This window comes from Gracilinanus agilis, chromosome 4, assembly GCF_016433145.1.
Source record: "Gracilinanus agilis isolate LMUSP501 chromosome 4, AgileGrace, whole genome shotgun sequence".
NCBI lineage: Eukaryota > Metazoa > Chordata > Mammalia > Didelphimorphia > Didelphidae > Gracilinanus > Gracilinanus agilis.
Genome location: NC_058133.1, coordinates 417338295 through 417482473, shown reverse-complemented (window position 1 = coordinate 417482473; position 144179 = coordinate 417338295). Strand labels below are relative to the sequence as shown.

The window sequence follows — 144179 nt, the reverse complement described above, 5'->3', positions numbered from 1 at the left end:
ACATATGTACATATTGAACTTTATTGAATGTAGTTTGATTTCTTATTCCTTTTTACCTTTTTATACTCCTTTTTCTCAATCCAGCTTCTCTACTTCTTATCTCTAAACTAATATAACAAGACTTAATTTCCAATGTCATCCTTATAGTGTTTGAGAGTGAGATTTTCCATTCTGCTCTGGTCTTTTCATCAAGAATGTTTGAAAGTCCTTTATTTCATTGAATACCCATTTCCTCCCCTGAAGAACTATGCTGTTTTGATGGGTAACTTATTCTTGAAGTCCTCATTCCTTTGCCCTCTGGAATATCACATTCCAGGCCCTCTGATCCTTTAATGTAGATGCTAAATCTTGTGTTATTATAACTGTAGCTCCACAATATTTGAATTGCTGCTTTTTGGCTGCTTGCAACATTTCCTCCTTGACCTGAGAGTTCTAGAATTTGGCTATAATATTCCTGGAAATTATTTTGGAATCTCTTTCAGGAGGTGAATGGGGGATTCTTTTGATTTATATTTTATCCTTTGTTTCTAGGATATCAGGGTAGTTTTCTTTGATAATTTCTTGAAAGATGATATCTAAGCTCTTTTAAAAAAAATCATGGCTTTCAGATAGTCCAATAATTGTTAGATTATCTTTCCTAGATTTATTTTCTACCTCAGTGGTTTTTCCAATGAGATTTCACATTTTTCTTCTATTTTTTCATTCTTTTGACTTTGTTTTTTTTATGTCTCCTGGAGTCATTAGCTTCCACTTGCTCAATCCTAGTTTTTAAGATATGATTTTCTTGAGTGAGCTTTCATGCCTCCTTTTGCATTTGGCCAATTCTATTTTGTAAAGTTTTCCTCCCTCATTGATTTTTTTTGTACCTTTTCCCATATGGCCAATTCTGCCTTTTAGAAAGTTCTCTTTAGTGTATTTTTGTATATTTTTTTCCATTTGTCCAATTCTGCTTTTTAAGAAGTTCTCTTCTTTGGATTTTTGTGTCTCTTTTACCAATTGGCCTATTCTGTTTTTTAAAGTATTAATTTCCATGTTTTTTGTGTGTGTGTGTCTCCTTTACCAGACTGTTGACTTTTTTTTACAAGTTTTTCCTGCATCACTCTTGTTTCTTTTCCCAATTTTCTTCTAATTCTTTTATTTGATTTTTAAAATCCTTTTTGAGCAGCTCCATTAATTCTTTTTGGACTTAGAAGCAATTTATTTTTTTCTCAGAAGTTCTGGATGTAGCAATATTGACTTTGTTGTCTTCTTCTGAGTTTGTAGTTTGGTCTTCTCTGTCACCAAAATAACTTGCTATTTTGCGTTTCTTTTGTTTGTTTGCTTATTTTCTAGCCTTTTCCTTTTCTTTTAACTTAAAAAAAAACTGTTAAAATTGTTCTCTGTAACCATGGTGAGAAAGAAGCAGTGTTTCAAGCTTCAGATTCTTTGTGCAGCTGCCTTCAGAGCTGGCTCTGGGGACCTAACTACTTTCTGTTCTTCCAAGGAAGTGTGATTGATATCAGTAGAGGTATGTTTAATACTCTCCTGACCTGTGCTCTGGGCTGTGAGTAAACACAAGTGCTCTTTTCTGCCTTGGAACTATGACCAGGGTCCCCTCTTCTCCTGTTGCCACAAGTCCCAGTGTGTGCCAGTGCTCCTCCTTATCCTGAGACCTTAACCCAGAACTAGGACCTGGATCTGGGTACAAGTAACACAATAGGAGTCTTGCACCAAGAGCCGGCGAAGGGACCCTGTAATCTCCTTCTGAGCAGTTGTCAGATCTCCCTTACTGCCTGTGGCTTAGAGCCCCAGAAGCCTTTGCTCCTGATTGAGTCAACCACCCCTAAGGCCTTTTGTCAAGGTAGAATCTGACTTGGTACATTGCTTTGAGCTCTACTTCTATCCCAGTGCAATAGACCTTTTGTGTTGGCCCTCTAAGTTGTTTTAGGCTGAAAAACTATTTTGCCTCATCTTTTTGTGGGTTTTGCTGCTCCAGAATTCATTCTGAGGCATTATATCATCATTTTCTGGAAGAGATTAGGTGGGTCTATATACCTTCCCTGCCATCTTGGCTCTACCTCTTTATATTACAGATTTTAAGTTGGAGTCTAAGGCAGCTAGATGGCACAATGGATAGAGTATCCAGGTCGAAAATCATCCAGACTCTTCTCCCTGATTTTAAATCTGGAATCAGGTACTTATTAGCTGTGTGAACATGGACAAATCACTTAATCCTCTTTGCCTCAGCTTTCTCATCTGTAAAATGAGTTGGAGAAAGAAATGGCAAACCATCCCAAAATCTCTGCCTCAAATTCTCTAAATGGGGTCAGGAAGAGTCAGGTATGACTGAGCAACAACCTGGATTCCACTTGTTTCCCTGGGGTCCATGGGCAGGTTTCAGGGAGTTCGTAAACTTGAATAGGGGAAAAAAACCCCAAACCTTTATTTTCACTAATCTCTAAGTGAAATGTGTTCTTTTATTCAATTGTGAATCTTAGGTAACAAGCCATTATTCTGAGGTGTCCATAGGCTTTAACAGACTTCTGAAAGGGTCTAAGATACCACAAAAAGGTTAAGAAATGCCATAGATTATCTCCTGATAGCACTTTTGTCTATCAATCAATAAACATTTGTTAACTACCAGGCATGGTACCAAAAGCTGGGGATATAAACATAAATAAAAAGCAAGGATAGGTCCTGAAAGAGCTTACAATCTAATGGGACAAGATTATACACAAAAAGAAGCTAAAAGGGGGAAGGGGTGGGGGAGAGGATGCAAATTGCCCATATTGGGGTATTCTGGAGAGTTCCAAAGAAATCCCAAAAGAGTGCAGTTGGTGGAAAACAGGGAGAAAAACCATGCTGACCCAGCACTCTGGGCCTTTTAATGAGAAAGACAAAGCTTTTTTGTCCATTGTGTGAAGCTTTCTTTTTTCCATAGTGGAACTCTTTTAAGTTCCTAACTGTTTAATTAGTAACTAGAGATGTAACTGTGTACTGAATTGGTGCCATGCTTATTTCAATTAAGATAGTAGTGAGGAGTGTAAAGACAAATAAGAATACTAGAACTAAAAGCTAATCATTAGCCACATATTAGGGTTATAAAATTGCTGAATTCTCATACGTGAGTCAGGGACCTTGATCTGTTCGGAGTATGTCTGATTTGCCAACAAAATAGAACCTCGTTGTTAGCTGAGGGGATCCCCATCAATCAGGGAACGACTAATCAAGTTGTGTCATATAATTGTGGATGGAATACTACTACACTATAAGAAATGATGAGCAGATTAATTTTAAAAAATGGAAAGGCCTACATAAAATTATGAGAAGGAAACAGAGCCAAGAGAACATTTTATACAGCAACAGAAATATTGTTTGAAGAATGATCTGTACATTTCCCTTCAGAGAAAGAACTGATAGATAGAAACAAGCAAGACATAATTTTATACATACATATGTCTTTCTGTCAAATAGTGACTTCTCTAGTATGGAGAGGAAAGGAGAGAGGAAGGGAGGGGATTACCTGGGAATTTTACTGTGACAATTAAATAAATTAAAAAAAATTTTCCACACTTAAACCCCTGCCTGATCTGAATGGAAGAAGCTGGTGGTGCCACTGGATTTTCCAGGGGAAGTTGAGATGGTCCATAAGGTGGTGTGTTTTGATATGGGGGAAATATGGCAGTAGGCATTGGCAGACTGAAGAAGAGGAAGGCTCATGAACTAAAGAATGACAGTAGCTACTTGTGGTCAAAGGTGCCTTTTAGAGTGGAGTCTGATAAGTCTTACTATATAAATATCAAATATTGACTCAAAAGAAGTTAAAGAAAAGGTCATTGTTAGTGTAGAATCCAGAATTGGATTTTTTATAAGGGTAAGAAATTCTGAAATATAGTTTTATAATTTTTAAATGAAGGTCAGCAGAGTCCTGGGTGTCAAAATCAAATAGCTAAAAGGATCTTGGAGATAATCTGCTAGAAATGAGGAAACGGAAGCCCAGAGAAACTAAATGACTTGTCCAAAATCACACAGTTACTTTAAAGCAGATTTTTTAAAACTTATAAACTGCTGGGTGGTAGAGTAGAGAGGGAGGAAGACCTAAGTTAAAATCTAGCCTCAGACATTTATTAGTTATGTGATCATGGGCAAATTACTAATCTAACTCCTATTTCTAGTCTCAGTTTCCTAAACTATATAATGGGGATCATAATAGCAGGATATTAAGAAACTGAGGACTTTTAAAATATATTGTTTCTTAAAATATTCATGTGTTTTAATTTGTCATGTTTTTTGAAAGACCCATGATCACATTTCTTTTTGTGAATCCCTTTTTCAAGGTTGTTAGCTTTGGCTTGTCTAGAATTCATGTGTTTTCTTAATGTTGTTACCTTTTGCTTTTGTTCTACCAAATTTTCTTCCATTTGGCATTTTTTTGTCCCAAATCTATTATATTCTCCACTTCTGCTTCTGTCTCTCTCATATTTCTACTTCTTTAGAGAAGATTCTTGCCTCCTCCATTGATGCAAAGACTTTGGGCTGCTTTAAGTGACCTCAGATGCCTTGAGTTAGAGGATATGAGGACTGGTTTGGGCCAAGGTCCCTTCCCAAAATAAATTTCAGGAGGAAAAGGACTGGCTCCATATATGTTTCCAGCCCTCTTTCCCTTTTGCTTGATGTTCTGTTCCCTTCTAGAACATGGCTCTGAGGTTCATGCTCAGGATGTTTTCTGTCCTCTCCAAGTCTCCCATCCCACCTCCTTCTCGTCCAGTTGTTGGGCAATAGCATCTTTCATTTCTTGAAGGTTGGAGGTGATGGGCCATTTTGTGCAGAGTCAAAGCCTAGGGGTAGGGAGAGGGTTGAGTTATAAACCCAGAAACTTGCTTGTGCCCATTGCAGTGAACCTGTAGAGTTGATTAAAGTTGGAATCTTGAACGAGATCTCCAAGTATTAAAGTTTTCTGTCATTGATTGATGAGGTTTCTACCTTCTGTGAGGATTCTTTCTTATGAATTCAGCAGTGATTTCTCTCTGTCTTTTAATTCCTACCTTTGACTTTTTCTGAGGTTTGGAGAAGTTCGTAGAAAATAACTGTCCAGACATCTTGCTGATTATGTGACCACCAAGTTACTAATTGTAAAGAGTTAGGATACAGTACAATATACTTAATATTTAAAATATTCTTGTCATATTTTCAACAGTCTTTGATTTAGAGGGCACTTTAGGATCTATTACCTCATCCTCTGGATAAGCTGCCAAAGAGCCATTAAGGGATTTGTGTGATGAAACAAATTTCTTTAAGTGATAACATCTTGGAAGAGGAGCAACACAAGGAAACAATGAAACTAAGGACATCACAAATTTAGATTAGGAATCAAAGCCAATGGACTCAGAAAGAGTTAAAAACTTTTGAAAGAGGCCCTGGAATGCTTTTTGAGCTAATATAATAATGAGGGTAATCACATGTTTATTAAAGCTGCCTTTGGTTTGATTGATAACCTACATCAGAGTAGTTTAACAAACCCTTATTGAGTGCCTCCTAAGTACATAGCCCTGTACCAGGCACTGTGGGAGAAATAAAGGGAAAGACTTTCTTCCTACCCTTCAAGAAAGGAGCTGAGGGGAAGAGGCATGGTGTGAATAAGGGGCGATTCAGTAGTAAGTGGGTCAGCTGAGTTTGGACTGAAAAATGACTAGCCTAATTGAACAAGAAGAAAATAGCTAAAACAAAGGAAACACATGGATCTGTCTGGCTCCACCATCCATATGTGGAAATTCAAGAGTTTTTCAAGCTCTAAAAATGAAATACTGCAGTGTTAGTACTTGGAAGTCCACAGGCCATGGTCAACTTATAAGATAATAGATTGAGCAGTCATCTGATCCAACTGTCTCACTCTATAAAGAAGAAAATTGAGGCCCAAAGGTGAAGTGAGTTTCCCATGGTCACATAGTCTCTTAGCTTCTATTTCTTACAGTATAATATTCATGTATTTTGATTTGTCATATTCTTTTGGATGACTGATTATCTCAGTTCTTTTTGTGAATCCTATCTTCAAGGTTTTTAGCTTTGGCTTATATAGAATTAATGTTTTTGCCTTTTGTTTCTGTTCCACAGAATTCTCTATTTAGCATTTTTGTGTTCCAAGCCCATGTTATAATCTCTCTCTCTCTCTCTCTCTCTCTCTCTCTCTCTCTCTCTCTCTCTCTCTCTCTCTCTCTCTCTCTCTCTCTCTCTCTCTCCTATTTCTTTAGAGAAGATTCTTATTCCATTCACTGATTTAAAGACTTCACAGACTGGGATGCTTAGTGCCCTCTGTCTCCTTAAGTTAGAGAATATGAAAACTGGTTTTGTAGATATTTAATGGTTTTCAGTTAATGATTACTTCCCAGTTTGGGTATTTTTGATCAAACTACATTTACCCTCATATTTTAGCAAATGTATATTATTTTTAGGTTGAGTGTCTAGCTAAAAAAGTAGTTTAATATGTCTCCTAAGTATTTAATCCTCTTTTCTGAATCCAGTTTGACTTACAACTGATGATATGGCTTATTGAAATGTCAGCCAAATGATGATGATGATGGTGATGCAACAAAGATAATTCTTCTTTCTAATTGCTTGAAATCCAGAGAGAAAACTTTTAGTTTTCTAATTCTGAAAAGAACTCTGGTGCATCTGAAAATGTCAAATGTTGATTCAAACATCTGCTTTCACCTTAACTATTCTTACATGACTTAACATTTTCATCTCTCTGAACATCAGACTATCATAAATTTAGAGCTGGATCTTTGAGCTCATCGAATTCCAGTCCAACTCCCTTCATTTTACAGATGAGGAAACTGAGGCCAACTTTCAGGTTGGCCACAGACTCTGGGAAATATTCCTTCTTTTCCTTTTCTCTTTCCTTTCTTTTTCCCTTCCATTATTTTCTTCTTGCTTTGGTTACGACTCAACTAGGTTGCCATTGCTTAAATTATCTTAATAGAAATTTGTCAGGAATGTGTTTCATCATGCAGGCCATTTAATGGCTTTCGGGCAGTTTTTCTGGATTTCACGAATGGGTAGGGTACTATTTTCCAAGATGGCTGAGATATGGCAGAATGAAACGCAGAAATTATAAAATACAGTCACTTCTGGTCACTGAGTAATTAGATTATCCTGTTTGTAAAGCTATTCTTCTGGAACTGTTTTGTTCCCTACCCCCCCCCCCCCAACTTTAGATCACACATGTGATTGGTAGTCTTTCTTTAAAGAAACAAAAATCCAAAGGCTGAACTCAACTAAGATTCTTTATGCCTAAAGGCTTCGAAATCAGCATGTGTGGCGTTTTCACTTAGTCAGAGTAATTGTTGAAGGTTGATTTGATTTCCGTCCCTTTGGAAATCAAGCATGCCTTCCATATTTAAGGAAGCCTTTAAAGTCAAGGGAATTTAGCACACAGGGTACAGGAAGGCCTGGCTGTGCTTGCAGGATAAGAAGCAAGGCATCTTATTGAGTATATGTATGTGTGAACTATATGTTTCTATATATACACATATGTGTGCCCATATGGATGTGCTTGTGTTTGTGTGTGCTAGTGTTCATGTTTGAAAATGGATATTTATTTCTCCTCTGTGATCTTACTGCAGTGCTGTCAAACAGTTGAGACATCATCCTGTTTATTTCCTTGCTTGAAAATGATGAATCTGGAATTATGCATGCTCTAATTTTTCCTTTTGTTGAGATTCTCTTCTTGGGTGAGTCTTACACATGGAGACTTCAAGGAGTCTCAGTTATAGAAAATCTACTGGAGGACAAAGGTTTAGCCTCTGGCTCTGGAAAGACAAAGATCTCTTGTCTCCTCTGTGAAGAGTCTTTTTTTCCATTAGGGAACTCTTTTAAGTTTTTGAATTGCTTAATTAGTAACGGGAGACATAACTGTGTTCCAACCCAGGACCATACTTACACTTATAAGACAGTAGTAAGGTAAAGAGTAGAAGAGTCAACAATAATAATCATGATCAAAAGCTTATCATTATTAGCCAAATATCAGGGCATATTCCCACACTGTCTATGTACTATTAATATGTCAGACTGGCCAATACTATGCAAGTCCTTTGTTAGCTATATGTGAAAAAAAGAGCTCCTTCACTATTAAACTCTGCCCCACTGGAATGGAAGAAGCTGGGGATGCTACCTGATTTTCTACAGAAGTGAGAGGATGTGAGACCATTCTGCCAACAGTATGGGAGTATTGACTTGAGCTTTTTTTTTTTTTTAAACCTTTACCTTCTCTCTTAGTATTAATTCCAAGGCAGAAGAGTGGTAAGAGGTAGTGTAATAGTCCCTTCATTACTAACCTGTTTTTTCAGTAGGCAGTTGGGGTTAAATGACTTGCTTAGGGTCACACAGTTAGAAATGTCTGAGGCCATATTTGACTCCAAGACTTCCTATCTCTCTAGGTCTGGTTCTTTATCCACTGAACCATCTAGCTGCTCCTGATTTGAGCTTTTAAGAGAAGGATTGGCATAGGTAGTGGGAGGGTGAGAAAAAGAAAGGCTGGTGTGCTCAAAAAAGAAAGGGCATGGGGGGCTGCTGGGTAGCTCAGTGGATTGAGAGCCAGGCCTAGAGACAGGAGGTCCTAGGTTCAAATCCGGCCTCAGACACTTCCCAGCTATGTGACCCTGGGCAAGTCACTTGACCTTACCACTCTTCCACCTAGGAGCCAATACACAGAAGTTAAGGGTTTAAATAAACAAACAAATAAATAATACAAAAAAAAAAAAGGGCAGTAGTTATAATGTCCAGGCTGCCTTATTGAGCAGAGACTTACAAAATAAGTATTTAAACATCAAATTTTAACTGAAAAGAATTTAAAGAAAAGGCCATTGTTATCTCTGGACCTGGGAAGTAGCATTTTTATGAATAGGAAATCTTCAAATGTATTTCAATAGGTTTAAAAATGAAGGCAAACAGAGTTCGTGGGATCAGTATCATAGAGCTAAAAGTCAGTCAATAAACATTTACTAAATGACTGCATATCAGACACTGTGTGTGACCTTGGATTTTGGATTTGGAGACAGAAGATTTCAGTTTTAATTCTTGCTTTTCCACTTACTACCTGTGTGACCATGGGCAAGTCATTGACCAGATTTGAGACTTGGTTCCCTCAATTGTAAAATGAAAGAGTTGGGCTGGAGTTCATTTCTAAACCAATGAATTCTATGATCCCCTAAAGATGAGAAAACTGAGCCCCAGAGACGCTAAATGATTTGTATAAAATCATATTATAGATTCATCATTTTGACTTTTGATTGAGGACCATAAGATCTTCAAGCATCTATTAGCATAGTGTAAATAACTCCAGTTAGAGAGTGTACAAAGGCAGATAGGTGATGCAGTGGATAGAGCATTGGGCTTGGAATCAGGAAGATTAGCCTTCATGATTTCAAATCTGACCTCAGACACTCACTAGCTGTATGACACTGGACAAGTCACTTACCCTGTTTGCTTCAGTTTTCTCATCTTTAAGATGAGCTGGGGATGGAAATGGCAAACCACTTCAGTATCTTGGCCAAGAAAACCCAAAAGAGGTCACAGAGAGTCAGAATTAAAACAATAACAGATGATGAGACAATCTAGGAGGGGAAAAAGGTATTTGTGAGGGGCTTAGTCAAAAGTGAAGATGGAATAACCCATGAATATTACTTAGAGGAAGTTTTGGCCAGACACTTTTCTATTTATGTTCTTCCGTTGTATACTCATTGAAGTTCCTCATTCCTGGAACATCCTCCTTCTCCTATCCCATGTATCTGCTAGGAGGCAAAGTGGATAAAATTCTGGGTCTCTAGTCTGGAAGAGCTGGGTTTACTAGCTTTAGATACTTACTAGCCATATGATAAATAACTTTTAACCTCAGTTATTTAAACTATAAAATGGGAATAATCATAGCACCTACCTCACAGGACTGTTGGGAGGATCAAATGAGATATTTGTAAAGGGTCTGCCACATAACAGCTTCTTAAAAAAAATGCTTGGTAAACATTTTTTCCTTTACTCCTTTTAAAACACGTTCACATTGGATTTTGTACTGTATTGTATTTATTTTTTACTAAGTTTATTTTTTTCTTTTAGACTGAATTATTGAGGGAAAGAACCACATCTTATCCATCCCATTGCCCCCACTCCAAAGAGAAGGTGCTCAGTTCATGTTTGTTGAATCAAAATGAACTGGGCTCTCCTTAGAGTAGAATCTTCTTCCGTGATAAGCTTAAGTCATCTAGTCCCTTCAAGAACATCCCTGACCAAGTCTCTCATCTAGCCTCCACTTCGTAAGTACTTAACAAATATGTTTATTCTTCATCTATCCATCTATCTATATATCTTTCTTCTATCTTTAAAATATTTAAATGTCATGATCTTGTTCCATCAACTTTTTCTTCTAGAAGCCAAACATTTCCAGTTCCTTTAACCAATTAGTAGAACACCTTGGATCATTGTGGAGATGGGTTTCAAAGATCTACTTCTTTGGTATTAGGTTTTTAGCCTTCCATTTACTTGGAGGCAGAGGGTGGTGAAGTAGATAAAGCATTCAGCCTGGAGTCAGGAAGACCTCAGTTCAAATATGGCCTCAAGCACTTAGTGACTTAGCTTAACTTTTGTCTGACTCAGTTTCCTCAATTGTAAAATGGGGATGATAATAGCACCTGCTTCCCAGAGCTGTAGTGAAGAACAAATGAGATAATTGTAAAAAGTACCTAGTATAGGGGCAGCTGAACAGCACAGCAGATAAAGTATCAGAGCTGGTGTTGGGAGGACCTGGGTTCAAATCTGAATATGGACATTTCCTAGCTGTGTGCCCTGGGCAAATCACTTAGCCCTATATTGCCCAATCCTTCTTGCTTTTCTGTCTTAAGAATTAATATCAAGAATGAAGGTGGGGGTAGCTGGGTAGCTCAGTGGATTGAGAACCAGGCCTAGAGACAGGAGGTCCTAGGTTCAAATCTGGCCTCAGATACTTCCCCGCTGTGTGACCCTGGGCAAGTCACTTGACCCCCATTGCCTACCCTTACCACTCTTCCACCTGTAAGTCAATACACAGTATTGACTCTAAGATGGAAGGTAAGGGTTTTTTAAAAATAAAAAAAAAAAGAAGAAAAAAAAAAAGAATGAAGGTAAGAGTAGTGATTGGCACATAGCAAATGCTATAGAAAGGCTTATTCCCTCCTTCCTCTGTGGTAGGGATAAGTAACAGGTATGTCCAGAAGAGAGGTTTTCTATTAGTTTCCAGGTCACACATCAAGGACAGCTGTGGAATTCAGGCTGTTTGTTTTCCAGGCTTAATCCTAGAACTATGTGGAAGAAGGTGGAGAGAGGAGTCCTTTCATTTAGGCCTCTATAATGAGAATTTTCTAACATGGGAGCAGGAACATCAGTGGTAAGCTTCCTCCAGAGTAAAAATACACTGTAAAGTACTGTTGCTATGAAGGCAAAATGTTTGTGAACTATTTGGGGTTTTAATTTTTATCTTGCTGACTTTTTCTGGATAGAAAGGATGAATTTTCCTGTTCATTTTTTACCTTTAGGTTACAGGAAAATATTGATTCAGTTATTTTGTTCTTTTCCTTTTTTGGGTTTATATAGGTGAAAGGCTTCTGTGCTCTTTTCAGTATACTTCAGTTTTTTCCAGTCTTTCATCAATTTAAATAATCTTTGCATTTCTACATTTCCTTTTGTAGTAAGGAAGACTCTAATCCAGCCACAGGTTCACATAGTTGGGTGCCCTCCTACCCAGGAAGGGAATGTTTTTAATGGCTAGATCTGGTTGTTTTTTACTAATTCTAATTTATAGTTTTAAATATCTCTATTGGCATACAATTGCATGGATGAGTTTCTCCCCCTTTGTCTTTGTAGTTCTGCAGATTTGGTGACATGTACTTGAATTTTGTGTAAATGATCTTTTTATCATAGGATTATAGATTGAGTGTGAAAGAAATTTTGAGGGCAACTATTTTAACTTTCCCACTTTATAGAAGAAGTAAAAACTGAGGGTAGGTGATGACTTAGGTCACAAGTGTTTAGTAAATGGAAAGAGGATTTGAACTCAGATCCTTTAACTCCAAATCCAATTCTTTCTAGTGAGTGACTTGGATATATCAAAGTCCTATGGAATAATATATTGCATTTGGAATTTTCTCCCTGTTTTATTTCAAGTGACACGCTGATAAAGGAATGCTAATTACCCAGGATCAAAATAGATAAACCCAAAATATTAATTTAAAAATAACTCTAATTCTTGTTCTTTAAAAGTCCATAATATTTAGATATTTTATGGGAAAACTGATTTTAAAGGTTTTTTCTTTTCAATTACTGGGTTTAGTTCTTATTTTATAAGTTCAGTTAGTTAAATTAAAATGTATGGGTTTTTTGTTTTTTTTGTTTTTTTACTTTTAGAGGGGCTTTAGCTAATGATCTCAATGAACTTTATGCTCAGTAATTAAGTCACCCAACAATACGAGATGTGTGCCTGTTATTTCTCAATTGAGAAGTTTTGTTTTAAGCAAAAGAGAATGGCTTGGGAATATGGAAATATACTTATGCAAGGGAAGACATTCAACAAATTTAAACTGAAACTGCAAGAACAACTGGCAAGAAATATATCTGGTGCTGTTTGAACACTTAGGAACTTGATAGTAGGGAAGAGAAAACTAGCATAAATCAGTGGAGAAACCATGGCCCTCTTTGTCCATAGGAAGTCTTTTTATTAGCTGATTCAGCTGTTTAGGGCAAGGCCGCTTAAGTCTTTTGTGAGTATTTCTCTGCACACTAAACTTTTTTAAAAATGCAACTCAAATTCATTGGGAATAGGATTTAAGAGTGCCAATGGCTTTTTAAAATAGTAAATCCTCTTAAAAGGTTTTATTTGATCAAATTATTTCAGATATCGTTAAAATTGGGGAGATTTCCAGGTGCCCACCCAGTAGGATGTATCATTTGAGACCCACAGACATGTCTCAGTGAAAGCAAGCTAGATCTCAGCTTCCTCCAGTGGGGTGGTTTATTAACATACCTACTTGCAGAGATCCAAGGAATTTGAATTCATTGGGCAGCATTTCTTTGATAAGACTCCTTTGAGACCTAACTGCCCTGACAGGGAGCTAAGTACTTTTTGTCTGCCAGATTGAGAAGGACTGTCCCAAGGACTGGCACTTCTGTAGCCTGAGCTCTTTAGCCAATCAGTGTTTTTATAAATGAAGTACTATAGATAAATAGGGTAGATCTAAAAATCAAGTCTCAATATGTTAATAGGAAAAGGAACTGGGTCTGGTACTTTACTATTATTGGGTCCAGCTGTCCATTGCTTAGCACAGTCTGGCACATAGTAGGCACTTATTAAATGTTTATTGGTTGATTATAGGAACCTCCTATTTTAGCCTCAGAAATTAGCAAGTAGAAAGTGCTTAATAAATGTTAGTTGATTGATGAATAAACACCCCCTGAAGCTGACTCCTTAACAAGCATTTATTAAGCACTACTTAGGGGAAGTTGGGGCAGAGGTGCAGTGGGGGGAAGCCTCAGACCAAAGTGAGGAAGATCTGAGTTTAGATGAGGTCTCAGATACTAGCTGTGTGACCCTGGGCAAGTCACTTATCCACTATTTGTCCGAGTTCTTCATCTGTAAAATGGGGACTGTGTGAAGGAAATTGCTGAGGGGATTTTGATGGCAAGGATGAAGTGGAAGCTTTGGTGCCCCCTGTAGTGAACAGGAAAAGGCATCACTGATATCCCCTGGACTGCCTCCAGGGCCTGCTCTGGCAAAATAGAAAGACAACAGTTGGCTCCCAAGGTGAGATGTGTGAGAGTCAGTGTGTGGAGAAAAAGTTTGAATAACTTCTCTAAGTAGCCTCTCTGTCTGTCTGTCTGTCTGTCTGTCTGTCTGTCTGTCTGTCTCTCTCTCTCTCTCTCTCTCTTTCTTTCTCTTATCTTCCTTCCCTTATTCTATCAATGAAATCATTAAATTTATGGCCAGTTTCATAAATTTCCCCCTTACAAGACAAACTGGCATCTTTGCCCAGAAGCACAGGACACAACTAAAAAACAAATGTGTAAGTCACTGCGCTAAATCCTGGGAATACAAAGAAAGGCCAGCATCACTCCCCCCAATCCTCACACAAACACAAAAAAACAGTCTCTGTTCTCAAGAGATTTGAATGAAATCTGGGGATCTATGAGTTGGGGATAAAGCAAGGGAGAATTTTATGCAGGGAGGGCAGCCAGTGAAAATGCAAGAATTGAGAGCCAGAGTGTCTAGTTAGAGGAGCAACAAAATGGCCACTGGGTGGCAAAAAATTGGAAAATGAGGGAATGTCCTTCAATTGGGGAATGGCTGAACAAAATGTGGTATCTGCTGGTGATGGAATACTATTGTGCTCAAAGGAATAATGAAATGGAGGAATTCCATGTGAACTGGAAAGACCTCCAGGAATTGATGCAGAGTAAAAGGAGCAGAGCCAGAAGAACATTATACACAGAGACTGATACACTGTGGTACAATCGAACATAAAGGACTTCTCTACTAGCAGTAATGCAAGAATCCAGAGCAAGTATGAGGGACTTATAAGAAAGAAAAGTAGCCACATTCAGAGAAAGAACTGTGGAAGTAGAAACACAGAAGAAAAACAACTACTTGATCACATGGGCTGATGGGAATATTATTGGGGATGTAGACACTAAATGATAACTCTAGTCCAACTATCAATAATATGGAATTAGGTCTTGAAACCCAGTGGAATTGTGCATTGGCTGGGGGGATGCTGGGGGATTTGGGGGAGAGGGAAAGAACATGAAACATGTAACTGGGAAAATATTCACAATTTAAATTTAAAATTAAAAAAAATTTTAAATGGCCTGGGTGGGTATGACATGGGTAGACTTGTTTTTAGAAAGTTCAAGTTGACATTTGAATGAAGAAGGGATTAGAGTTTGGAGAGACTTGAGCCAGGAAGATTAATTAGCAGGTTATTGCAATAATCCAAATTTGAGGAGATGGAGGTTTGCAACAGGTTGCAGTATCAGAGGAGAGAAGGGGCATATACAAAGAGATGTTATGAAGGTAGAAAATGATGACTGGTTAACTGATTGTAAATGGGGGCTGAAAGAGAGAGAAGTTGAGGATGACATTGTTAAACTGGAAAAACACAGAACTATTAAATAGTCAGAAAAATCATGTCTTTATCAGGAGAGGAGTTCAGTACAATTCCTCAGGCTTCCACACAGAGTTGCGCCTTCAAAACCCACACAGAGCCCCAAGACTCTGGCCACTCTGGCTACCAAACTCTGGGAGTGCCAACCATGTTATTGATAGCTCTGAGGAATCATGAAAATTGGGGAACTTACATACCTCTTGGGGACCAGAGGATGGGAGAGTATGGTTGATTGGCTTTACAATGGTTACAAAGAAAATGAGGAGTTCTAGGCAGGATTATCAGAGAGAGGCTGATACTTTACAATGGACACAAAAGGGAAAGATCTAGCCAAGGGCTAGGTTACCTCGGAGAGGACTTTGACAAGAAGAGAGAAACTACCAGGACAAAAAAAAAAAAAAAAAAAAAAAAAAAGAGTACTTAACACCTTATTAAATCTGCTACCTCCACCTAAAATACTTTTAGGTTTATTGTTAGTCTGAAAGTTAGGAAGTTGGGACTTCCCTATGGGAGAAATTTTCAGGTGACAAGTTCAAGCTTGACCTCATGCTGTTATAAACTTGGGGTTCTCAAGATCTCAAGATTGGGGTTTCTAGATTCCAAGTTGATAACACCTATGTTGAAAGTTTGGATCTCTGGGAAGATGATGGGAAGACTCTATAATAATAGGTTCATTAGGTCTAGAGAGAACCAGGACTAGAGCCTGGAGAGCCTGGCTTCATATTTGACTTCAGACATTTCCTAGCTAAGTGGCCCTGGGCAAGTCACTTAACCCCCATTGCCTACCCCCTACCATGCTTCTGCTTTAGAACCAGTGCACAGTATTGAAGGTAAGGGTTAGGAAAAAAAGAGAGACAGAGATAGAGTTTGACAAGTAGATTTGAGAGTCATTTGCATAGAAATGATAAATTAAAAGGATGGGAACACCACGAGAAATAGTATATAGGGAGAACAGAAGAGAACTCAGGATCATGCCTTGGGGGACTCTTCCCATAATAAAGGGGCATGATCAGTGGTTCCCAAACTTTTTTGGCCTACCGCCCCCTTTCCAGAAAAAATATTACTTAGCCCCCTGGAAATTAATTTTTTTTAAAAATTTTAATAGCAGTTAATAGGAAAGATAAATGCACATGTGGCCATCACCACTTCCCTGGATCACTGCAGCACCCACAAGGGAGCGATAATGCCCACTTTGGGAATCACATTGGGGATGAAGATCTAGCAAGGAAGTTAGAAGGGGCAGTCAAACAAGCAGGAGAAACAAGAGAGCAGTCTCAGAAAAAGCTACAGAGAGGAGGTTATCAGAATGAAAAGATGAGGAGCACCACCTTCTTTGCAATTATGATTAGCCTAGAGCACTGAAAGTTTAATCAAAATATTTCAAATAACAAAGCTAGGCAGAAATTTGAAAAAATGTAATTATAGTTACTAGTCTGGCTCCCCATTCACTATGGTTGTTGTTCAGTCATTTTTAAAATTGTGTACAACTCTTCATGACCCCATACTAGAGTGGTTTGCCATTTCCTTCTCCAGTTAATTTCACAGTTGAGGAAATTGAGGCAAACAGGGATTAGGGACTTGCCCAGGGTCACACAGCTCTTAAGTGGCGGGGGCCCAATTTGAATTCATGAAGATGAGTCTTTTTTTGCCTTTATGCCTGTCTCTCCATCTGCTGTACCACCTCACTAGAATGTTAAATAGTTAACAGTTTTAAATATTTCTTTTTTTTTTTTTAAACCCTTAACTTCTGTGTATTGGCTCCTTGGTGGAAGAGTGGTAAGGGTGGGCAATGGGGTCAAGTAACTTGCCCAGGGAAGTGTCTGAGGTGGGATTTGAACCTAGGACCTCTTGTCTCTAGGCCTGACTCTCAATCCACTGAACTACCCAGCTGCCCTCAAATATTTCTTAATGGAAGTAAATGAACCAAAAGAAGGATCTATAGAATGTCAATTTTTTAAAAACTAGTCTTGTATGTTTTTTCCACAATTCTTGATAACACTACTTTGAAGTAGTAAGGAGGAAGGAGTTTAAATTGTTTGTTTTTTTTAAAATGAAAAATAAAGGTTGGTTTTTTTCAATGAGATTCTGACCAGGTTTAAATGTACACAAGGATTAACTTTTGAGAACTGATTTTTTTTTTTAACTACAAAATAAAGAACTTTCATCCTTGCAATCTGGTGGATATATTCAGAATAAATTTGGGAAATTTCAGAATAAATCTCTGAGGGATGACACTAAGAGTAAGGTGGACTGGGGAAGGCTTATTGTAGTAGAAGTTAAAACTTTCTCTGAGATTTTGAAGGAAGCCAGAGCAGTCAGGAGGCAAAGATGAGGAAGGAAAGAGTATTTGCTCCAAGTCAGGAAATGGGGTTTAGTGTTCAAGGAACAGCAGGGAAACCAGTGCCACTGGATTGCTGAGAAAGTAGAGGGCAAGTAAATTCTAAGAAGACTGGAAAAGCAGAAGGAGGTTAGGCTATGAAGGACTTTGGAAGCCAAACAGGATTTTATGTTTGATCCTGGAGCTAATAGGGATTCGTTGGCATTGATTTTTAGGATTTTTAGGAAGATCAGTTTGATACTTGAGTGGAGAATGGAGTGAAGAGATATTGGAGTCAGGAAGAGCAACCAGGGGCTTACTGTAATCTGGTGGATTACAAATAAGAAAATGCTTTTAAAGTGTAACACTCCCCCAACTCCTAAAGTTGGGGTATTTTGGGGCAGCAAACAAAGGAGTGCTGAGAACAGGGCAATTTGAGTATGTCTACATTGCATTCCCAAAGGAGTCGAAAGATAAAACTCTTTTGACTCAAAATTATGGTCCCAGAAGATTGCAGAGTGAGTGAGAACTGGAGGATAGAGCATTCAAGGTCTTTGCTTGAAATCATTGCACTAGGGTTTAGGGGGAAAAGATTCAATCCCTTTGGCCTTGGAGATTTCTGTAAGAAAGATAAGATTCTATTCCTGAATAATTATAATGCAAAGTAGAATGTGAAAGTACACAAAAGAAGTGCTAACAAAGTGTTGAAAGCTTCAAGGGTGGGAGGGGAGGGAGGGATTATTTTTTTTAATGGCTAAAAATATTTAGAAGAGCATTCTTGGAAAAGAGAATTAGCAAATTCACGAATTATCCTTTTGTTTATATTTCAATTAAAAAAAAAAAACCTAAACAACTGTTTACCTAGGGTTCAGGCTTGATTACAAGCTATTAGTATCCATTAAGAAATGAAACTCTGTTTGGATTTCACAAGTCTGCATTTTCCACCAGGAAGTCAGGTTTAGATCTCATTTCTACCAACTAACACCTGCAATTAAAGGCAGAAAGGCTTATATTTAAATAACAATTAGCTTTCTGGGCAGGAAGTATAAACAGAAAAAAAATTCATTAATTGTCTAATTATTCTGAGCTGTTGCAGACAATAACTTGACTTTTATATAATAATAACTGGCATTTATATAGCCTTTAAAGTTTGGAAAGAACTTTACATTCCTTCTCTCATTTGAGCCTCACAAGCACTCTGAGGTAAGTACTATATTTTTTATAGATGAGGAGATAAGAAAACTGAAGCTTAGAGGTGGTGACTTGCCCAAGATCTTATATCTAAGGCTGAATTTGAACCTGTTTTGTTTTTTTTTTTTACTTCAGGTCTAGCACTTTAACGACTAACCCTGACTTGCTCCTTTTTAAAAAAGTTGGATTTTTAGTCAAGACAAAAGTGTAGATTGGCATAAGATGAATAAAATATTAACAATAATGTGAACTAGCATTCATACAGAGATTAAGGGTTTGCAAAGTACTTTACATATGTTACCCCATTTGTCTCTGAGAAAAAGTTAATATCCCCATTTTACAGATGAGAAAAAATGAGGCTGAGAGAAGTTAAATGACTTGCTCAGGGTAACATAGTTTCTAAATCAGGAGATCTCTTAAAGAGAACTCTGATCTCCCCTCAGCTTGATAGAAACTATAACAAAACTATGACAGATTATAACCAGAAGAACTCTAAGAGTACAGAGATGGAAATGACTAGAACTTCAGAAGGCTAGATTGGATTCCAAAAGTTTATTCCTTCTAATAATGGGATTGCTACGTTCATGCCTCGAACAACATAGCTGTAGGAGTGAAAGAGAAGAAAAGAAGACTGAAAACTTGGAACTTTCCTTGAAACAAACCCAAGAAATAAGGAGGTTATTATTGGACCACAGCTACCAGAAATCCCTAAAGTAGCTATGGAGGATGAATCTTTGAATGTCTGCTAATTTAATCCGTAATAAATTAAAGGAAGTAATTTCTTCCCAATCAAAACCCTCAGAGAACAAGCTGGAAGATACATCCATTAAAACAAAGAAGAAGAATATAGAAGACTATAGATCTGGAAAATTGGCATGGTACCTTTTCTCAAAAAGATCACTTATGTGGCTAGATTTGAGTGTTGACTAAACTTTTAAATGAGGTTTCCATAGTCCTGAATCCAAGAAAGGAAATTGTTTTGTTGTTCTCATTTTGTAAGAGGAATATACAGTCAGGCCAGATAGTTCAAATGGGGATACAAACACATGACCTTCAACCTTTATCAAGGCTTATACATGCTGGAAAATCTGTAGCTGAAAGATAAATTAGTTTACTACCAAGTTTTGTAGTTTACTCAATCATTTTTGTTTTTAAAACCTTCATCTGATTCCTACACTGGAGGCAGAAGTCTGTGTATATACTACTTGCTCAATTTCATAGCTCATGTCTAAGTTGTATTTTAGATTCTCTTTAAGGTATTCTTTTAAATAGTTCCTCATCATACAGCAAATAATTTGGTGTCTGCTCCACTCTTACGCCAAGTCCAGCAGAGCAGCCTTGATACTGGTTTGTTTGAACTCTGAGATTTCCACATGGCACCATATATTCTTAATCACCTGGAAAAATGAATTTTTTTCCTCCATATTACATAGCCAGGGCAGTGTTTCAGGGCTCAAGGAATTAAGAGGCTTCCTCACTGAACACATGGGAACAATGGGCTAAAACTCTATAAAATCTTCTTTGGTGATTTTCAGCTCTTTATATTAATGACCAAACCAAGGAGGAGGGGGCACTTTACGGGGAATTTAATACTACTTAGGACAATAGCTCCAGGACTGGAAAGGACCTCAGAAGTCATCTAGTCTAACCCTCATATTCTACAGATGAGGAAAGTGAGAGCCAAGGAGGTTAAGTCATCTGCCCAAGGCTATTCAGACTATCTGCTTCAGGGGCAGGATGTGAATTTAGGTTCTTAGATTCCATTATTCCTCTTTCTACTGAATCATGTTTGGTGAAAGGTGTGCAGAGCAGATTGACTTCACAGAGCTTCTAGTCTAATTGTTCTGTAAAACCTTTTGCTAATTTAAATATTTTTATTTTTTTAAACATTTATTAATATTCATTATTAACATAGTTACACGATTCATGTTCCTACTTTCCCCTTCACCCCCCCGCAGTCCCCCCACCCATGGCCAATGCACATTTCCACTGGTTTTATCATGTGTCATTGATCAAGACCTATTTCCAAATTGTTGGTGGTTGCATTGGTGTGGTAGTTTCGAGTCCACATCCCCAATCATGTCCACCCCAACCCATGCGTTCAAACAGTTGTTTTTCTTATATGTTTCCTCTCCTGCAGTCCTTCCTCTGAATGTGGGTAGCATCTTTACCATAAATCCCTCAGAATTGTCCTTGGTCATTGCATTGCTGCTAGTACAGAAGTCCATTACATTCGATTTTACCACAGTATGTCAGTCTCTGTGTACAATGTTCTTCTGGCTCTGCTCCTTTCACTCTGCATCAGTTCCTGGAGGTCTTTCCAGTTCACCTGGAACTCCTCTAGTTTATTATTCCTTTGAGCACAATAGTATTCCATCACCAGCATATACCACAATTTGTTCAGCCATTCCCCAATTGAAGGACATACCCTCCTTTTCCAGTTTTTTGCCACCACAAAAAGCACAGCTATAAATATTTTCGTACAAGTCTGTTTATCTATGATATCTTTGGGGTACAAACTCAACAATGGTATGGCTGGATCAAAGGGCAGGCATTTTTTTATAGCCCTTTGAGCATAGTTCCAAATTGCCAGCCAGAATGGTTGGATCAGTTCACAACTCCACCAGCTAATTTAAATATTTTTAAAACTGTATGACTGGGAGTTCCTGAGGGTCTTCATTGCTGGCCAATCAAAGGTCAATGGTGAGGTGCAAGGAGGGCAGGAGTAAGATGCAGCCTATTACAAATTGTGCTGAGAGCTGCAAGTCAGATAACTGGGAAGAGAAGGTGGAGCCATCTTCAGGCTCCAAGAGGAGCTAGAGATAGTCTGTGTCCAGTCTTGTTCTAGCTTTCCAAATCTGCAATCTACTGTGGGACTAGAACACATAGAAATAACTATGATCTAAAACAAGTCAATGGATTGTTTGTTTGTATTTATATCCTCTGTGCTTGGTACAGCGCCTGGTGTATCTATAGTAAGTGCTTAATAAATGCTTTATTTACCTATCTCCTACTTGTAACTTTTACAGTGTTTTTCTTGTAACAGTTCACGGAAGCAGGTAGGACAAGTGAACATTCCTTTCCTGCAAATGGGGAAATTGGAGAGGTTAAATGCCTTGCCCAAGGTCACAAGGTTCATCAGTTTTGAAGCCACTATTGGCCCCTTCGGTAGTCTCGATCCCAATGCTCTTTCCACTAAATTTACCTCGAGGGGCCATAAGATAGGTCCAAAATGAGGAATGAGAGAGACACACAAATCCTGGTTGAGGCATTCGACTAAGCCTTCATTGGAAGGGCTGGTATTTGACCTGAGTCTTGGGAAAAGGCTAAGATTTCAGCCAGGCGGGAGGAGATGGCTAAGGAAGAGGAGGCACAGGGAACACGTGAGCCAAGGCGCGGAGTGGAAAAGCTTCCATGGGACGAGCGGAAAACCAAGCAATCCATTTAGGTTGGACTAGAATACTTTTTTAAATTAAGAAAACAGTCAAGTTAATGTATCGATCACAACGCAATAGTTTCTACAAGTCTTTCTAGGGGCCAGAAGGAAATGCAGCGCGTGTCTCTGTGTATGCGCTTTGCTCTCAAACCTCGATAGGCTGTTCTCCTTTTCCAAGGCCATTAAAACAAGGACACATGGCCCTAGCACGACCAAACATGCAGTCCTGAATGTATACACATTCTACAATAAGCCAGCCTGGAGTGGGGGCTGGGGAGTTTGGAAGGAAAATTAGGGTCACTTGGGCTGTGAGTGAAAAAGACTGAAAAAGGGAAAAGTAACCAGAGAGCAAGAGTGGGTTTGGATTTGGATCCGCCCCCCCCCTCCCTACCCCCGCTCCCCTTCACGAGTTTCACTCTAACCGTCCCCATCCCCGCCCCCGCTCTCGCTCCCTTATCCCGTTGGCAACTAACTGAAAGAACAGAAACTGTGTAACTCGAGAAGAGCCGCTCTCCCCTCCTCCTCTTTTCCATGTGCACACCCGGGAGATTAAGGAGTTGGAACCTGCTGGCGGGAAGGCTAAGGAGACGAACTCCTCCACTCACGGAGCGCCGGGGGAGCAGGAATAAGTCTTACGCACTCAGACACACACTTTCTTTCAAAAACACAGGCGCTGTGAAGGAACGAATAAACTTCCTTCCACGTTCCAAAGAGGAGGCGCTGGAGTCCGAGAGGAGTGGGTGTCCTGACAACTTCGGAAGCAACTGGTGCTGGATAGTGGGGCTGCGGCTGGAGTGCAGAGGGGGTTCAGCAGACAAGGAGCGGACCGGCTGTAGCAGCGGAGCGGATCGGGCAGCCGGGGAAGAGGAGGAGTAAAAGGAGGAGGAGGAGGAGTTGCTGCAGCTGGCGCGTTGGCAGCTGGAGGAGGAGCCCCACAGCTGTGTCTGTGTGTTGGGGAAGAGGCCGGGTTTGCCTGTCCAGGGAGTCAGAGGGAGGTTTCTGAGAGGGTGATTGTGCTGTAACCGGACCGTACCTGCTGATACTGCTGTCCCTTCTAGCAACTGAGATGGGCGATCCCGAGCGAAGTCTTTAGTCCGGAAAAAAGGAGGATTGGAGAGTTCAGCCCTGTCCGTTGGAGGAGGGTGTTCGACTCGGGCGCCAGGCGCTTTCCAGCGGACCTTTCAGTTTAGCCGAAGACTGAGTGGCCGGCTCACCATGGAACCCGTGACCAAGTGGAGCCCCAAACAAGTGGTGGATTGGACTAAAGGTGAGAGCAAGTTTTGGGGGCGCTTAATATTGTGTTCGAAGTGGGGGTGGGGAGGGAATGGAGTGTAACGCCAATGAGGAACGGGCTCCTTTTCATTTTGGAGGGACTAGGAGTAGGGTCCCACCTCAGGCTGAGAGGCAAAAGGGACCTAGCTGCCCAGAGAGCTTAGAAGCAAAGTTGGCTTCCGACTGCCTGGCTCGCCAGACGTGTCTCCCCCTCTTCCCAGCTGTTTCTCTTTTTTTTGGGGCGGGGGGTTAAGGGACTGGAGGTGGGCAAGAGTGATGGCAAGTCTTGCAGCTTCTGTTGCATTTAGCGTAAAGTTAGCTGAGTGCTTTGCTATCGGTGGGGGTGACGGGGCGGGGGGCGGCGGCTGGTGGTAGAACGCGCACCCAGGTTCACAGTCCAGCAAAACTTTTTCTGTGCGGGTCTCCCTCTCCCGACCACAGTTCCAGCTGAACTCAGCCGGAGCAGCCCGTTGGTCTCGTTCTGGCCTTTAGAAGCACAACGCACCTTTTGTGTGAGTGGCTCCGGTCGTTCCTCGTAAATGTGTCCTGTCCGGAACAACCGAGAGTAACTAGAAGGCTGTGTGCTTAGACAGGTAAAGAAAGAAAGCATGATCCTGGCTGGCCTTCCATTTCTCAGGGAAGGCTGGAGATCCTCTCTCTACGGTTGACTTTGTAACTTTTGGCCTCTCTAGTAATCCTGACCCCAGGAATTCGGGGCACTAGCTGTCTTTTGTCTTTTGCTCTGTGCGGGTGTAGGTGCCGGGAGAAAGTTGCATTCCTAGCTTGTGGTTGGGGATTGAAAATGTGAGAAGGAACTTTCCAACAGATTTTAAGACCTAGGGGAAACCTATTTGTCACCTATTGAAACTGCCTTTGAGGGTAGGAGTGTGTGTATTTGGCTGGGACCGCGGCTATTGGTCTAGAGCCAGCGTTAGTCACTTTCTCTCTGGGTTGACCTGCCTCTTCGGCGGCATCTCCCTGGGACTCCTAGGGAGAAGAGGATAAAGGCGACTTAAGTCTCTCTTGTAAAGTGGGCGGGCTCTACCCTCCAGAACTGGGCTGCTCCTTCTTTTACCTCAAGGATGCTTTGCTCCACTCTCCTGAGTGTCCCTTCTCAAGGCAGGATCAAACTTTGGATAAGCTTTTAAGACTGTCTCTCCCGTGGGTGTGACCACAATTAAAACTATTAACCTCTTCTTGTAATTGCCTGTGTTTCATATGCATCCTATCCTACATAAGTAAGGATTGGAATCATAGATTATTAGGGCTGGGACTTTTTAATTCCTCCTTATTTTAGAGTTGAAGAGTTGAGGCCGACCCCAAGGAAACCTTTCCTGATTTCTCTAAGTTTAGTTCTATCTTGCTTCTTCATATGGATGTATATATTTATATTTCCTTGGAAAGTAGCAATCTCTTTGAAGATAGTTTTTTTGAATTTAGAGGAGCAACCCAGGGTAGTAGAATGATGTTGGATTTTCAATAGATGGTCCTGTGTTCAAATTCCACTAAACAAAGTTTCCACCCTCCCACCCCCCAGCTTTGGAACTAGTTTTTTATCCTGTAAAATGGGAGTCAGACTAGCACTAACATCACTGGATATTTGTGATAGTCAAATGAGATCATATATGTAGAGTCTTGTAAAATTCTTAGAACCTCTATAAAAGTTAGTTATTAGGAATGGCTCATTTGTAAAATGAGGCAGTTGGAATAGCTCCAAATCTATAATCCTATGATTTTGTATCCACTTTAGCTCTTTAATAAATCACTGTGTATTGATTGTTATTTACATACAAATAGCATAGAATTGGTTTCATCAATAAGACTAGTTCAGGTCCTAAATATGATTCATACTAGTGCTTAGGGTCTCAATGTCCAAGATATTGGAGTGGTTTGCTATTTCCTTCTCTAGCTCATTTTACAGATGAGGAAATTGAGGTAAACAGGATTAAGTGACTTGCTCAGGGTCATACAATTAAGTGTCTGAGGCCAGATCTGGAATTGGGTCTTCTTGACTCCAGACCCAGAACTGTGACACATAGCTGCCCAATATTCTGTTTACTAGTAGTAAATTGAAACATAAATATCAGTTAAAAGATTAAATCTTGTGGAGCAGCTATTAACTCCTTTTTCTGGTTATACCTCCATTACCAGGTAACAGGCATGTAGTGGGACAATGTAGTGAGACCTAGAGGACCTGTGTACCTGTATGTTTGTTTTCCCTTTGGGACTGGGGTGGTGTTGGTGGATGTGGGGGTGGTAAAAAGTGGGGTGTAAATCTGCTTCCTGTTTGTTCAATGTGATCAGTTGAAAAGGAAGAGCAGATTAAAATATTTTTGGCATCAGGTTGCCTTGACATTATGACAAACTAAGATTTCTCTCTTTGAAGAAAGTTCCCAGCCGACCTGAAAGAGCATTTATTTGCAGCACAATACTTCTGTGTCCTAAGGCCAGAGTGCTGATTAGGTTGCATACCTGTGGTCAGCTCTTGGCAACTTTTCTAAATAATTCTGCCCTTTTGGACTACAAGTACAGTGACACACAGTGACCTGGATTTTTTCAGCGTTTAAGCCTAGAAGGCCATAGAAAAGAAGGTCAAAGTATACAACTGTCTCATATATTAAAAAGTTCCATTTCCCTAGGTTTTAATGATTTGTCTTTTTTCTGATTTTTAAAAAATTCCTAACTATATGAAACATGGATCTATGCAGATTTATTTGTTGCTTACTTTTTAATCTGCCTTTTGTATTACTTCCTCATCCCAATTTTATAGCATAAGACATTTCCTCTGAGATGCAAGTTTGATGGTAGAGTTTGCTGGTACAGTAAAATGCATGGATTCCAAGTCCTTGGGATTATGAATACAGAAATCCTTAAATTAGAAAAAAAGAAAGCACCTAGGCAAGTTTGACTTCAATCCACAATATAAGCTACTGTGGATGTTAGACTTATGGTTGAAAAGACAGGGCTGATATCACTGAGAATTCGCTCCCCTAGCTTGTGTTCAAGGTGTTCACTCTCCCCAAGTGGTGTCCCCTATGAACAGAGCTGGGAGAGAGACCTTAGAATCACCTTCTTAGGCATCAGTTTTCTCATCTGTAAAAGGAACTGGACGACTTGTTGTTGTTGTTGGGTTATGTCAGCTCTTCATGACCCTATAGACCAAAGCTATTCATGGGGTTTTCTTGGCAAAGTGGTTTGTCATTTCCTTCTCCAGTGGATCCTTTTGTTGGGCAGAGGTTAAGTGCCTCCTCTAGGGTCATGCAGCAAGGAAGTACCTGTGGCTAGATTTGAACTCAAGTCTTCCTGACTTCAGGCTCAGCACTGTGTCCACTGAGCCCTATCCATCTGCCTCCTAGGTTAAGTGACTTGCCCAGGGTCAAACAGCTATAAAGTGTCTGAGGATGGATATGAACTTGAGTTTTCCTGTCTCTTGTCCTGATATTCTTAAATTCCTAAGGTCTTAAGTTGAGCCACAGATACCTATAGGTGACTTTTGAGGTCCCCTCCAATTCTATATCTGTGATCCCCTATGTGCCTGCTCTGAACTGCTTCTCCCTGTGTGTGAAATGCACCCTCCTTTTTCATCTCCACCCCTTAGGATCCTTTGTATCTTTCAAAACTCAGCTCAGGCTTCACAATAAAACCAGGCCAGAGATTGAAGAAGTACCCATTTATTAAGCCATTTGTTAAATCATTCTATTTTGTTTAGAAGAATTTAGATTGAAGAAGTACCACCATTTGTTAAATCATTTTACTTTGTTTCTGGCTTTTTGCTAAAACAAAAAGTTCTATTTTGAAGTATGTGGAGAGTTTCTTTTTATCAGGGACCTCTTTGGGTTATATACCTAGCAATGGAATCCTTTGGCCAAAGGAGTTGATAGATATTTTAGCTACTTTATTTGTATAATAACAAATTACTTTCCAGGATGGCTGTCCTTATCTTTCTATTAACCCCTCCAATATTGACTATTTCCATATTTTCTGACCTTTGGTCTCATCTGTAACTAGAAAAATATCCTTAAACCTTTAATTAGTAACTCATGTTCACCAAAGCAGGTGCTACTTCTAGAGATTAATTTGCTAGATTTTAATGTGGATTACTAATGTCTTTTGTTTGTGAACTTAACTTTCTGGTGTTGGTAGCAAGCAAATAAGAATAAAAATGAACCTTAAGGCATCTATTTATATGTGTAAGAACCACCTAGAAACAGAAGAAGCTGATGCTCTAAAAAGCCAAACAAACATTCTTCTAGAAAGTTTGCTGAGGCTGGCCTTAGAACCTGGGTTCTCTTGACAGGTGGATTTTTTTCCCCAAAAAATTACATGTCAATACAATTTCTAATATTCCTTCTCTGGCATTTTTCAATCTGCATTCTCTAGCTCCTTCCCTCTCCAAGAAGGCAAGTAATATAATATAGCTTGTACATATATTATTATACATATATTTCCATGTTTGTTTTGTTGGAAAACAAGAGCCAGAATTGCTTACACTAGAGAAAAAAATCATGGAGGAAATAAAGTAAAGAATGGTATGTTTCAATCTACATTTGGACTTCTTCTGTTCCTTCTATGGCAGTGAATATCCATTGAGCCTTCTAGCTACTTCCTAGACATGCAAAGGTTAAGTGACTTGTCCAAGATCACACAGGAATGAAGTGTCTGAGGGTCAATTTGAACTCAAGTTTTCCTGACTCCAGGAAGTTATGAATCCCTTGGAGTTGTCCCGGATCCTTGCCTTTTTGATAATATTAAGACATTCACAGTTGATCATTGTACATTATTATAGTTACATTTCATTTGCATCTCTTCCTATAAGTCTTTCCAGGTATTTTTGTGATCATCTTGTTTGTCATTTCTAGTGGCACAATAGTATTCCACCATCACATACCATAACTTGTTCAGACATTCCCCAGTTGATGGACATCCCTTGAGTTCCCAGTTCTTTGCCTCTACAAAAAGGGGAGCTATGAATATTTTTGTACAGGTAGGTTCTTTCCCAGATCTTTAATCTCTTTGGGATACAGATCCAGTAATGGTATTGCTGGGTCAAAGGATATACATAGTTTTATGACCTGACAGGTTGATGTTCTAAGGAAAAATAGTAGTAACGAGGAGGGAGGAGTCTCTGGATCCCAGGGCTGCTGCTTTTGGCTGCTTTGAATGATTGTCTACTAATCCTTTGAGACTAATCTACACTGGCTTAGCCAACTTCTTGATTTTCTGAGATGGCTACCTCTTGACATAGAGTAGCCAGAAAGAGAGAATGGAGAGTTCAGATCCTCAGAAATTCACAAGAAAAAACTCAATAGTAAAATCTTTGTTCTTAAATATCTCTGCCCAAATGGCCAAAGTTCAGGTAATAAACAAGAATTGGAGTCCCTAACCTGAGGGGCACCAAACTTGATATATTGGGTGCCACAGTCCAGGAGGGATATCCATGACTGGACTCTGCCTCTGAATAGGAGCATGTTGCTTTGAAATGAATTAGATAAAAGGAGAATGGAGATGAGCAGCATAGTATAGAAAGGAAGGGAAATTCAGAATCCAGAGTGGATAAAGGTCAAAAGAGGGAGAAACCAAAGTGAGTTTGTCACTGGAGTATACTGTAATCTCTCCAAACAGAGAGAGGAGATGGATGAGGACTTTCAGAAACAAGCCACAAGCCTGGCACAGGGACCCGATGCATAGTAGTGAAGAAATTCAGTTATCCAGAATCTATTGATTCTCCCTCCCTTCCTCTCCCTATCCCTACTGAACCAGAGCAACTAATAACTTTTTTTTTTTTAAATTTGCTTTCCATTTTAGAATCAATACTGTGTATTGGTTCCAATGCAGAAGAAAGGTAAAGACTAGGCAATGGGGGTTAAGTGACTTGCCCAGGGTCACACAGCTGGGAACTATGAGGCCACATTTAAATCCAGGACCTCTCATTTCTAGGATTGATTCCATCACTGAGCCACCTAGCTGCAAGCTTCACTAATAACTTCTTCACTTGTCTTTAGTAATAATGCAATTCTTCAAAAGGCAGAGGAACCAAAAAGGAGAAATTCTATTCTGGACCTGATTTTTGCTGAGGAGAGACTTACTGCAGGGGTTGATGGGAACCCTAGAGAGAAGTAAGCATCCATCCTCGTGTTTTTGACAGAGGAGAGTCTTAATATTAAGATATAGTCTGATGTGCTAACTAGATTTTGGGTAGGCAGATTTCAGAGGCCTCCTACTAGAAATAGGTAGAATCCTATGTACTAAAATGCTTGCAGGGCAGCTCAAGAGAAACTGAAGATATTTAAGAATGTGGTCCAACAGACAAAAAAAAAAGCTATCAGTTGAAATGAGGAAAAAACCATCAGATTTGTTCAAAGAGGTTGTTTGGATGCATAGGGAACTTACCAACTAACTTAGAGTTAAAAAAAAATGTATAGGGGCAGCTGGGTAGCTCAGTGGATTGAGAGCCAGACCTAGAGACAGGAGGTCCTAGGTTCAAATCTGACCTCAGACACTTCCCAGCTGTGTGACCCTGGGCAAGTCACTTGACCCCCATTGCCTACCCTTACCAATCTTCCACCTATAAGTCAATACACAGAAGTTAAGGGTTTAAAATTAAAAAAAAAAAAAAAGAAATGTATGGAAAATGGCTAGATAAGAGAATAAATGAATTTAAAAGTGTGGTACAGTCTAGCAAAAATAACTTTAGGGATGTTAAACTTCAGAATGAGTTGGGACTAAAAAGGGGAAACTAAGAAAAACAATAAAGGGTGGTTTATGTTTTAGCTAATTTGGAAGAAAATGGAACAGCAAAGGAGGCATAGAATCATTGGGGTGAATGGGATGATGATAACTGATGGGGGAATGAAGAGCTGATTAGCAATTTTTAAAAATTTTAATAGATGTTCATATCTTTTATTTTTATATGGCCTAGATTTTCTCCTCTATTAAATTTGCAGATAACACAATGTATTTCTTCTATTTTTTAGATATTCAGTAGTCATTCTTTTAATTAATAATATTCTCAAATTGACAGTAATAAGTCAAATTCATTGCCCTATGATTTGGAAGACTCATTCTTTCCTTTTCCCTCTCAAGAACTGGGATATTTACCCTTCTCCACTCCTATAATACCTTTCCTATTTTGCAGTCTTTGAAAGATCACTGACAATGTCTTAGTTACACCTTTCACTTTTTTCAGCACTTTAGGATGTAGGGTGTCATGAATTTATCCAAGGCAGCCAATGAGGTGCTTATTTTTCTCCTAACATGTGGCCTCAACTTCTTGAGAGAAAACAAGCAAAAAACCAACCTAGTAGTTACTTCTCTCCTTTGTGAATTAGCTTTCTAACAGCAGTTGCCATAGCCTTTCTTTAAGCATCGTTTTTCCTCAATGTAACTTTAAACTTCCCTTTATTGTCTCTGAATTATTATTAATTATTAGTAGACTCAACTCATTCTGAACTTCAGCATTCTTAGCAAATCCTACAGGATGTTTCCAAGTTCTTATATAGTCTTATTACCAGCTCATGTTTCCATTTTTTTTTTTTTGGAGTATGTATTTTTGAACACTGAGGTACTTGATCCCCCTTTAAATTCACTTAAAAAATATTCTGAGATCAATAAACATTAGAAAAAGAACACTTCATATTATACAAAGTAAAACAAAAAGGATTATATGTGAAACCATGACACTCTACTATGTAAAGCTTGCTTCTTCAAAAAAAAGGTATGTAATAAATTGAATATTACTTTCAAAGCTGACTTGTTTATGCATTCCTCTGTGAATTTTTTTTCAAAATGCTACAATGACCCTTTTCTTCTTGATAAAACTGCCAATAGTTCCCATTCCCCCTTCCAAATTCCCTCTCAAGAAAAAAAAGACACAATCCTTGTAATGAATATATATAGTTAATCAAAATAAACCCACACATTTGCTTTGTCCAAGAATGTGTATCTCATTCTTTACTTCATTTCCATCTACTGTTCTCTAAAGAAGTAGGTAGTATTGGGCATACATATTATAGGGAATTCTCTGCTTTTTATTTCTCACATAGGATTTTTCTTTGTGGACTTCAGAATTTTTTTCTCGTGAACTTTCATCTGTTTTGGACTCATTTCTCTGTAGAATTTTAGATTATCCTTCCTCTGACTGTCTTGTAAACTTCAGCCTCCAAATTTAAGATGTGTGTCAGGCAATCCTAACTTCTAAAAAATTTTGAGATGTGGAGTGGAATGTTCAGCTCCTTCTGGAGAGTCCCATCACTTCTAAGTTAGCAACTAGCTCTTCTTTGTTGATAATCAGATCTAGAATAGCAATTCCCTTTATTGATTTTTTCATGTTTGAAGGATGAACTGATCAGTCTTTAAGGCAGCTCAGGAATATTAGCTTCTCTACTTTAAGCAGAGTGAGAACTCCCAATTAATGTCTAGCATAATTTATGCTTCTAATCATTACTATAATATGATATGATTACCTGCCAGGCTTGAAATTGATTCCTTAACTCTATTTATCTCCTCTGTTTAGGTGGTCTGTAATATATTTCTAGAGCTGTTTCTTCTGTTTTTACCTTTGCTCCTCACACAAATACCCTCTACCATGTGGTTCTTGGAATTAATCATAAGGTGTTTCTTAAAATACAATGCCATATATTACCTCCTTCACATCCATTCCCCTTCCCCACCTGTTTACAGGTAGCTGGGGTTACAGTGGAGAGAATGTTGGACCTGGAGTCAGTAAGGCTGGAGATCAAATTTGACCCCAGACATTTAGTTGTGTAACTCTGAGCCAATCATTTAACCTCTGTTTGCTTCAGTTGTAAAATAGGTAGCACCTTCTTCCCAGGGTTTTTGTGAGAATCATGAGATAATATTTGGTAAAAAAAAAAAAAAATTGGTGCTTAGCATAGTGCCTGACATATAATAGGTACCAAATAAGTGTTTCTTCGCCCTATGTTCTTTTGAATGAGGATTACCATTTCTAGCACCATATAGCACAAAATGGGTTTCATCCCACCAATATTAATGATACCTATAGGATCAGATTTACTTCCTTGCTTTACTTGCTTGTCTGTAGTTTTCCATGGTTTTTAATTACTGGCTTCTTTCTTGGATTTTGTTCCCTGTGACCCTCATCACATTATGGTTACTCTGGAGAAAGGTGGATGTGGGGTAAAAATACTGATATTTAAAATAGCATTTTCAAGTTTGAAAGCTTTTTTCTGATTCTCAAAACAATTCTATGAGGGGGCGGCTGGGTAGCTCAGTGGATAGAGAGTTAGGCCTAGAGACAGGAGGTCCTAGGTTCAAATCTGGCCTCAGATACTTCCCAGCTGTGTGACCCTGGGCAAGTCACTTGACCCCCATTGCTTACCCTTACTATTCTTCTGCCTTGGAGCCAGAATACAGTATTGAAGGTAAGGGTTTTAAAAAAAATAAAAAAAAAACCCAACAATTCTATGAAATAAGTGGTATTATCTCCATTTCTGTATTGGGGAGTATATGTATGTATGTATGTATGTATAGCCATTTCTTCCTTTTCTTTTGTTTAAAGATTTTTTAATTCAATTTGTACAATCCCAAACAACTATATTTTCATCAAATTTTATTAGCATTTATTCCATCAGTGGCAAGTTACCAGTTATACTGATACTTCAAAACTGTAGTCCAGAAATCCAAATCCCATTCTCAGACACCATCATCTTAACCAGCTATTCTCTTGCAGATTTGCCTTTTTCTTCTGAGGTCCTTGAACTAGATTTCCTATCCAGTAGATAGGAAAATACCACGTGTCCCTAAGTTCTTCTGTTTCTTGTCCCAGATTTCCTAATGTTTCTGAAACTGTCTAAATCCCTTCTGGCAATATCCTTGGTGCCCAAGTGAATCACCAGAAGGAGGTAGTAGTCATCTGGTTTGACAAGATTTTCTATCAAGCCCTGGATAAATGCCCTGGGAAAACAGCAGAGATCTCTCTATTGTTCTGACAGTCATCAGCCTTCAATCCTCCTCAGATGGCCCTACAGGTCCTTTTTTCCTCTGAAAATGGGCTTCATATTTGTTACTTAGTTCCCAATGATCAGTGGTGGTGCTTTCCTTTCTCATCTTTGACATTATCCTATCCTCCACAGGTCAGGATTCTCTTTCCACTCTTCTTGTGTTTTTAACTCTTGATTTTCCCATTGAAAATTTGTCATTCCATATCTTCCCCCACTTCCCTTTCCATTTTCTCCTTGGAGAGACTTTTCTAGCAGTGAAGCCCAGCCAGCACTTAGAGTATAGATAGCAGAAACTTGGCCATTGTGGAAATACAAACGTGGTGGCCTCTGTGAGAGTCATTTGAAATTCCTTCTGCTTTTCCTACTTTCTGGAAATGAGCTGGAAGGTCAGTCTTTGTTATTGTTGTTAGTAGTACCTTTGGAAAATATTGTGGTAAACAGCTTAGATTGGGGGGAAATGAGGTAGTCTCCTATGGAATTCTTCTCATCTTATAAAGGCCTTGACAAGCATACCCTTTCTCTTCTCTTGCTAACTTCTTACCTGGTTTTAGCAGTCTTGCCTTATTTCACCAACAGCCTTCTATTTTTTCCTTTTCTCTTCTTAGCTTTTTTCTTTTTCCTCCTTTCTCCTCTTTCCCCAGACTTTCTACTTGAGTTCTTTTTGGATCTTTATCCTTTTCCTCCTTTAACTTCTCTAAAAGTCTTGCCAAATTCCCCCTCCTCAATTTTAATCTCTAATTTTTTTATCATTAATTTGACAAGCATTTATTAAGTACCTTCCATATGCCTACACATGGCATACAAAGACAAAAATGAAACCATCTCCTTCTCCAAAGAATAGGGGGTGTGTATGTGTGTGTGTGAGAGAGACAGAGAGATGACATGAACAGAATTCCAAATCCTTTCTTATCTCCTTAATTTTATTCATGAAGATGTACCAGGGAGAGACAAATTAAACATTTACACAGCACTTATTATATATGCCAGACACTGTGCTAAGCACCTAAAAAAATCAAAACAAATATGCTTTTGGCTCCTCACATCAACCCTATGTGAGAGATTCTATTATTATATTCATTTTACAATTGAGGAAACTGAGGTAAATAGAGGTTAAGTGACTTTAGGTGGTAGCTCAGTTCGGATTTGAATTCAGTTTTTCCTGACTTCTTGACCAACACTGTCCACTGTATCCCCTAGATGTCAAGATATTAGGATTTGAGGGAATCAAAGAAAGATATGATAAAAGTTTTTGCTCTTAAGGAAACTGCCATTTAATGGGAGAAGGAGTGTATGCAGGGGATAACAATACTAGCAGACATACAGTATTTTGAAATTTGTAATTTAAAATATGTTCCTTTAAAAGAAACCCTTATCTTCTGGCTTTAGTTTTAGTTCTAAGACAGAAGAGCAAGCAAGGCAATGAAGCCATTGGGGTTAAGTGACTTAGTCAGGGTTACACAGGTAGGAAGTACCCCAATTCAGTCATTCTTTTTTTGATCCTCACAACAATTCTGTAAAGTAGGTACTGTTAAGAGCCCCATTTTGTAGAGGAGGAAACTTGAAGCTAAGGTAGAATAATTTGCTGTTAAATGTCTGAGTTGGGATGGAAGCCCAGGTCTTTCTGATGTCTCACCCAAACCCCCCAATCCAGCACTCTATGAACTATTTCTTACTGCCTTTCACTTTTAGCTGGAGACTGGACTTCGGTGATTCTGGAAGAGTGAGGCTGATGACTTTATAAAGCTCTGCCTCACTTAAATCCAACTAATGAGTAAGTCAGGGCATCACTTATGATGCCATTGATCCCCTTTGAAAAGAAGGCTGAACAGCATTGCCTTTCCCTAGCATTGTAACGAGGTTCTGATACATGTTAGTTTAGAAGTAGCCAGTTATACGGTGGGTTCTGAGTGTCTTTAAAAATTCACTCAAGGTTTTGATTGTGAACTTTACAGAAACTTTCTTTGGACCATCCTTTTATTATAGAGCTGAAGTTAAAAGTAGGCTTTTCTATTGGTCTAAGTGTCACAGTTCTGAGACCCGTGGTGGTTTTTTTTCTTTAAAAAAGGTTTTTGTATTCACATGCTTCGTTCATGTCATTCTTTTCTGGAGCATTCTACTGTGGACTCTGCTTTCTGAAGCTGCTCATCTGCCTGTGAATGGGGCTTTTGTGAAAGTGGGACAGAATCCAGTCTGTTTTCTTTGGACATCAAGTAACTGATCAAATAATTTTTGCTCTACAATCAGAAGATCAAATATGTTCTTAAAACTAAAGTTTTCTTTTAAATGTCAGCCAGCCAGTTTTCAAAATTAGGAAATGGAGCCAAAAAAACTCCTTCCAAATCCTAACACAAAAAAGTGTTTTGGCTGTGTAGGATTTGAACCTCAATCTAATGGAATCACATTGTTTTCATAACTGTTTGAGGGAAACCCCTTTATGTTACGCAACGGAAAAACGTTGCAGATTGTGTATCTGAATCATACTTTCCTGAGGAAAAACCGTTTTGTGAAAGGAAACATTCCATTTCCTTATTTTCAGTGGCTTGGAGGTGGGGAGACATCTATCCATGTATCCTTTGAGGGAAAGAGGGCTTAGATTTCTTCTTCAAATATGCATTAATAGAATCCTTTTTATCCCCCTTGGCTTAGTCCAGTGGCAGGCATATAGCATAAAGTGCTTAATAAATGTTTTTTCCTTCATTTCATTTGTTTCTGGCCTCGGTTATTTTATAACACTGTGACTTGAGACAACCGAGCGTATCATACTTTCTAGGATTTGTTCTCTGTAACTGTGAAACAGACTTTTAATGTGCAGTGGCCCAAACTTCACGAAACACCTGTTAAAGTTGTCAGCATCATCTTTAACACAGATCCCAACTGGAGTCTTACACTAACCATTAGCAGATGATACCCATATTGGTAATGTTTCTAAAAGAAATACTTAAAATTGCTAGGGACAAGTGTCAAAAGATAAAACTCCCTCTTTTGAGAGGATACCATCTTCCTTGCAACTTAGTGCATCTCCTGCTGTCCCCAAGAGTTTAAGTGACTTCCCTAGGGTCACATAGCCAAATGTGGCAGAGTCTGAACTTGGACTCAGGTTTTCTTTACTCCATAATCAGTGTAATCTCTCTCATGATCCTATTACTTTAAAATTTTGTCTAATTTGGAATTAAAATCATAAGTGGGGATGCAGGGTAGGATAACAGACTTTTTCTCTTGGTAAAGGTTGGTACATATATCATTTACTAGGCTGATTTTAATCATTGCTTCTTTAAGAAGGATGAATATTGGTTTTTTTTCTGAATTCATTTGTGAGGTCTTGTCCCTAAAGAAAGGGAATTGATCATTTGTTTAACACTGTTGGTTTATTTTAGGCATAATTTTTTAGGTATAAAATAATATTTTAGGTATAATTTGTTTATATTTTATATAATATATTTTATACAAAATAATATTTTAGGTATAATTTCATTAAGAAAATGGCCTCAGATACTTTCTAGTTGTGGGACCCTGGGCAGGTCATTAAACCCCCACTACCTAGCCCTTACAAGTATTAATTCTAAGATGGGAGGTAAGGGTTTAAAAAAAGAAAAGAAAAGAAAAGGCATTACTGGGGCAAGTGACTTAGTGGATAGAGAGTGAAGCCCTAAAATGGGAGGTCCTGGGTTCAAATGTATCCTCAGATGCCTCCTAGCTCTGTGACTGGACAAATCTCTTCACTGAAGTTGCCTAATCCTTAACTGCTCTTCCTTCTTGGAACTGATACTTAGTATTGATTCTAAGACAAAAGGTAAGTGTTTAAAAAAAAAAAAAGAAAAGAAAAGAAAAGAAGAGCGACTTTTTAATCAAGCCTACCTATCCGCAAACACCAATGTGCAAAAAGCCTACCCAATTAAAACCTAAACTTTGAAAATCTTCTCAAACCCAGAAACAAAAAAATGTGATCCCATTTTCTTTAAGTAAATCAGCTGATAAATGAGCAGTCTTAGAAGTAGTCTTTCTATACTGCATATTAGAATTTTACCCTCTTTTCCTTTCCTTATTTTGTTAGCAAAAAGGAGATGTCACAAGTAAATGGAAACATTTTGAAATTAAAGTCAGATTTGCCTAACTGTTCAATAGTGCTAACGTTTGATTATAACTAAATTCCTCCCCAGTTAAAAAATGTTTTGTTATAAAGATCATACAGGTGAAAGGTGCCCTGAGCTTTACTTTTTAAGCTTCCAGAGCCCTTAGAACATAAATGCTATTATTCTCTTAATAGTAATCCTTTGGGAGTAGATCTTTGCAGAAGAGTACAAGTGCTGCCCAGCCATTTATACAAGTCCCTTTTAAAATTTGGGCTTATTATGTGAGTTTCTCAGGCACAAAACTAGTCTATTTCTCATAGGTTTTGGGTTCTGGGAGATTACAAAAGGGAAAAAGAAGGAAGCATTAGTGGATGGTATTTGTTTAAATTTTTGGAGACATGACCACTTTCGGCTAATATTTTCACCAAAAATCTTCAGAAGACATGTGAAACACTTATTGCTTATTTTACTATATAAGCATCCCTTGCCTTCCTTCCATTCTCTTAAGTCGTCATGCAAGATTTCAAGAATGACAAGGGATTTCTGGGGCAACCAAAAAATTATTTTGTATAATCTTAAAGCTCTTTCACTTTTCATGGTATTGCCAAATTCTGTTCCCAATTTATACCAACAGCAATTTTAAGCAAGCTTTCTTGTAGGTTATGATTAGACTCAGAAAACTATATTTTCTTTTATTATGATTCTAGTTGATAATCCTGTCAACTTTTCCTGGAACAAACACATTTTTTAAAAAGTTAGCACAGGTCTAACTAATATGGCCCTTTTAAAAATTCATAGAGCACTTGGTTGATGACAGTTTTGTGACATTGCTAGAATACCATTTTCCTGTATTTTTTAGATGGAACAGATTTGAGAGTTTCAGTCATTTGCCCACACAGTCAGTTAGGCAGTAAGGTGATTCAGTGGATAGAGTATTGGGCTTTTGGTATCAGAAAGACTCATCCTCATGAGTTTAAGCCCAGCTTTGATGCTCACTAGCTGTGTGACCCTGGGTAAATCACTTAACCCTGTTGGCCTCAGTTTCTTTATCAGTCAAATGAACTGGGGAAGGAAATGGCAAACCCCAGAGGGTTCCCCAAGAATTGGCTAGGACTGAACAACAATTAGCATAAGAATCAAGGGTTAACTGCATGGCTCCTGACTCCTCCTATGTGGAGGTGCATTTGTAATCACAATTAATGGAATGGGGGAAGGGGAAGACACCCCAAACATATAACCAGAGTACCTAGTTTAGGTTCAAATAACCTTAGTACCTAGTTTAAGTCTATGTAACTTAGTTAGGTTTAATTTAACTTCACATTTAGTTTCAGAAATTTCATTAAATCATTGTCTTGGAACTCAGGACATACTTTACAGTAGAAACATTCATTAAAAACAAAACAAAACACTCTACCATGCTATTGTGCAAGGGACCTGTCTAGGAGTTGGGTGGGAAGCAGAGAGAAGTGAAAGACTTAGAACTCTTGATTTTTAAGGAGCATGTAATATAAGGTAAAAGATATAAACATAAGTAACCATAATGAAGATAAAATGGGATAAACGAGAGCTTTGAAAGTTCAAAGGAAGTCGGGAACATTTTAAACTGGTAGAAGAAGAGATAACATTTGAATTAGGGCTTGAGGATGGGCAAAATTTCCTTCCTTTTATACAATCAAAATGGAAAAATATTAGATTAGTTGATCAATAATTTTTTCTTTGATATTCTAAGTCTCTCCTATTTCCTGTTACATTGGGGAGGATGAACTGGACCTTAGCCCAGTTGGAATAGGCCAATTTCTGGGTGCTGTTAGTAATTCTCTGGTTTCCTTGAGCTCCTGGAACCAAATTGCCCTGGTCCAGGTGTTTCTGAGAGGCCTAATTCCTCCCAGCTTTCCTATATTTCCTTTTATTTCTATGCCTGTCACTTTATCATCACCAACTTTAAATCAATCATTTCTTCTGCTTCAAAGCTCTCAGATGCATAGTTTGCTTTCTGGCTTATTTTAAAGCATTTATCCTCATATTAGAAATATATTATTTTCCTATTTAAAAAAATGACCTGATAATTGCTACACTCTGCACTTGAGATCCTGAGTTTTTTGGGATTCACAAATTGCTGTGAAAACTTTCTGTAACCATTTCCTCCAAAGTTACCTGAACTAGGAGGCAGCAGGTAGAGATAACTAGGTCACTGCTTCCAGCACACAGAGTGAGTTTGTGGTACAGGTTGGATAGAGTAGCAAGAGGTGGCTGGAGGGCATCCAAGAACCAAGGGAAGCTACAGAAGAACAGGGATGGAGGACATCCAGAATGGCTCACCTGGCCAGGGTTGTGGTTCACGTTGGGATGTGGTTCCTAGAAGTTAAGGGACTTAATTAAGAGGGATTAAATGAAGTTAACACTATTCAAAGACATCTGAGTAGGTGCATGGAGGGTAACATTAGCCCCAGTCATAGAATTTAGAATTGGAAGGTACTTCAGTCATCTAGTCCAGCCATTTCATTTTACAGATAAAGAAACTGAGACCTAGATGGTTAAATGACTCGCCTAAGTTTGCATAGATAGTGAGTTTTAAAATAAATTTTGAACCCATCTCTTGTTTTGAACATCCATAATCTTTCCATTGCATTATCCAGTTTAGAAAATTAGAGAGCAATCAGCATCTTATTAAGTATTTATTGTATGCAGGGTACCTTCTAGGGGAGATGCAAAATTGGGATTTATAGAGAAGAGTCTAAAACCAGAGCCTGGGGCAGTGTCCAGAGTTTAGAAGTTTAGAATATGAGAGTCAAATATCAAGGAAAGGAATATACATGGCATATTGTTTCAGTAAGCTCTCAAATGCCATGACGTTCCCCGACTCCTCCTTTTTTTAGTGGGTGGTCAGGAGTTAAAAGTCTAGTGAATAAAAAACTCAATATAAGATGTTTCCTTTCTGATCAATCCTGTCCTGAAGTCAAGTTAACAAATTCTTAGAAAAGATTCTAGTTAAACTTTGAGATTTTTTTATTTTTATTTTTTAGTTAATTGGTCATCCATAGTAATAGCTGATTTTAGTGTGTTAAGGTTTTCAAAATGCTTTAAGTTCCCATTTGCTCCCCAACAGCAGTTACAGAAGTAGTGCAAATATTGACATCTTCATTTTAGTCGATGAGGAAATTGAGGCTTGGAGATTATACATGTAGCCAATAAATATTAAGGACAGGAGTCAAGCTTTGTTTTTTCCTGAGCCCAAATCTAGTATTTTATTAATACATCAAGCTACCTTGCTATTAAAAAAGGGCTAGCCAGAAAACATGATTTGAAATCTCAGAATACTCTGACTTCTTTTAATTTCTATTAAGAGTTCTAAGTCAATAATAAAGTTCAGATATCCCAATTATTTCTCATAATAATATCTGGGATCCTAGAATATACCTCTGTGTTTTTTTTATTTTGGTTTCAGTTAATAAGGGGAAGGGCATAGAAGTATATGTCATTGGAATATTCTCTTCTCAATAGTAGAGGTCTTACAATAATAATTTTTGGAGCTATGACTACTATTAATTTTATATTTTAAGTAGAATATGCTATTGACATGGAGCTCTTTGCATGTGTAGAGCAGTGATGGGTATAATGACATTATCTTCGTGCACCCATCTCTTTGTTTAGCAATATTTTCCCAAATTATAAGGGGATGCTGTCACTGACAGTTCATTACCAGAATGAAATAGGCAGGTTATGAAGATTCAGCTGATTAAGGCAAAGCTGTAGGATAGTCAGATGTGGTTTTTAAAAAATTCCATGTCCACCAATTGGGGAATGGCTGAATAAATTATGGTGTATGTTGGTGATGGAATACTATTGTGCTATAAGAAATGAAGAGGATAATTTCAGAAAACATTAGAAAGACCTATGTAAACTGATGCAGAGTGAAATAAGCAGAACCAGGAGAACATTGTACACAGTAATGACATTATTGTGGAATGATCAAATGTGAAAGACTTAGCTACTGAAGGATTTATGACAAGGAATGCTATCCACCTCCAGAAAAAGAACTTGTTGGAAACAGAATGAAGATCAAAGCATATGATTTTTCACTGTAGTTTTATTTGTTTGTTTTTTATTTTATATTTTTGGTTTTATATGATTATTCTCTTGAAACAATGAATGATATAACTCCTGGAAGGATGAATAATGGGAGAGAGGGAGAAAATTTGGACCTTATAACTTTAGAAAACTTATATAGAAATAACTTCTGCCATAATGTGTTAAAGTCTAATATTCATCTTTAAAACTAGTATTTTCCCATATATTCTCAGTGATACTTAAAAGAGAGAAGGAGAGAGGAGCATACATTTATTAAGTACCTACTATATGCCAGATACTGTCTTTACAAATATGTCTCATTTGATCTTCACAACAACTCTGGGAAGTAGGTGACATTTATTAGCTCCAGTTTACAACTGAGGAAGCTGAATCAGACAGAGATTAAGTGACATGCGCAGGGTCACACAGCTAGTAAGTGTTTTAAGCTGGATTTAAACTCAAATCTTCCTGGTTCCAAGCCTAGTCCTCTATTTCCTAATTGCATTTCCTAGCACATTCTCCAACTGCTACTTTTTATTTTTATTTTTTTATATGCCACACAAATTTTATTTTATTTTATTTAAAAATTTTATTTTTAGAAGATTTTCCCATGGTTCCATGATTCATGTTCTTACTCCTCCTCTCCCCACCCCTCCCACCCCCACCTGCTCTAGCTGATGCAAATTTCCACTGGTCTTCATGATCAAGACCCATTTCCATATTGTTGATAGTTGCACTGGGGTGGTTGTTTGCAGATATGCAATCATATCTGCAACAACCCATGTGTTCAAGCCAACTGCTACTTTTTAAGAGTATTTGGAAAAGACTGATTTTTAAAAAGAGACTTCTGTATCTCATACTTTAGGAGTTTACTTCAAGCCATCTAACACCTTTGAGTGTCTCTATACTTAAGCAATTTGAGATCTATTTTTATTTTTAAAATCTAGCTGTGTGTGTATGTGAGTGTGAATATGCTTGCTTTGCAAACCTTGAGGCTGTGTTCTGCTAAACTAGAAATGACTTTTGCAAAACATTTTATCCAAACAATGTTGATGTCAGGTGATTTTATAATTTTAGAGCAAATGCAGGTTGGGAATTTTCACACTTTTTTTTGAAATTTTCCCTTTTTTGAAAATTTCTGAACTTAAACTAAAATGAGCACTTCTATGCACATTGTAGAACCAATAATCCAGTTGTACATGAAATGGAATCTCTATTAGGTATAGCTTACTTTTCTTTGTAAGTATATAATAAATTCAACATGTTGCTTTCAGAGCTGCTCCGTTTGTGAAACTTATATTTTCCAAATTTTAGGTTAAGTTTAACTTGATTGGGAGAGGTAGTATGGCAAAGTAGATAAAGAGTTTTTCTTGAAGTCAGGATGATTTGGGTTCAAGTTTGGCCTCTGACACATATTGGCTGTGAAATACTGGGCAAGTCATTTAACGTCTCAATGCTCAAACAGCTGTCAAACTCAGAGAGAAATGGGGCCCCTAAATCATTAATAAGTTTCTCTGTGGCCTTCATATTGACTTAGAAAAACCACATGTTTTATTGTATTTCTATTTATTTTGCTAAATATTTTCCTATTCTTTTTTAATCTAGTTCACCATGCCCTCTAGAGTGTTGTGGGCCCCATCTGGTGTTTGACACCTTACTCTTTTCAACTCTCTAAGATGACAAATTGCTGAGAAGGTATTGGTAGAGGGTGTTTCCTTATCTGGGACTTCCCTATACCAATGAAATTATAGGTGCAGGCCCTATTTCCTATTCTTGAAAATATAGAACAACCTGGCCTCTAAAATCACAGTCTATGAAGAAGATGTAAATATTTTTGTATTTTAAAAACCATTTAGAAAAACAAACCCTGAAACACTGAGAGTAAGTACTCTTAGAAGTCAGGAAGAATACTCAAGAAAAAAAGGTGGTTCCTTACATTTGAATTTCGACAGACTTTTTTTTTTTTTTTTAAACCCTTACCTTCCATCTAGGAGTCAATACTGTGTATTGGCTCTAAGTCAGAAGAGTGATAAGGGTAGGCAATGGGGGTGAAGTGACTTGCCCAGGGTCACACAGGTGGGAAGTATTTGAGACCAGATTTGAACCTAGGACTTCCCATCTCTAGGCTTGGCTCTCAATCCACTGAGCTACCCAGCTGCCCCCTAGACAGACTTCTTGAAAGGGGAAAGTTTTGAGATGAGTAATAAATTAAGTCATTTTAATTTATGATCTCCCCAAATTGGAGCATTCCTAGGGTCTCAGAGAAGGCAGCTAGGTGGTTCAATGGATTGAAAGCCAAGTCCTGGTTTCAAATCTGACCTCAGATACTTCTTAACTGTATGACCCCTGGCAAGTCACTGCACCCCCATTCCCTAGCCCTTACTGCTCCTCTGCCTTGGAACAGAAGGTAAGAGTTAATAAAAATCTTATAGCATTTTGATGCCATACCCAGTTCCTAGTAGAATGTAAGCCCTCAGAGGGCAAGAGCTGTCCTTTTCACCAAGCATCTCACATATCCTTCAGTATAGTAGATGCTTAGTAAATGTTTCTTGAAATTGAATTTGAAATTTCAGCAAAAATATTAGGGAGATTGCCATTTCCTTCCAAATAGACACCTTAAAAGAGCTATCTCAGAAAACAACTTTAAAAGAACAGATTGTATTTACTGAGCATGTTGAACTTGACATAATGGTAGAGGCTAGATGATGGAGTGGCAGTAATAATAATGGCAAAGGTAGCTAACAGGCATATATAGCATGTTGAGATCTGTAAAGCACTTTTCATATTTTGTGTCATTTAATACTCAAACAGCCCTGTGAAGTAAGGCGACTATTATTCCTCTTTTACAGATGAGAAATATAGAGATTAAATGAATCCTTAAAATTTCTTTTTCTTTTACCACCACCATTACTTTAGCAATTGTATCATGAAGCTAAACAGCTGCCGTTGGTGATTTCTGGTACCACAACCAAACTGAGCTGGGATTAGTTGCTCCAAGGATATTTTTTGCTTGTTTTTATTACAACTCAACAACAAGAAGGTTTATTCCATTTACTCCTATACTCTGAATTGTTTCTTTTGACTAGTCAATGGGTGTGACAATAATCCACGGGTACCTACTTGCACACACCAGTGAGTAATAGTCCTTGTCATCATCTGGCCCCAACAGTTGCACATGGCAGGATCCGGACACTAGCCAAGCCCAATTAAGGGAATCAGCCTGTTTTGCCAAGAAGCCATTTCACAAGACATGGTGCTGCTAGAAGCCCTGTGGGAAATAGGTATCGATGCTAATTATTGACCTTCATTAGTCACCAGAACCACTTGCTTCTTATTTCCAAGCCACAGAAATCCACCAATTTCTGAATGGAGGGGTACTCTTAGATACCGATCAAGAAGAAAGGATGCCGGCTCCCACTTAACCACAGTTATGAGCTCCATAAAACCTCCCACAGGAGAAACATAAACAAGTAACATGCAGCATGCTATTATTGTTTTAAAAATAAACTTAGGGTTGAGATGGGTAATCCTTCTACTCTTCATTTTTGTGTGTGAGAGAGACTTGGTGGGTTTATATGTTAAATAAGAAGCTTAAAGTATTACCTGATAAGTCTTGTCTGTAGATAAAGGGAGTTTCTTGTAAGATATTCTGCTACAAAGGGGAAGGGTGTTTTCGTTTTCTGTTTAGTGTGTTTGTGCTTACAGGATATGCTTTCTGCCAAGATGAACCTTCTACATTGCTCTGATCACAGCCCTCTTTCATAACAAGCCAATTCCATATATAGATTGTTGGTAAATAGTTATCTGTACATTGTTTTTCCCATTAGATTGTGAACTTCTTGAAGGCAGGGACTATCTTTGTCAGGGCAGGACTCTTTTAGTTCCTTAGCACATAATAGGCACTTAATAAAAGTTTATTGACTGACATACGTGAGTTTTCCTTGGTTTAAACAAATATCCCAGAAGGTATAAATTAAATCCTATTTGCTAGGAAGTTCTTTTTTTCTCAATATCGATAAAGTTTTGGTACTTCATAGAGCTTTGTGTGGAGAGAGATGACCTCAGGGAGTAATAGGGTCTCTGTCAGGCTGGAGCAGATTTTCATTTTCACACTTAAAGTTGAGAAAAATCAAAAGAAACTACAGAATCCTTTTTCTTTCTACTTTCTCAGAGGACAAGTTGAAATAAAAAATGTTGGTGGTTATTGAATTCTGATACTCAGTATCAGACATTTTATTGTAATTTTTGTTCAGTCAAGTTCAACTCTTGGTGACTCTGTGGACTATCATACTGTCTGGGGTTTTCTTGGCAAAGATACTGGAGTGGTTGTTCCATTTTCTTTTCTGGTGAATTAAGGCAAATAAGTTAAATGATTTGTCCAGGGTCACATATTAAGTGTCTGAGATATAATTTGAACTTGGGGAAGATGAATCTTTCTAATTCCAGGTCTGGTACTCTATTGTGCCATCTAGTTGCCTTTTAGAAACATTAATTTTTTTTTATCTCTCATTTTCAAGGAAAATAGGAGTTTGTGGCACTAGGCACTAAACTAAAGTTTATAGCATCTTTAGCTTGATAAATTTATAATCGCTATTATAAATAAATATGACATTCATCATGGTATAGTGTATGTTGTTCATCCTTAGTTTCTAAAAGGATCAATGACATCATGAGAGTGATATCTTGACTAGCATATGAGTTGGATTTAAATGAAGCAGAGTTGCACAAAGTTATCAGCTTCCTTCTCTCTTCCAGTTATGCAAGTCCAGTGGCAAGACAAAAGTCAAGATGACTGGCCTGGGAGACTTTACAGATGAAGAAACTAAGCTTGGAGAATTGTCTAAAGTCATAGAGCTAGTCAGTGTATCAGTACAGTTTTTCCTGATTCAATTTTACATAGTGTTTTTTTTTTTTTTTTTTGTAATTTTGTCTAGAGTCAACCAACAATGGACAGGTCTTGCTAGTTATTCTGATTCTGTTATCCCAAGTTTAGAGTCATATTTTCCATTTTTTTTTTTCTGTAAATTGAGCTTATATCTAGGTATATAATACCTTTGCCAAACCAAGGTTCACCAGGGTTAGGAGTCAGACCTTTGTTTGGATCTTTTTGTTTGGGTGATTATTACCTGTATGACCTTGGGAAAGTAATTTAACTTCTCTAATCCTCATTTCTCTCAATTGTTTAATAATGAGTTTGAAACTAATTGGATCTCCATGACCCTTCCAGTTCCAAAACTATGATTCTGTGGAATTTTGGTTTCTTTGCTTTACTATTGTAGCTCAAAAGGAGGTATATCATCCTAAAATACCTCAAAATGTCTTGGGATTTCTTTACTCAAAACATCATGGGTGAGTTCTGAGGGTTCTCAGACACTAGATTACCAAAGTCCTCTTCTGCAAAATTCCAAAAAGATTTTTGGTGATGACACCTAGAAACTGTGGGCCATGTCAGAGTCTCTTTGACTCCCTGCATTTTTCTATCACCTGAGGCTTTATTAATAGATGTGAAGCAACTTGTTTGATGGTAGTTAATATACAAGAGTTTGTTTTAGTAGCATGGTGAGGCAGGAACTGTGTAGGAAGGAAGGTTATGCAAGGTAGTGGAAATGAAAGGGATGGAAGGTCAGAAGAGACTAAGGAGGTGGAGGGAGAAAGGTGAGGGGGGTGAAGAAAGAAGGTAGAAAAGGATTGGGAGGTGCTGAAATATTTGGCTTGAATTTATTAGTGACAGGGATTGAGTGCCAGAGGAATATGGAGAAGGACCTTAAGTAGTTGGAGTAGTTTGTTATACTATTAGGAGGGAAGAAATCAGCAGCAATAGGTGGAAGTTGCAAAAAGATAAATTTAGGGTTGATGTATATCTAAAGGTGGAACAGGGTGCCCAAAGGTGATTGAGTTCTAATAGGTCAAAAGAGGCCAAAAACAGAGGAAAATGATTCATATGTATAAAAACATTTATAACAGCATTAAAAAAAATCCATCATCTTCCATCTTAGAATTGATACCAAGTATCAGTTCCAAGGCATAAAAGTGATAAGGGCTAGGCAATTGGAATTAAGTGATTTGCCCAGAGTCACAAAGCTGGGAAGTGTCTGAGGCCAGATTTAAACCCATTACCTCCCCTCTCTACATCTGGCTCTTGATCCCTGAGCCACCTAGTTGCCTCTATAACAGTATTTTTGTTTGTAGCAAAGAATTGGAGACCAAGAAAGTGCCCATCAAATGATGAATGAATGACCAAATCATGCTATAACATGTATATATTGTACCATAAGAAATAATAAAAGACATTCAGAGAAATCTTGGAAGACTTCTATAACCTGATGCATAGTGAAATGAGCAGTACCGGGAGAACAATTTATAGAATGACTACAATATTGCAAAAGAAAGCAACTGTGAAAGACTTAAGAACTCCAATCATGAGTAGAAAAAACTTTGGGTAGAGAGATGATTATAGATACAAGAATGATACCTGACTTTTCAGACATGGTCTATGTGTAGAATTATTTTACTTGATTGGATTGGTTACAAGGGAAGACTTTTATTTGAGGGGCAGGGAGTAGAGTTATGGTGGATGATTGGGAGGTAGTACTGGTGGTGTAAAAAAGGGAGAAGTGTCAAAGATTTAAAAAGAAACACAGAAGAGAACAGAAGGATGTTAACAATGGGACTCATGTAAGCAGAACTGTTTTTGATACTTCTCTGTTGTTTAATATATATTTGGAAAAGACAAACACTATGTAATAGAAATTTGTGGTTTCATATACTCCGTTTTTTTGTTCTTTGTAATCTGGATATGTTTGCGTAAATATTTATCAGTTTTGTATTTGTGTTTCAGTTTTTATTATTTTTTTGTTTCTAACATTGAATTTTTATTTTATTTATTAATTTATAACATTTCTTCATGGTTATAGGATTCATGTTCTATCCCTCCTCTCCTCCCACCCCCTCCCATTGCCCACACAGTTTCACTGGATTTTACATGTGTCATTGATCAGGACCAATTTCCATATTATTGATATTTGCATTAGGGTATTCATTTTGAGTCAATATCCCTAATTATATCCCCATCCACCCATGAGATCAGTTTTGTATTTAAAAAAAAAAAGAGAAGTGGAAGTCTGAAAGCCAAAGGCTGGATGACCCCTCTCAGATATTTTATATAGCAGGGATTCCTTTCGGATATGTGTTGAGCTAGATGGCTGATCAGACCCTCTTCTAACTCAGAAACCCTGAGGTTCTGCAAATAGTTTTGTCACTCTCAAGAATATCCATTCAGCAGGTTTAAATAACATTAGCTGCTCTTAATTGGTTAAACAGTTTTGTGTAAGTGCTCAAGGTGTGCCTGTTGCTGTGATCTTTAGGAATGCTTGCCTTTCAGTTTTTGTTGCCATGGAGGAAACTTGCAATGAATGATAGGAAACAGCTGTTTATAACTTAATAGAAAGGAATCCAACCTCATGGAGAAACTTAGTATTCAAAAGAACCATTAGTGGGAAATCCTTTTAGATGTAACACGTCAGAGATATGGAATGCTGCTCCCATGTCTCTCCCATCCTTTCCATTATCTTACATAGCTGTGTTCTTTTTTACATGCTCAGTTTAAGTGGCTTCAACTAGGTTTTCAAAATGGGCTTTTGGTATAGATCAGTGATTCCCAAAGTGGGCTCTACCACCCCCTGGTGGGTGCTGCAGCGATCCAGAGGGTGGTGATGGCCACAGGTGCATTTGTCTTTCCAATTAATTGCTATTAAAATTTAAAAAAAATTAATTTCCAGGGGCTAAGTAATATTTTTTCTGGAAAGGGGGTGGCAGGCCAAAAAAGTTTGGGAACCACTGGTCGACCCTATGAAAGTAGATAATCACTTGTGAGGCAGTTAGCTGGTTTAGTTGGACTTAGTTGGAGAGTCAGGAAGACATGAGTTCAAATTCTGCCCTCACCTCAGAAACTTATCAGCTCTGTGACCGGAGGCAAGTCGAATAAATTAATTGAGATTCCATCAGTGACATAATAGTTATAAAGTGGTTATATAGTGTTTAAGACAGTATATAAATCCTAACTATTACTATAATTGATACCTTATGCCATTATTTCATTTGTAAGACACTTGAGTCTATTTGTATAAGGTATATATAAAAAGAAACACATAGATATAGCTTTTGTCTGAAGAATGTAAGGATTGAGAGACTGGTATGAAAGCACTCAGATAGCTAAAAGGGGGAGGTTTTGGAATCCTTTATTTTATGGACAAGAAACCCAAACCTCAGAGAGGAGTGATTTAAACCCTGAATGTCAACAGAAAGTCAAATGCAATGTTAGATATATTTAAAGTTATTTTAGGATTGAGAAGTATAAATGTACAGTTTGAGGAAGAGAACCACTCCCCCCCTCTTACATTAATATATAGCCTCCTGGATTTGATCCACTTTATTCTGGTAATACTCAGTCTGTTCCCAAAATGATTTGGCCATTTCCTACTACTCCTCCTTCTTTAAATGTTTTTTGGATTCAGAAGAAAAATACTATTCTCTTAGATGATGTTTATATCTTATTTCATGAGAACTAACATGAATATGTTTTTCTTAATAAGAAAGGATTCAGAATTTCTAGCATCACACTTAATAAAAGACATAAAGACAACATCATGGGAAGGACATTGTTTATCTTTTATTGCCCTTTGTCTTGTAGTATTGTAAAGATTTAAAAATTTTGTTTAAAAAAACCTGCTAGGCATTTTGTGATGTCAGAGAGTACCCCATCAGTAGTCATCTGTTGTCATTTACCGCTGTCCTCTCTTAGATATTCTTGCCAAAAATTATCCTTCTATGCTCCTTGTAGTCAATATCTAAGAACCAGGAGAGTGTTTCAGACTTAGGTTGGTTACTGAACCCAGGTTTGGTTCCTCATTTTTGCCAGAGTCTGTTTGAAAGGATTTGAATGGTTAAGGGCCTGAAGAGTTGTGGGGAGCCCCAGGGTACCTTGGATTTTTGATGCTTGGCAGTGGTACACAGAACTCCTAATGGGAAAGGTGATCCTTGTCACCAGCTGTCATAGGTAGTCACTCAATGGGTGGGAGAACTATGGCCTAAACCATTGTTTTTGTAAACTCCAGTTGGATGACAGGAGGAAAAAGCATTTGACAGCCATCTGAGCTGAAGTTTTGGCAAGCTGCAATTCAAAACAAAAATATATCAGCTTGCTGTAATCTGCATTTAGACCTGCTCCCTGTGGTGCATTAGCGATGGTCTGCGCATGGTGATTGCAGATGGGATGCTCTCACTATGACCTCAGAGTACATTATTTGAGCAAATGGTAAAGTGCTTTAGTCATTTGAAAATTTGCCAGCCATTTGACTTTTTTTTTCCTTTGCTATATTGAAGATGGTCCAGGGTTTGGTCCTGAGGTCTATTTTTAAAGAAAACAAGTCTGATGTAATGAGGAAGACTCTTAGCTATCAGTGCTTGAAATTTCTTAACTCCCCTCTGCTACTACTATTACTTTCTAGCACATTTATTAATATCACTATTAAACCCATTGTAGTATTTTGTACCAAAATGTTTTATATACATTGTCATCTCATTGTATCCCCACTTGGGAGGAAGGTAGGGGCAAGAATTATAGTCATTTTACTGTTGGGAAAACTGAGGATCCTCTTAAGTTTAAATAACTTCCTTGGGACAACTTTGTGTTGTCACCTACTCGCAGAGAAATGACTTAAAACTTGAGTTTTTCGATTCTAATTTCGGTGTCCTTTCTATCCAAATGTCAGAACTCTTAAGTAGACATATGCTGAATCTCCCAAGGTGGGCATGACTGTTAGGATTTGTTCCATTATGTGATTGTTCCTTTGCTAACCCTTTAATAGTACAGCATGAACAGTATTTTGGATTTCAAACCTCTTTTAGGTTCTAAATAGATTGGGTTCTCCAATTCCACCCCTTGATAAAATGTAGTGCAGGTGTGCAGACCTGGAGTTGATCAGACAAAATAAAAAATTTCTGCTGTAAGTATACTTTCATTGAGTCTTAGGGTTCTTTAAAATACAGTAAAATAGGTCTCTGAGGAGATATGCCTGGACTTGTCAAGAGGCTGGGCTTAATTCTTGGCTTTGTCCCTTACCAGCTGTGACTGCACATTATTTAACTTGTTTGAGCCTTAGTCCCTTGTAGTAGTCTCTTGTGACAAAATTTCTTGCCAAACCTTTAAGGGATCTCTAAATGTGAAATTAGGGCAGACTTGGCCATGGGAGAATGGTTATATTTAGCAGTGGGCTGGTAAATGTTTAACTACTGGCTCTCTGGGAAGAAAAAAAAAAAGAGAAGTTTAATCTTTATTATGAACATTTTTGCCATTATTTTATCAGGTCTGGACATTGAACAACTTAATAAATCAAATTTTAATTTATAGTATTTGCCAGTTTCCCAGGTGTAAATTCTCACACTTAAAAATTGAACATTAGGGTTCATATATTTCCCTTTGAGAGCAGGGGACTATAACTCACAGAGATGTGCCATTGTGTAGTGTAATGAATGTTGGATTTGGAGGCAGAAGACTTTGGTTTCAATCCTGACTCTGTTTCTTTATACTTCTGACCTGAGAAAAGACATTTAATGTCTCTGGGACTTATTTCCATCTGTAAAATGAGAAGATTGGATTTAATGACTTCTAAAGTCTCTAACTCTAGGATGCTTTGTTTTTTCTTCTTATATCTCCTTGTAAGGAGAGCAGCCTTGATACCAAAGTCTGTTCAGAGAAAATTCCCAAGGAATTCCCTGAAATCATAGCTTTTCCCCTTTTCTGTCATTTTTGCTCCAATACAATACAAGAGGTTTAAGACTCTTTAAGTACACACAACTAATCATGGAAGGAATCTTCAGGCAGTTAAGTGATCCAGTGTATAGAGCACTGGACCTGTAGTCAAAAAGACCTGAATTCAAATCTAGTCTCTGGCTGTATGACCCTGGCAAAGTCATTTATCATTTGTGAATTCATCTGTAAAATAGAGATAACATCAAAGCTGAAATATAGTGGTAAGAATTAAATGAGATGTCATTTGTTAAGAGCTTTGCAAGCCTTAAAGTGCTATATCTACACTCTAACTATCATCATCATCATCATCATCATCATCATCAATCATCATTATCCGTAATAGTAGTACAAACTATATACATCTACCAGAAGTGAAAAGGATATCATTTTACATTACTCTACTAGGTGGGTACCAGTTGGCAACAAGTAGGCTCTTTTAGGGGAATTTCTGCTAAACATACTCATCAAGTCTAAAAATTTGGAGATTCCACTAATAAGCTGTATTAAGGCTGTGTGTGTTTTGTGTATACATATACATAGATATAAACATATGTGTGTATATATACATATGTACACATACACTTGAAAAAATATGGACAGCTGTAATTTCAGTTGTGGATTGCTTATTTTCATTGGGGAATTTTTAGTAAAGAACTCTATGTGTAATTCTCAGTCAATCATTCCTTTGACTCATACATTCCTAAACTTGCAGCAGGAAGATCTATGTTTATATGAAATGGGGGAAGACTCCCCCCTTCCCCCCTTTCTTTGTTAACTAAAGATGAACAGCTGAGCCATTTTTCATTCCCTTGTTTTTAAGGGGGCTTCCGATTCAAAGGCAGTTCTGGCCTGAAGCAAAGAAGGGACCCAAACTTTGTTAGTAATGTGTGTTTACTTACTCTCAGTTTAACAGTCACACCCTGGCTTGGAATGCAACTATCTTCAGCAATGAATGAAAAACCTAGGTTTTCCTGGGTTTTAATTGTTTTTAAACTATTGCCCTAATAGTAGAGCCCCTAACTGGGGAATTTCCCTTTCAAAGCTCAGGCTCTAGTATCTCAGCTTTTTTCACTTTTTTCCTGATTGTCAGTCTTGTCTTGATATCTAGGGTCATACCCAAACATTCAATATGGAACACCAAAGGTATGGGGAGTTCAGTTTCATTTGGAGCCAAAAACTTCCATTATCACTGCTGGCTATGACTCTTGGTTTAAAAAAAAAAATCTTTCCCTTCTCTTCTCCCTTCTCTACCCAAACTGTACCCTTAATTTTTTTTAAGTAGAACTATTTTTTAGGTATCATGCTAACAGGAGCTATTATGAGCTATTTAGAAGTGCCAGTGTTCCACAGAATACAAGTGGAGGATGGAAAGACAAAAAGCTTATTTCTCTAAAGCTGACCAAAATTAGGAGATGTATTTTAAATGAATTTAGACAACTTACTGTCTCAGTAAATCAAGTTTAGGTATGATAGGCTACAGGAAATGTATGCTAAAGAAGATTGCAGGCTTTTCCTTTCCTTCAATCTAGTTCTTTCTTTTAGGAACGGAGCAGCTCACTGTTTTCAGTTCAAGAAATATTTATTAAGACTCACAGCCTTGCTCTTATGGAGCTTATAAATCTAAAAAACACTCAGTACCTCCTATGTGCCCAGGGATACAAAGACAAAATGGGAAACAGTATCCCCCCTGCCTGCAAGGAGGTTACAGTCTAGGCATGGGAGATATATATCTAGTTAGAAGGATATGTTGGGGCAAAAGAGAGCATACAGATCAACAGCTGCCATTTGAATTGAGGGCAATGAGGGATATGGTGATAAGTACTGTTTACTGGCTTAGAGGGATCCTAGAAGACTTCAGAAGTGACATTTCAGTTAGGTTTTAAAGGAGGATTAGGGATCAAAGTAAAGAGATGTTAATCTAGGCAAGTGCTCAAGAGTGAGGTGATGCCTGGTTGGGATCCTTCCTATAAATGGTGATACAGGAATCACCAATGAGGAAAAGATTTCCCTCTTCCTTCTGAAGATTTCCCAGGACAGTTGGTTAGTTGTGGTTCCTTGTACTTGAAAAGGACTAAAATGACATCACTAGGGTGATGCCTTTTGACTCATCCATAAATTAGATTTAAGGGAGGCAGACTTGCACAGAGTCATCAGCCACACTCTCTCTTCCAGACTCATTGAAGTCCAGTGGCAAGATCCAAGTCAGGATGGCTGGTGATGGCCCAGGATGCCATGGATGACCTTGGCTTATTCTATGTCTAAGCACTCCACAGCACCTGCTTCAGCTGCCTTCATGGATGTTGAAACAAATTGTTCTCATTCGCCCCTTTTACCAGGGAAAGTCTTCATATTCCCAGAGTTGACACCCCCTAACTCACTGATGGGCTTGAGATCCATCTGTTACCTCTACCTGGTTTAGCCCACTTGCTGAGATGGTTTACCGGGGATGTGGCTGCTGTGTATGCTACAACTTCTTAGAGCCACAGGTGCCAGTTGAGTGCCAGGTAGAAACCAAAAATGGATGAACAGCCCTGAGAAACAAGCCTTCCTACTAGAGGTACTACTCTTCCCTGGACACCTCATATGCTTACCAAGAGTGCCAGAGTAGTGATGCAGCGGAGAAAGAAACTGAGCACATTAAGCTTTAAGGTGATATTAATTTTGGAAAAGACTTTAAAGCCACGGTCCTTTACCATTTTTTTTGTGTGTGTTATACCCCTTTGGCAGTCTGGTGAAGTCTATGGACCCTTTCTCATGATAATGTTTTTAAGTGAATAAAATATGAAGGAAACATAGGTTTTGAAGGAAAATGGTTATTTTAATACAGTTACCGGCATATTTAAAATAAAATGGGTTTACAGGTCACAGGTTAAGACCCCTGGATCTTAGTCCAAACATCTTCTATAGAGGAAGAAACTGAAACCTTGAGGGGTTAAGATAAATTTTTCATTGAATCATTTCAACCATAGCATCCAAGAAGGATGGGAGCTGATGCTTCTGAATTATAACATCCCTAGCTGATCTTAAAAGCTTGTAATTGTCAGACAATGCTTTATCTGATTTATTATAAACTCCAAGAAACCTATTTAGGTATAACTAGAGTTGGCTTACTTGTGTGAAGATGGGATTAACTCTGTCCTGCCCATTTTTAGAATTAATCACCTGAAGTATATACACCCCACTTATCCCAATGAACCTCCCCCACTTAAGGTTAAGTGAGGTATATTCAAGCTTCTGGTGATTAAATCTAAAAATGGGCAGGGGAGACTTAATCCCATCTTCACACTTGGTTTATCAGGGAGGAAGATTTAACAAAGACCTATAGTTCTTTGGAAAGAGTGTTAGGTCTGGTTTGTGAATTGATGAAAAAATCCTACAAATTGCCAGTAAGATGGTGGTAGAACTAGAGTCTCCTGTTTTGTTTTGCTTAATTAGCAAACATTTATCAAATACTTGTCATATGCTAGACACTGGCTAGGCACATGGAATACTAAATGATAGTTTCTTGCTCTCAGGGAGATTATATTCTATTGGGGGGAGATTGCATTCTACTGGGGGAGAGAACCTATTTATTATTACTAGAGTTTGGGATGGGAGTGATTACTGGAAAACGACAAATGTTTAAAAAACAAAACTAATTATCAAAAAGCCATCACTCTCTCTTCCTTACCCAAATCTCAATCAACCATAGAATGATAAATAAGGATATTGATTCCTTTTGAGAGTTCTAATCCTGATTCTTTGAAATAAATCAATGAAAGCACAATGTGATAAGGTATTTAGTAATACAAACTCACATAAAATTGCCCATTTAGGAGCATGGAGAACTCTTCCACTCCTTAACTGAAATCCACCCTTAACAAAAAACTACTCCCCCTTTTTTACCTTTCTCAGTAGTCAATGGCAGCACTAAATATCCGATCTTCTCTCATTTTAAAAAAAACTTAGAACTAATTTTCAATTCTCCCTTTGTATCCACTCCCAAAGTCTTATTAGTTTTTCCTGGGCTGTGTTTTGCACATTTCTTTCAGACACCTCAGGCTCTCTAATAGGAGTTTTCCTTGCTTTATAGTATAGTGTAGTAGAATAGGAAGAATCTTGACGTTGGAGTCAAATCCTACCTAACCTCTTTGGGATTCAATTTCCTTACTTATAAAATGGACTAGAATCGCTAGATGAAGTTTAAGACCTCCTCCATCTCTAAATTTGGTGATCCTATTAGTCTCACAGTTCCACAGACATGCATGTGATGAGACTTTCCTCCTTTTCTTGTCTTACAGTCATTTGTTTGGCCTGACAGCAGAGCATATTCCCCAGTGATATGCACCTGTTAGGTGCTTTAGACCTTGATAATCAGATTTTATTAGGAATAAAAGAGGGGCAGTCAGGTTCATACATACTGTGGTTGGCATATATTAAGAAGGAAGAGGCACATTTGGGATGGTTCTCCCAAATACTCTGAACTTGCCATATGTTGGAAATCAAGTGGTAACTGTGTTTATCGTTTATCTGAATTGTTTTGAGGACATATTTGCAAATTACATGAAAGCCTTGAATGTCGTGTTGGCTATACCGTTGTGCATTGCCTAATTAAGCCAACAGAAATGTAGCTACTGTGCTTCAGTCTCACTGTTGTAAGAATTTGAAGAATGGTAATATTATCTTTTGGTGATATTTAAGTAGAGCATGTAGTGGCCTAAAGAAAACATTTGGCTCATTTTATACAAATAAATGTACTGTATGTTTGTACCACATTGGCTGTCTGAATGTGACTTGCTGGAGGCATTGATAATTATGTCCAGAATCTTCTCTGCCAGTCTCCAAAGGAGACTGGGATTCCTACCTTTGTGGGAATAGGAAAAGGGCTGAGTACTATATTCTCTAGTCTCTGAGAGGAATATTAGATTAGAATTATATCTGGCTTTCCTTAAATATTGATGTGTATAGGGGCACAATAAAAGTCACTATCTGATCCCTTTTAAAAAATAATTTTATTCAAAGATTTTATTTTCTCAATTACAAAAAATAATTTTATTTTCTCTATTACATTTTCTCAATTAAATTTTCAGTGTTTTTGGAATTATAAGATCCAAAAAAGTATCCCTCCCTCTCTTCCCTTCCTCTTCTCAGAGATGGTAAGCAATTTGATCTGAGTTATGTACATGTATTATGTAAAAAATACTTTTATATGGGTCCTTGTTTTAGGAGAATATTCATATAAAACCAAAACCTCCCAATAAAATAATCAATTAACTAATGTGAAAGATAGTATGCTATGATCTGCATCTGACTTCCATCAGTTCTTTCTCTGGAAGTGGATAGGATCCTTTGTCATAAGTCCTTCAGAATTGTCCCATATTGTTGATTTGCTGACAATAGCTAAACCTTGATTTACAGTTGATCATTATACAATATTGCTGTTACTATGTACAGTGTTCTCCTGGCTCTGCTTATTTCACTCTGCATCAGTTCATGAAGATCTTTCTAGCTTTTAGCCCAATAGTATTCCATCACCAACATATACCATTTATTCAACCATTCCCCAATTGATGAACATCCCCTTAGTTTCCAATTCTTTGCAATCATAGAAAGAGCTGCTATAAATATTTTTATATAGCTAGGTCCTCCCTCCCTCCCCCTTTTTTAAAAAATCTTTTTGGGATAATAAAAATTTTGGGGTTAATAATTATAGCCCTTTGGACATAGTTCCAAATTGCTCTCTAGAATGGTTGGATCAGTTCACCACTCCTCCAACAATGCATTAATGTCCCAATTTTGCCATATCCCCTCCAACATTTGTTATTTTTCCTTTACCACTATATTGGCCAATCTGATAGCTGTGAGGTGGTACCTCAGAGTTGTTTTAATTTGTATTTCTCTAATCAAGTGATTTAGAACATTTTTTCCCACATGATTATTGATAGCTTTGCTTTCTTCATCTAAAGATTATTTGTTCATATCCTTTGACCATTTGTCAATTGGGGAATGACTTGTATTCTTATAAATTTGACTTAGTTCTCTATAGATTTGAGAAATTAGACCTTAATCAGATAAATCTGATATAAAATCTTTCCCCCCCAGGTTGTTGTTTCTTGGTAATCTTTGTTATATTGGTTTTGTTTGTGTAAAGGCTTTTAAATTTAATATAATCAAAATTATTAATTTTATATCTCATAATGCTCTATCTTGTTTGTTCACAAATTCATTCTTTCTCCATAGATCTGCCAAGTAAACTATTCTATGTTCCCCTAATTTACTTATGGTTTCATTCTTTCTATATAAAATGTATACCTATCTTATCTTGGCATAGGGTGTGAAATATTGATCTATACCTAGTTTCTGCCATACTGTCTCCCAGCAGTTTTTGTACTGACCACATTTAAGAGGGAAGAGCTAGCCCAAGCTCATGCTTTGCAATCTCTACTTCTTCCCACCAAACACTGTTTACAGAAAAGACCACCACAAATAGTGAATAGTGAATAAAAAACTTTTATCCAAGCAAGTAATAAACAGAAATAGGGAGATTTCTACAGATTAAAATATACTGGAATATACACAGGAATAATGAAGTTTTTAGATGAAAGCATGATGAGAATTTGCTAATGAAGAGTGAGGCCTGAATCTTATCTAAAGGGAAATCTCCCAGAGTCTCTGGAGAGGAAAGTTGAAAATCAAGGATATGTTGAGTAGCCAGCCTCTACTCTCTTTTCCTTTCCTTCCCTTCCTCCTCCAATCTCCTCCCCAATATTATATCAGTTCTGCCCCCATATACAAGTATAAAGCTTTGTGTTACCATTCTCTCCACCAATCTGGAATCACACCAAGCAGCAGTATGCAAAACGCTTGTCTGGAACCTGGATTGCGTATCAATTATTTTAATAATTTAGGATAGGAAGAAGAAACAGATCTTCAAATTTGTTGGTATAGAATTCTCAGATATTGACTTTTTTTATAGCTAACATTTTAACCTCTTTTATCCTGTGCCTATTTTTTTTTTTGGGGGGGTAAAATTGGAAGTATAAGGAAGTAATCATTCTACCTAAGAGAAAATATATGTGCACAAATGCTTCATTTATCTGATATTAGGGACTGAAATGTTCCACAGAACTGAAATTTCCAAATAATGGAAACCAGCCCCTTTAAAATATCATTAAAAAAGTATTTTAATGTAATTTTCTTCACCATATATTTCCTATTAACCTTTCATTATGGAAGGAGCATGGGAACTTTAATGTAACAAATGAACAAATTTTAAAAAAGAGAGAGCACATTGGCTCTTGGTTCATAGGCCCCAAGTTACAATTTCATCTGACTTTTTATTATTTGAATAGCCTTGGGCCTGGGTTTCCTAATTTGGAAAATGAGATATTTGAACTAGATGGCCTCTTGAGGTCCCTTTGAGATCTTATTTCTGATCCTATTCTTGCTATCATGATCATAAATTATTTAACTGTGGTGTGGAAAAGGGGAAAGCTTTGGTGACTTGGTATGTAGGACTGTTTGTCCATACAGAATATGTCACCAGATGTCTGTGTCTGCTTTCTATCTAGTTTTTCCTCTCTGTTCCCTTGCAATCAGGTGTCTCTTGTTGCTGCTGATAGTGCCCAGCCCTTGGCAGACACCTGATCAGCTTTTGATTTGTGACATCTAATCACTTAGAATTTGGGAAATCAACTAATTTCTGTAGATTTTTAAGGATAAAATAGTTCTAAGTAAAGGCATAAGATGTAGAACCTTTTATATCTTCTTATTATAAACCAACACAATAGTTAATTGTCAAGCAGTTTTTCAGAATCTTTTCTGATAGGATCAAGTGGGCTCATATTGTAAGGGATTCTGAATGATTAGTAAAGGGTACAAAGAACTAAAGACACAAGTAGTACCTTTCTCTAGGGGAGTTTGCAATTTAATTGGGTAGATGGTCAATCACTAAGCATTTCTGAAGTGCCTACTGTATGCCAGGTGCTATGCTAAGTCTGGGCATTCAAAGAAAGGGAAAAACAATCTATTTCCCATAGTTAAATTGAGGAGACAACATATATAGATGACTGTGTGCAAACAGGATATGTATAAAAGGTCATATTGAAAGGAAGTCAAAAATATGAAGGCTGAAAAAAAGGTTACTTGCAGAAAGGGGGATTTTGGATGAGATTTGAAGGGACCCAAGAGGCAGAGGAGGGGAAGAACTCCAGCCATGGGTGAAAGCCAGTGAACATGCCTGAAGTCAGGAATTTACATACCGGGAGGACCCTCTGCTTCAACAGCCTTTCTTTCTCATTGGCTGGTTATTCCAAGAACCTCCATTTTAAGTAGAGCACCCAGGCCAGCTGTGACTTTATTCTTCCCCACAATGTACTTCTGTCTCTGCTAGCCTTTCTCATGTTAAGTCATTTTCCATTCATGTCTGATTCTTCATGACCCCATTTGGGATTTTCTTGGCAAAGATAGAGGCATGGTTTTCCATTTCCTTCTCCAGTGGCTATCCCATCACTTCTTTTGGCTCCTATGCCCCTAAATAAGTTAATCCACTCTCCAGTTTTCTTATCTCTTTCAGTGCCTGTTTTCTCAGTTATTCACACTAATCCTTGGCATCATTTTTTGACTTCTGCTTTGTCTCCCTCTTTCTATTCATTAAGCTAATTCTTTCAATTTATTCTATCTATCCATCTACCTATCTCCTGCCTGAGCCTTCTTTGATTTCTGCCTCCACAGAGACCACCCAAGTCCAGGTTTTCTTTTTCTTATTCCTCAACCATTATTACAACTTCCTACCATTCTTTCTGATTCCCCCTTTCAATTTGTGCATGCATACTTAATCTTCTTTAAATACCTCTGTCATCATAGCATTCTTGTTCAAATTCCAGGTTAGCTTTTTAGAGCCCTCTATAATCTGTTCCAAATGATGGAGCCAAGGTTATTTTCTTCTGCTTTACAACAAGAAAGGCCCATTTCAGTTAAGGTGTCTGCTTAATGACCACTATATGCCACCTCGGAGCCCTGCCTCTCCTCCTTGCTTTTATAACCTTTGCTTGGGGTTTTGATTCTTAATAGAATATCTTCCCTACATATCCAGGTTGTACCATACTCTAGGTCAAGTCTGACACTCTATGAAGCCTGCCTTGAATATCCCATACTACAGTGATCTTCCACCAACTTCTTGAGCTTTAAGGCAACTAGGTAGTATAATGAATAGAGTATTGAACCTGGACTCAAGAAGACCCAAGTTCTAATTTAGTCCCATCTTTCACTGTGTGTGAACATGGGCAAGTCACATAACTTTTGCCTCAATTTCCTCATCTATAAAATGGAGATAATAATAGCACCCACCTCCAGGGTTGTGGTGAGGATCAAATGAATTAATGTTTGTTTGGAAAGCATTTATTTATTTAAAAACCCCTTACCTTCTGTCTTAGAATCAATATTGTGTTTTGGTTCCAAGGTAGAAGAGTGGTAAACTAGGCACTGGGGTTGGTTGAGTGGCTTGCCCAGGATCACTCAGGAAGTATCAGAGATCATATTTGAACCCAGGACCTTCTGTCCCTGGGCCTAGCTCTCAATCCACTGAGTTACCTAGCTGCTCCTGTGGAAAGTACTTATTAAGTACTTAAGTGTGTGACAGGCACTGGGTTAGATGATAGAAAGACCAAAATGAAACAGCCCCTGTTTGCAAGGACTTTAAATTCTACTGGGGAAGATAAAACTGTCTGTCTATTGACTGATCAATTTTATATATGTAAACATTATATATGTACATATATATTCCTATTTACGTGTGTATAGTAGGGCCCTGTTATCCTTGGGGGATATTTCCCAGAAAATGTGGATGGCTGAAATCTTGGATATAAGCTTACACCTGCTGAGTGTAATGTGATTTTCTTGTACATATGTATAATAAAGTTTTAATTGATAAATTAACACACATTAAATACAGTAATAATAAAGCATGCTGTCCATTATTTTATTGTATGTTATTATACATACTGTAAAAGGGAATTCTTTGTTCTCTTTGAATTTATGTATTTTAGTCAACCATTAAAATTTTAAATTCTTATTATTGTAGATTATATACTACGATGCTCTCTCTCTTTATTCTTTTTTTTTTTTTTTTTTAAACCCTTACCTTCCGTCTTGGAGTCAATACTGTATATTGGCTCCAAGGCAGAAGAGTGGTAAGGGTGGGCAATGGGGGTCAAGTGACTTGCCCAGGGTCACACAGCTGGGAAGTGTCTGAGGCCAGTTTTGAACCTAGGACCTCCCGTCTCTAGGCCTGGCTCTCAATCCACTGAGCTACCCAGCTGCCCCCTCTCTCTCTTTATTCTTGCCCTTCTCATGCAGAGAGTGAACTCCACTCCAGCTGTTCTGCTTACCCACATGTCTGACTTTTGTCTGTCTGCACCAGGGTCCTGATGGTTGACCACCAGTTAACTTAAATTTTGAAAATCGAAACTTTAGATAAAGGGGAATTACTGCGTGTGTGTGTGTGTGTGTGTGTGTGTGTGTGTGTGTGTGTGTGTGTGNGGGAATTACTGTGTGTGTGTGTGTGTGTGTGTGTGTGTGTGTGTGTGTGTGTGTGTGTCTAGATAGATAATCTGTACATACACAGAGTGAATGCAAGGTAAGGTAACTCGGGGAGTGGTTGAAGGGGTGGGAATTGGGACAGGAAGACAGACCTTCATTTAAAAGATGGTGCTTGACAGTCTAATGTAATGGACTTCTCTACTAGCAACAATTCAATGATCCAAAACATTTCTGAGAAAGAACACTATCCACATCCAGAGAAAGAACTGTGGGAACAGAAACACAGAAGAAAAATAACTTCTCAATCACATGGGTCGATGGAGATATGATTGGGGATGTAGACTCTAAACAACCACCCTTATGCAAATATCAATAATATGGAAATATGTTTCTTCCATAACACATGTAAAACCCAGTGGAATTGCACGTTGGCTATGGGAGGGGGCTGGGAGGAGGGGAGAGAAAACATGAATCATGTAACCATGGAAATTTTTCCTTAATCAATTAAAAAAAAAAAAGATGGTGCTTGAGTTGAGTCATGGGATTGAATATGTGGAGATGGGGGTGGAAAGGTTCATTCCACTGCAAATACACAGAGATGGGAGATGGGGTCCCAGATGTGAGAAGTAAAAAGGCCAGCTTGGCTAGACTGTAGAGGGTGGGAAGAGAGTAATGTTAGATAAAACTGGAGAGTTAGGTAGAAATTAAAGGCTTTAAAAGCCAACCACAGGATCTGAAATTCTATTCCAAAGCACTATAGAAAGATCACCGCTTCTGAAGTCAGAAGACCTAGGTTTAAACCTGCTCATTTACTGGTTGTGTCTTTGGGTTCTTAATCTCTCTTCATCTTAAATTTTCTCATGTTTGTTAAATGAGGGGATTGGACTAGACCTCTGAGATCCCTTCCAGATCTAGCCACTAGTAAGCCCCTGGAGCCCATTGAGTAGTGAATGACATTTTTGATAGAAGTGGGAGAAATTTGACTCAGGGAAGCTCAAATTGAGAGTATATTTTCACAGGGTTACATGTGGGCTTTGACTTTTAAAAAAATTGTTAAATCTTACTGGATTCACAGAGAAGGTAGCCATTTACCTATACAAGGAATATAGTTAAGATGTCATAGTTTTTGACTTTGTAATGTAGTCTTACTATTGGCATTATATGTGCTCTGCTCTGTTATAAAATACAGCTTGAATGGCCCCTTATCTCTGAAGGTAAGATTCACCTATGTTTTAAAATGTAGTATGGGGCTTAATATTTTATTAAGTTTAGATGATGTAAGCCAGATAATAACTATCTTTAAAATCTAGAAATTATGCTGTCACTGACTTTAATCTTTTCTGTTAATAATAGAGGTTTGGGATTGGGTAGGGGATGCTAAGTTGCATTTAAGCACAAATAGATGATTGTGTTTTTATTGCAGTTGGGGCCAGTGCTTTCACTAATGCCCATCTAGGCACTTTGTCACATAATGAATCGAACTGTCTGTACTTGCCTGGGCTGTGCAGGTGCTTGTCCTTTTAATGTGCACCACATCTATTTGCTCAGGGAAATTGGCCTTTGAAAGTATTTTTTTGTTGAAACTTGAAGAGCCAGGTGCCTCCAGCAAAAGTGGGGACAGGCTTTGGTTTTAGTAGGCTTTATTGGAAATTTGCTAAACCCAATTTGTTAACATGAAGATGGGCTATGTTTCAGCCAAGTAGAGTAGATTATTAGATTATTAAAGTTGTTCCAAGAGCTGCCTTTTGAATGTTTCAGTATGAAGTTAGCCTGAGTATTATTGTAGCCGGAGTGTTATTGCCTTACACTTGACTTGGGACATCTACCTTTTGAGGGATGTCTTTCTTTTATTGCAAATTGGTTATGGTTTTTGGCCTAGTGTTTGACATTCCCTTCCCCTGACTGAAACTCTTTTCACAAATGGGCACAATTTAAGATGACAGTGATGATAATAATCCATTAGAATATAAAGACCTCTATTAGAGCATAAGCTCATTAAGAGTAGGAACTGTTTCACTTTAGAATCTTATGTCCACAGATCTTAGGGTATGCCCAACAGTCAAGGAATTAATAAATATTTATTAGGTTCCTGGAGTGTATAGAGTGTTCTGGGAGAACTTGTACCTCTGATGTGGGGGCTTTCTGAGCCCTTTTCAGGGCTGCCCATCCATCTTTGGTGTGTGAGAATAAAATTGAGTGAATACTCCTGATATTTTAAATTAAAGGATTTAATAATAACAAAAATGAGAGGGAAAAGGATTCCTTCAGCCAAGTGAGCAGGAGCACAGAACCGTACTTGTCACACTTTAACCAAAGCAAAGTCCAAAAAGAGCCCCGTAATGTGGGTTTCAGCCAAATTTATCTCCCAAGCCTCTGTACGTCAAATGAGGACGTACTTAAAAGGATGCTGGGAATGTAGCTCAGGTGTGGCAAATTTTCCACCTGCACAGGTGGCTACCTTTCGCCCAACTCTCACCAGTGGCTCCAGGAAGCTTTAGCAGGTGCAGTGGTCACATTCAGCAAAACTATCTTTAAGGAGGGCTAAACCAGACTGAAGATAACCAGAAGACTCCAAACCATCAGTGAGCTGGGAGATGTCTACCCCAAGTATGTGAAGACTTCCATTGGTGGAATGGACAGATGAGAACAATTTGTTCCAACAGCCATGAAGGTGGCTGAGGTAGATGTTGTGGAAGCACTTAGGGCTTGGTAAGACATTGAAGACACCAAGGTCATCCATTGCATCTAAGGCTAGTCAGTCATGTTGACTTCTGTCTTGCCACTGGACTTCCATGACTGAAAAAGAAAGTGAACCTGAGGGTTGCCTCACTTGAATCCAACTGGAGCAAGCAAGTCGGGACATCACTCTTGTGATGTCATTGGTCCTCTTCAGAATCAAAGGATGAACCAACAACAGTTAATGTCGACTACGAGCCAGGTGATGTACTAAACACTAGATGTACAAAAAGAAGAAAAAGAGAGTCCTTCTCCTCAAAGAACTAACAGTCAAATGGACAATAAGCAAACAGATATGTACAAACAGACTACATACAGGACACAGAGTAAATATTTAATAAATGCTTGTTTGGGAATAGTATCTTTTTTCCCCCTGAAACTTGTCATGAAAGAAGATCTCATAATGACTGGCTTAGGAGATGATTTTAAGCAGAAATGATGCTATTATATACTGCCTAGAACTGATTATTCACTCCATGACTTAAGTTCTTCTCCTCTGCCAACTGGTATATCAGAAAACTTAAAGTACTACAAAAATGTTAGCTATTGATGATGACCCACCATCAAGAGGACATATGCTTTGTGTTTCTTTCCAGTAATGTGTCCATGGTTTGCACTGAGCCATCTACTCCATTGTGGTTAATACTTCCTTAGAACCAGTGGTACAGAATTGTGAGCCTATTGACTGGTGATAAAAGAATTTTATTCTTTCTGAAATCAATTGACCCATTTAGGGATTGAAGCTCTGGACTGCATTATTGTACATTGTTGTCCTTGGCCCAAACCTACCAATCTTGGCAATGTCTTGAGTGGAATTCAGTAAGTCATCTTTTTCCTACAGGAAACTTTTTTTCCATTTGTGTGAATTGGTTATTTTAACAAGACAAAATACCCTTTCTCATGGCCTCTTATCTATTAATGTGGCTAGCTGAAAGCATTTCTGGGGTCAAAGCTTAGGAATCTGACCTATGGATTTTAAGCAAATTGTCTTATATTGGGAAGAACAGAGTAGCTTCTCCAGCTGTGAACTCTCTTCTAATAACACCTGTTCAACTTATTATTTTTTTAATCCTTTAGCATACTCCTTTCTTTTTCTTGGTGGGGATGAGACCAAGACTCCCTGTTTTGCCGGGGGTAGCATTTAGTAGGCACTCATAAGTGTGATCCCACTCCTGATTTGCACATAAACTTTGACCTGCCCCATTTTCAACCCAGGCTGATTTATCTTCTGCTCTCAGGGACCCATCATTATGATGTTGGACAGAACGTGGACCCATCAGCCTAATATGCCATGGCTCAGAACTCCTGAGCTCAAGGGAACCACTAATCTCAGCCTCTTTAGGAGTGGTGATGCCACTATGTCTGACCCATAGCATTCTCTTAAGAGTATGTGTACTCTGTATCTGAGATCTGTACAATGATTGGAATATAGTTAACTTTTATATTTTAAGGAATGTTTCCTTTCCTCCAAAGTATGAGGCATGTTTTTTACTTTTGCTAGAAATGGTTAAATGTGGGGGCAGCTGGATAGCTCAGTGCATTGAGAGTCAGGCCTAGAGATGGGAGGTCCTAGGTTCAAATGTGGCCTCCGACACTTCCCAGCCGTGTGACCCTGGGCAAGTCACTTGACCCCCATTGCCTACCCTTACCACTATTCTACCTTGGAGCCAATACTCAGTAATGACTCCAAGACGGAAGGTAAGGGTTTAAAAAAAAAAAAAGAAAGAAATGGTTAAATGTGTTACTAGAATCCAGAGCAGTCATGGGTATAATTGGAGAAGAAGGTAATAAACATTATGTTTATTACCTTCACCAGGCTGCCAAAAGGGGTCCATCACACACAAAAAAGGTTAAAAAAAAAAGCAACAACAACCTTCCTCTTAACTGTACTCCTTCACACATCGGCACCAATCAGATTTAGGAAAAATAATTTAATGTTACTTGTTCTGCACTTTCAGACTAACCACCCCTTATTATACACTAATTTACATTTTGGTCTCCATTATTGCTTTTCCATGTGTGTGTCTCTACTGTAGTACAAGTGTTCCCTTTGTTTTTATGCTAAGATGCAGGCCAGTACATGATAGAGTGAACAGGGATGTGATGTTCTCTATGAAACAAGTATACCACAGACAGATATTTTTGTTTCTGAAGCCCTTGGGGCGTCTGGGTCTGTACTGACCTGCATTGAAGACCTGCCTATCATTTTCTTCCTCTAGTCGTATTGTTTCTTTGTCTGTCTCATTTTTCAGGTTCTTATTGACATACAGGAAACTTGGAATGCCTTAATTAACTTTAGGTGTGGTTTATGGAGACTCCAAGTTTACTTAATCTAAAAAAGTGAAAGCTTAGGTTTCTCTGAAAGAATTATTTTCTTCTTAAATATTTCAACTTAGAAAGGAAATAAGATGAAATTCTGGGTGGAGATCTCTGTGAATGACATAAATCTTTAAATCCTGATTTAAAAGATGGCAGTCTTTTGGGGCAGCTAGATGTTGCAGAGGATAGTATTTTGGGCCCGGAGTCAGGAAGACCTGAGTTCAAATGTGTGGCCTTAGACACTAAACTTGAGAAGGAAATGGTAAATTACTCCAGTATCTTTGCCAAGAAAGACCCCAAAAGGGTTCACGAAGAGTCAGACATGATTGAAAACAAAACAACAGCAACATTTTTTGCTCTCTCCCTACTTCCTGTCCCATTCTAGAGCTACAAGGGACCTTCAAGGCTATTTAGTTCAACTTCTTCATTTTCCAAATGAGCAAACTGAGGCCCAAAGAGGTCAAGTGGTTTGCTCCAGGTAAGAAGAGTCAGGAAGAATTCAGACCCAGGTTCTATGACTCAGATCCAGTGACCTTTCTATTGTACCTTTCTGCCATTAACAACCTAATGGGAAAAAAATCTAACATTCGTCCATGAGGAAAGGATGAAGAGTTCAATGAAACTTAAACCCTATACTATTACAGAATGTTTTTAGACCCATTCTCTAGCTTGGGATCAGAGTTGAAACCAAAATAGCCATCTAGCTATATAACATACTTTGCTGGGTCTTGATCTCTTAAAAATCTGGAAGGTACCTCAGATATCATACAGTTTTATTGTTTTTTGTTCAGTCATGTTTGACTCTTCATGACCCCATAGTACACTAATAATGTACTTAAGATGAAATTCTGGAATGGTTTGCCATTTTCTCCTCCGGTGGATTAAAGCAAACAGTGGTTAACTGACTTGCCCAGGGTCATTCAACTATTAAGGATCTGAGGGTGGATTTGAACTCAGGTCTTTCTAACTCTAGGCCCAGAGCTCTATTCATTGAGCAACCCAGGTGCCTAAGAAGTGGAAGAGCCAAGGTAAGGGTAGTCTTCAATGGGACTCCTTAAACAGCTTTTAAATGACTATACAAGTTCTTTAAATTAGGTTCATAATTTAGGCAGATGATTTGTTATTGAAATAGAGGGGCATCTTCCCAATGCTAAGTCTCTAGTTTTAGTGTAGTGCTGGCATGGGAAGAAACATAATAGAATTCCAGAGAAGGGCCACTAAAGTAAATTAAAAGGGAACTGAGAAAGAAATCTTAAAACAAATTCAGGACTAAAAGTAGTAAATTAAAATATTTTTTTTCCTGAATATTTTGTTTTCTCTCTCTTTTTCTTGTCCTTGAACAAATAAGGTGATTTCAGATGAAATCAGCATTACATCTCAATAGAAAAATAAAGTGAAAAATGTTAGAAAACAAAAGTTCCATTACAGAAATGAAGAAAAGTGTGATGTTCTGTAAAGAGTGCCTCATGCTAGAGAAAGTAGAGTATACAATCTCGATTTTATTTCTACCTGTGTTAACTCTGGGGACAAATGTTCTAATTTGTAACATCAAGAGATTGGACTACATCCCATTCTAGCTCTGTTATGTGTCATAAGAATAATGAAAAGGTTAGTAGAATAATCAAAAGTTAAATATGCATGCATACTGAAGTTATGACAGACCTGTTTTTTTTCAGTAATAATTAAAATTTTTTTTCTCATCATTCTTTTTCAAACAGAATTTCCTAAATACTTTACTTGAAGTACTGAAAACTTAAATCAAAATCAGGAAAGGTGCTCAGAGTCCTATGGCTACTTAGTGGCTGAGGCCAGAATTGAAAGTCTTCTTGACTCCACACCAAGCTTCTATTCCCTGAGCTTCTATCATAGAGCCTACTGTTATTTTATAAACATGAAAACCAAAGCCCACAATGTGATAATTAACTTGCTAAGAGAGTCAGTTCTAGGTGTTAGCTAGTCTTATTGAGATGGGAGATGGTCTTGTCCTTTTGCTGCTTAAATTTGTGGTTAATTTATAGTTTTATAATTTAAGTATAATTATTTTAACATAAAACATAGGTAGAAACATGGAATCACAAGGTAGGGTTCATCATTCCGCCTATACCTAAACAATAATTTTCTTAAAATTCTTCATTAAGGGTTTGTCTACAATTTGCTTATATCCTTCTTTAGTGAGGCTATCCCATTACCTTCTGAGATAGTTTTACTTCTGTACATATTTTGCAGGAAGTTTCTAGAAATATGCCTCTCTGTGACTTTACCCATTATTCCTACCTCTCTCCTTTTGTTACCAGGTCTAACAAGTGTAATCTCTTTTCTGTCGTGTCTTCCTTAAGTTTTCTCTTCTGCTAGGAAAGCAGAACTGGGGTTCTCTTGATCATTACTTGATGGTCCCAGCTTTTTGTCTTTTTGCCACCTTATTCATCCTCCTTAGGACACATTACAGGTACATGCTATCAATGCCCTTTTGAAAATAGGGCATTCAAATGGTTCAGAACTGTACTGGTTGTGGACTGACCATGGAAGCATCTAGGACAACAGTAATTGCCTCATGTTCAGCAGACAATGCCTGTTATTTCAGACTAAGAACACATCAGCTCTTTTGGGGTGTTGCCATGTCATACTTTTGACTTGCTGAGCTTGGAGTTCGCTAAAACTGTCTATTTCAGATGAACAATTGTCTAGTCACACCTCCTCCATTTTTATTTTGTACTTGTGAAATTATTTTTTATTTTAGAATGCAAATATAAACTTGTGATTTAATAAGTATGTATCATAATTTTATTTGATTCAGCCTATGATTATAGCTCAGGATTTCTCAACTTTTTTTGTGTGTCATAGACTCTCCACTACATTGGCAAATCTGATGAAGCCATGGATTCCTTCTCAGAATAATGTTTTTAAATGCATGAAATAAAATACATAATATTAAAAAAGCATATACATAATAATAAATTTTTTTTAGAAAGTGATCATAGACTCCAGGTTAAGAACAACTGTTATAGCCAGCCACAGTCTTTTTGTCTTCACTCAGCTGTTCAGTGTGCTCATGTTCCTCCCCATTTTTTCTACCTTATTCCTAATAATTAAAATATTGATCTTCACAGGGCCAACAACAGATCCCTATAGCATTCTACTAGAGAACCCCTTCATATCAGCACATAACATATACTATTAGCAACTTATAGGTAACTTACATAGTATAGACTATTATGGACTAATAGTCTACCTGGACTATTGGACTATAAGTCCAATTATTTACCTGTTCTGGATATACCTAGCAGGACTGTCATTTAATTCTTGTGTCCCATCTTGTCCACAAAGGCAGCATGAGACACTTCTATCAAATGTTTTGCTGAAATCTTGCTAAATGATCTGGCATTTCCCTGATCTTACCATTCTAGTAACCCTGTCAAAAAGGGGAAATCCATAACTGTATCATAATTATTCTTATAGAAAATCAGTGTATTGAGTACCTAGATTTAAAATGCAAGGATAGATTAAAAAAAAAAAACAACAAAAAACCTTTTTAGCTATTCCTAACCCATAGCTCCTGAATATTCTCTCCTTTAATTAGATAACACTTTTTTTTTTCTGTCAGGTAATTTCATTAATGTATTTGTTAAGAAAAAAAAAGTAAAAATAAATGTTGACATCATTTTAGGAATGTGTAAGGGAGGCAGCTAGGTGGCACAGAACGTGGGGCTTGGAATTAGGAAGATTTATATCTTCATGAGGTCACATCTGACCTTGGACATGTACTAAGTATGGGACCCTGGACAAGTCAGTCTCCTGTGTTTGTCTTAGTTTCCCCATTTGTAAGATGAGTTGGAGAAGGAAATGGCAAATGACTCTGGTATCTTTACTAAGAAAACTCCAAATGGGGTAATGAAGAGTCAGACAGGACTGAAAATGATTGAACAACAACAAAAGGGTTTGATTAGCATAATGCTTAAATTTTGTATCTTTTTCTCCCCTCCAAAATGATGGTAGGATCTCCAAGTTCTTATCATTATAAGAACCGAGGGTCAAAGAATTAAGCAATGGTATAAATCAGTGACGGCAAACCTTTAGAGACCATATGCCCTTGCCCCACCCTGCCTCCAGACTGCATGCCATGCCCTGCTGCCCCAGAGACGAAGTGCCTCTCCTCCTCCCCCCTTACCCTTGTCAGGGGAGGGGAATGACCCAAATGCTCTGCTCAGGAGAGGGAGAGGTGCACGTGGAGAGGGGGAGGGAAGCAGCTCTAACTGAGTCCCTCTGCCTTTCTAGTAACTAACTTTGGCAGGCAAGGGCACATGTGCCCACAGAGAGTTCTCTGCATGCCATCTTTGGCACATCCCCCATAGGTTTGCCATCGTGGCTATAAATGATCAATCTGACATTGATCATTTATACCCTTGAAGCTGTAACTTCCTCTCTATTAAGTAATACCAGCATCCTTGATTAATATTAGCATCCTACCTGACTCTCCTCTTTCCCCTTTGAAGATATCTCGGCAACTTAAAAAACATAAAATTATTCAATCCTTTGGCTTCCTTTGGATGCTAGTGAAAGACCACATGGAAAGGTGTTAAGAAACTAGGCTCTGCTCCAAGTTAAGAGGGACAATCTCAGGAAAACCACATAACCTCTTTAGGTCTCAATTTTTTCATCTGTAAAGTGTATCTAACTAAGTAAACTTTGAGGTTCCAGCCATCTTCAAGAAATATGTTAGGTTTTTTTTTTGTATGCATATTTTAAAGTATGAAATGAGAAAAGCAATGGTAAATATTATTTCATCTGTATTTCTTGTCTTGCAAATAACTCAATAAGATTTGTAAATAACTTACTATTCATTCAACAAATATTTATATAACTCCTCCTTTATGCAAGGCATCATAGTAGGACCTGGAAACACAAGGACAAAGCAGAGCCCCTGTCTTTGGAGAGCTTACATTCTACTAGAATGCAATTCCGATTTAATTTTTTATGCATGTTGTATTAAAATTAGATAGGCAGATGTAATTTATAGTTAGAGGAAATGAACTATGAGAAAAAATGATTTGTTCTGACTCACAATGGAAAGTCTATAGCCAAGTTTAGGATCCTTGAATTTCTACTCTTGACAGTAACCTTTTTGAAGATACAATGTTTTCTTCTCTACAGTTTACTTCTCTACTTCCATATTTTCCAAGTTATTTCTGTTCTCCCATAGCAATCTAACAGAGATTTTACACGTGTAGTCATGTAAAACATATTTACATATTTGCCATTTTGTGGAAGAGATCTCAAAAAGAACAAAGTGAAACCTAGTACCCTTTGGTCTGCATTCAGACCATCATTTCTTTCTCAGGAGGCAGAAGGCATTTTTCAACATGAGTATCTGGGATTGTTTTAGATTACTTTATTGCTGAGAATAACTAGATCATTCATAATTGTTCACCAAAAAATACTGCTGTTACTGTGTACAGTTTTCTTTTGGTTCCACTTACTTCACTTTGTATCAATTCATGTAAGTCTTTACAGGTTTTTCCAAAATCATCCTGCTCGTCCTTTCTTATAGCACAATAGTATTCCATTATAATCATATACTACAACTTGTTCAAACCTTTCTCAATTTTTTTCTACCATGAAAAGAACTGCAACAAATATTTTTGTGCAAATGGATCCTTTTCCTTTTTTTTTTTTTTAATCTTGTTGGGATATGTATCTTGTAATTGTATTGCTGGAGCAAATGGCATGCACCATTTTAGAACTCTTTGGGCATATGAATTCAGGCTTCTGAACAAGAAAGGACTATACAGAACAAAAACATCCAGCAAACATTTAAGTTTCAATTATATAAAAGACACTGTGGTGTACCCTGGAGGTAAAGATAAATTTGGCTTTACTCTTTGAGGAATTTAGATACTAGTAGAAAAGCTTATATTCTAATGAAACAGCATAAATAGCCAGCAGAAAAATTAGAGTACAATTTCATGAAAGATTAAAAATAGGTGCTATGATTGTTTCTCATGTGGATCACCAAGGGCAGCTCGGTAGTACAGTGGATAAAGATTTGGGCTTGGAGACAGGAAGATCAGAGTTCAGATGTGGCCTTGGGCAACTCATTTAACCCCTATTTGCCTCAGTTCCTTATCTGTAAAATGGAGACACAATGGAGAAGGAACTGGCAAACCCCTCCAGAATCTTTGCCAAGAAAATTCCATGGACAAAAATCCTTGGCATTATGTAGAGTCTGTCATGACAGAATGACACCGATAGTCATGAGGAAGGAAGAAAATGGCCTGGTTTTGTGCATTCTGTTGCCATTAATAAGAAATTTTAACCTTAATTTTGTTATTTACAACTTTGTTAGTCATTTAGGAATATATCTAGACCAGTATCCTTAAGCATGTAAACTTCATTCAGTTTCCATTTATTATAGTTAGTTCTAGCCTTACTCTGTCCATGCTCAGCACATAGTCCACAAAAATATTTAAAAGAATATCTTCCCTTGCTATGTAGCTGGGTTGACTTCTTGTAGAAAAGCAAGATTCATGTTTTCATCATTTTTTGTGATTATTTTAAGGGAAATTCTGAATATCAGGAATCTGGGGAATCTATGTTTTGGTTTATTAATCTTGATCTGGAAATCCTATTTCCTGAATGTTGGGAGGCCAGGAATCCAAGGAAGAATGAATCATTTTGAAGAACCTCAGTTATCTTGCTTTAATCCCTACCTGGTTATATCCTTTTTTTTTTTTTTTTTTTTTTGGTCTCACAGGCATGGTTGTGTTTTAGGTGCACTGGGAATATTGAAGCCTAGCCTTTTGTGTTCTTGGAGAAGTGTTTGTTCTATTTTCCCAGATTGCTTTGATTTGGGACTTCATATTAGAAATATGAAAATAGTCAATGGTTATGTAGTTTTGAATGCTTGAAGATATGGCTGTGAGTGGTATTTCCAGGAAGGAGTGAAGATAGCAGAAAGCTAGAGATTATAACCAGTTTCTGTGTTTCTGAAGAGATATAGCAGAAAATGCTCTGACACCTAGTTTTGTGGACATGACTATACTTTGTTCGGTTGGTAGAATAGCTAAAAGGAAGCGAGGTAATATAGAAGAACCAGCCGGAGGACCAGAAACCTTGCCCCAGAAAATAGTAGAGTTCACTTTACTGCTGTGGTGAGAAAGAATTCATTCATTTATGTTCACTATGTTTATTGGTTTGGAATATTGCTGCACCTTGTCATAAACATTCTGAATGGCATCAATCATTTGAATGATAAAATAGAAGAAGATGTAGGAGATTGGACTGAATTCTACCCATCCTAGGACATGTCTATTCTTCATCCAAATGTATATTTTGTTTCTCGGTCATTGCCTGTTAGAGAACAATCTCAGTAAATGGAGATGCAATTAATAGATTACAAAAAACTCAACCATAGTAAAATTGTAAAGAATCAAACTCTATTCTTACAAGGGAGCATCAGGTTCAGCAAATACCCTCACTTGTTCACCACTGTAATCAAGATTGTAGGTCTTAGAGGCAGCTGGGTAGCTCAGTGGATTGAGAGCCAGGCCTAGAGATGGGAGGTCCTAGGTTCAAATCTGGCCTCAGACACTTCCCAGCTGTGTGACCCTGGGCAAGTCACTTGACCCCCATTGCCTACCTGTACCATTCTTCTGCCTTGGAGCCAATACACAGTATTGACTCCAAGATGGAAGGTAAGGGTTAAAAAAAAAAAAAGATTGTAGTTCTTACTTTGATATCTAATGCATCTTGAAACTAAATGTCATTGAATGTGCATTATTAATCAATCAGTCAATTAATTAATTTACTAATTATTCCTACTTGTGTGATATGTCCAAGGGCAAACTTTTTAAGTACAATTTATACTTTGTTTTTACATCTATCCAGTATTTGACATCAAAGGATTAGTTGTACTGCATTCATGTGGAGGTTAAACTATCTTTAGCTTCTAAAGAGCTAGAGAAAATTGGGTCCTACACTCAGCTCAGCAGGGCTACTTTAGAAAATTTAAAAGAAATGAAAAGTCAGCTTTAAAAGGTAAACGAAATATTTCCATAATAATAATAAATAACAATTTAATACAAATAATAATAATAAACCAAGGGGCAGGGGGAATAGAAAATAAATTTAAGTGTAAAGATCACACTGTTGCCCATTCGAAAGCCACCTTACTATGTCTTTAGTCACTTCACTAGTTAGCAATTAAATATTATAAGTTAGCAGGTATCGAATACCACTTTGACCCTTCCTTGCTACTTATTGTAATCACAGCCAGCTCAATTCATCTTTTGTCTCTTGTCTAGAATAATCAAGTTCGGTGAAGCTCTCAGGTCTCTTATTTCTTTTCTATCTTCAAAACAAGCTTCTCAGCTGCCTTTTACACTTGAGGCATATGATATCACTATATTTGCCTACGACATTCCTAATGTTCTTTCTGAGTAAATGATACAATATTCTTTTATCACCTGGATTCCTAACAGAACTAGGCATTTCAAAACTAAACAGATTTAGCATAGCTTATGAGCTCTTAGCACTGTATAGCAAGAGCTTTATAAATGTTTATTGACTGATTGGCCCAATAATACCTAGCATAGTAAATTCAAGCCCAAACCATTTTAGCATAGTATATTCATCATAGTATAGTCAGGTAGAGCCTAAGCTATTTTCTTCGTAGCTTGTATATAAAATAAATTTGTATATGAATAAAATAAAAATGAAAATAAATAGTTGTATATAAAACAAAAAAAAACTTATTGTGCGTTTAGAGTAACAACCTTACAAGGTAGGAAATAGAAGCATTATTATGCCTTTTTTACAAATGAAGAATATTACATTTGAAAGCCAGTTTTGCTGATTTCGAGTCCAGTCAATGGTCAGTTTTCTGTTACATCATACCATTTCCCAAAAGAAACTTATTTTGAGATATCCAGATTAAAACTCTGTAGTCAAGGGAAATGCTCTAATTTCAATAAATCTTATTTTTATTTTTAAAAATTAGTTTCTACTTTGAATAATTCCTTAAATACATATCAAAGTGACTTCTATTGCTCTTATTTAGCCACATAGATTGTTGTACAATGCCAAGAGAAGAGATTTGAGGCTCACAATGAGAGATCATCCCCGAGGGATCCCAGGGAGCTATGGGAGGTGAGGGTGAGAGTTGGCAAAGCTTTCCTCTTCAGTTATCTCTTTACAATGTGGCTTAATTATATGGTGCTAAATATTATGATTTTTCCATAACAACTGACATGTTTGAGTTATAATGAAATAAAACACACCCCAAAGTCAAATATCAGTGAGTTTGGGGTTTATCTGTGTCCTTGTATTCCATGCTTAAACATAGAGAATGAAGACTTGACTTTACTTGTGTGACTTTGTCAGAGACTTCTAAAAATAGAAAACAATACTCTAAAGTCTTAAAAATTCAAAGGGATGCGATGAGACAGATGTCCAGAGGGAATCATTTGCCTCAGTTTGTTGTCGTCACAGTGAGTCAGAAAATATCTAAACTGGGTAGGAAGAGTACCCTCAGTTAAAAAAAAAAAGCAGTCAGAAGTTTTCTGTGGAGTGGTGGGAAAATAGATAAGGCTTTGACATTCAGGTACACGATGTGAAATAGGATCCCAAGGTTGTGTGCCTGCTCTGTGGGTTATAGAAGAATAGACTTTAAAGAACATCTGATAGGCCTTTAAGGTTTAGCTAATGTCATAGTTCTATGCACTTCACATACCAGACAACTGAAGGTTGAAGAAGTTAGAGTCTAGATACTAGTTTCCAGTTAGTTAAGGGGCAAATCTATTGTCTGATTGTGGCCTAGTTAGTTATCTGATGTCAGCTTTATACACGAGGTAAGAAAAAAAAACTGCAGGTATTTCACATTAGTATTTTTATTGTCGCTTTCCTTTAATTTTCCTGTAAGGAGACCTTTTAATTTTTTGTTTGCTTATTAATAATTAAGTTAAAATTTTATTTAAATAAAAGGTAAAAACACTGGCTATCCAAAGCCAAGTTCCATTAAAAAAAAAAAAACAACACACTCACACACCCACCACATTTTTGCTTATCATTAAACTAGAGTTTCACTTTGTGTGGAAATGACCTCCTTTAATCTTGAGACTGAAAAGTAACTGAACATCAAAGGGTTGATATCACCATCTTTTGTTAACTTGACTTATCGGCAGCTACTCAAGTGGGAAGCCATATCAGGTGATTTGTTTGTAGGTGTATAATTTATAATCTACACAGAATCCTTTTCCTGAGTCACAGAAGTTTTCCTGAAGAAATCTGTGTAGGAGGAATCAGTGATCACAGGCCCCTCAAATTTACCATTTTAGAGATGGAATGCTTTCCTGAGTTCAAGGTCAGGGATACTTCCCAAGAGTGAATTCTAAGACCTTACAAGTACATTATGCTTCTTCTAGCCATTATGTTCTCCCTGTCATCCCCTTATTAAATGCCAGTTTTGTATCATGCATTGCATCAATCTTTTCTGCCTGATAACATACAGTATTCCATATCCATCTCAGTCAAGAGAAAGTGTGTGCATTTTTTCAACTTCTTTCTATGGCTGTTTAGCCATTATCAGTTTCATTTTTCATTGTTTTTGTTTACATTGTTGTAGTCGTGTATTTTGCTTTCCTAGTATTTATTACGTTTGTTAGTTGGTGTGTCTTCCCTGTGCTTCTCTGAATTCTTTCTCTTCATTGGTTCGTATGAGGCCGTAGTATTTTGTTATGCTCACATACCATAATTTGTTTTGCCATTGCCCAATTGATGGAGAATGCAAGAATGGGAATGTGGTTGGCTTTAATTACTAGTTTTCAGATTTTTCTGACTCATGTAAAATGTAGCCAAATGAATTTTTTTTCTGAAAAACTTTAAAGGTATTTCCATTTCAGTGTAAATAGCCCTACATCTTTAGCTAAAGAATTATAAGGATTTAGTAATTTCCTCTCGTTTAGTAAAATTCAATTCCATGCTGTAGCATATAATTTTATGTCATAAATTAACACTACTATTAAAATGAACATGACCATTTAAAAGTAGGTTCTTAAGAAATGCTTCTTGATTTTGCTTTTAAATCTGCCATTAACTGACCTATGTGACTTTGGGCAAAACAATTCACCTCCTTATGCCTTGGTTTCTACAAAATTATTGTTGTTGTTGTTCAGTTGTTTCAGCCATGTCTGATTCTTCCTGAACCCATTTGGGTTTTTTGTTTTGTTTTGTGGTTTGCCCTTTCCTTTTCCATTCTACAAAATTAGGCAATTGGAATTAAACTATCTTTTCCAACATTCCTTCAAACTATGATTCTAAACAGTTATGAGAGAAAATTATATTGTTTCGAGTACTATTTCTTATAGTAATTTAGTCAATCCACATGGGTACTTGTTCTGACTTAATCAAGTCTTTATTGTGTGACCATGAGAGATTTTTTTTTTTTAAACTCCAGTCTCAGTTTCTCATCTATCAAAGGAAGAAGTTAAAATATTTGTTCTCTAAGGTCCTTTGCTAAAGATACATTTTATAATTCTCCTTTAACAGTTATTTTTCTTGGAAAGAATCATAAGTGAAGGAAATCTTAAGATAAGACAGGAAAATTTTTCAAAGGTCAGTCCATGGTGGTGGACTTATAAGACCTAGTTCTGTTGAGGATATACTTATTTTGTAACTATAACATTTTACCTTGTTATCCTTGGTCAAAACTTTTTTCAATGAATATATCTGAAGACCATCCAACATATATCTGGTCTAGCGAAAATATTCCTAAATCATCCTAGTCGGTAGATTGTGTTGCATGAAATATGCAAGTACTAACATTCTTGTACAAAAAAGAAATTGGACAGTTCCTTGGTCTTTTTTGTAATGACTGTTATAGGAGTTAGAGCTAGAGATAATTTGAGAGATCATTCCGTCCACTTTCTTATCATTTTTCAGGCCAAATAATAACAGTTCACCTTTATGCTGTGATTGCTTTGAACTTTGTAAAAGTTTCTTCTTTACAAACATGAAGAAGGTTTGGGAGGCTGACTTGTAACTCCCAGTAGCACTCCTGATGACTCAAGTAGGATTTGAAATCGGGTCTTTTGATCTCAAGGACTGATGTCTATCCACTGTGCTGCTCTGTCTTATACCAGAGTTAACATTTCCCTTAAGCTAATAATTGTAACTTAAGTAATGCTGCTTTGTTAATAGCTAGTGCTGGGAATACATTTATTATTATATGCCCTTGGGAGGTTTATAATTTGCATTTGCCTCCTTGCATTTCTTTTTAGAAGATACTCCTCCCATTCCCATGCCTGGGAAATAGGTGCCCCCTCACCCCCCATGCTTGGAATTCTCCTCCTCCTTAGGCTTCCTTCAAATCTTAACTAATATTCCACCTTCTATAAGAAATCTTTCAGAAACTCTCTGAAAGCTAGTCAGCCTTCCCTTTGTGATCACCTTGTTTGTACATAACTGCATGTTGTCTCTCCCATCAGACTGGGATCTCCTTGAGCCTATCTTTGTATATATTCAGCTCTTAGTAAGGTGTAGATACTTAATAAGTGCTTGCTGACTTGTCCCTTGCTAATGATCTTGGGAGAGGGAATGATTCCGGACTCTGTGACCTAGATTCAAATCTGGTCTTTTAGCAATTATATTGAATTTTAAGGTTTGCAAAGTTCTTTAAATAAATATGATTTGATCCTCACAACTACCTTGGAAGATGGGTGCCATTATTATCTCCATTTTATATCTGAGAAAACTGTGGCAACAGGTTAAATGACTTGCCTAGTTAAATGACTTGCACATCTAGTAAGTGTCTGAAGCTGGATTTGAACTTGGGTCTTCCTGACTTCGAGTCCAGTGTTTTATCTAGTGTACCATCTAGCTGCCTCTGCCATTTATTACTGAAAGGTGACCCTTGAATAATAGCTCCCCTAAACCTCCTGTCTCTCAGTTTAATTTTCAGTAAAGCATGAATTTGGGAGATGACCTAGGATTGATTTAGATAATTTTTGAGGTTCCTTCCTACACTATATTTAAAATTCAAATGATCTTGCCCAGCCTTCCAAGGATTAAGACTTCTTTGCTTAAATTCATTTTTTAAAAAAGCCAACTTCTAAATACCTGCTGTTGAACAAGGTATTTTCCAGAAAGTTCCAGAGAATGACTGGCAAATAGGTAAAAATTTAAAGTGACAACAGTATGATTAGTGATCCTTAGCTTGATTTATTAGTATGGAAATGTGAATGAAGAGACACTAATGATTCTCTCCTTTCTTTTGACAGGGTTGGATGATTGTCTCCAGCAGTACGTCCATAAATTCGAACGGGAGAAAATAAATGGTGAACAACTCTTGCAGATTTCTCACCAGGATCTTGAGGAATTGGGTGTCTCCCGAATTGGACACCAGGAACTTGTGTTAGAAGCTGTGGATCTTCTTTGTGCACTGGTTAGTTACATAATTAAAACCATATACCCCCACAAAAATAGGTAAATAAGAATATTTTGAAAAAAACAACTTTCAGGATTTCTACCAATTTTTTCCCTTTCAAAATCAGATCTACCATGTTAGGTCCTTGGTTTTTGCCAAGAAAACATCTATAAAGGGGGAAAGGCAAGGGAGGGAAGGGAATTATATTATATTATGATACTATAATATAAATTACATGTTATAATGGTATAAGCTATATAATACTACACTATATTATACTATATTATTTTATATTATATATCTGGTACTCTATTAAGTGTTTTTTACAAATTTTTTTATTACTTGCTCTCACAACAACCCTGGGAGGTGGTGCTACTACTATTTCTATTTTACAATTGAGGAAACTGAAGCAAATAGAGGTTAAGTGACTTGCCCACAGTCACACAACTGGTGTCTGAGGCTAGCTTTGAACTTAGGTATTGTTATAGGAAAATTATAGATTAGGATTCCAGATTGCATGATTAGTGCTTTATCCACTGTGAGTGAATTGTTTTTTAGTGTTGAGTTCATGATTTCTTGTAGTAGAATAGAAGGGTAATCCTGAATGGAAATGGAAGCTTGGGTATAAATTAATAGTAATAATGAGTTTATTTTCTCTGTTGTAGTCAGTTGCCTGCATATTTATTGAAATAGTAGATGAGAGTGGCTATTTGATAATTTATAGTTTCTTTCCTACTGGAAAGGGACCTTGGAGAACATTTAGTCAGCCTCTCCCCCACTCTCCCTCTTCCTTTAAAGATGTGGAAACTGGGGCCAAAGAAGTTATGTCACTTGCCTCATGTCACCTGAAATAAATAAATAAAACAAATACACACCAAAGTAGTGATTAGTCAAACCTGAGACTTGAACCCTGCTTTTCTGACTTCAATTCCAGTGAGCTGTGAGGAGCTCCAACCCTTTGGAGTGACCACATTTTTAATATGTAAGATGGGGAGTCCTGGAGGGAGTCTTTGAGCTTTTGACTTTATTAATGTGAGGAAACTACCACCACTCTCACGTTATCTGTAATTTAGACTCTTAGTTACCTGGAACAAGATTAAATGGTCTGTTCGTGGTTATATACAGCGAGTATGTTTCAGAAGTTGACCTTGAGGACTTGACCTCAGATCTAACTGACTCCTTTGCTGGCCTTCTTTTCAGTCACTCATTCATTCATTCACTCAATTAATCAATAAACATTTATTATGCATCTCCGATGTGCCAGGCACTGTGAAAATCTGGGGATACAAAAAGAGACAAAAGATAGCTCTTACCCACAAGGAGCTCACAATCTGATGGGGGAATACAGTTGGCAAGCATATATTTCTATATATGTGTATGAGTGCTTTTATAAGATATATGTGTGTGTGTGTATGCACCCCGAATTGATATAACCAGGATAAATAAGAAATAATTGAGAGAGGGAAGGCACTGAGAGGGGTTAGGAAGCTAGGGAAGTCAGTAGTTGGAATGGAGAGCATTTGGGGCACAGGAGACAGCCAGAGAAAATGCAGGGCGGCAGGAGATGTAATGTCTTTTTGGTGGTACAGCCAAGAGGCCAGTATTAGTTATTTAAATGCCACACTGCTTTTCTCAGATCATTAAGATAATAGCAACAGAGACTTTATGTAATCCACAGAAGTAGTCAAAATAGAGAAATAAAAAGTACTTGATACACCATAACATTAAAGCAATTTACTTTTTTGAAAAGTTTTTCAGCATTAGCAGAACTTTACCAATAATATTATAGGCTCTTAATAATAATTTCTTGTTGGGGCAGCGAGGTAGCACACTGGGTAGAGAACTAGGACTGGAGTTGGGGGCATGGGTAAGCTGGGTTCAAATGTAATCTCAGATATTTCCTGGCTGTGTGACCCTGGGCAAGTCACTTAAACCCCCTTTGCCTAGCCCTTTCTTCTACTCTTCTGCTTTGGAATCAATATTTGGTATTGATTCTCAGTCAAAAGGTAAGTGTTTTTAAAAGAAAAAATAATTTCTTGTTACCAAGTTTGTTTTTTGAAAATGGAGAGATATCAACTTTACCTGCATATTACCTGAGTTGCTAAAACTTGTGAATTAAAACTAATTGCATTTTTGTTCTTTCACTGAATTTGTAGCTACACCTGTAGGGGGAACATTTGAAAAAATTTTTTTTATTACCAGCTTCAATAAACACAATCAAATAAACATGCAGAAAAAATCCTTTTAGAGGATGGAGTCGAATGAATTAATAAAGAAACTGTTCTCTGACCCCTTCCTGGCATGCCTGAAGTTCCACTTTTGCTCCTGTTTTCCTTCCTTTTAAAGACAAATCAGCAAGCCTTCTTGGACATCTGCTGTGTGCTAGGCACTATGCTAAACATTGGGGAAGGAAGCAAGCATTTATTAATAAGCTCTTAAATAGACCAGACAACTCTGTAAGTGCTTTATATATATTAACTTATTTGATTCTAACAACTCTTCCGAATGGTGAGTGCTATTATCATTCCCATTTTACAGTTGAAGAAACTGAGACAGAGGAAGGTAAAGGGACTTACCCAAGCTTTCATATCTACTGAGGCCAGATTTAAATTAAATTGAAATTGAAAAGTCTTCTTGGCTTCAGACCTACCACTCTATCCACTGTGCCTCTAGCTGTCCCCAGATAGCTAGAGATGCAAAGAAAAGCAAAAATAGTCCTTGCCCTCTAGGAGTTCACCTATTCATCAAATATTTTTTAAAAATTCGTCTGGTGTTTATTTGATGCAAACTATAGGTCTGCTGTTTCTGCTTTTGCTCAGTGTCCCCTTGTATATATTCCCATATTTCCTATTTGTGGCACAAATATTCCATGACCTTAATATATGTAGGAGTGTTTTACTTATAAATGGTTCTATTGAGTGGGGAATCAAAGTTGCCTTTGACAGTGTCATGTTATGGCTGTGATTTCTTTAAAGGTCTGGGTTTGCACAAACTTGAGAGCATTCCCCCATGTTTGTACTGCTAGGAAATAGTGCCAGGAGTGTATACTATTACATCACAGAGAATGGTGGGAAAGAATTATTTTGCCATTGCTGGTCTGAGTTCCATTGATTATATAACACTTACCGCATTGTCTGTGTTCTTGAAATGGACAGAGCCTTGTCTTCCTTTCTGAAATGTACTGCCCTTATTTAGGAGGGGGAAATGGGGAATTTATTTGTAGTCGATAAATGAGCTGCCACAAGGGAGATACTGTAGCCAAGTGGTCTGAACATCCGCCTGGGAGTCAAAATCTTTGAATTTTAATCCTGACTGCCAATGATTCACTTTGCAACCTTCAGAAACATTCTGGGGTCTGGTTTTTCCATCTATCCTGTAACACTCACCTCAGATGTTCTATGTCTGAATGTTTAAATGCTTTGCACTCCTCTGAGAACAGGGGGCTGCAGGAGTTCTGCCTGTCACCATGGATTCAAATCGGATGTTATTTGCAAAAAAAAAAAAAAAAAAAAAGGCATTTTACTTTCAGATGGGGTTTGGGGGAAGGATTAAAAAAATACATACTGGAAATATTACCTTATGATGTGTTGTTCTGCTAAAATAGTCTTAAATTTCCATTGTCTTTTTCATTTATATTGTTAATTGAAGGACAGATAAATTAGCTTGAAATCTTATTTGTCTGATGTACCAAGAAATGAAAGGGTGGAGTGGGCAGTCATGTGAGCACACAGTGTGGACATTAAGTGAAATAATGGACATGACAGCCACCCCAGGGCATTCCTGTTTCTTCTCCTTTTCCCTACCTCTTAAAATATTAGAATAGAGTGAACAAAGCTGGAGAAATGCCAGATCCCAAAGCTATGCTTTATCTCCTACAATTTCCTCCTTATTTCCTTAGTAGACAAAGTTTTGACCTCAGACCCATTTCTGGAAATGCTTTGTGCAACAGAGCTCCAGTTAATGCATTAGACAGAAAGTTCATGTGATGTAGCTGAAATAAAGAGCTGGGGGTGGGGGGTGGCGGGGTGGACTATGGGGGTGGCAGGACTGTTTGGTGGCCTTGGTTTCAAATTAAACTGGACTTTTGTAAGAATAATTGTTCCATTTTTAATCTGTGATGCAATGCCTTTTTTGGTCATGGCATTCATCTCTCTCTCTTTTTTAATATTCTTAATTCAATACTAACTTAAATAGCATTTCCTCCCTTTTATGATAGAAGGCCTTTAGCTATATTGTTACATCAATGGCAGTATGGTATAGCGGAGATTGGGGTGGGATTCAGGAAGACTTAGATTTAAATCCTGCCCCAGATATTTATTCACTTGGCACGTCACCTACTACTCTGCTCTGAGCCTCAGTCTCCTCATCTATAACATAAGAGAGCTGGACTCAAAGACCTCTGAGGTTCCTTCCATCTCTAAATCTATCATCCCATGATTCAGTAAATTGCAACTCCTATGTCTTATGGAATGTTATTTGAAACTCTGAATTCTTGAGGGTTTTGCCAGCTACCCAGAAAAACCTTGGAGAAGGGGCTACTAAATTTGGAGAATTGCTTCATGATTCAAAGGTTGTTCTCCAGGTGATGAATGTTTTTGGTTCACCAGGAATTCATGAACAGTCTCTTAGTGTGTGGAAGGTTTATTGCTTCTCTTAATGGGGTTGAGGGAGTAACCACACAGAAATTATTGTGATGAATAACCCTTTTCCCCAGCAAATATCTGACTTGCCTGACTGCTCCTTCACTGTCTCCTCATCCATATCACAACCCCTAACTGTGGGTGGAACCCAAGGTTCTGTCCTAGGTCTCTCCCTCTTCTCCTCCCTCAACTGACTGATTCTTGGCAACCTGGTCTCCTTCTCCTTCTCCTTCTCCTTCTCCTCCTCCTTCTCCTCCTCCTCTTTCTTCTTTTTTTTTTCACCCTTACCTTCCATCTTAGAATCTATACTTGGTTCCAAGGCAGAAGAGTGGTAAGGGTAGGCAATGGAGGTCAAGTGATTTGCCCAGAGTCACACAGCTGGGAAGTGTCTGAGGCCAGATTTGAACCTAGGACCTCTTGCCTCTAAGCTTGACTCTCAATCCACTGAGTTACCCAGCTGCCCCAACCTGGTCACTTCTCAAGGGTTGAGCCTACCATCGTAATGTTGATGGCTCACAGATAAGTATATCTCTACTCCTTCTTCTCCCACTACACTCCTGAGCTTCGTCTCACATCATCAATTGCCTATTGGACATCTCTGTATGTCTTGGAAACATTTCAAAATCCATGTGTCCAAAATGGAAGTAATCCTCTCCCATTCATACTCCTTCTCTGCCCCTTCCACCTTCCCAATTGTACTCAAGGCAGGACTCCCCTTCCAGTGTCCCAGGTTCAAACCACGGCACCATTGTTTGAGCCCTAACTATCCTACACCTCACGGTGCCATGCCTTACTTACTGGTTTTCCTTTTTACATCTCTCGTATCTGACCGTTTCCCTTTGTTTATATAGCTATGAAGGGAGCTTGGTTCTAGCCCTTATCACCGCATGCCTAGACCATGACAAGTTTCCTAGTGAGTTATACTGACTCGAGTCTCTCAGCAATCCATTCTGCAAACTGCTGCCAAAGTCAGGCAGATCAGACTATGTGACTCCCCCCTTCCACCGCCTCAGTGTCTCCCTGCTGCCTCTGGGATCAAATCTACACTGCTCTTTAGCTTTTAAAGCCCTTCCCACCTGGAGTCCAACTTTTTTTTTTTTTTAATTAATCACAGCCTATGGACAGCACTCTGGGATCCAGCCTGTCTGTTCTTCCCTGTTTCTCACACACAAAACGCCATCTCTTACCCCTCTGCCTTTGTGGTGGCCATCCCTCCTGCCTGGCATCCATTCCCTCCTTTCCTCTTTCTCACAGAATCCCTCTCTTCCAAGCCACATTTTCTCCACAAAAGCCTTTTCCTGTTCTGTCTGCTTGTGACTTCCATCCCTAAACTGCCTCATGTTTAACTTCTTTGTATATATTTGCATTTATTCACTTTATGTTGTGTGGATTTTTATATGTAATTGTTACTTTCCCCGTTAGACTGTATGTTTCATTCTTTGTGCTTTGGGCTACTGGGTGGCAAAATGAATAAAGTACCAGCCTGGGATCAGGGAGATCCTTGTTTGCTTCAGTTCCCTCAACTGTAAAAGGGGAATAAATAATGAACTCCTACCAAGGTGGGGAGGATCAAATGAATGATTGCATAGTGCTTAGCACAGCACCTGGTCCACAGTAAGTGCTATACAAATGTTAAGAACTATCATCATCATCAGAAGTAGTAGTAGTATTTGTAGTAGTGGTAGTAGTGATGGTGGTGGTAGCAGTGGTAATAGTGGTAGTATTGGTGGTAGTAGTAGTAGTAGTAGCAGTAGTAGTAGTAGAAGAGGAAAAAGAGAAAGAGAAAGAAATACTGGTGGTATATGCCTGACGCATGCTAAATAATAAGTACTTATTGATTGATTGAATCCTCTTGATCTTTAAGATGAAGTCTTTCCTGAGCCACCCAATTGTTAGTGCTCTTCCTCCTTTTCAAACTACTTGGTTTTCATTTGTATTTATTTACTTTATGCTTTCTGTATATTTATTTATTTATTTTAAACCCTTACCTTTTCTGTCTTAGAATCAATACTGTGTATTGGTTCTAAGGTAGAAGAGTGGTAAAGACTAGGCAATGGGGGTTAAGTGACTTGCTCAGGGTCACACAGCTAGGAAGTGTCTGAGGCCAGCTTTGAACCCAGGACTTCCTATCTCTGGGCCTGGCTCTCAATCCACTGAGCCACCTTGCTGCCCCCTTTCTTTATTTTTATATGTACTTCTTGGCTTCTCCTTTAGAATGTGAACTCTTTTAAAATAGGGGATGTTTATTTTTTTGAGGGGGGCAGTCTCAACTTGCTGGCACCGAGTAAGCACTTAATAAATGGTTGTTGAGTGATCATTGTGGATGATGAAGCAACTTACTCTGTCAATACAAAAGAAGGGTAAGGGCTAGACAATTGGGGTTAAGTGACTTGTCCAGGGTCAAACAGATAGGAAGTATCTGAGGCCACATTTAAACCCAAGTCCTCTATCATCTGTGCTACCTAGATGTCCCTGCCATTCTCTGCTATTTAAAGTTTTAAGAGTCCTTTGGAGTGTTTCTGAGATTTAGCAACTTGTCACACAAACAGTCTATGTCAGGGGCAGTATTTGACCCAGATCTTACTTGGTGTTAAGAACTATCATCAAGCTCTCTATTTTGCCAAGTTTGCTTCTATGGTAGCACATGGGAATAATATAGACAAGTCATTTTATGATTGTTATAGGCACTTAGAGGTTTTGTGGATGTGAATTTTATAATACCTTGGCAATGTTTGATGTGAAAACAAATAACTAGAGGAGACAGACAGAGAGAGAGAGAGAGAGAGAGAGAGAGAGAGAGAGAGAGAGAGAGAGAGAGAGAGAGAGAGAGAGAAATGTCAAACTCAGAAGAGTTTTTGAGCTCTTCTAGGGAAGAAGATATGCCACTGGATGTTGGTGGTGGATGTCTTCCCTAAAGGAAAAAGATAAATGATTCCACAAAGAATACTTAAAAGATAAGAATCACAAAAGAACAGTTTCACAGATTGTTTTGTAGGGCAGAGGAGAAGAGGTGATAGTTTCTGGGACTAAGGACCAAGAAGAATGATCATTTGAATTAGATGTTAAGAGCTGTATTCAGTAGAGTGGTGAGTTCTGAAGTCAAATTCTAAGAGGTTGAGGATTAGAAGGTGAGGTGAGTAGGAGGAGGAAAAGAGTAGATGGATTTTTTTTTTTAAAGAAATTTAGGACTTAAGTGGAGGGAGGATACAAGTTTATAGCTTGAGGGTCAGATTAAAAAATTTTTTTAATTCTTAATTTTTAAAGAATAGGGAAGTCTGGGCAGTGAATGAGGAGCTTGTAGATAAAAGTGAGATTGAGAGTGATTAGAGAAGTAATGATTGATGGGGCAAGCTCCTGGAGATAAAATTGGAAGATAGCAGTTGTTTGGCAAACTGATGGACCAGCCCTTCCTTTGAGACTGCAGCAAAAGCCAAGGATGAATAATTATCAGGGTGTGGGATGGGGAGAGGAGGGCACTAAGTAGGAGGTAAAATCATCTCCTGAGAGAGAGGTGGGAAGGCTACACTGCTGTAGGAGAGAGGAATAGCAAGATTGTAAATCAGGAAATAAGAAGAGGATTTCCAGTTAAAGCTTGTGTATCCTGTTGGAGTAGATTCACCATATGAGGCACTTATTGGTCATTAAACAGTTAACAAAAGGAAGATTATTTATCTCTAACAAAGCAAAGACATTCAACAAGGATACAATAGCATAGCTTCTGTAGATTGACTCCTTCCCTCATTTCTCCATGGAAGTCTGTCTGGTCAGTAGAGTGCCCTATCTTTGGCGGCCTTCGTCAATCTGTCTAGTCAGAATAGTCCCAACCCCATGTGGATGGAAACTTTAATTAAAGTATAGGGGACCCTGAAGCTGTGTCAGTATAGTCCTCAGCCACCAGAAAGCTACAGGTAAGACAAAGATTGAGCCTTGTCCTGCCCTGGATCAGTCAAATCCTGTCTGCCCTTTTTTCATAACTCATATTGGGGATGGGGGTGGAGGGCAACCTGATAGGTAATTAATCCTTTCACAAAGTGAGGTAATATGGATTTGTAGTGAAATGATCAGGCCTTCCATGTACCTACCCGCTTAACATGGAACTACGGTATGGCTTGAAGTTCTCAGTTCAAAATTCAGAGAATAATTCTCGAAATCTGTTTACAGAAATGGGCAGTCTCAAATGAGTGGGTCTTTTCTGCTAGAGGGAAGGATATGTAGTCTTAAAGTTATCCTATTGTTAGATTTTCTTTATACTTATGTTAGGAAAGGTATCCTTTGTCTTTTTTTTAAAATCCTTACCTTTCACCCTAGAATCAATACTATGTATTGGTTCCAAGGCAGAAGAGTGATAAGGACTAGGCAATGGGGGTTAAGTGACTTGCCCAGGGTCACACAGCTAGGAAGTGTCTGAGGCCAGATTTAAACCTAGGACCTCCTGTCTCTGGGCCTGGCTCTCAACCCACTGAGCCATGCAGCTCCTCCCCCACACCATCCTTTTCAGAAATTAACCTTCAAGTTGAATGACATTAGAATGAGAAGATAATATAAACTTGCTTCAAAAAGTGAAAAAATTGGGGTAGCTGGGTAGCTCAGTGGATTGAGAGTCAGGCCTAGAGACGGGAGGTCCTAGGTTCAAAGCCAGCCTCAGACACTTCTCAGCTGTGTGACCCTGGGCAAGTCACTTGAACCCCATTGCCCACCCTTGCCACTCTTCTGCCTTGGAGCCAATACACAGAAGTTAAGGGTTTAAAAAAAAAAGTGAAAAAATGGTAGAAATGCAAAAAGCAAAAAATCAAAGACTCCTTTAACCAAGTCTTTTTCAATCTTTTTTAATTCTTATGCTCCAAATTTTTTTCTACCTCAACTTTGCAGTGGAATCTAATTAGGGCAAGATAAAATTGAGGATAGAGATTGTACTTTTCCAACAGGAAGATTAGAAAAAAATTTTTTATTTGATATATAGACAAAAAATCATTATTATCCTTTCTTTCAGGAGTTCTTGATCCTAGTAGATAATGGGCCTAATTGGACCATAGGTCATGGATTTTGAGCTGGAAAGGACTTGAGGGGCCATCTAATCCATCCTTTTGTATTATAGTTATGGAGAACAAAGTTCAAGAGGATTAAGTGATTTGCCCTAGATCATAGAAGTAGATGTTCAAAGTAGAATTTTAATGTAGGTCCTCGCTCCAGAATTAATGCATTTTTTTCTACTACCATAGATTTTCTTTCACTCAAGTGCAGAGTATGATTCCAGGCTTTCATATTTCTAACTTTGGGGATCACTTTACAACTTATTCTGGTCTATAGTTTATATGTAGTTTCAGGTTCATTTATGGAATAGAAAAAACAGAGTGTCAAAGCACAAAATTTTCACATGTGGAAGTCATTCATCCACTCAAGAAAAGGATTCTACCCTTCAATTTAGAGAGAAGAGAATAAGCATTTTTTAAGTACCTCTCAAGTTCCAGGCCCTAGGCTAAGTGCTTTACAGATATCTCATTTGATTCTCCCAATAGTCCTGGGAGGTAGGTGCCATCATTATTCTCATTTTACAGTTGACAAAACTGAGGTAGGTAGAAATTAAATGATTTGTCCAGGTTTAAAGAGCTAGCCAGTATCTCAGATTAAATCTAAACTCTGGTCTTCCTGACTCCAGACACAGCATTTTGTCCATTGAGCCACCTAAACTATTACTCAAACAATGGCTATGTTCAGAGAGCTGTGCTGAGATGGAACAGGTCTTTGCCCTCATTGAATGTAAAAGATCTTAGAAACATAGATTTAGACCTGGAAGGGATTTTGAAATCATAAAATCCAACTCTCTCATTTTACAAAATTAAGAAGCTCAGAAAGAAGTTAATTGCCCATGGTCATATGGCTAGAAAATGAAAGAAGCAGGCTTTGAATTTTAAGTCTTCCTGACTCCAAGTCTAGTCCTCTGTTCACTATTCTGTGTTTCCTTTCTGTAGTAGAAGATATAGCATCCACAAATTGTTAATGAGATTTTTATCATAGAAGAAGCAGTGTGGAATATCATAAGACTAAATTGCAGAAAAGGTGCTTATCTGAGGTGGTGGAGGGACTTTACTCAAATGGATTTTCCTACACTTATGAAATTATAGATGCAAAAAAACCCAACCCTACAGGATGTCCAAAATGAAGTATTAATTTACTCCCTTGTGGAAAAAGGATTGAAGAAATCTTATTTTCAGGCACGCAGAGATGTTTGAAATAATAAGTGATTATTAAGTACAAATTTAAGAAGAAGGATGGTTTCAGATATTAGTCATGGAAGACCTTATATGATTCCATAATCATATTGAAACTGAACCAGTTATGGTTGTGTCCAAAGACTTCTAAAACTGTGTATACACTCTGACCCAGCAATACCACTAATAGGTCTGTTTCCAAAGATGATCAGGGAAAAAGAGAAAGAACCTCTACGTTCTAAAATATTTATAGAATCTCTGTTTGTGGAATCAAAGAGCTGGACATTGAGGAAATGCTCATCCATTGGGGAATGGCCAACCAAGTTGTATTATATGATTGTGATGGGATACTACTGCTGCCTAAGAAATTATGAGCAGGTTACTTTTTAAAAATAGAAAAATTTACATGAAATTATGGAGTGAAATGAGCAGATCCAAGGGAACGTCATATACGGCAACAGAAATATTGTTTGAAGAAAAACTTGTATATGTCTCTCCAGATAAAGAACTGATAAATGTAATCAATTATTTGCAAAACATAATTTTCTAGATCTCCAAATATGTATGTATCCCAAATTGCCTGGTAGACATCCCTTCTGAAGATGCCAGAGCCAAAATGATCTTTGCCTCCAAAGTGATTTATTCCATTTCTGTATGATCACTCTCATTCTTTTCCATCATCTGATCTTGGGGTAAAGACCTTTGAAGGGAAAGTCTACTTCCCAAGGCAGACCATTCTTACCAAGTCTAAATCTGTCTCTGTGAAACCCGTTCCTAGCTTTTGATTATACCTATAGTTTATCTCTTATTATTATTATTATTATTATTATTATTATTATTATTATTATTATTATATTACTCTACCTCACTACACTGCAAACTCCTTGAGGACAGGAACTAAGTGTCAGTTAAGCTTCATGCTCTGCATATAATAGGTGCTTTCACTGGCTGTTCCTCATGCTAGGAATGTTCTCCCTCCTCTTAGTCTCCTGCCTTCCCTGACCCCTTCAAATTTCAGCTTAAGTCCCATTTTTCTATAAGAAGTCTTCTCTAGTACTCTTTAACTTTGGTGCCTTCCCTTTGGGATTATCTCCTAGGCTACCCTAGACATAACCTATTATTATGTAGTTTTTTGCATTTTGTCTTTCTCCCTTGGATGATTTAAAATAATAATAATAATAAAATTTAAAATTTAATTAATTGAAAAATAATAGTAATAAAAAAAATAACCCTTACCTTCTGTCTTAGACACATTCCAAGTATCACTTCCAAGGCAGAAGAGCAGTAAAGGCTAGTGCTTGGAATTGGATTAGAGTGACTTATCACCCAGCTAGGAAGTATCTGGGACCAGATTTGAAGCCAGCACCTTCCACCTCCAGGCTTGGCTCTCTATCCACAGAGCTTAATAGTTAACTTCTTGAGAGCAAGGACTGTGTTTGCCTTTCTTTCCTCAGGGCCTGGCACATAGTAGGTGCTAAGTGGATGTCAGCTGGCCCATTGATAAGTGGATCTATTTATTATATGTGCTAGGATGGTGTTAGGTAGTGACATTATTCTAACATAGTCATAGTATTTATAGTAAAAGGTGACCCCAGCAGGGCTAGGGTGCCTTCATTTTACAGATGTAAAAAACAACTAAGTGACAAGATTATAGAGCTTAGAAATAGGAGAAATGGGGCTCATCCCTAGATCCTATGCTTCCTAAGCTCTGAGGTTTTTTTTTGTTTGTTTGTTTGTTTGTTTTTTTGCATTTTAGTCATTTGAAGCTGCTGTGATTTCCAAGTTAGTCTTTGCAGTAATAAAGTACAAATGTCATATTGAAGGCCTCCCCTTCTCTTCCCCATTAACTGTTTAAACAGACAAATCCAATTTGAGAACCTGTTCTTTTTCTGTTTCTTTGCAGCAGGCTCTTAAATCAATAATCCTTTCCTGATTATATTTGTACAGTAGGTGGTACTTACCCAGCTGGTATAATCCATGTTACGATGGCAGGGAGCTGGGTAGAGGAAGAGAGAGGCAGAGGGGCCCCAGTGTGGGAAGGAGAGTGGAGGATGCTTGTAATTTAAAGCCTCCCACCACCCCCTCTGCCCTTTTCCCATTCTCTCTGGGCCACACCTGGCACTAGTGTAATGACTGAGAATAAATGTGAATCAAGAAAAAGTGAAAGAAGGAAAACAAGGGAGGAACACTTAGCAGGGAGCTTATTGTCTTGTTTTAGCCAGATGTTGAAGTTTTTGGATTCACTTCTTTGCATTTTCTGATCCCTCTCCAAAAGTCAAGTCAGCCAAAAAATGTTAATTTATTAAAGGTTAATTAATCATCTACTATGTGCCAGATACTACCCAGAACACCCAAAATACAAGGAAAAGCAAAAAGTAGGCCCTATTCTCAAGGAACTCAGAGTCTAATGAGAGAAGCAATGGCTGTAGATAAAACAGTATCTATTTGGGATAAATTGGAGATAATCTTAGAATTAAGGAGGAATGGCAATGGCTTCCTGAATAAGAAAAGATTTTAACTGAGGCTTGAGTGAAGCTGGAGAGGTCAAGAGACACAGAGATGGGGATGGAGAGTGTTCCAGGCCAATGAATGTGTTCAGTTGGGAAGATGGATTGTTACATATATATGAGTAACAGCAAGGAACAATGTCACCAGATCATGGAATATAGGAAATGGGGGAGTAAAGTGTAAGATTAGAAAAGTAGGAAGGGGTCAGGTTAAGTAGGAAGGGGTCAGCTTAAAAACCCAACAGAAGATTTCCTTTTTAATCCTGGAGGTAACAGGAAGTCACTAGAGTTTATTGAAATAAAAAGGTACTTGAATAATAAGCTTAACTAAATGCTTTTCCAAGAAAAAAAATTTTTTTTTTACAGCAACCAACAAGTATTTATTAAGCATTTATTATGTGCCAGTCCTGAGCTTATCTGAATATATAAAGATGAAGATGAAATTGTCTTTTTGTCCTTAAGGTAAATTCTATTGATGATTGGGTGGGGGGACAATAATGCAGAGTGATAAGAATAAAAAGAGTAAGTACTGCTGTGAGTTGGCTTCATGGGAAGGGAAGTTCATTTTTATTCCTGGAGCCCAAAGTATTTAAGATGATTTCATAGGGCAAATGCAGGTGTAGTCACAGATGCTTTTATATCAAACTGTGTACAGGGTGGTTTTAAATATATATTTGATTTTTTATCGTCAGTCAACTTAAAAAAAAACCCAACAACTCTGACAAACATCCAGCTTTGTTATTTTTTTCTCTAGGAAAGAACTGTATCATTTCCTGATGTCTAGGAAATAATGATTAAAGGATGAATGTGCAATCAAGCATTATTGATTTAGAACATTCATTTTTTTGTTATAACATTTGCAATATTTTGTTTAAGACCAGAACAAAGCTTGGTTTTAATTATATGTAACTGGATAAAGCCATCTTTGTCCATTTATATTTGAGTAATTTAAGAACTCCTGCTCCAAAGTAGTAATTATTTTTTTATATCTATGTAAAGTCACCTAAATTTAAAACTAAGCTTCAAAATATGTGGCCATAAAATCAGAAGGAGATTTGGAGATATGGTTGGTTTAGTGTTGATTGGCTAGCAATCATAGTTGAAAAAAAGATTAAACTTTTTACTTTCTATGATGTGTGTGTGTGACTTTTAGTATATTGAATAAAATTGTACAATCAGATATGAATTACTGCTCTCAGAAGGAAAGGAACATTTGGTACTAGATGAGTTGGGTTAGATGTGCTGGTAATCAGGATCTTTTTGGAGAACAGTAGCTTAGGAAGTCAGAAGATGTCAATCATTTGAGAAAGGGGAAGAGCTGAAAGGAATTAAGACTTAATTCAGAAGGAAATGGGCCAGGACAATAAAATACCACAGGGCTTAAGAGATCTATTAACGACTTCCTTATTTTAGAAATGAGAAAATAGATCCAAAGTCATGAAGAGAGTTAACAAAATGGACTAGAAACAATTTGCCATAATTTAAATCCAGATTTTTATAACCTTTATGGGAATTGGAGGGGGCTGCAAGCTATACTCAAGTCCTACTTGTATTCTTGCTGTAGCTTCCTTTATTGAACTTCTTATCCCAATCCTTCCCTCTCGGGAATTCCTATTCTGTAGTGAATAAAATTTCCTTCATTCCAAGTCTCTTCCTCTAAATTCTCCTTTTGTCTAATTGTGTTCACTAAAGCCTGGTTCCCCCCAGCATGTACTTGGCCATCCTCTTCCAAATCTCTTCCCATCCCTACCCTCTCATTCAGGTCCTACAGGAGGATTTTGGAATATTCTTTTCTGTCTATTACTGTTTCTATGCTTTTCCTTTGCCACGATCATTCAACCATTTGTTCTTTCAAATGATTTTGTAATACTTTTTCATTCTAATCAAATCAAGGTGACTTTTGAGTTCTGCAGCCAGGTGACATTCTTCCTCTTTTTGCAGAGTTCAGAAGCTTGCTCACTATCTTTTTCTCATTTCTCAGTTTATACTTTTATACCAGGGAACATGTTGATGCTTCTCCAAACTCCTTAACATAATCCCTTTTAATATCATTTTCTACTCTTTCATTATACCTCAGCCAACACAAGAATTCTGGATCTCTATTTTACCCATAAATATTCTAATTTCTTAGCCACAAACGTTTACATTCCTGTATCTGATAACCTCCTGTTATTCCATCTTTCTATAGATACCTCTTCTCTCTAAAACTTATGCTTCACCTTCCCTGAGACCTTTAATACCTAAATTCCCCAGAACTTTCTCTGGACAAGAATTTTGCAGTGACTTCATTTCCCTGTCTTCCTAATCTCAATTGTATAGCTTGATAACTCAATTCTGTACTGTTTTTTTACTTTTGAATCTTTTGTTCCCATTCCTAGATAGTTTTTGCTTGTCTTCATCTCTTTATGGCTACTGAATAGAACTGGAATAAGTCAAAAGACCATGACCAGGAACACTAAATTCATATCACTCGGCTTTAGTTGGGGCCTCCTACAAAAATTATTCCAAACCTTCTTAAGCCTCCATATTTTTTCTGCTTTCACCCCAGCCCTTCACTTGAGGACCTCATCTCATATTTTATTGAGATTATTGAGGTCATTGGCCATGAGTTCCCTTTTCATTTTAGAATTCCTTGATATCCCACATTCTCCAGCCCATCTTCTATTCATATGTCCAAGTGACTTGTTTCTCTGTATATGTATATATATATATATATGGTTGTGGCATTCTATATTGATACCAGCACAAAATTTGAACTCCTTTCTTTAACTTCTAAAGCCCATTACACTCTGAACTCAACCTTACTTCCTTTTACAGCTCTGCAACCCACCCAGCTGATTCTGTTTTTCACACATTTCACTCCATCTCCCATCTTCCTGTCTTGCCCTGGTGGTCTCCCATTCCTACAATGTATTCCTTCTTCATCTTTGCCTCAGAGAATCTTTCAGAATGCAGTCAAATATTAGTCTGTGTTTCTGATTCACTCTCTTCCTTGTGTCTAGTTGTCTTCCTCCCCAAGTGCCTCATATTTATTCTATTTATATTTATTCTGCAAATACTTTCTCTCTCCCTAGTTAGATTATAGGCTCTTTTGAGTGTGAGGATTGTTTTATTTTTTGTTTTTGTATCACCAGCACTTGCCTACATATTAGGCATTTAATAAATGCTTGATTTGAATTAAAGCACAACATGGTTTCCTCATGGAGGCCTTTCCTGATGACACCTCCTCCCCCCAACTGAGAACTTTACCATCTTGAACTTACTTTTTATTGTTTTGTATAGATATTATATTTAATTACATATGTAGATTCTTTGATGATGATAATAATAATAATAGCTAACATTTCTATGGGGCAGCTAGGAGATGCAGTGGATAGAGCACTAGTCCTAAAGCCAGGAAGATTCATCTCCCTGAGTTCAATTCTGACCTAAAACAATTGTGTGAATTGGCAGCTAAGTGACACAGTAGATAGAACATCCAGCCAAGAGTCAGGAAGACCTGAGTTCAACTGCATCCTCATACATGTACTTACTGTGTTACCCTTGGCAAGTCATTTAACCCTTTGCCTCAATTTCCTCACCTCTAAAAAATAATCTGTGTAAAAAGTTAATATATAGTAACTTCAAATATTATATTTTTATAAGATTTATTAATAATCACTAGAAGTAAAGGAATAAAAAGGTATTCATCTAACAAAATAAAAACATGTGCCCATGGCTAATCTACCAGTTCAAAAGTCTCAAGTTCACAGCTGCCCTCATAGGAAGAGAAGAGGAGAGAGCTAGACATAGAAATCCACCAAATTTATCTCCTGCTTACGTCAGCACATAATGACAGGAAGTTAGTGGGCTCCTGGGTAATGTAGTTCAAAAGTACAAAATTTCTAATTATACAGCTGGAGGGGGAAATTGCAAGCCACTCCAGGAAGAGTTGGACATGCCTGAAAACAAATGAACAAGAAAGAGCTTAATTTGCCTTTTTTTGTTTTCTCAAAGAATTATGGCCTTGAAACAGATAACATGAAGAATTTGGTTCTGAAACTACGGGCCTCTTCCAATAACTTACAGAATTATATCAGCAGTCGGCGGAAAAGTGCATCTTATGATGGAAATTCCTCACGTAAACCTCCTAATGAATTCCTGACCTCTGTGGTGGAGCTCATTGGTGCTGCCAAAGCTTTGTTAGCCTGGCTTGATAGGTAAGTTTATTAATCTCCCTTTTCTTTTCCTGTCAAGTTGGGATATGAGATGCCTACATGACTTCCTTTTGTTATAGGAAAATAAATGATTGTTTCTCACATGGACACTCCCTAGGGAGATATGGATCAGTGACAGACTTCGGAGTCCCCTTTGAAAAGCCTTTAAAAGTGTCCCTAACAGCAGGAAGTGATACATCTCTTTCAAGACTCAAATTATTTTAAAGACTACACATTGTTGGACGCTAAAAATTGGTTGGCATGAATCCTGTTGACTTTTGGTAGTCTCTCCAGTCCATTTTTGCTTTGCCCTTAATTGGTCAATGTACTGTCTCTAGTTCTAATACCAGTCAGGATAAAATTTTACTGTTACATGATAGGAAATGGTTATATACATCCATTTATTATATATATATATACACAACAACAAATGGATTTAACTGTATAATCCGTAGACCTATAAATGTGTCATGCCTATTAGTTGACAGAGCTAGGAGTTTAGTACACCATTTATCTAAAGGAAAGCTTTCTTTCATTCTCTTTTCATTTTCCAGGACTCCATTTACAGGGATCACTGACTTCTCAGTGACAAAGAACAAAATCATTCAGCTTTGCTTGGATCTGACCACCTCAGTTCAGAAGGTCAGTTAATTCTTTCTCCTTTTGCCTCTCCCTTCCTCACCCTTTCTCAGCTCCCTCTTCTATCAAACAAACCTTTTTTCCCTTTTCTAAATGAAAAGAATCTCATGTTAACATGACTTGAAATGCACAGTTAAAATAGGAAAAAAAAAACAAACAATGACCTTCTAAGCATCTGCTTTGCCTGACTTCTTTCTGCTTTTCTTTCTTTAAAAATGTGGTTAGGGGGCAGCTGGATAGCTCAGTGGATTGAGAGCCAGGCCTAGAGACGGGAGGTCCTGGGTTCAAATCTGGCCTCAACCACTTCTCAGTTGTGTGACCCTGGGCAAGTCACTTGTCCCCCATTGTCTACCCTTACCACTCTTCTACCTTGGAGCCAATACACAGTACTGGCTCCAAGACAGAAGGTAAGGGTTTTGTTTTTTTTTTGTTTTTTTTTAAATGTGGTTAAATAGCTTCTACTCAAGATAGAAGATTTTATATTTTCCTGTAGAAATTGAAGAAGCATAATTCAATACTCTTTTTGCTTATTTTGGTTGATTATGGCATTTCCTGATTTTTCTTTAGGTCCCATCTAGTTCTAAAGTTATCTACTTTCAAAGGATCTGAATTTCAGAAAGGCTATTGGATATATTAAAATTCATCCCTCTTTTACTATTACTATATTTAAGTGTTCTGGATATCAATTTCTTCATGTTAAATAAAGAGTTTGTACACCATATTAGGATCATATATGGGATGTATATGATACTCTCTGTATTTAGAACTGGAAGGGATTTTTTGGAGGCCATGTACTCCTCATTTTATAGACAGGGAAATTGAGGCCATCACCTTGGTTTTTGAGTATGGAAGAATTATTCTGTTAAGAGCTAATTCCAGCTCCTGAGGAGGAGACTAAATTGGCAGATTTTTTGAGATCTCACCAAGTTGGGTATTGGTATGTTAAGCCCCTGTGAGCCAGTGATGTTGTGAGGTGGGAAATGGGACCAGGTTGCCTTCAGGAGGAGTGAACTGGTCCTGGTTGAAAATAGTGCCAATTAGTGGTAGGATTGGGTCTGGGAGTAGTCCTTACACTTCCAGTCTTGGTTAGAAGGGGAGACCCAATCCTTAAAACAAGCAAACAAAAACAAGAAAAAGGAAGCCTTAGATGAAGCAACTTGCACAAGATCATGCTAGGTAGTTAAGTATCAGCCAGGACTTGAATGATCTCTTAGGGTTCTTTCAGTTCTAATATTTTATAATTCTGTCCATTCTACAGTTATTCCATGTTCATTTGCAAAACAAAATTTGACAATAGGTTCCAAGATCAAACTAGAAAAGAATATGGAATATTACTGTATCCTCTGCTGACCGTACTACTTTGGAACTGAAATATTTATGACTCTGAACAATGGTTGATTTTGGGTTTTTTTCTCTTAGACTAAAAAATTGCACTTTGAATGTACCCAGTCCTTGTTCTTGTGACACTGAGCTGCTAACCATCTTGCAGTTTACTTAATGCTTATGTACTTTTGGAAAGTACTTTTGAAATGTGTTTTTGAAAAGGTGCTCAAAAGACCTAAAGTAACTGTGTCCACACTCCAGCTTTGATTGGATTTGATTGGAAAAGCAGCTGGCTTTTTGTAAAGGATGCAGGATATACAGTCAAAAGATGGTGGTATCTTCTCTCTGGCTTCTTTCTTCCACAAAATGGTTTCACTCCTTTTTGTTGCTGCTACTTCTTGTTAAAATCGATTTGTAAGATATTGTTTAAAGATTAACTTGAATAGTAGATGGCTAAAGGATTTTTTTTTAATGAATTGGTATAGGGAATTCCTTGTGAGGTACTCACTCTACCAATGCAGGTGGACATTTTCTTTGCAAATTATAGTTTTAAGATGCTAGAGCCATGGAGAGACAAGTGATTTGCCTAGTCTGTGTTTAGAGACAAGACATGAACCCAAGTTTTCTTGACTCAGGACCATCACCCTATCCATTTTACCAAGCTGCCTCACTTCAGTGATAAATGCTTTAAATAGAACAAGCTTGTCTGTTCGTAGGACAAGTCTGTTTTGTTGTGAAATATTTTTTTCCCATGGTTAGTGGTATATGTATGGTTTGGCTTACCAGTTTACTGTGGTAGCACTATGTGTATTTAGTATGGTTTGAAATATGAGTAATGGCAGTAATTATGCTGTTAGATTTAAGAGGAATTTAATTGCATATTATACTTGGCTAGTTATCTACTTCAAGTCAGGGTGGATGTTGATTGCCCACCTAGACTGGATCTTTTCTCTTTAGGTAAACTGATATAGCTATTGGTATGGCTCAGGAAGTTGGCTCTTTTATTCCCAGTGGACAACCATGAACCCGAGGATTCTTGCTGCATGATTTCCAACCTGCAGTAAAGATACCCCTTTCTTTCAGGTGTAATGGGATTTTGTCATTACAACCTGCTAACTTTTTTTTTTTTAAGTCATTTGTGTGTTTTGAGGCACATTAGAAAAATGAAATTTTACTGTCAGGATTTTGATCTGTCCTAAGAAGTTGAATGATAAAAATATTACTGACCAAAAAAAATTTTTTAAAAAAAGAAAGAAAAAAGAAATTGAATCATCATTAAATGCTGGGCATTTTGCACTGGATAGTAAGAATTCCATATATATAATGCAGTATTGATAGTAAATTTCCTCAATAAATTCCTTTCTTTTCTTCTAGTGACCCTTTTTTGGTCTTTCCTTTTCCTTTGGTCCTAGACCTGTATTTCCAAATGCCTGTTAGACATTGCCATTTAGAAGTTCCTATTGGGGTCTCAAGCTCAATTTGTCCAAAATCAAAGTTTTCTCTCTTTCAGATTTACTTCTCTGTCTTTCACATTTATGTAAATGGAAGCACACTTCTGTTCAGTCACCCAGGATCAAAACTTATGCCATCTTGTATGCCTCCATTTCCTTCCTAATCATATCTAGTACATCTCCATATCCATGGATTCTACTATTTGAACTGTCATATCTTTTCTTAGTTTAAAATTTTTCTTTAATTTAATAACAAATTCCAAAGTCATGCTTTCAATATCATCTAACTCCCTTTTCCCCTCCCTCTTCCCAGAGCTGTCACATCTTTTCTGTCCTTTCTTTCACTCTAGTTCATGACTTCCTCACCTGGACCTGCTATATATTAGCTTTATAAACATTCCCCCATCTCTAGTTTTTCCATCTTTCATGTTACCATGGCTAGATTCACCTCTCCTAATGCATAATTCGTATCCAGCTTATTCCTCACTTAAAAATGTATCAAATGTAAAGTCTAAACTTGTTAACTCTGCATATTAGACATCCTCAAATTCGGCCACAGAAAAGTTTTCCTCTTAAGCTACCTCAAATTAAGTTGTACTGCTTGCCATTTCCTGTCTATAGCTCATGTTTTCATAGTTCTCTACTTACTGCTTCTTATCCTAGAAATGTTCTTCCTCTCTGATCTCCAAGTGTTGAAATTCTTCCAATTCATCAAGCCTCTACTCAAATACCACTCTGTTCATGAATGATACCAGAGAAACATTTTTTTCAGCATGTTAAACATTCTTGTTAAATTGCATTGAGTAGCCTTCAGAGTAAATCTACCTTATGTGAATTTAGAAATATTCAGAATATATATTATTCCTTTGTCACTCTTCTCAGTTTTTCTTTTCCTCTACTTAATAAGAATGGTTTTCTTTTCTGTTTTGGTTAATAGCAAATTTGCTTCATTTGTCATTTTTTTTTCCATAAAGGAGATGGACACTACTCATTAGATTTCCATCTTAAGGGTGATGTTAGACTAGATTATCCCCAAGGTGACTTTAAAATTCTACAAAACTCCATAGATTTGGCTGAAAGAATTTAAAGTGGAATTTTGTGAGATGTGCATAGTATGTCTTTTATATAGTAATCAGCAGTATCTAAGATTGTACAAAGGGGAGAGTGAAGAAGTAGGAGAGGGAAGTAGAGAGAGTGAAGAAGAGAAGTAAGAGTTGTTAGAATCAATTTTGGGGGAGAATTAAGAAGGGGAAGAATAGAAAATTGAAACAACCAAAGGGAAACTTGGGAGGGGAAGTAAAAATATAGCATCAGATGTGAAGTCAGAAAACTCAGATTCAGGATTCACCTCTGTTACTTTACTAGCCATGAGCTAGTCTCTTCCTCTCTCAGAGATAGATTCAAGTAGGTTACTTTTTGGATTTTCTTTCTCTCTCTCTCTCTCTCTCTCTCTCTCTCTCTCTCTCTCTCTCTCTCTCTCTCCCTCCCCCCCTTCCTTCTTTCCTTGTTTTCCTTCCTGTGAAGCTATCATGAGATAGGTCCCAAAGAGACAATAAGAAGGAATAGGAAGGCAGTGGGGAACAGGAGATAATGTATCAGCATTATGATATAATGTATATATGTGTGTGTATATGTGTATAAATTATGAAACACCAATACCTTCCACTCCTAATTTAACCTTGTGATATCACGGATCCTCTTTGAAAACAAATAATGAACAACTATAGTCTTACAGGTTGTACTAAATTGTCTCTGCCGAAATGATGCAATGAGATTTTAGCATATTTTTCCTGCTTATCATGTCAGTCTTGCCTTTCTGTGACAGTGACTTTTTCCCAGTAATTTTTTTTGGGGGGGAAGGGGGGGACGATGAAGATGACAATCCTTCTGGCTTCTTGCCAGATGTTCTGAAGCCACACCTGCAACCACTTCCTCTAGTCCTCATGGAACAGATCGTGGGAACCCATGCTCGCTAGTGGTATAAGGATGGGGAGTGTCGGCTCTCTCAAGCTGGCTTGGGCAGTTTTGGGTGGCAGAAAGGTCGTCATAGTCACTTGGTTTTGTTTGTACATGAATAAACCCTTGTAGGTAGCAGTCTATTCCATGGGAAGTGGAGCTCTGAGGTCAAATCTCTATCAGAAGGCATGAGCCTTCTGAACTGATCTATGTGTCAAAGCATGATCTTGCACACAAGGATGATATGCCTGTAAATTAATGTGTGTAAAGCATTGGAGATTCATAATGAAAGACCAGAAATACAAACCATTAATTTTATGATAGCATAGAAGCCTGCAGATTTTCTAAACTGATTGTTAGTCATTCCTACCATTTCAGCCAGTTTGTTATTAGGTGATAAGCCATCTTGACTGATTGGCTCTTTGGGTCTCATTTTCAGTTGAGGAAGGCAGTTCAGGTTCACCCCAATTCTATTATTCCAGTTCTAAAAAGTTCTGCCAGTTCTACTTAGACAACCTCCTGAATCTGTGTCTGCCCTCTTCCCTCCCACTCCCTTGCCACTTCCACTGCCAACACCCCCTTTGAGACCCTTCTCACCTCTTGTCTAGACTATTTATAGTTGGCATTTGCTCCCTCTATTCTCTCTCCTTTAAAATCTATCCTTCATACGGCTGTCAAAGTAATCTTTCTAATGCACGGGTTTGAACATGTTACTCCCCTGCTTAAAAGCCTTCAGTATCTCCCCATTGCCTATTGAGTAAAAAATAAACTACTTAACCTGATGTTCAACTCCTCCATCTGGCTCACTTTCCTTTCTATCCTTTTAAACATTTCTTCATGTATTCTCCTTTGTGGCCCTAGTCAAATGGGATCTACAGTCTTATTTTCCAATCTCTTCCAGACCTTGAGTATTTAGATGCCTTTGTTCATACCTTCTCTTGTACCAGAAATGAACATTCTCTGCCTCTCTTTCCTCCTTTTTTCTTATCTGTGCCTTTTGACATTTCTCTTCTTCTTTAAGGCACAGTTTGGGTGTTATCTTTGAAAATTGTGCATATCTTTTGCCAGAATTTGTCCTTTTCTCCTGGAATTTCTCAGGCCATTGTGGCCTGTTTGTTTATTTTTTCTTTCCACATTATGTGTATTTAATCATTATCCAAGCTATAATTTTATTAATATAGGGGATGGGGCAGCTAGGGGCATACCAGATAATGCACTGGGCTTAGAATCAGGAAGATCTGAGTTCAAATCGAGCCATGGACACTTAATAGTTTTCTGATCCTGGGCAAGGCATTTTACCTTTCGTTGCCTCAGTTTCTCACTTGTAAAATGGGGGCACATTGGAGAAAGAAAAATGGCAAACCATTCTGGTATCATTGCCAAGAAAACCTCATGGACAGTTCTGTAGAGTAATGAAGAGTTGGACCTGATTTGCTTGGTGGTGTAGTGGATAAAGTTCCAGACCTGAAGACCTGAGTTCAAATCTGCCCTCAGACACTTAGGAGCTGTGTCACCCTGGGCAAGTCACTTACCTCTGTTTGCCTTAGTTTCCTCATCTGTAAAATGAATCAGATATGGAGAGGACAAACCAAGCCAGTATCTTTGCCAAGAAAATAATTGGGATTATGAAGAGTCAATAAAAAAAAGGAGAAACTTCTGGGTGAGGAAAGTTCTTCCTCCTGTGCAGGTCAGTTGCTTCTCTGCAAGTCCTAATTCTAGAGAATTAGTTGCCTGAGAGCCCTGAGAGGTTACATGAATTCCCCAGGCTTACGTAGCTAGTACACATCAGAAGTGAATCTTCAACTGAGGTTCTTGGCTTCCACATTATTTCTTCATTATGTGAAGCTGTCTCACTAATCTCTTCCAGTTGTGTGCATGTTTCATCCCCTTTATTAGATTATAAGCTCCTTCAGGTCAACAACTCGGCTAATTTTCATTTCTTATATTTCTAGTACTTAGTAAATGCTAATTGCTTAGTTTGGCTGGATTTGATTTACTCAATATATCTCTGGAACTAGGGTTAAAAAATTTACATTTGTAGTTATGAATGTATACCTGGTAGCACAACAATTGTATGCCTATAAAAATGTATTACCTAATGATAAAGCAATAAAGTATTTCCTGGACTACTTAGAAGCTTCTTGAGGGTACTGATGTGGGTAAATAAACACAAATACCCACACAGGGGTTCTTTTGGGGGGAAAGGGATGAAGGAAGAGTGAAGGGTGAAGATGTATGTCTATCTTAAACAAATACAAAAGGGGCTGTGACAATGTGAGTGAGTGGCAGTTGGACCAAATCAGCCAGGGATATCTTACTTCTATAGGGAAAGACACAACAGAAATAAACACTTTTTTTATTACTAATGACTTTAAAGGGTAGGGGCAGTAGAAAGAGTTCACCATAACCTAGTTATCTAAGGACAAACTTGGGAACTGGGAGTTGGGTCAAGATCTACACTATTTTAACCCAGGCTGCCTGGATTAGCCGAAAAGTCTGGAAGATGAATGGGTCTCTCACAGCTTGATTTCACTTCTGTTCCCCCATGATCCAGCACAGGTCCTCAGCAAAATTAATCCCAAAGAGTAAAAACAAGGAGCTTGAATCAGCTTGGGATGTCCACCACCCAAGTCTGATCCTCCTGCTCAACTTGAATTTCCCACAGACAGGTATTTCTTCTGGGAGACAAATCCACTCTCTCCCGAGCTCTTCACTGGAGACAATTTTCAGCATCCAACTGCTCTCTTAGCCTTAACAGAGTCACTCAGGAAATCATTTCCTTCCTTGCCACAATTCCATCCTTGGAACCTTCAGATCTTACCTGACAGCCTGACAGTCTGGGTGCTAATTTCACTACATATCTAAACTCTTCCTCATAACAGTACAGACTTCTCCTTTGGCCCTTTTTGTATCCATAGTGCTTACCATATTGTCTGGGACATAGAAGGCACTTAATCAGTGTTTATAGATTAATGGATTTCTGAATCTTTTATAATCAACACATTCTACTTCCCATTATACTTATTATTAACATGCCAAAATTCTCTCCAATATATTGTATCCTCCCTTAAGGTTTATTTAACATTTTTCATCTTTTTATCCTTCATGTCTTAGGCTCAAATTTTGTGTTTAATAAGTATTTATCAAATTATATTGGACTCAGTAATAAGATATTCTTCCAACAAGAATTAATTTTTCTCAGAAACCTACATTTTGAGAAAGTAAAATGGAAATCTATTGCTTGTTTTTTTTTCTTTAACATCTCTCTCAATAAATATAGGGAGTTTTAAAAAATAAAAATAAACACTAATGTTTTTTGTAATTCCTTGCTACACTTTTGCCATTCTTCCTAGGGGGCTTCTTCTTTCCACAAATATAGCTTAAAGTAAAAATAGTTGCATTAGACATGATATACAGTCTTCTACTGCTGTAGTTCCATACTTTCCTACTGAGAGGAAAGGAATTGTTCATTATCTGTTCCTTGGGAGTAAAATTGATCATTGTATTTAATGAGATCAGCTGCTTTTTTTGCTATAAGCTAACATATAAGTGTGTTTTCTTGGCAAACTTACTTTAAATGATACATAAATGTAGTTATAATTATTCTCATTTACAATATTTTTGTCCTTATGTTCTACTTCTCCCTCCCTCCCTCCCTCCCTCCATCAGGGTCACATAGCTAGGAAGTGTCTGAGCTCAAATTTGAATCCAGGACCTCCTATCTCCAGGTCTAACTACTACTGATCCACCTAACTACCCCAATTGATTTCTTTTTAGAAGGGATGGAGAAAAGTAGGTTAATCAGGAAGAAGAATGGTAGGAGAACCTTAGAAAAGTATGTTTGAGTTGGAACATTAGTAGTTTTGGAGAGAGAATATAACTTCCCAAGTTTTTTCACTTCTGCCATAGGAGCTCCATCTGCAAGAGTTGACTTAACTTTCCAAATTATCTGGTTGGAGAAAGTTAGAGTTTCTTGGAAGAAAGACTTCTACAAATCATAATTCTTCAATTCCTGTGAAATGAATTGCCTGTCTCTTTTTCACTCATTAGCAGGGCACTTTGTTCTGTCTCCTGTAAGTCGTTCTCTAGACAAGTGAAATTCATCCTCTGGCTGACCAAAAGTTGTTTGTCGGTTTTCTTTATGAACTATGAAATAATATTCAGCCTTGGAGAATGTTCCCATTGAGGCTTATAGTGCCAAATAAAATTTGGCTTTAGGCAGCCAAGTAAGGCTTACTTCATTTCTGTGAAAAACCTTAAATTCAGATCACAAAAGTAGAACATGTGTTTAAGCATTTTTCAGTTTGACTACGTTTAAAGAGGACAATAGTGATTTTTGTAATTTGACCGCTGGGTTCATTCAGTGTCCAAAGTCTTTTGTACCTAAGCTAGGTAAATAATGCTTTGCATTCCAAGTCTTGTTTTATTTATTGTCATCAATAACATGCTCTCAAGAGGAATTTTTCTTTTTGGCAGTGTGTTAATGAATGTTTTGTTAAGACATTTTCCATTTCCACTGTATTATCTAGATTTAATCTAGACATTGCTTAAAATAACCCCGTATGGCTTAGTTTACCAATGGCCATTATTTGGAAGATATTCTTAGAGGCAAGCACAGAGCTTGAAACTTCTGGTGGCTTTGTTAACCCGTGACTTTTTGGCTAGGGGCTGCAATGTTGATTGTCCTTGGCTTCTGGCTCACTGTTCTTCAAGCATGTACAGAGATTAAATGAAATGATTAATTAACTATAATCCTTCTGAGAATTAAGGTGACTTTTTTTCAGTAGATTCCTAGTGAATGTTGAAGAGGAATTATCCAGGAAACCCAGAGACCCTACTTGTCTCTCTGATTGCTAGCTTATCTGCCTTGCCCCTTTCCCCACCATTGCCACTAAATGCCATAAGGTCCTGGATTTAGACTTTAAAAATTAAATTTCCTTTTACTCTTGAGAATCAATCATCCTTCATGTCTGCTTAAATTTGAAGGCTGAAGTTTGGGTGTTTAATATATTTTTATGAACATATGTTCTTGGTTTTTATTTTTAAAACATTTTATTTCTGACATGTTGTTGGGGCCCCAGATTGATAGATGGGACCTGTTGTTAGAAAGATGCTACTTCTTTAAGATTTTGAAGACATCTTGCTTTTTCTATGATTCTTTCACCTTTCTGCTACTCAGAGAATTTATAGCTTGTATCATTCGCCATCTTTCCTATTTCCCTTGTGATTTCATTAAAAAGATGAAAAACAGGGACAGCTGGGTGGCTCAGTAGATTGAGAACCAGTCTAGAGATGGGAGGTCCTGGGTTCAAATCTGGCCTCAGACACTTCCCAGCTGTGTGACCCTGGGCAAGTCACTTCACCCCAATTGCCCAGCCCTTACCACTCTTCTGCCTTAGAATCAATACATAGTATTGATCTAAGACAGAAGGTAAGGGTTTAAAAGAAGTGAAAAAAGCATGTTGGAGACTTTGATAGTACTTGATAGAGTGAATTAAAATTAAAAAAAAATTTTTTTTTGAGGAAGGAAAATTTTCCATCAACTAGAAGTTCAAGGGGGGAATTTGGTGGCAATTGACTTTCACAAAAAAAGGTTTTATTTCTTAGAGTTAACTATTTTATGTTTTAACTATAACTTTGATTTCTTTTTTTTTTTTTTTTTAGGATTGTCCTGTGGCTGAAATGGAGGATAAAGTTGTAAATGTTGTAAGTATATATCCGTATCATTCTTTTCCCAATTTTAAAAATAAATAATAGGAAGATAGAGGGAAGGAATAAAGCATGAACTGAGCCAACTTCTTTATAGATATCTCAGCAGCTTAAATATTGCAGCAATGGTATAGCAGGTAGAATGCTGGGCCTGGAATCGGGTACACCTTAGTTCAAATCTGACCTTAGACACCAGCTGTGTGACCATGGGGAGGTCACTTAATCTGTTTACCTCAGTTTCTTTAACTGTAAAATAGGAATAAAATGCCTCAACCTCACAGAACTGTGGTGAGGATCAAATGAAGTGATATTTGTAAATAAGCACCTTGCTCAGTGCCTGGAACTGAGTAGACACTATATATGTTTATTTCCTTCTTATTCCTTTCCTTTCATTTATTAGGTAAGGATCACATTAATTGAAGTAAGGGAATTGGGAATTCCCAATTAGGGTTAAAGGGAAGTATAAATGGGGTTTAAGAAAGGCAAGTAACAACAGTAACAACAAAAAACAAAAACATCCAACCTACAGCCAACAAATCTGATCTGAAATTCTGAACAGTGACATATATATATATACATATATATATGTCGTATTTTCCCTATCTTATGAATATCTCACCCAGATATAGTTATTCTGAGTAGCTATATTTTTTAAAACAGTTATCTTGTTAATGGTAATGAAGCATTGATCTAATGAATTTTATTCTAATGTATTCTTTAAGTTTAATTTTTGGAGAAAAATATGTTGGCAGAAATCTTGTGACCAAGAGAAAGTACCATAAATTTTTTTTGCACATTTAGTAACTATTCATCATCACTTCCTCCTTTTGACATAAACCAGGCTAGGCTCCTTGATAAGGCTTTCCTTCTGCTGATGAGGAATTTAGCAACACAGTTACTATAAATATATTTTCCATAAATAGGGAAGCTTAAACAAATAAGAGGAATTTTTAAAGCATTACTTCTTGGAGTTCTCCCACTTCTGCTTCTTAAAAGAAAAATTAATCTTTGGAATTCTTTTATTCATCAGCCCTTGAATTCTGTAAGTGGGTATTTAGTAATGTGGGCATTAAGTTAACTATGTGATGAGAAGCAGCTTACTGCCGTGTAGATCTGCCCTTGGAGGGAGGAGGCTCTGCAGTTAAGTCCTGCCTTTGTGACTAGGTACAAACCACTTCACCCTTTTGGTGCCTCCAGATAAATTACAGAGACTGTAGTTGCTGATCTGCATCATAGGAGAGTTTTCAAACTGAGAGTTCCCCACATGATTGAATAACAGGTCCAAATCTAAAAATAATAGCAACAGGTCCGAAGCTTACTTATTTAAAAAAACTCTAATCTGTGACTTTTACGAGGAGCCCATTTGATGGTAACCTTTAAAGGTTAGGTGTACTATCAAAATAGAAATTTAAAGCTAAGAAACATCTGGTGGGGGTGATGTGGGGAGGGGGAGACATCAACAAAATTCTGAAAACTCTCAGACACTTCCCAGCTTTGTGACCCTGGGCAAGTCACTTTACCACCGATGCCTACCCTTACCACTCTTCTGCCTTGGAGCTAATACATAGTATTGACTCCAAGATAGAAGGTAAGGGTTAAAAAAAAAAATTCTGAAAACTTCCCCATTTGGTCATTCCCAAAGGCTACATAGAGATTGGAAGGCCTTGCCCACATAGAATTTCTTTTCTTTCTTTCATTTATTTTTTAATCTCTTACCTTCTGTCTTAGAATCATTAAAAGTATCTGTTCCAAGGCATAAGAGCAATAAGGACTAGGCAGTGAGGTTAAGTAATTTGCTCAGGATCACACAGCCAGGAAGTGTCTTGGGTCAAATTTGAATTCAGATCCTCCCAATTCTAAGACTGGCACTTTTATGTACTGACCACCTCGCTGCCCCTCCAAGTAGAATTTCTATCAATTGTTCAGCCTCTCCTTAGTGGAAAACAAGGGTCCTAACACATAGTTGTATTCTTTAATAGCAGCAAATATGGGTTAATATAGAGACTTCATTTATAGACTTATAGATAAATTATTCCTCACCCCCTTTCTTCTCCCAGGCACATTGTGCCATACCAAGATATGAAGATACTTCCTTTTTTAGGGAGCAAAGTACAGTAAGATAACTTGCCAGGCATAATTGCCTAAATGAATGAAAGCTAGAACTGTAGATTATAATTGAATCATGTGTTTATTTGTAAGTAGCATTTAGAAATTAATTTGGTTATTAACTTAGCCATTCTTATTTCTTTCCCCTATGATTAGTCCAAGGTCCTAAATAGCATTTGTGATAAGACCATCAGATCAACTACAGATCCTGTCATGAGCCAGTGTGCCTGCTTGGAGGAAGTTCATTTACCCAATGTCAAACCTGGAGAAGGCTTGGTAAGTATTCCAGGATTGTTTCTAAGTAAAATGTCTTCTTGCTTGGCAGATAAAGATAGCTATATTAGTGATTACTCAACCTAACCACAGTTTTCTAAGGAAACTTGTATTATACTCAGTCCCACTCCTTTTTGCATTTATGTCTGTGAACTTGAACTGTACTGAGGTTTATTTTGCATCTCTTTAAATGAAAAATGAAAAGTAGAATTGAAGGAAATCATCACATGCAAGATCGAGGTGCTTTCTTTATCATTTGGGTTTGAGGAGAATTTATAGCAATGCCCAGCACTCTGATGTGCTGATAAAGATGGGAATACTTTACTTAAAGAAAAGATGAACTCTTAGGGCAGGAAAAAAAAAAACCAAAAACAATAACAACAACTAAAAGCATGGTTGATCAGTGCCTTAAGCCTGTTGATTTAATTAGCTTGTGAGAAAGGTGCTGAAGAAAAGCTTCAACCTGAAAGCAAAGGCTTGAGCAAAGTTCCATCTGCTACTTCAGAAACTGCATGATAGAACTTAAAAATTGTAAAGGGACATCAGTAAAAATCTGTGCTGGGTCCCAGAGTCTCTCTCTCTCTATATATATGCTTCAAACATTTAAATATATACATATATATTGAAGATATGGAGAGAGAGTAGATTTTAGTCTTAGTTTGTAAGGGAGTCTAGAATGCCTCATTTATCAAGAACATTAGGACTTTGGTGCTGGAGTGGATGGAAGTGTGAGGCTAGAGTCAAGAAGACTCATTTTCCTGAGTTCAAATCTAGCTTCAGTCACTTAATCCTGTTTGCCTTAGTTTCTACACCTGTAAAATGAGCTAGAGAAAAAAAAATGGCAAAGCACTCCAGTATCCCTGCTAAGAAAACCCCAAAAAGGGTCCCAGTGAAAAACAAATGAACAACAAGATTCAAAGCAAAAGGCAGTCAGTCAGTCAACAAGCAACAGACTAATCTAATCGGGCTTCCTGGAAGCAAATAGTTTAGAAAATCAGATTTTGAAATCAATATGAGAGACCTACATTGTGAGAGAACTGGAGGGCACCTGTGTAAAAGCCACACAAAATCAAGTGGGAATTTTTGCTTCTGAGTGTGCTGGGAAAAGGATCTAAATAGAAAAATTATTATAAAATGAACTTTGCAGAAAAATAATGGGGAAGGAATCCTTGAAGGGCATATTGAAGCATTTCATGATTGGTGTGATATAGAATCTAGAGAGTTCTTGCACGTTCCTTAGCAGGTGATTGACAAGATGATTGAAAATAGATCTGAAAAGATGAGTTCGTATAAGGTGGATTGAGGAAGGGTGAGGTAGGGAGCCAGGGGGAATTGGAGGCTTTATGTGGAATTAAATAAACATTTTCAAAGCAAAGAACAGACAAGAATCTACATGCTTCAAAAGCCATTTTTTCTAGTCAGGTTGGTTTATTGTCTGAACTCTCAGAAAGACCTGGTGGGCCTCAAACAATGATCTAAATATTGTTTTTCAGAGTATCTATTATATTCTGCTTGGTGGTGATGGTGGTCTCCAAAGCATTCCTCTAATACTGTGTCCTAACCAGCCCAGTGCTTTAAAAATGGAAAAGAAAATCTCTTAAAAAAACTTCTTTAAACTTTCCATATAGTTAGAAAGATGAGATTGACACGCTAGAGATTATTTACAAAAATCTACTTGCTGAGTGCAACAGCAACAACATAAATTGAATTAATCTAAAAAAGGAGTCGGGGGAAGTAGGGAGTTTTGAGTCTAGGTTTTGTATCTTAGTAGTAAAAAGGATCATTTGTTGTTGTTCCTAGTTATAAGAGAGATGACTACCTGATACCTTAGGGTTCCCAATAAGATACCTCTAATTCTGTTATTATCTAGGTTATTAATTCATGCATTTCTTAGAACTAGTTTTATTCTAAGCTGCACTCTAATAACTCCTTCCATATTTCCTTAATATAGAGCCTTCCACTCTCAGTTATTGTAGTTTTACGAGGGTACAAATTCTAAGTTCCCAAATCTTTTTATATATGTTTAAAAACAAAACCATAGTAATAAAAAAAATTACATGGACATCTCTCTCTTCCAAATATAAAATTTGCTCTATGGATAAATATCTGCTTTTCTCCTCAAAAAGTGTAGGGATTCGGTTAAAGTCTGCTGTGTGTCAATTGTAGGATGTTTCCTAGAGAATATTGAATTCCTCCCTCAGCTTGTCTGCTGACCCTCTTACTCTGGATATTTTGACCAAACTTGGGGATTTATGCTACCCCAATATAAGGAGGCACGGCTAACAGAGTCTATGAGGTGCCCATGGGATTGGCTGTTTCTAGAGGATCCCTGCTCTAGCTTCCCCCAACTGAAAGGCTTCTGAGACATACCTTTAATCTTGCTGCTGTTTCTTAGTGTTCATTAATACCATCTCACTTAAAAAATAGCCTACACTAAATTTAGTACAGAGGCCAAATTTAATATCTTTTAAAAAATAAATTCAGCTGAGCTAAAAATTTATTTTCTTTAAAAATAGCCCTTAGTGCCCAAGTATCAAAGTTATGAAAGAAAGATCACAGTTGTTTTGTTTCTAGGCAAAGAAACAGGGAAGAATAGAGATTGTTCGTTGGAGACCTGAATTATCTATGGCCTGGCTGTCTTAGGAGAGCCGGCTTGGGGTATTCATCTGATGAGTCTCCAGGGATGTGACAGTCCTGCATTCCTAGTATATAAGTGGTAAATCAAAGAGAAGATTAGTTCCTAGTTGTTTCCTTAGTCTTTCCACATGTTTGAGGTTTCTGTTCTTCCTCAGGTTTCTTTGACTGGAGCCAGAGGCTTTCACATTTGTTTTACTGGACCTAAATATAGCTATCGTTCAAAAGGAACTGTGGTAAAATGCTTCCTAACATTGGGTCCTACATAATATTAGAGCATGGAGTTGGTTAATGTCTTTGTTTATGAATTACACTAGGGCATGTACATCAAATCGACCTATGATGGACTGCACGTGATTACTGGAACAACAGAAAATGTAAGTGCATCTTCATTAAATTTAAGAAGTATTTTTAAAAAATGTGAAAAGTCAATTTTATCATGTTTATTTTATTTATTATTATTTTTAAAAATCAAGCCTTTATTCTCTTTCCTATCTTACCTCCCTCCCTCAAAACAAAACTCATACAAATATGCATAATCAAGCAAAACTATTTCCTATATTGGCCATGTCCAAAAAATCTAAATCTCAAGAAGTTATCCTTAAGTTATACCATGTTCAAATTGAATGGGTATCCTTTGCTATTGATGGCAGAATACTGTTTGCAGTATTGGTCACTTGGGGTGGCTGGGTAGCACAGTGGATAGAGAGCCAGGACTGGAAGGGAGGACCTGGGGTCAAATTTGGCTTCAGTTTCTTCCTAGCTGGGTGACCTTGGGCAAATCACTTAACTCCAAGTAGAAACATTCGTTTACCTTGGAACCAATACTAAGTATTGATTCTAAGACGGAAGGTAAGGATTTTGATTTAAAAAAAAAAAAAGATGAAAAGAAACGATGGGCACTTTTCTTCTTGGTTTCTGTTTTGTTTTTTTTTTCTTCTGGATTAGCCATATTTGCTCATGATTTTTTTGCATTCTGACCATAGGTGATTTCTACAAGAATAGGGATTGCTGAACACAGTTGCAGATATTTTCATTCAAAAGCTTGTCACCATATTGCTATGTTGGACTTTCTATCTGGACTTGAAAATACCTTCCACTTACAGAACTAGATTTTGTAATGATATTCATTAGTTAAATTCAGCAGATATTCATTAGATAACTACTCTATGCCAGACACTGTGCCGGTGTTGGGGATACAAAAACAAAACCACCTTTGCCCACAAAGATCTTTCATTTTACTAAATAATATGACATCACACAGATAAGTAGAGCACAAAGATTGGCGTGAATGGGGCAAAGGAGAGATCTGAAAAAGTAGCTTAGGAATAGCTGAGGAGTAGTTTAGGGGATCTGGGAAGACTTTATTTAAAAAAAAAAAGAAGAATCTGAAAAGCAGAAATGAGGATGGAACCTTTTCTGGGCCTAGGCTAGGGGGTGCTTCAGAGCTTCTTAGATGTGGGAGAATTTACTTGTGGAGTCCAAGGAATAGCTAGAAGTCCTGTGAGGCAGGAATGTAGGGTATATGAAATGGAAAAGTAGTTTGGAGCCAAATTGTAGGGAACCTCAAGTAAGCTAGATTGGGTTCATGGATTGATATTTTCTAATAGAGGCACTAAAAAACTCTCTGACTCAGTAGTGGTCATGTTCAGACCTATGCTTTGGGGAGATAATTTTGGCTTGTTGTTCAGTCATTTTTCAGTTGTGTCTGACTCTTCATGACATCATTTGGGATTTCCTCTTCTCCTCCTCCTCCTTCTCCTTCTTCTCCTCCTCCTCCTTCTCCTCTTTCTCCTCCTCCTCCTCCTCCTCCTCCTCTTCCTTATTCTCCTCCTCCTCCTCTTTCTCCTTCTCCTCCTCCTCCTCCTCCTCCTCCTCCTCCTTCTCCTCCTTCTCCTTCTCCTCCTTCTCCTTCTCCTTCTCCTTCTCCTTCTCCTTTCCTTCCCTTTTCCTTTCTCTTCCTTTTCCCTTCCCTTTCCCTTTCCCTTTTCTTGAAAAAGATATTGGAGTGGCTTGCCAATTCCTTTTTCAGCTCATTTGACAAATGAAGAAACTGAGGCAAACAGGGATAAGTTGTTTTCCCAGGGTCACATAGCAGAATTTGAACTTGGGACTTCTTGACTCAAGCCTTGGCACTCTTATCCATTGAGCCACCTAGCCGCCCAAGTAAAACAAATAGTAATGGCAGCCAAGAAGATCATAGGGTAAAGAAAACCACTAATCAGATGCAATATACAGTACAGAGATCCATTTCTTTCCTTTTGAGGTTGAAAGCCAGAGCCGGGAAGATCAATCAATCAACATGCATGTATTAAGGACCTACTTTATTCCAGGCATTATGTTAGGGTATGGAGGTATGAAATAAAAATGAAGCAGTTTTGGGGTAGCTGGATGACTTAGTGGATAGAGCACCAGGTCTGGAGATAGAAAGTCCTGGGTTCAAATCTGGATTGAGATACTTTCTATCTATGTGACTCTGGGCAAGTCACTTAAACCCAATTGCCAACCCTTACTATTCTTCTGCCTTAGAAACAATATGACTTACTATCAATTCTAAGACAGAAGGTAAGGGTTTTGGATAATTTAAAAAAATGAAGCAATTTTCACCCTCTGAGGAGCTTATGTTTCACTGAAGGAAGATGGCATGTACACACAGTAGTACATACCAAATAAATAAATTAATGAGTAGGGATAGTGATGCAGAAAAAAGAAAAGAGACAAAATAGGTGAAATACCACAAAACATACATAGGACATTCAAGCAGGAAAACACACATTGTGCTGATACTATGCTGCTTACTATATACTTTTAAAATAATGTTTTACAAAATAGATTCACCATTTCATATTCAATTTTCTTCCTTTTTTGTATTTGAAAATGTTCATATTAATGTTTATCAAATTTATATTGTAAAAAAAGAAAACCAGATATTTTAAGGATGAGCTCTTGGGGTGAGCTTTGGAAGAAATTAGGAGCTTTAATAAGGAGGATGGGAAGAGAAAGAAAATAAAAGAAAAATAAAAGAAAATAAAAGAAAACAAGCATTTATAGAGTGAATCTCATTTGATCTTCATGATGAATTCTATAAAGTAGACGCTATTCTGATTCTCATTTTACACTTGAGAAAACTGAGGGAAAAGTGAAATGACTTGTTCAAGGATACAGATTTGAACTCAGATCTTTCTGACTTCAGACACATTTCTTTATCCTTCACATATGCGTGCACACACACATGAAGGCTATATATAGAATATAAGGCAGTTAGGTGGCATAGTGGCTAGAGTATTGGTCCTGGAATCAGGAAGACTCATTTTCCTGAGTTCAAATCTCGTCTCAAATATTTACTATCTATGGGACCTTGGTCAAGTCACTCAACCCTGTTGGCCTCAGTTTCCTCATCTGGAAAATGCACCGGAGAAGGAAATGGCAAATCACTCCAATATCATTGTTGAGGAAACTCCAGATGGGGTCAGGAAGAGTCAAACAAGACTGAAAATACAGAAGAGGCATGGTTACTTATTTCCTGAGAATTTTTTTATAGCGATAATTTCTTTCATTCAGGAAATTCAATTACATATGTTTTGTTTTTAGTGCTTCAAAGATTTTGAATTTTAAAGAGGCAAATGTGATTTTAGAGGTCATTTAGTCTAACTTTCTCAATTATAAGTAAAGATTTAATTTGGTCGTGGCCACACAGCTTGGCTCATGTCCAAGCTAGAACTAGAATCAGGGTCTCCTGCTTCCCCAATTCAGTATTCATTCCAACACACCACATTTGTAAAGGTTGTTTTATTTGCTTTCAGATCATTTATATGTTGGTCCAAAAACCCTTTTGAAAAGAACATATATTAGACTTTCATTGTTCAGTCATTTTCAATTGTGTTCAACTTTTCACGACCCTTTTTGGAGTTTTCTTTACATAGATACTGGAATGGTTTGCCATTTCCTTCTCTACCTCATTTTACAGATGAGGATACTGAGGCAAATAGGAATAAGTAGTTTGCCTAGGGTTACACAGCTAGAACTCAGATCTTCTTAACTCCATCCACACAGCCACCTAGGTGCCTTATGTGTTGGACAAGTAGAGCAAAATCTTGCAAACAAAGAGTCTTTCCATAATCTAACCCTTATCATTGACTAGAATAAATAGTTTGTTTTAATCATGAAAGTCTCTACAGTTACTGTGTACCTGGTATCCTAAATGAAATTAGTGAATGAATTTAAACATTTCTTCTTAAAGCCAATGTCATCTAAATTTAGAGTACTAGATTTGGGTTAAATTTCAATTTAGATTAAATTAAAAATTAAATTTAAATGATTTGGGCCTCGGTTTGGGCCTGGACTACTCTGATTAACTGATTAGTTGTATGGCTGTAGATGAATTACTACTTTCGAGTTTGTTTCTTCTTTGGTGAAAGTGGAAGAATAAGAGGAAACCTGATCCAGTGGGAAAAGTACTGCATTCAACATTTAAATGCATTGAAATCTTACCTCTGACATTAACTATTTGTGTGATCTAGGCAAGTTGCTCATTTTCCTCATCTGTAAAATGGGAGGATTAGGACAGCTCTTCCCTATGGTCCCTTTTAGCTCTGGATTTTATGATTCTTGCCATGCCTGACTGTGGAAAGGATTATTGTGAGGAAAGTACTTTGTAAATCTTACAGTGAATCTCTTCAATTATTCTTTTAAAAATATTTATTGATATCCTTCATTTCCTGTTGCAGCGAGGTGGCAGAATGGATAGAGTATTGGGCTTGGGATCAGGAAGTCTTAAGTTAAAATTTGACATTAGACATTGGATATAAAACCCTGGGCAAGTCATTTCTCTCTCTCTGCCTCAGTTTTTTCAACCTGTAGAGTGGAGATGATGATGATAATAATAATACCTGCCTTCTGGGCTTGTTGGAAGGATAAAATGAGATAAGAGTTATAAAATATTTTTGAAAACTTAAGATGCTATGTAGATACTATTGTTACTATTTCCAGATATATGCCTCTCTTGTAACAAAGAATAAAAATAGAGTAAGGGAAAGACAGCTTGACAAAACTAACTAATGAATGGAAAAAATTGCTAAAAAAATAAAGCATTTTTTCCAATTCAAAGATATTTTATTTTCCCAGTTACATAATAATAATTTTCCAGACATATATTTTCCAAAATTATAAGATCCCAACTATCTCCTTCCATCCTGGAGATGGTAAGCAATTTGATCTGGGTCATACATGTATTCTCATGCAATACATGCTGCCATATTGGTCTTTGTTGTAAGAGCATCCTCATACAGAACCCTAAAATAAAACCATAAATACACTGATGTGAAAGAGTATGCTTTGATCCACATCCATCCGACTCAACAGTTCATTCCCCGGAGGTGGATAGATTCACCACCATAAATCCTTCAGAATTGCTGAGAGTAGTCGAGTTTCCACAGTGGATCATTGTGTGATGTTGCTGTTACTATGTACGGTGCTCTCCTGATTCTGCTCATTTCACTCTGCATCAGTTCATGCAGTTCTTTCCATCTTAAAAAGCATTTATTAAGTGAGCACTTGGCTAAGAAGTTCTGAGTGACAAACAGAAAAGCAAAGATAATCCTTGCTTTCAAGGAGCTCAGATTTTAAAAAAGAGGGAGAGATAACACATAGCAAATATTAGCAACACATCAGCTCCATCTAACAATATAGGCACTATTCCATACCTATAATCATCCACCTCTGCAAAGAAGGGAAAGGAGTGCAATTTTCTTCTTTCTTTTGGGGCTAAGTTTGATTATTATAATTACACAGTATTGAGTTCCATTTTGTTGTTTCAGTTTTGTCATTTAAATTCTTGTGTTTATTTTTCCCCCCTTGTTTCTACTTATTTTATTTTGTTTTAGTTCATATAAATCTCCGGACTTTATTATTGTCTTGTGAGGTTATATTAGTAAGACAAATTTCATCCCTGTTATTATCTTTGATTATGTTTGAGGGGGCAGCTGGGTAGCTCAGTGGATTGAGAGCCAGGCCTAGAGACGAGAGGTCCTAGGTTCAAATCTGGCCTCAGACACTTCCCAGCTGTGTGACCCTGGGCAAGTCACTTGACCCCCATTGCCTACCCGTACCATTCTTCTGCCTTGGAGCCAATACACAAAGTATTGACTCCATGATGAAAGGTAAGGGTTAAAAAAAAATTATGTTTGACTAAATCTCTTAACAAGAAAATAGCAATATGGTTTAAGATAGCAATTAGCTTCATATCTAGAATCTCGTGAACAAAATCTGTAGAAGGTATATGTGGATTTTAAAATTTATATTCAATAACTAAATATTATATTTTATAAAGTTTTATTAATAATAAACTAACATAAAAAAAAACTAGAGGGAAAAGGTGCTAAACTCACCCAGCCCGCTCCCAGGAGCAAAAGAGAAAGAGGGAGGAATTACAGCCAACTATAAAACAATAACGTGACCACACAAACGTGGAGGTGCAGGAGAGATTAAAGGGAATTTTGAGAAATACTAAGGACTTATGGAGGATGCAATCTAAGGTTCAAAAATCTCTATTTATACATATATAAGATGGTATATTTCATTAATTCTTCCTCCTCTTCAGCTAAATACTAGCTTAAGAATCATTCATCTTTACATCAAATCTTGTGATATCGGTTTTATCTGGGTTAGTCTTAGCCATTCATATTCATATCCCATCTTCTGTCACCATTTGAGTGACACCGAAAGGCAAAGTGTCCAACTGTACTTTGTACAATGATGTTGAACTAGTCCTTGAAACTGCCCCCTAGAAATTGGTTCATATTCCTGACTTGGCCCTCCATAGACTCTCAGTAGGTTTTGATCTGTTGAGAGAAAGAGGATTCCCATTTTCTATTTTTCACAGAGTTGGAATTTTTCACCTATCACTTCAGTAACTGATTATATTGGATTACTTGAATAGACTTGTTTAGTCCAAGATCTCTATCAGGTTTACTTGGCAGCAACTTCAAACTTTGATAAACACATGGAACACTAGAACCTTACTACTGAGAGGCACAGATTCATCTTTTTTGTAGTCTATGTGTTTTAAAGGATGAAATGTGAAACTCAACAAAATTTCTTTGAATCTGAATGAATTTTCAAGTGGAAAAATCCTACTTCTTTAAAAATCATAAGGAGTGAACACAGCAGAGTGGATAAAGAGCGAGATTCAGAATCAGGAAGGCTAGAAATTCAATTCCAGGTTTGAAAACCTGAGCAAATCACATATCTTAATAGTCTTGTCATCTATAAATTGAGAGGGTACCCTCCAGCCTCTTAGATGTTTTCTTTATCCTAAGCTATGTTCCTGTGAATTTCTCTTCACATTAAATCAAACCAACAAAAAATGGATAGATTGTAGATTTGCTTGAAACATTCTAGATTTACCTAACCTGGCTGGGAAATATAGTTTCAAGGATAGAGAAGGTTGGTTGCTAGAGAAATAGACAGATTTTTAAAAAATGCCTCTAGAGAAAGGAGGTTTTCCACATCTCATATCCTGTTGATTAATGTGCTTTGTAGGAGGTTCATTGTTGGCTGGCATCACTGGTCCCTGCATGTATTACTAGTCTTTCAGGTGAGCCATGGATGGTTGTTATGGCATCAAGATGAATGTTTTCAAAAATAGTTGTCACAGTCATGCACACCTTAACATTGGACCCAATTACATCCCGTGAATATTTCCACTCTTTAATATCTCTTGCTTAATTCTTGTTGAGTACCACATTTGTTGGGTGAGAGAGAAGCGTGTATCTGGGATAGTAATCCATATACAAGCATTTTTCAAACACCTGTGGGTTAGTCACTTGAGATCAAAAGACAAATCCCTGCTCTCAAGAAGCTTGTATTATATCAGAGGAGAAACATGAACTCATCCCAGAATATACAAAATAAATCCCAGGTAATTTGGGAAGATGAAGCACTGGCAACTTGGGAGATCCAGAAGAGCCTCTTAGAGGAGGGAGCACTTTTCCTCCTTTTAGCATTCAAACTTTGGCCCCTTCCTACTTTTCTAGTTTTCATACTTCATTTCCTTCCATGTATTCTGTGAATTCAAGACACTGGCTGTCCTTTAGGCATGAAATTCTCTCTCTTCACCTTTGTTTCCTGATTTCCTTCAAATCTTAGTTAAAATCCTTCCTTCTTTAAGAAACCTTTCCCAGTTCTCCTCTTTTAACTCTCTATCTTAGAATCCATACTAAGCATTGGTTTCAAGGCAGAACAGTAAGGGTAGGCAATTGGGGTTAAGTGACTTGCCCAGGGGCACCCAGGTAAGAAGTGTCTAAGATTATATTTGAACCCAGGTGCTCCCACCCAATTTGTACCTTCTCTTTTTCTTTTCTTTTTTAATTGAATTTTCATTTTTATAATTATACATAGAAGCAATTTTTGACAATCGTTTTCTGACATTTTGTGATTCGGCTTTCTCCCTCCTTCCCCTCATGGTAAATAATTTGATATAAGCTGTATTAGTGCTTTTATGGAATACATATTTCCACATTCCCCATGTTGTGACGGAAGACATATTATATATACAATTAAAAACTCATAAAAGCAATAAAGTGGCAATTGGCACTGCCCAATTCTTCTTTATACTACTATTTTGCCCTTGAAATGATCAACTTACCCTTTATATATCTGGTTTTCACATAGTTGTTTATGAGTTGTCTACACCAATAGATTGCAAATTTCTTGAGCAGGGAATTTTTTTTTTTTGGGCCTTTCTTTGTATCTACAGCACTTAGCATGGCACATAGAAGTTGTGCATAGTATACCTGATATAGAGTAGGTGCTTTAGAAATGCTATTCATTTTTGATTGTGCTATTTAAAAAAAAAGTATATGTTAGTTGTATGAAGATTTAAATCAGTGATTCCCAAAGTGGGCGCCACCGCCCCCTGGTGGGTGCTGTAGCGATTCAGGGGAGTGATGATGGCCACAGGTGCATTTATCTTTCCTATTAATTAATATTTTTTCTGGAAAGGGGGTGGTAGGCCAAAAAAGTTTGGGAACCACTGATTTAAATAGTTACTTAAGTTGGCAAGTCAGATGTTCAGACCCAGCTAACTTCTCTAATATTTTAGTTTTTCTGAATCTGAATGCTAAAAAAAAAGAGCATTTCTAATTGCACAGCAGAATGTGAAAAAATATTTCTATATGGACTCATGAACCTCCATTTAATACTGCTTACAAAAAACATGCAATAACTTTAATACATTATTTTCCAAACTTCCTGGAATGGCTGTGCTTCCTTCTAAATTATGCTTCCTTTAATTCTCTTATGTGCATTTAAAAATAAATGCTACTATGACGGTCTTTCTCAATTAGCTTTGGTTCTAGCATAAACAAAACTGCAAACACTCTCTTTTTATGAAAATACTCCTTCAACATTAATAAGCTTAGGTAGCCCATGTATTTTTAAAAGTCTATAGAAAAATGTCCCTTAGGAGGAATGAGAGTAACCACAATCCTTTGATTTTGAAAGCCAATTCTTTCTTTGAAATGAGTTAATTTAAAAAGCAACATCCCTTCCTCCCCATTGCAATTCACTCTCCAATGAAATGATTATGCTGATATAGCTATGCATTTCTATTTTAGGAACATTATGTTCAAGAATGTGAAACAAAGCCCATTATTATTATTAATTTTACAGAAGCTACAAAGGAAATATCTCTATTACCCACCAATAATCTTGACCCCTAGAATTCCAAAGTTCCTAACTAAACAGGCTATATTCTTTTTTTTTTAAATTTAATTTTATTGATGAAGAAAATTTTTCCATGGTTACATAATTTTGTTCCTTCCCTCCCCTCTTCCCACTGTCCTCCTATAGCCAATGAGCAGTTCCACTGGGTTTTTAATTTATTTAATTTTATTGATTAATTATCTTTTTTTTAAAACCCTTACCTTCCACCTTAGAATCAATAATATGTATTAGTTCTAAAGCAGAAGAGTGGTAAGAGCTAGGCAATGCGGGTAAGTGACTTGCCCAGGGTCACAGAGCTAGGAAGTGTCTGAGTCTTGATTTGAACCTAGGACTTCCTGTCTCTAGGCCTGGCTCTCATCCACTGAATTACCCAGCTGCCCCCAAACAGGCTATATTCTTGTACTAGATTCTTGCTATATTCTTATTATATGCTTAAAAATTATATTTTGTATAAATATTTAAACTAGAATGAGGAATAAGACACAACTTACCCTTTCCTGCCCATATTTCCCGTAATTTACAGATTGATACTGGTCTCTAATAAATAAAAGGTGCTTCCATAATGGGCATTGCTCAAATCAATGAAATCACAAGTCTGCACCAAGCAAAAGTGTAGGCCTCCTAGACAATGCTAAAACTTTGTGCAGTTCTTCTCTACATTATGACATCTATTGGAGGACAATTGCTGTATTTGTTAAAGTTCTGGTTATAGACCACCCAAGTTGTGGGTTAAGTGGAGATGTTTTCACCTTTGGTGATTAAATCTAAAGATGGGCAGGGTAGATTTACTTTCATTATCACTATAGATACTAATATCTTCATGGATCCATTACATATAGATGGATTTATATTTATTCAGTCATTTTTTAGTCATGCTCAGCTCTCCATGACCTATTTTGGAGTTTTCCCGACAAAGATACTACAGCAATTTATCATTTCCTTCTTTAGCTCATTTTACAGATGAGGAAACTGAGGCAAATGAGTTACGTGATTTATCCAGGATCATAGTCAGTATCTGGGGCTAGATTTTACTGGAGAATTTCCTGATTCCAGGCCCACATATATATAAAAAACTATATGCAGATATATATCTTTAGATAGATAGTTATCACTATTTCTCTGTAAGCCTAGTCTGAGTAAGGGATAAAGTTATTGTTTTCTCACAGGACATATTATTATACAGACATATATACATATAAAAAAACCTCATACACATAGATATTCTGAGTAGAACTAGATAAATTGTCTTGTTTGTTCTTTCCAGTCTCCTGCTGATAGATCTCAGAGGATTCATGCTGGTGATGAGGTGATTCAAGTTAATAAGCAGACTGTGGTAAGTCTTAGCAACCCTCTTAATGTTGTTTTGTTTTTACCGTCTTGATTTGTCCCTCTAGAATCTTAATTGGATCTAAGGCAGTTTCCTTGTTGCTTCTGTTGTTGACTTCTTTCAAGGAGTGATTTACCAGGCACGGGTTATAGTAAAAGTAGATGTTCTAGATTCTTCTTTCTTTTGTTTTTGAAGCTACTTTTTGGCATATCCTTTTTTGTAGCCCTTTGTAATTGTGACTTGCCATTTTCTAGAGAAAGAAAATTATTCAAATGTTTCAAAGAATTGTTCTGGAATTCTTTTAGGACTTAATTATTTCGTTTGTTTCTGTGTTTTGAAATCCCAAGGCACCAGATTTTGAGATGTTAACAGTTATAGCTGAGGCATTTCCACCTTTTTAAAGGTTCCCAATGATCTTGGTGGTTAGACTTGCTAACCCTCTAGTAATAATAATTTGTCACATGGCCTTTAAAACACCCACATGTCTAAATACATGGACTGTCATTGTGAATTTTCAGGTTCATTTTGTATTGTCAGTTCAGCATCTTGTAACTAGACTTTTTTAGAATATTATATGCTGACCAATCCTTCAAATTCTGAATTTTGATTACTTATGGAAATAATTTTTTTCTTTCCCTCTGAAGGTGGGATGGCAATTAAAGAATCTGGTGCGGAAGTTGCGAGAGAATCCCACAGGAGTTGTGCTCCTCCTCAAGAAACGCCCCACGGGTTCTTTCAACTTTACCCCTGCTCCACTGAAAAATCTACGATGGAAGCCACCTCTCGTTCAGGTACCAAGAATCCGAAGCTTGGGAACAAGCCAAATAGGTAGTGGGTTAGGTTCCAAGATGCCCTCTCTCTACCACTCCGTCCTGGGTTGTCCAATATTCATTTATTCAGTTTTGGACATTAGTTTTCTTAATTATTGTTTCTACATTAAACTTATGAATTACAGATATTAGACTTATTCTATTTAATTTTCTCATAATATTCTTAAAAAAAAGATTCTTTATTCCACTGTAAGCACCCCTCCCCCTCCCCCAATTAGAAACAAATTCTGAAACTATATGAATTGTACAAAGGACAAACTTACGTAGGCGCTAGCTTCAGAACTCTTGGAATTGAAACTGAGGATTACTTCCTAAATACTGTAGGAATAAATAGTAACATAATAGATGGCATAATTTCAAAGAGTACAGAACTGGCTGAATAGCCAGAAACACAGTAGTTGTAAATGATCCAGTATCATTACAGTAAGAATTCTCCATTGTCATAATCTACTGTTAATTCTGTGCAATTTTCATATTTTTATCAATAACTTGGATAAAAGAAGTGGCATCCTTATCAAATTTGAACATGATACAAAGCTCAGAGGGATATGGTGTAAGATGAGAATTCCAAAAGACCTCAACCAACTAAAACTTTGGGTTTGCTTTAATAATCTGAAATTCAAAATGTCTTATACTTGGCTACCAATAATGATCTTTACAAATACAAAATGGGACGGGAGCATAGCTAGAATTTAAGTCAGCAGTATAATATGTCAGCAACAAAAGTTAATTCAATAGCTTATATCAATGATTCCCAAAGTGGGTGCCACCGCCCCCTGGTGGGTGCTGCAGTGATCCAGGGGAATGGTGATGGCCACAGGTGCATTTATCTTTCCTATTAACTGCTATTAAAATTTAAAAAAAATTAATTTCCAGGGGGCTAAGTAATATTTTTTCTGGAAAGGGAGTGGGTAGGCCAAAAAATTTTGGGAACCACTGGCTTATATGAATAGGGAGGTGCTTTTACTACTCCTTATATTTCCCTGATCATATCTCAGGATCTCCAGGTCTGAGCTCCATAAAAATGATTCTCTTTTTATAGATAAATATCCTTGTAGATGAGCTTGGAAAGCATTCAGAGGAGGGCCACCAGGTTGGTGAAAAGCCTGAAGTGTGTCATACAAAAATTGGAGAAAAGAAGATGATGGACTTGCCAATTCTTTTCAAGAATTTGAAGGGCTATGGAAGAAGCATTAGATTTATTCTATTTTTTACCAGAGGGTAGAATCAGGAACAAGGGCTGGTAGTTGCAAAGAAGCAAACTTAAGTTTCCTATCAAGATAAATTATAAGCAATTAAAGTTGCCTAAAATTAGAGTGGGTTGATTTTGAGAGGTGTTGGGTTCCCTCCTTTTAGAAGTCTTCAGGCAGAGCATGGATGGCCAATTTCTGAGTATTGTTAGAATGGGGATTCCTTTTGTGTATATAGATGGCTAGAGGTCCCAGCTGTCCCTCAAATTCTGTGAATCAGGTGTGGAAAAGTCAGTTTGGCCTGGAGGACTTTGGGAGTGCCTTAAATACCATATTTAACAAAGATAATATATAGGAACAGCAGATATAATACCCAAAGAAAGCAGTTATTGACACAGTAGTATATCTAGGAAGGAAAGCTTCTTCTTAAGACTTCTTTCATTTATAGACAAATGTATAAAGTATGGGTAACAGAGTAAGTTGAAGACCTTGGATAATGTAAGAAATATGACAGGAATATCATTGCATCACAAAGAAGTGAAATGCAGTAAGCCTATAAAAAAGCTTCATGCGAAACAGACAAAAAAAAAAAAAAGAAATGAGAGAATTGACAAATTGTGGTAGATGAAAGAACTGTCTCGATTTGAGTGTTTGAGCCTGCCCTACATACCCATTTTCTGTAGAGTATATTTATTAGTAGCTTGGATGAAGGCATTCATTGCATAGGTAATGTGCTGGATAACAGAACTTTTATCTAAAATAATCTTGATAGGTAGAATGTAAGATAAAACTTATTAAAGGCAATATGATAAGTTGCATATTTATTCATTAAACTTATTTTTTAAGCCCAAGTACATAGTAGGGTAAAGTAACTAGATAAGAAACAGTTTATGGGAAAAGGAATTAAAAAAAAAAATAGTGCAAAGTTCATTATGCTTCAATAGAAGGTGGTAGCCAAAAAAGCCAATGTGAATTCAGATTGCATGATAATCCCATACTCCCTGTCCTCATCAGTCAAAAACCTGGAGTATTCTGTTTAGGCACAAATATCTATTCTGGGAAGTATACTGATAATGTGTAGTAGCTCTGGAGGAGGGTGACCATGCAGCTAGTAAGTATCTGAGTCAGATTTTAATCTGGAGCCTGACTGGGTCCAGTGTTCTATCCATTTCACTACCTCGCAGCCTCAGAGGCAGATTTTTGTAGCAGATGGATAAAAACTTCCTAACAATAAAGTTTGCCTTAAAGTCACAAGTAAGCCTTGTTTGTACTGTTTCGTCATCAATTACATAGAAGAGATTTCTACATTAGGTATATATTCTACATTAGATGGGTTGGATAAAAAAGACATTTTCAAATTCTGAAATTTTAATTTACTCTAAATCAGAGGTATTTTAACCTGGGATATGTAGACCTCTAATCTGGTCTATGCATGTGTTTCAGTATATAATTGATACTATGTTGATATCAATTATATAATCAATATATAATCAAAATATATGATAATTGTATTTCAGTGCAATTGTTTTTCTTTATAATTCTCTTTATTTTGTTTTATGCATTTTAAGAACATTATTCTGAAAAGGGGTTTGTAGGCTTTACCAGATTGCCAGAGAAGTCCATAACATGAAAAATGCTACAACCTTCTGTCCTAGTTCATGAATTTCTTGTTGTTAAGCGTAAATGTTTCCCATTGCAGGATAAGATCTTTACCTAATAATTACTTATTTTCATCCAAAGTATCAGCTCTTTGTGTGTGGAGATCCACAGACTTATTCTCACCACAAGAGTACTTTTAAAAATTGATAATTGAACAATGAAAGGGAAACTTGACTCCAATTTAATTTTAAGATTTTACATTTAAATGATTGGAAAATACAGAATTCAATTCATGCCTAATTTCCCTTGAACATATGGAAACAAGTAAAATTAAAGTTACTATAAGACTTATTTTTCATGTTCAGCAATGTTAGCTAACTTTTTACACAAAGAAGATTCATTAGTATTTTGTACTTGAGTGCGAGACGGGATGTGGGAATGGCAGTTTTTAGAACAGATTGTACTGTGATACAGATGACCCTTTGTAGTTAATGGGAGTGTGAATAGAACATTGTTTCTCTTCCCTGAATTCTTATACTCTGCACTTAAAAATATAGACCTTCAGTTTCAAGGTGGGAAGTAGAGGGACATATGAGAGTAAATAAATTTTTTTAATGAAAACAAAATTTAAAAAGAACTTCATTGGATTTTGGATTTTAGAGGTCATCTAGTCCAATCTTCTCTGTTCATTGATGAGGAAACTTGACCCTGAGAGATTTAATGACTTACCTGAACTCACTCAGGACATATGAGGCAAAATCATGATTCCCAGAGTCCACATTTCAATTTCTGAACCATTTAAGAGCTGCTTTACTATGATACTTCGTTCCATAAATAATAGCTAATAACTAATAGTCCTAGGATTCTTCAAGACTTGCAAAGTACTTTTACATATATTATCTCATTTGGTCTTTGCAACAAATCTTATTGTTCCCATTTTACAGATGAGAACACTGAATCTGAGAGAAATTATGCATGACTTTAAGAACAATGGCCTTGAACAGCTGCTCAGTGTAGAATTGAAGTAGTATCTCAAAGAGATGTCAACAAAGTTGTCCATAGACAACTCATCTTTACAAATGGCTACCTGTTCTTCCATTCAGGACCTTTGACTCCAAAGAATGTGGCTTCTTAGGAGCTTACAGACTTGTTATCACTATTTTTTTCTTTGCCCAATAAATTTCCTAATTTATTTGCTTTCATGATTCTGAAACTTACCCCTGCTGTGTTACATTTAATCACCGTTTGCTTCCCATGAGAGCCAACAGGCCATAGTGGATAGGGGGTTGACCTTAGTGCAGATGCTGATTTGCATTGATAGAATGAATTGCATTCCAGGAGCTTCTGATGTTCATAAAAGCACAGAACTAGTTTGAAAAAAAATGCTTTCCATTATGTCAATTTTCCCTTTGCCTTTATGCAATCCCATTTTGACTTTCTAAAATCCAGGAGTTCTTTTCTGAAATTAAATAAGGGAACAAAACAAGGAATAGCTGTTTCTTAGTCCTGCTCTTGTTTAATGAAAAGCCAGAGAGATGCAGGTAATTATTGAGTGTGCTTGTCTTTCGAATGAGTCATACTGTTACAGCAATTTTTATTAAGGGGGAGTTGTTTTGTGACAACCTTCTAATTTTTGCTACTTAGAGTTTCAACTCTAGAGCAATGTTCTTGGGCATGACAGGCTCCCAATTATCTCAGTGTTCCAGCAAACTCACTAGATATTCAATAGTTATAAAACAATTATAAATGCTGATTTTTTTTCAAGGATGAATAACATTTTGGGATAGCCATCTGTAACCTAATAATTTGGGGGTAGGTAGGAAAATGTCATTTTCTGTGCCTCTGTTTTATCTTTGAAACAAGAGGAACTGAGGTTAGTTCATTCTGTTAATAAATACTTTTGGCCCTTTAGAAAATGGAACTATATTACTGTACAACCTCTTCTTTTCTCTGTTCAAAACTTATACATTTTTTAGGACCAAGCTTAAGTTCTACTCCATCATAAAGCTTATCCTTGTTTCTCTCTCTCTCTCTCTCTCTCTCTCTCTCTCTCTCTCTCACACACACACACACACACACAGTAGTTTTTATTAGTATAATTTGGTATTTAGTATGAAATTTTAAATCTCTTATCAACTAAAATTAATTGATCTTAAATCAGTCTTTCATATATTTGCCTCATCTTCTCCACTAGATTATAAACTCCAAGGCAGGGATTGTGGCACACACAATGTCTTACATGTTATAAATACTTGAATGCTAATTTCATTTACTACAACCATCCACTAACTGGCTCTTCTTTCCTCATTCACAAAAAGTGTGGTTAAATTCCAAATGGGTAGATTCTTGATTTCATTGAACCTACTGAAATTTTTTAGTTTTCTTTTGAGCTCAAATGAATTTCAAAATGAGTTATAATTAAATTATACCATGGTTCAACATTTTAAGTTGGATTTAGATAAGCTAGAGATCTTTCAGAGAAGGAAAAATATGCTACCTGATGATGAGAAGGACCTGGGAATCTTTAGCAAGGAGAAGAGAAAATATATAAGCTGTATTCAAATAATCAGACTGTCCCCCAGAATTAAACTTTTTCTGGTTGGCTCCATAGGGCAGAGCCAGGAACAACACAGTGAACACTGAAAAGAACTAAATTTAGGTTTGAGATTAGGAAAAACCTTCCAATTAACTGGCTCTATCTATAAGTGGAATGATCAACTTTGGAAGGTAGAGAGTTCACCTTTTCTAGAAGTTGTCCAGTAAAGATTGTGATAATTGTTGAATAAGTTGTATTCAGATGAAATTCATGGTCATGTATGAGTTGGTCTAGATTATTTTGGAGGTCTCTTGAGAGTCTGAAATTAATAGCCTAAGACAGGTGTTAAAATTTCTCAACGTTACATATAAATAAGAGTTGTGGGTAATTTTAGGAAGAAATACCAGCTGACCTGATCCCCTGTGAGAAATTGAAATTATAGTAGGAAAGAGCAACTTTTGGGGAGAAGAAAGTAGAGATGATTGTTAAGGGAACCAAAATACTCTTTAGTTGATCTGCATCGTTGGAATGTTTTTGTTTCAGACCTCTCCTCCACCTACTACCACCCAGTCCCCAGAAAGTACCATGGACACCTCGCTGAAGAAAGAGAAATCAGCCATTTTGGACCTTTATATCCCTCCTCCACCAGCTGTCCCCTACTCTCCCCGGTATGTAAATATTCATGTTTTGGATATACTGAAGCTCCTTTTCACTGTGGATTTTTAATGGTGATAAAGTTTTGAATGGCACAAGTAAACATATATTTTGGTAGGTTTGAATTTTGGAAGTAACATCAACAGAAATAGTGGAAGTTCTTAGTTGGAGGGGAAAATGGTAAATCATCCTATTCCTAAGTTTCTCCTTCCCACGGCCAATGGAAAAAACTCTACATTAGTAATTAGTCTGGCTTTGACCAAACGTGTTTGAGGATATGATATTATAACATTATGATATATTAGGTTTGAATTTGCACATAATCAGATATATTCACTTCTTTATCTTGAATGATAAAAGTTTAAGCAATATCACAGAAAAATGTGGTAGTAATAGAGCACGGTGTGTGCTGTAATAAGAAAGCAATGTTAAGTTTGGGCCAACAGGGACATCCTTTACTTTGTTAAAATATGATTTTAAAGGAGAAAATAGGCTCATTGTGGCATTCTCTGCCTAGTTATAGAAAAGAAAGAATTCCCCATCTAATTTCACTTCCAGGTCCTTAGGAGCTGTTTAGAGAAGAGAGACAGCATGGATTAGGAGGCACCTCCAACATTATATATCAGAAATACAGCAATGACAGAATTATATAGGGAAACAATCTCCAATCTGCCTTATATTTTATTTTATTTTTTATGCCATATATTTTTAAGTCTCATATTATCCATACTTTGTCCACATAGTTAATTAACTCCATTATAGAGAATTAGGTGGTTTTCCATAACCATCCTCTCTACATGGTGGTGCATGTGTGAAGATGTGGAAGGTATGGGAAGAAATGTCTATTCATATGGAAAAAGAAGGGGGGAAACTAGAATTTTCAGACTCATTGGAGAAACCATACAAATTTATCCAAAGGAGCCTTTTTCAGAGTGGTATGATAGCCAGCTTTGGGGCAGGTGGTGGTGGTAGACTAACAGGAGAAATAAAGTTAGGTGGGGTTGTTCATAAAAGATGTCTCAGATAGGTGATTTCTAATTTATACTTTATTTTATTTTTATTTTATTATTTTATTTTGAATATTTTCCCATAGTTACATATTTCATGTTCTTTCCCTCCCCCCGCCCCCCTGTAGTCTAATTTATACTTTAAAGGAGGTGAGGGACATGGATTTATAGGAAGGAGGAGATAAAGGGCATTTCTGGTACGCAGAGGAACACTCAAATGGGTTATTTCTGCATATCAAAACTCCTTAAGTGAGTTAGGCAGATTTATTTGCTTCAATACTTTTGTATTTATCTAATAGGATATCTAATAGGGCATGTAGGTAGCACAGTGGACAAAGCACCAAGCCTAAAATCAGGAAGACTCATCTTTTAGAGTTCAGATCTGGCCTCAAATACTTACTAGCTATGTGACCTTGGTCAAGTCATAACCCTGTTTGCCTCAGTTTCCTCATCTGTAAAATGAGTTGGAGAAGGAAACAGCAAACCATTCTAGTATCTTTACTAAGAAAACCCCAAATGGGGTCACAAAGAGTCAGACATGACTGAAACAACTGAACAACAAAGAGGATTTTCTAATAGAAATCATTTAATTTAAATTCAGCTACAGAAGCCTTTTCTAAGCCATCTTCGTTTCTGTTTGTACTGAGTTTTGGAAATAAAGATTTCCTTGTGCTACCTCGTTTGTGTGCCTAAAGATAGAGTTTAATTAATGTGCATATGTGTCTATATGTGTATATTTATGCACACATATCTATCATGCACAGAGTATTCTCTCCCCCTGGAATCTTGGCAGGAATTTTCCTCTTGGCATGGAAGAAGCGATTCAAGAGATTGCATTCTTAACTTCTGGCCTGATGTGATTCTTGTAGTTATTAAGTGACTTTTCTAGCAGAGCAGAGGCTCTAGTTTAGGTTATTACTGTGACCTCTTTGGAGCTATATATTTGTATAATTTGACACATACCAAAAAATACTTCACTTTACATTTTTAAAAAAGAGACTTAAGATAACATAGAGAACTTTGGGGGGGAGGTGGGAAGAATTTGTATTTATTTTCAGAGGCATGGTTGGTATGAAATGATTATTTTCTTCCATTCTTCTCAATAAGTATTTATTTTAAGTGTTTGCTATACCCTATTCCAGGCATTGGGGATACAAAGACCAGCCTGAAGCACTTCTTTTTTAAAAAAATTTTATTTAAAAATATTTTTCCATGTTTATATGATTCATTTTCTCTCCTTCCCCACCCCCCAAGTTCACAAGCTATTCCACTGGGTTGTACAAATGTTATCACTTGATACCTATCTCCATATTATTTGTTTTCGCTATAGAGTGATCTTTTAAAGCCTAAACCCCAAATCACATACCCATGTACACATGTGATAAGTGATATATGTTTTGCTTTTGCATTTCTACTCCCATAGTTCTTTCTCTCAATGTGGATTTTTTTTCTTTCCCATAAGTCTTTCTTTCCTATAGTCTTTCCCATAAGTCCTTCAGTACTTGTTGCATTGCTACAAGTAGCAAAGTCATTACATTGGATTTTTCCACAATATTTTACTTTCTGTGCACGATGTTCTCCTGGTTCTGCTCATTTCACTCTATCAGTTCACTGAGGTTCTCCCAGTTCATATAGAAATCCTCCAGATTACAGCACAATAGTGTTCCATTCAATAGTGTTCACTATCATATACTACAATTTGAAATGCTTCTTTTTTAAAAATTAAATTGAATTTGTTTGATTTGAAAATGTTTAATTAATTAATTTAAAATAGTTTTCCATGGTTACATGATTCATGTTCATTCCCTCCCCTCCTCCCCACCCCCTTCTCATATCCAGTGAGCAATTCCACTGGGTTTTACATGTGTACATTGATCAAGACCTATTTCAATATTATTATTTGCACTGGGGTGATTGTTTAGAGCAGTGATTCCCAAAGTGGGCGCTACCGCCCCCTGGTGGGTGCTGTAGCAGAGTGCTGCAGGGAGGCAGTGATGGCCACAGGTGCATTTATCTTTCCTATTAATTGCTGTTAAAATTTAAAAAAAATTAATTTCCAGGGGGCTAAGTAATATTTTTTCTGGAAAGGGGGTGGTAGGCCAAAAAAGTTTGGTTTAGCATCTACATCCCCAATTTTATCCCCATCGACCCATGTGATCAATCAATTTTTTCTCTTCTGCATTTCTATTCCTACATTTCTTCCTCTGAATGTGGCTAGTTTTCTTTCTCAGAATTGTCCTGGATCACTGCATTGCTGCTAGTAGAGAAGTCCGTTACTTTCGATTATGCCACAGTGAAACACTTCTTCTTAAGGCTCCTAAGGAACAGGATGAATCTCCTAATTCTATATAAGAGGATAAGCTTCAGTTTTATACCTGAAAACGTATGGAGTCAATTTCCCTCTTCCTAATAGGATCATAGATCTAGAGATGGGAAAGTGCCTTAAAAAATTAGTAGTCATGTTACAGATAAGAAAACTAAAACCAAAAACTAAAAAGAAATTGAGCCACTTCTCTAAAGTCACAAAAGCATTAAGTGGCAAAGCCAGGATTCACATCCAAGTCTCCAGACTTTAAATCTAGGACTTTTCTCCTTAGATGAATAGCCATTCTGTTCTACAATTGCCCTTAAAAGTAACCCAAGTTACTTTTTTATTATTATATTTTATTATATACTATTTTATTATTTCATTTTCAATATTTATTATTTCAGTTTAATGTCATGTTAAAAGGACCTTTTAGAACTGATGTAATTGTCAAAATGTGAATTTTCAGGGATGAGAAGGGAAGTTTTGTTTACGGAGGCCTCAGTAAATGCAAGCAGCCGCTGCCAAGTTCGAAGGGTTCCGAGTCCCCCAATTCCTTCTTAGACCAGGAAAGTCAAAGGCGAAGATTTACCATCGCCGACTCGGATCAGTTGCCCGGCTATTCCGTGGAAGCGAATGTCCTGCCCCCAAAGATGAGAGAAAAAACACAGTCTTATGGTGAGTGTACCGATGTTTGCTCTTGTTTGGTCTTTTTCTTATTCTTCTCCCCCTCCCCTTTCCCTATTTGGAAATGCGGGTTGAATTTGGCACACTCTGCGGGTAATCTGAGGGAAACATCAACTTCAGTGAAAATCCAAGTATGAAACCACGTATTCATCTCTAAAGCGAAAGCTCGTTCCGACCTCGCTCCCTCCCGATGGGTGTCAGAGCCCAGCGGGATGAGGTTAGAGGGTGCTTTTAGCTTTGGGTGTGTGCCTTGGAACGTTCTGGGTCACCGTGTTCCAGAGACACGTATCCCTCCGTCCTTCGTGCCCCTCGTCTCAATGGAGTACGTTCCATATTCTCCCAAGTGTTGTTGCTACGGCTTAAATACTTGTGGCGTTGAGTGGAAGGACTGCTTGGTGTTCCAGAAGATTTCTGTAAAGTATAAACGTGCCTGCCTGGTCATCTTCCTCCTCCTGCCTCTATAGGGAAGCCCCGGCCCTTGTCGATGCCCGCAGATGGGAGCTGGATGGGAATTGTGGACCCCTATGCCAGACCCCGAGGACACGGAAGAAAAGGCAAGTTGTGTTTTCTTTTTAGAAGGTCCCAAGGAGTTCTCCGTTGCCCTTCTCTTAGAGCAGGGGTCGGCAATGGTATGGCTCTCAAGCCATATCTGGCTCCACCTCCCGACCTGTCAGTCTGGGCAGAGCCCCAGGATGTGCCCCAGGGGGCCCTTCAGCCCCCGCCCCATATTCCAGTGCCCCGCCTCCATCCTCCTCCGAAGCACGGCCCAAAAGGTTGCCGACCATTGTCTTAGAGGGCTGGCCAGTAGACATGTTCATTGAAACATGGAACAGAGATGATTGAAGTATGAGCAAGAAGATTTAGGTTCTGCACCCCAGTTCTGCCCAACTTTCAATTTTAGGTTTTTAATTCCTATTTTGACACCTCCCATGCTATCTCTCCAGGAAGTCTTGAGATAGCTAGGTGTCACCAGTGGACGGAGAACCAAGAAATAATAGTTGGTTAATGGTTTGGATTTGGTTGTGTGTCATTCATCCTTCTTTCTCACCCCAGCCTGTCTCTAAAATTTTCTTAAGCACTTAAATCCTGACCTCTTTATCCCAGATGTTGGATGTCCTAAGGTCAGTGGAAAGATTAGAAATGGTGGTAAGATGTCTTCTCCCTCCCTTACAACCCCCCACAAGCAGGTCATTTCCCTCCCCTGAAAGGGGTGCTAAGCTGGGCAGACAGGGCAGCTCCAAGGAAATTTCTGTAGAAGACCCTCAGAGTTAATGTCTTGCTCACAGAGATGAGAGACAAAATACGGTCCTATAGTTTGTTGTGACTCAGTCATAATTTGTGATCTAGTCAGAAAGTTTCTTGTAAGTTCATTCTACTAAATGCCTTAGTTTTTTCAATTATTAAAAAAAAAAGGGGGAATTGAATCCTACAAATTCTAGATCTATGATCCATTGAATTTGAGGGATAAATGTGGTTAATTAATTTTCCATAGTCATTTGAATTTATTTCTTGAAAATAGTACAAGCTTGTTAGTAGGCTTTGTAGTATAAATGTACTACAATTTTGTTCCCATTTTCCCAATTTATCTTTTCTCTTTTTAAAAACCCTTAGCTTCTGTCCTTACTACAGAAGAGAGGTAAGGACAAGCAATTGAGGTTAAGTGCCCAGAGTCACATGACTAGGAAGTGTCTGAAGTCAGACTTGAGCCCAGGACCTCCCATCCCTGATTTATCTTTTTATTTTGTAGTGTTATACAGCTGCTTTTGTATGTATATGTACATATTCTTTTAGTATGGTATTGGAATAAACCTTTAGCTTTCTTTAATTCTTCATTATTGCAATGATCATTTCTGTCTAAAATCTAGGAATCTCATACAGATAAAATAACATGATCTAAAATGTGAAGTTTATATATGTGCAAAATGCCAATTTACTATATCTGCTTCATTGTACCCCCAGTCTTGTTCATATTTAATCTGAGAGAAGACAAGTACATGTGTAGATGTTAAAAATAATCCCATTAGAAAATTTATTAAATTTAATTTCATTTGGGGGGTAAAGTCAATATTTGGCTTGATGTGACACATTAAAATTTTCAATAGTTCAGACCTAGAGATAGGAGGTCCTGGGTTCAAGTCTGGCCTCAGACACATCCCAGCTGTGTGACCCTGGGCAAGTCACTTGACCCCCATTGCCTAGCCCTTACCGCTCTTCTGCCTTGGAGCCGATACATAGTATTGACTCCAAGATGGAAGGTAAGGGTTTTTATTTAAAAAAATAATAATAAAATTTTCAATAGCTAATCGATGATTTTAAGGATTTCTTGCCAACTTGGCAAAATTGTCTCCCTTACTTAACTACTTATTAGCATACTAGAGAGAACTTAGATCTCTTTAATGTACCCTCTTACCATTTTGCAAATTGCTGACATTGGAAAATCAAAATAAAACCAATAGAAATTATTGAATGGCTACAATGTGCTAGATACTGGCAAAAGAAATAAGACCTCGAGGATCTTACAGTATAGTTGACAACATAAAAGATGGAACCCCGAGGAGAGAAAAAGAGGGAAATAATTGCAGAAAATAAGCCTTATTGACAAATAGAACTTATAGGAATTTTAGGGTAGGATTTGAATTTTCAGTGTGAATATTCCTCTGAATTATTTTAGTTATTTTATATTCAAATATTATTTTAAAACAGGCGAAGATGCCCTATGCAGGTATTTCAGTAACGAGAGGATACCCCCAATTATCGAAGAAAGCTCCTCTTCACGGCACCGTTTTTCCCGACCAGTGACTGATCGACATCTAGTTCGGGGCGCAGACTACATACGTGGCAGCAGGTGCTACCTTAATTCGGATCTTCACAACAGTGCCACCATTCCCTTTCAGGAGGAAGGGAGCAAAAAGAACTCTGTTTCATCGTCCAAAAAATCTTCCACAGAACCATCACTCTTGGTCAGCTGGATCACTAGGCTTAAATTGTTGACTCACTGAGATTTGCCTTTTCTCCTGGACTTTGTCACCATCTTCTGTTACTAAGTGCCTTCGTTCCTCAGCTGACCTCTTTCTACTTTCACCTACAGTATTATGTAGTGACTTTCTTGTTTTATTTTATTTTTATTTTGTTTTAATTTTATTTTGTTTGGAGAGCAAGCTTTGGAGGTATTGGACAGGAATGAATTTGGTAGGTGTAATGGTGGTGGGCAGAAGAGGAGCAGGAGATAAAAATTCACAAGTATAACACCTTCAAGTAAGAAGATTTTGGTAGCTGGATTCAATTCTGAACTGAAAATCAGTATGATTTTTTGATACAGGAACAGATAAGAGGACTGTGTTGGTGTGTGACACCACTTGTACTTTTTTTTTCCCTTGTGATCATAATGGTGAGAGACCCTGTGGTCGTGGAGATATTATTTTGGGTATGGGGCTTACCTCCGTGGCTTGAAAGAGCCAGTGGGGAAAACACCATGTTCTTTGTGGAAAAAAACTGTGTCCTACAGTTAAATAATATAGCAGCTTAGACTTGGAAACGTCAAGTTTGGAAAAATGTTTTTTGTTTTCTTTGAAAGCAGAGAATAATGTTGGGGAATTTGTTACACTTGATCATTCCCCTTTTGGTGGAAATTTCGTTGTAGTTTTTCTGGAGCATACTTATGGTTTACTACACATACATGAAATACATCATTCTTCAGTGGTTATTTGTGCATTTGATGATGGTATTAGCAAGTGCTATCTTTAAAGAGAGAAAAAAGGTATAAGATTGATTTGCTGGCAACCAAAGCTAAGAAAACAAGCACTCTTTAGACTTATGAGTGACTCAGCAGTTGGCATTTTGAACTGTTAAGTATCTGTATCTTAGAAAAAGAACCCTTTATCAAAATTGTGCTATTCAAAGATACCTTGGAAATTCTAATGGTCAATAATTTTCAAGTAGCATCTGGTATTTTTGGGGGAAAAGTCATAAAAGTTTAGGATATAAATTGTGTTTAAATGAATGTATGATATTTTATTAGAAGGAAAAAGTCTTATTGTGTTAATTTAAGTGTTTAAATATAGTTGTATATTTTTCTTACTCTTAACAAATGTGTAGTTGGTATATTTCTATTATTGCGCCAAAGCAAGGGGTAAAACTTTATTAGTAAAGGCAGATTTTTCTGACTCCCAAGATTTCTGAGAGCAGTCCATTTCTGTGAGAATTCTTGCCTGAGGGTGAGATGGGGAGGGGTACCAACATAGAGTATTGGGGCAGGCTGGAGTGGGGATTATGGATTCAGAAAAGAAAAAAATTCTTCAGAAATATGGGAACAACTTAGGAGAGCTGAATTCAGCTTGTCTGTGAAAGCTATTTCTGTCAAAGGTTCTCTTTCTATGTTTCCCCACCTCACTGCTTGGAAGTTTCTTTTTTTTTTTTTTAATTATTATCCTGCCTGAAATTCTAACAGTTGAGTCACTTAAATCTTTAATAAAAAAACAAACAAACAGCTCTTTAAAAAAATTATGCAATAATGGAAGAACCTTTTTCAAGTTTATGGCATCTACCTATTTTCAGGGCTTTATTAAAACAAAATGTGGGGTAAAATATTTGTATGTATGAGGTTTCCATTTTTATTTAACCTCTTTGATGGATGTGTGCTTACATATTAGTAGTAGTATTACTGAGTCAAAGGGTATACACTGTTCACCAACTTTTTAGGTATATATTAGGGGTAAGCCTGACTCTGGCCAGTTCAGGTTCAGAGTTGGAACAGAATGAAACACTAGTAGGTCATTCAGTAGTTAACAGCAACAACAAAAAAGTTTCCTTATCCGTAGCTCAGAAAGGATATTCAACAAAAATATGCTATCACTTAATCACTTAACTTGGGTTGAGACCTCCCAATTTTACCCAAACCCACCTTTTGTCATTTCCATATAAATATGTCTGGTCAAACAGGGTAAGAAATGACCACTTGTGTTGTCTTGGGGCATCCAGCAAGGCTAAAGCTTTCTAACTCCACATGGGATGACTGTTTTTATTCTCTTTGATGTCCAGAAGTCTATGCCATTATAATATGGCAAGAGGCTACCAAGAAAATACATTAAGAGTAGGTACAGCCTGAATCTTAGCTCCCTGGGTGACTTTTTCTGGGGACAGAAACAGCTTTATCATCTTTCAAGGAAAAAGAAAAAAACAAAAACCCAGCAATAGTAAAATTAGCCTAGCTTGTGTTATAGGAGAGGGGCTAGGATAGTGCTGCTACAACAGTACAGTTTCAAATTTCTATCTAGAATAGCCAGGTTGATTCACATCTTCACCAATAATGCATTAACATGCTTGTACCTTCACATTTCCTCCAACCAGTATCATTTTCCTTTTTTGATCCTATTTGGCAATCTAATAGGCAGAACTTTTGAAGTTCTCTTAATAATAACTGGAAGATTTTTTCATATAGTTGTGTGATGTTACTTCTTTTTATATCTATTTGTTCTGTTCTTTTCTTTTGACCATTATATACTAGGTAATGAGTCTTGCTCCAGGTATTTGTAAACATCTTTTAACTCTTTGAATACCAGGCCTTTATAAAGAATTTTGTCAACTTTGTTTTCTGTTTTTATGTTCCCTTCTAATTTTAACTGCATTGATTTTGTTTGGGTAGAAACATTTCAAGTTTACACAATCAGAATTTAACACTTATTTTCCTGTCACCCTTTCTGTTCTTTGTTTCATAAAAAATTGTTCCCTCTTTCCATAGTGAAAGGACTCTTCCCTGCTACTATACTTTGCTTATTATATGACCTGCTAAATCTAGGTCTTGGAGCTTATTGTGATACAAGATGTGAGATGATGGTCTAAATTTAATTTCTGCTGTACGATTTTCCAGCTTTCTCAGCATTTTAGTCAAATAGTTCTATTCCCTGTTGTTAAATTTCTTAGGTTTATGGAACCTAAGTATGCTAATATGTTTTATTACATCAAGATTTTGTGTAACTTAATCTGTTTCACTGATTGACCTTTCTGGTTCTTAACCATTAACAAATCATTTTGATGATTATGGTTTTGTAGTATAGTTGGAGATTTGGCTTGATGAGGGTGAAAGAGGTCATGTAAAAATTGGCCAGAAGCTTATCATTAAAAAAAAAAAAAGATTATAGAGGTCAGATAGTCAGTGAATTGAGAGTTAAGCCTAGAGACAGAAGGTCCTGGGTTCAAATATAGTCTCAGACATTTCCTAACAGTTTAACCTTGGGCAAGTCACTTAACCTCCATTGCCTAGCCCTTTTTTTTTCAAGGCACTCTTTTGCCTTGAACCAATATATAGTATTGATTGTAAGATGAAAGGTAAAGGTTTTAAAACAACAACAACAAAACTAAGATCTTTACAACTGGTCTCATCCATTCCTGACAAATAGAGGAGAAGAAATGGAAGTAGTGCCAGATTTTGTATTCTTGAGCTCAAAGATCATTGCAGATTGTGACTGTAGCCATGAAATTAAAAGACTCCTTGGAAGTAAAGCTAGGAAAAATCTGGACAGCATATTCAAAGCAGAGATATCCCTTTGCCAACCAAGATCTACATTGTCAAAGCTATGGTTTTTCTAGGAGCTATATATGACTGTAAGAGTTGGTCTGTAGGAAAGCTAAGGACTGCAGAATTGATGCTTTTTGAGCTGTGGCACTGGAGAAGACTTTTGAGAGTCCCTCAGACTACAAGGAGATCAAAATAGGCAATACTTAAGAAGTTAATTCAGACTCTCCACTGGAAGGTCAAATACTGAAGCTGAAGCTTAAATCCTTTAGCCCCATAATGAGAAGACAGGACCCATTGGAAAAGGACCCTCTGATGAGAAGGCAGAGGTCAAGATGGATAGATAATGTCATGGAAACAATGAACATGAACTTGGACAAACTTCAAGAGATAGTAGAGGATAGAAGGAGCTGGCTGTGGTCCATGGGATCACAAAGGGTTGGACATGACTGACCAAATGAACAACAACCATCCACTTTATTTCTAGATCTTTATTATCACAAAGAATGATACTCGGGTTATTCTGAAATATATCGGGCAGCTATTTAGCTGTGGATAGAGTGCTGGGCCTGAAGTAAGGAAGAATACTCTCCTTGAGGTCAAATTTAGCCTCAAACACCAGCTAGTGATTCTGAGCAAGTCACTAAAGTCAGTTAACCCATTTGTCTCAGTTTCTTCATTTGTAAAATGAGCTGGAGAAGGAAATGGCAAACTACTCCAGTATTTTTTGCCAAGAAAACTCCAAATGGGGTCAGAGAGAGTCGGACACAAATGAAAAACAACTGAACAACAACTTTGGGTATATATCCAAGAATAAGTTCATAGGGTCAAATGCTTTGGATATTCCAGATTGATATCTTGACCTGTTGGACCAATTTGTA

At 37.4% G+C, this 144179-nt stretch overlaps 1 protein-coding gene across 1 annotated transcript; it reads left to right on the top strand.

Annotated features, from left to right (window-relative positions):
• Positions 1-23185: 23185 nt before the first annotated feature.
• CNKSR3 (CNKSR family member 3) lies at positions 23186-140941 on the top strand. Its single transcript, XM_044671733.1, has 13 exons — positions 23186-23366; positions 81141-81304; positions 98639-98841; positions 99393-99480; positions 109872-109913; positions 112179-112298; positions 115247-115306; positions 125917-125985; positions 126624-126770; positions 132678-132802; positions 136570-136778; positions 137252-137341; positions 139491-140941. The coding sequence occupies exons 1-13, from the start codon at positions 23315-23317 to the stop codon at positions 139784-139786; spliced, it is 1665 nt and encodes a 554-aa protein (XP_044527668.1). The 5' UTR covers positions 23186-23314; the 3' UTR covers positions 139787-140941.
• The last annotated feature ends 3238 nt before the right edge of the window (positions 140942-144179 follow it).

What these genes read in the sequence shown, in the direction of transcription:
- CNKSR3 (XM_044671733.1), top strand. Translation starts at nt 23,315, where the DNA reads ATGGAACCCGTGACCAAGTGGAGCCCCAAACAAGTGGTGGATTGGACT. An exon ending in AGTGGTGGATTGGACTAAAG is followed by an intron (nt 23,367 to 81,140) that starts GTGAGAGCAAGT and finishes TTCTTTTGACAG; the next exon opens with GGTTGGATGATTGTCTCCAG. An exon ending in CCGAGGACACGGAAGAAAAG is followed by an intron (nt 137,342 to 139,490) that starts GCAAGTTGTGTT and finishes ATTTTAAAACAG; the next exon opens with GCGAAGATGCCCTATGCAGG.